The sequence below is a fragment of the Rhodamnia argentea genome, chromosome 9, assembly GCF_020921035.1.
Source record: "Rhodamnia argentea isolate NSW1041297 chromosome 9, ASM2092103v1, whole genome shotgun sequence".
NCBI classification, from domain to species: Eukaryota; Viridiplantae; Streptophyta; class Magnoliopsida; order Myrtales; family Myrtaceae; genus Rhodamnia; species Rhodamnia argentea.
Window position 1 is genome coordinate 12,651,528 of NC_063158.1, and position 118,746 is coordinate 12,770,273.

Sequence of the window (118,746 nt, forward strand, 5' to 3'; positions counted from 1 at the left end):
AGAATTAATGGGCCAGGATTTTATGCTTTCATGGGCCGGCTCAATCAGACCGGAACCTGGCCCGGGCCTCCATGAACGTTCCTTTTTTGCAAAAGTGGTGCATTGAGAAGTGGTACATGCTTTTGTGAATTACATTATGATGCGAATCCAAGAATGTTTGGTCGCCAGTCAATTTCCGATAAGATATGTGAATTCTTTTGTGAGATTGAGAGATTGTTTCGCTAGAAATTATGAAAGTTGAAAATTGTATGAGTTGAGTGTACTTGAGGCTGATAATTACCGAAAGTGTTTGAGTGACTCGAGTGTCATTCAATACCTATGATCCTTTTTTTATGGTGTAGATCACATTGACTGAGCCACATAATCCAGTGTTCACTTTTCCCTCATTTTGTGTTGTTTACTATTATTATTTTTTTGTCAGAGTGTTGTTTATTGTTCAATTGCCTGATTTTTCACCTACATGACAAACATTTCCAAATATGGTAATAAATCCCTTTCCAAAATAGTTTTTTTTTTCCCATCTTTTGGTAAGTGGGAAGGGAAGAGAAGAGGAGTAGGGCAAAATTGGAAATGAATGAAACTAAAAACAAACTCTTAATAATTCATCATTTGCATTCTTTTATGCATCGTGTCTTTCCAAATCAAGATTTAAGCAAAATGTTGAATTTCACAAAAATAACACCAACTATTGCAGTTACAGCTTAATTCTAGTATTACCTCAACTCAATCACTACATTCTATTACTAATTTAAGCTATATTTTTCTTTCATTATTTTCAATTCTATTTTCATCCACATTTGAATATATAAAATCTGGAAGAATAAATTAATTTTCAAGTTATGGAACACCTTGCCAGTAAACCCTAATTCATATATGGTAACAAGGTTCCAAAATTAGTATTAGTAATCTCGAATGTCTCGAAATCATGGTTATATATATAGGTGTTAAAATGGATCCTAGAGTTCTTCATATTGTACTCTGCAATTGATCAAAGTAAGAGATTTTAGAAACTTCGCGGCGAAGGAATTTAATCATGGGTCGACGGAAGATCGAGATCGCGATGTTGAAAGACAGTAGCACGAGGCAAGTGACTTTCTCGAAGCGAAGAACCGGGCTTTTCAAGAAGGCGAGCGAGCTCGCGGTCCTGTGTGCCGTCCAGATCGTGATTGTGGTGTTTTCCCCCGGAGGCAAACCCTTTTCGTTCGGGCACCCAAACGTCGAATCCATCGTCCATCGGTTTCAAAATCGGGAAAAGACTCCGGACGAGCGCACGAGCAAAGATGCCGAATCTCGCGACGAGAGCACGACCGACGATAGCCTGAACCAGCGACTCCTCGATCTACTCAAGCGGTTGAACGCCGAGGAGAAGCGAGGAGAGATGCTGGAGAAGATGGTGAAAGCGAAACGAGCTGCCAAGGGCCAACCTCCGGTCGATCAACTCGGATTGCCTGAACTCGGGGAGCTAAGGAGCTCATTAGAAGACCTTCGCCGGAAACTCAAAGATCGGATGAACGACATGGAGGCGACGTTCTCGTTGTTACTTCTCGCAGAACACCGGCCGATGACGTAAACCGGTTTCAGAGATCTGGGTTTAGAAACTTGCTATTGTATGTACGCTGTGCCTTCCATATGTAAGAATAAATTTTGGTTACGAGAATTAAATTGTTCCTAAGATTGATTTGCATTAATTTATTTAAGATTTTGTTTTCCTAATATTAAGGTTTTGGAGCAAGGTAATCTTGGCCGTCCTTAGCCAATACTCCATTGGCTGCTATTTCGGGCGGATGCATATCCAAGTTAAGGTCGGCAATATAAATCAAAAAGGGGAAAGTCGGATCGGATTTGGACTTGGTGACCGACTCATCAATTCCGTGTTTGACCAAGTTGGGCTATGCGTTTATATCTATACCTTTGGTAATCTTGCTACTTTTGCCTCGTTGATGCGCCATTGATGGAGAGTTATCAGGGGAAAAGTACAAAAACAAAAAAGTCATGAACCTATTGCAATGGTACCAATTCAATTCTAAATCTTTCAATTATATCAATTTAGTCTTAAACCATTTGAAGTTGTGCCAATTGAGTCTATCTGACAAATTTTAGCAAGAAATCGTCAATATGAACATCAACCGTTCTATGTGGCGCAACCGATGCCGACGTGAAATTCTTTTTTTTTTAAATTAAAATTTGAATTACTTTTTCTTTCTTTCTTTTCTTTTCATTTTGGCCGGCAAGGGCCTTCACGGCCTTGGTAGATTTGGGCGAGGGCAATCTCCCCCACGGCGAGTGAGGCTGCGAGGACCCTCACCCAAGGCCTTTGTGGCCCCGCCAGCTCTAGGTGTGGCGGTCCTCGCTAGAGGCCGGGAAGGGCATGCTGGCCCTCACTCAGGGGTCAGCGATGGCCGTCGGCAACCCTGGTTGACCAAAAGAAAGGGAAAAAAGTAAGAAAAAATTATTAGAAGTTCAATTTAAGAAAAAAAATACTAATAAAATCCATGCCAGAGTCAGCTGCACCACATAAAATGGTCGACATCTGCGTCGACGATTTCCTATTAAAATTGGCCAGAATTCTCAATGGGCGCAAATGCAAAAAATTTAGAACCAAATTGGTTTTATTAAAAGTTTAGAACTGAATTGACCTCAATGGAATAAGTTTATGACTTTTTTTTTCTATTCTTTCCTTTTTATTTTTTCTTTTTTTTTCTATTTCCCTCTGCAAAGGAAAGATAAAAAAGGCAAAAGATTAGGAAATTTAACAAATCGTCCATATAGGCACCAGACATGCCATGTATGATGGCAAGCAATTGTGAGGATTAAACATTGTGTGGGTGATTGGACAAAATAAAGAGCTGGAGTACTGTTTTAATTGTCATTATATCTCTTGGTCTCTAGTGAAATCTCGTGTTGCTCTTACCATGAAGTAGGTCACATCTACCTAACCTCGTATCACTCGATTAATTTTTTCAATCTTTTTATTTTTTTGTTTAATCGCTTGTTTTTCGCAACATCCAGAATATGGACAAGGAACTTATCACACTGTTAGTAGTGTGTAATATATAGAGAAAATTTCCACTTTAATGTTTGAAATTCTTCCAGGATAATCCGAGCATTGATTGACTTGCTAACACATGCAATGAAGAATCCATGAGACACTTTCTCGCTTCTAGTTTTATCGTTTCAGGTTTCCAGATTTAAACACTAGTTGACCCACTGCTTGATACTCAAAAGGCCATTAGAGACACTCGAAACATTTTTCTTGAGCGTTTACTATTTGTACATTCTTTTTCCTTCCAATGCCAGCAAAGCAGCTGATACTACTTAATGATATGTCAGGTTAGCTATTATGGATTGTACAGCTATGTCATTGTAATTTTGGTAACAGTAGACTAGCATTTAGCGTAGATTAGTTATTTCCTTTTGTCCTTTTGGGTTTCCTTTTCTTGTAAGGCTGTCTTGCCTATTTATCGGTTCTACAGATCCTAATACCATTCAAGCTTTTATGCTCTAAACTTATTATGGTATCGGAGCATCTTAGTTCTGGGACCAATTGAATCTCTTTTGAAGTTTTCATAGGATGGCGGACGGGAGTGATTCCGACGAGAACCCGAGAAGGGACACCATTTTATCGAAGACTATCATGAAGGGAGATGGCTCGGCCAGGAGGGCTGAGATTCCAACGATATATCGGCTCGAGTCGTCGGATGGCCCGGGCAACGTTCTGATCGCTTGTAATCTAAATGGCGACAACTACTTGACATGGTCACGTGGTATACTGATCGCATTATGAGCAAAATGCAAACCGCCTTTTATCGACGGATCACTTCAAAAGCCGGAGGAAGATGACCCGATGCGAGAAAGGTGGGAGATTTGCAACTCTACAATCTTAGCATGGCTGTTCAACACAATGGAGAAGGATCTCCAATCGACAGTCGCTTATGCTATGGACGCGAAAGAACTATGGGACGATCTCAAAGAACAGTATTCGGAAGGAAATCAGACTCAGATTTATCAAATCAAATTCGAAATCTATATTCTCAAGCGGGATGGGAAGAGAGTGCGGGAATATTATTCCAAATTGAAATTACTGTGGGATGAACTCGAGTTTTATCTTGAGAAACCGAGCTGTTGCTGTGGAGCCAACAACAAGTTCGTGGCACAACGGGAAACGGAGAAGATATTTCAGTTTCTCATGGGTCTCACCTCCGAATACAACACAGTACAATCCAACATCCTTAGTATCGAGCTAATGCCGAGCCTGAATAAAGTGTATCAAATGATTGTGCACGAAGAACGTCAAAAACTTGTTGCACGATCTCATGATTCGACACCAGAGGCAGCTGTTTTTTTCGTAAAAGGAGGAGGCGGACCGAACAATGTCGGAAAACAGCAGCAGCAGCCATCCGAAGCAAGGCCGGTCTGTGAGCATTGTGGCAAGCTAGGCCACACGAACAAGAATCTGTTGGGCCTTGAATGGCTACCCAGCATGGTACACGGTAGAATGGGGCAAAGGAAAGAAGCCCATTGGACAGGATAGAGGGGCCGGACAGAGTCAATGGAAGCGAGGTTGGCCGCGAGTGAAGACTCCGAATCCACAAGGCCCGGATCGGGCGAATGCGGTTCAGACCATTAATAGGTCGCGGGCTGATCGCTTGGAGGCCTTGCTTGATAATCAATTTTAGAAATTGCTGAATCTGCTTGCCTCAGACACAAATGATTCTGATAGACTTGTCGGTAATGATTTTGTGAATTTACGGAATGAATGGATATTAGACACTGGAGCTTCGAGACACATGACGGGAAGTCTCGAGAATTTTTCAGAATCATTGCCAATTGAAGGCGGTGCACCGGTTTATATTCCTAATGGAGGCAAAATACAAGCCACTCGAGTTGGGAAAATGATGATTGCTAATTCCATTCAACTTTCTGCAGTGCTTTATGTGCATACTTTCAATTGCAATCTAATTTCAATTGCACGATTATCAGTAGAGATAGATTGCCTTGTAACCTTTTGCTCGAATTTATGTTTAATTCGGGACCGCACTTCGAGGAGGATCCTTGGAGTGGGTGAGCTTCGAGGGGGGGTCTACTACTTGCGGAAAGTGTTGATTGCGCCATTTACATGTCAGACAATTCTAGAAGAATCCGTGGACATATGGCATCGGAGGCTCGGCCATCCATCCCGCACAATAAAGTTGAATGGTATTAATCTAAATTCAGAGGATAGAGGCAATAAGGAGTGTGATGTGTGTCTAAAAGCAAAACATACTCGTTCTCCGTTTGATTTGAGCATGAATAAAGCCGATTACCCATTTTAGCCGATACATTGTGACTTGTGGGGGCCGTATAAGATTAAATCCAGTTTTGGTGCCAATTATTTTTTGACGATAGTTGACGATTTCAGTCGAGGTGTATGGTTGTTTCTCTTACGTGAGAAATCTGAAGCACGACGTTTTTTCATCGATTTTTGTGCTCTAATTAAGAATCAATTTAATCGTACGATTAAAATGATAAGAAGTGATAATGGGTCGGAATTCCTATCAAGGGAGATGCAGAATTTCTTTTCCGCCCAAGGTATTATGCACCAAACATCTTGCACGGAGACACCACAACAAAATGGACGGGTTGAACGTAAACACCGGCATATCCTCAATGTTGCACGGGCACTCATGTTTCGGGCATCACTTCCAACACGTTTTTGGGGTGAATGCGTTTCGACCGCAGTTCATCTCATTAATGTTATGCCAACAAAGTTGCTCGACAACAAAAGCCCCTACGAGGTACTTTTCGGCAAACCACCTAATTACTCAAATCTTCGAGTCTTTGGTTCATTATGCTATGCTCATGTTCGAACCAAAGATAAATTTCAAGAAAGATCTCGAAAATGTGTATTTGTTGGCTATCCGCAAGGAAAGAAGGGTTGGTGACTTTATGATTTGAAGACACGGCAATTCTTCGTATCAAGGGATGTTCGTTTTTGCGAAGATACTTTCCCATTTGTTACAAATAGTAATCAACCAGCCGAACCAAAGAAGGGCAGTCCACTATTCTTTGATGGAGTTCCTTCCATCATTCGATACAACGATTTAGATCGAGCCCGAGCCGATACACAACTCAATCAAACTCAGCCATATCGTAACAAGGTTGAGGGGGAGTTATCGAAAATGTGTATTCGATACGACGATTCAACCGATGGACTTGGATCAACTCAGCCTAGTCCAGAACAAGCAGCAGCAGAACAACAAGTGGGTCATTCTGAGCGGGATAGTGGGGGCAGCCCAGCTGATTCAGAAAGGTCCGACAATCCGAATTTTGTCTGTAATCAGCAACTTGACATGGAAGAGGGAGATCAGACAAAGATTTTTGATAATGTTGGTGCAACAATCCCGGAAAAAGTAGATATGGTGGCATGACGTTCGAATCGGATTAAGAATCCTCCTAGACGTTTTAAGGACTTCATTGTTTACACCGCACGGCATGTGACGCCCCCCTCTCTCTCTTTACCCACTTCATCGAACTCCTTAGGTACGTCCCATCCTATCAAGCACTTCATTGGTTATTCTGGTCTTTCTAATCGTCACGTGGCATTTCTAGCTGCTATTGATTCAGACATCGAACCCACATCCTATCGCAAGGTCGCTCAAGATCCGAAGTGGAGAGATGCAATGGCGAAAGAGATCTGCGCTCTCGAATCAAATAAAACTTAGACCATTGAGAAACTACCGCCTGGGAAACGTCCAATCGGTTGCAAATGGGTGTACAAGGTGAAGCGGCATGCGGATGGGAGTGTTGAACGTTACAAAACTCGGTTGGTAGCGAAAGATTTTACACAGGTGGAAGGAGTCGACTATCATGAGACATTTGCTCTAGTGGCTAAGCTCGTGACGGTGAGATGTTTGTTGACAGTTGCCATTGCAAAGGGATGGGAAATACATCGGATGGATGTGAATAATGCATTCTTACATGGGGATTTGGATGAAGAGGTTTACATGCAGTTACCACCGGGATTCTCATCGACTAATGAAGGCAGTGTCCGTCGGCTCAGAAAGTCATTATATGGGCTCCGTCAAGCTTCGCGGAATTGGTTTTCCAAGTTTGCGGATGCACTTCAACAATATGGTTTTCTCCAATTAGGAGCAGACAATTCTCTTTTCACTTTTACTCAAGGTAGCGTATATATCGGAGTGTTAGTTTATGTGGATGATTTGATCATAGTTGGAAATAGTTCCAGCTATTGTACCTCGTTTAAGAGTTATTTGGACAAGTGCTTCCGGATAAAAGATTTGGGACCTCTAAAGTATTTTCTCGGCATTGAAGTTACACGGATGGATTCTGGTTTTTTTCTCAATCAACGGAAGTATGTGCTTGACATTTTGACTAAGTGTGGTATGCTAGGATCACGACCATCGTCATTTCCTATGGAACAGCACCATCGCCTATCGACATGTTCTAGTGATTTACTCTCGGATCCGGCCAAGTATAGACGTCTCGTTGGGAGGCTTATATATTTGACAATAACCAGACCGGAGCTTAGTTATTCTCTTCATGTCTTAGCGCAATTCATGCGGGAGCCTCGCCAAGGTCACTAGGATGCCGCCATGAGAGTTCTTCGTTACTTGAAGCGGTCCCCCGCCCAGGGGATCTTTCTACAACCTCACTCTCTTGAACTTAAAGCTTATTGTGATTCGGACTGGGCTAGTTGCCCATTGACCCGCCGATCGGTTACGGGTTATTTTATCACCTTAGGAGGCTGTCCAGTTTCATGGAAGACTAAGAAGCAAACCACGGTCTCGCGTTCATCAGCAAAAGCAGAGTATCGAGCTATGGCGTGTTGAGTTAGTGAGATCATATGGCTACGAAGTTTACTTTCTTCACTTGGGATGCGGATGGGGCAGCCAACTAGATTATTCTGCGATAATCAAGCTGCCTTACACATTGCAGCAAACCTGATTTTTCATGAGCGCACGAAGCATATCGAGATCGATTGTCACTTTGTTCGTGAACATCTCGGATCGGGAACAGTAGCTACCTCACATGTGTCTACGCACCTTCAATTAGCTGACATATTTACCAAGGCACTTGGACGAGATCGCTTTTGCTTTCTTCTCTGCAAGTTGGGCATTCGGGATCCTCATGCCCCAACTTGAGGGGGAATATTATGGATTGTACAGCTATGTCATTGTAATTTTGGTAACAGTAGACTAGCATTTAGCGTAGATTGGTTATTTCCTTTTGTCCTTTTGGGTTTCCTTTTCTTGTAAGGCTGTCTTGCTTATTTATCGGTTCTTCAGATCCTAATAACATTCAAGCTTTTATGCTCTAAACTTATTATTAGCAAAGAAAAGATATTTGTTAGAATATGTTTCGAGTTTGAGTCTGTAAGCAAAATCCAAATCAAATAGAATCATGTGGACTATCCAAAACCCAATGCAAGTTGGATGTCCAAAAGCATAGGAACGAAAGTCCAAATTTACTTAGAGAATTTCCTATTTATGTAATATTTGTTTCCAAAAGCACGAGTTCATGTATACTTGTTTCGCCCAAAAGGTGAAAAATCTTGCACCAAGATGGTTGACCTTGATCTTTTGCGAGAACATGTTCTATGTTGATCTTGGACAGGCATGTAAGGCTGACATAGACTATAGTTATGGTTACTGCTACACATCCTCCGAGGTACTTGCCGTGCTTTTCATACTCTGACAATCAATATCCACAAAGGAGTTAAACCTTCCAATATTGCATTTGATAGTGCGAATTTCTAGTCATAATATGATTGGAGAGGGTAGAATATGAAATTTAGAAATTTTATTATATCTTATCTACTGTTTGGTGAATCGCAACAATAAAACCAAATATTTCATATCAAATCATATCCATTGTATGATATAAATAGCATATTAATGTAAATGAACCTAAATGTGCACGAACGGGAAACCTAAGAATTTCTTATGGTGCACCGCTAAAGAAATCACAAATGCACAAACGAAAATAACCTCCGTGAATGGCATATCAATGTATGATCTACATTTCAAACAGAAAAAGAGCTCGTTGCATCATTCTAGAGCCACATGTTATAATATGACCAAAAAAAGTAAACTGTGTACAGCGACATTCATGAGGTAAATTAGCTAGCATGCGCCAAATATAAAAGAAAAAAAATGATTATTCAACTTTTCAATTCTGGAAAATACAGTGCTTTGGCTCTCTCAATACTTACGTGAAATTTCAACAGGAACCACAGATTTACGGAAAAGAAGGAGCTTCAACTTTTTTGTTGCTATCACAGACTTTTGACGTGAACCGTAGAGCTACGAAGGAGAATGAGTTTCGAATCTCTCGTCATTTTCATGAAGCTTTGACGTGAATAAAGAACTACGGAGGAATCGTGAAGCTTCAACATTAATTAGAAATACGAAGGAGAAGGAGACGGGGAGAATTATAAAGATCCTTTTTCAAGTTTGAATTTCTTCATTTGAAAACTGTCCTACTTCTACTTCATTTTTATTTACTTATTTTTGAACTATTTTTCCTCTCTTTTTATTTCTTTTTTATTCCCTTCCATCATTCCTTAACAAAAAAACTATTTGATGATAAACTATATATATATATAATAAGTAATAAATATGGATACTAAATATATATACACTAAAAACATATTTCATAGAATAGAAAGAAATTCAAATACATATGATGGACAATTGTCCATCGTTCTTTTTCTTACATAGAATTTTCTTTTTTATTTTAGGATCCTAATATTATTAAATATATGTATTTATCTTAATTATTTAAGTTAATAAGTTTGTTATTCGAGAAAAATAGCTTTTCGACCATGAGGATAAGAAATCATGTACACATTTATCTCACCTTCCCGTGGGATATTTTTATCCAAACTATATTCTCTTAGGCTGCGTTTGTTCGTCCGGATAAAATGTCCAACACATGATAAGGTCATATACAGAGAGGATATAGCCCAGGATAAAAAAAAATTCCTAGGGAGGTAGGTGAGATAAAGCCAGATAGGATTTCTCATATCAAAAATATAAAAGTAATTTTCCTGGAAAACCCTATGCTGTCGTTTTCCTTCTCTTTCGTTCACACGCACCACTCCTCTTCTCCATTGTTCGAGCTTGTTTCTTCGATTTAGAGCAGCGTTCTTTTAATCGCCACTCGCAGCCTCAGATTCGCTCATTAACCAGGTAAAATTTCTTTGTTTCTGTTGTCCGACGAGAATCGTATCCACAGAGAAAAACGAAGACGAAGAATCCTTGGCCCTCGCAGCCAAAGCTAGGCCGTATTTGCATTCTTTTTGTTTTTTTTTTGGAACCGACAGTACCTGTGATGACGAATTCGAATGCGAATGGGAACAGATTTGACTTTCTTTCTTTTTTCTGCTTCGTGAGGGTGTCCGCGTGGGCTCGCCAGGAGTGAATGAGAGTGTTGAATTTGCTGCTGATGTCTTTACATCTTGCCTCAACACACCCATTAAGATGGCTTTAAGATGGAGAAACCTAGTTCCTTAAATGTTGCTGTTTCCAATTTGATCTCACTCATTTTGTGCCTTTAACAATTTATGTTATCAGCCTTCAGATATGTATTGCACCTGGGTTTTTTCATGTGGAGGCACTTCGCGTTTCGTTGGGTTTATTTTAACGTAGTAGCAAATGGTCGTTTTCGACAATGACTTGAAATAGGTATGCATTGCATTTCCAAAACCAGGGACATGCTCCAGTTCACATGTGCCGGGTTTTCCATAGGTGATTCCGTAACTAGAACGATGTCCGGGCAAGCGAAGCATATGCACGTTGCTGCTTTTCTTTACTGTGAATGTGGAGGTTCTTATGCATCACAACAGATTAGATTTAAAGGGACCAGCGTTGGAGTTTGGCTTATAGTTTCCAAGAGATGATGGGAAGACACTGTTGGAAAATAATCGGAGGAAATAGAGTAACAATGTAGTCAGACTTTGAGACATGTAATCACTCTCTTTTAGGATCAATTTGCCTCACGAAGTCGCTATAGGTTTCTGGCAAATTCGCTTGAGGATACAACAAAGTCACGGTGAGAATACTGATAGCAATTCCAGTAAATCTCTTAAAACTCTCTGCGAAAACAATTGAAAAATAGTTGTTTCTCTTTTGAAGGAAAGGATGAGAAAGAACAATAGAAAACGAACAGAATTGTCCTTTTATAATATGAATAAATCACACCTCTTGGTGTCCGAAATGCCCATATGAACACACCCATTCATGTCTGAAAAATCGCAATTCAGACATGAACGTTCGTGTGCGAAAACCACTATTTGGACGGATGCAACCCTTTCATTGTCAGAAAAATTGTAACTCTTCATTGTATTAAAATTCGAAATTAAATAATAAGAATGAAATATAAATTAACTTTAACTCCTACTACTGAAATAGTACATGAAAAATCGCAATTCAGACATGAACGTTCATGTGCGAAAACCACTATTTGGATGGACGCAACCCTTTCATTGTCAGAAAAATTGTAACTCTTCATTGTATTAAAATTCGAAATTAAATAATAAGAATGAAATATAAATTAACTTTAACTCCTACGTAAACAGTTGTACTGTTTCAGTAGTAGGGTTCAACAGTTAATTATTATTATGATTCTGAAAATAAAAACAAATAACTACTGAGTAGTGCCAAATTCGAACCGTGACCGCGGAAGCGTGCAAAGTGCTAAGTGCATCTAATACCAAATTCGAACCGTGCAAAGTTCTAAGTGCATCTAATAATCACGCACCCGCACGTGGGTATAGTGGGGTCTAGCCCACTTACCCATTTCTTTATTTTGAAAGACAATAGTAGCTTTCTAACTAATAAAAAGGCTTGCCCTCTTCTTTCTATCCTATATGGAATTGGAAAAGGCAGCTTTTTTGTTTGTTTTACAAACAAACTTCAACAGACATTTGTGGAACAGCTTCTCCGAGAGATTGAAGATGGGAAAGATTGGTGATTTGTTTGGAATGCGCCATTTCTTGCAAAGTTTGGAGCTTAGTTAATAGTTTTAGTGGAATTCGGTGAGTTAGGTAGAGTTGGAGCAATGAGTCGCAATACATTTGTGCAAGTTGGAAGGGGAAAGTTGTTCCTAATTTTCTTTATAAATAATTGGTATGTTGGCTTTGTTGTTATGAAAATGAACAACGTTGAAAATATTCTTTTCGCTATTTCTAGGAATCATACGTTTTAGGAATGTACTATTTCTTGTTAAGTTTTGAGCATTGTTCATGGTTTTTGCTGTGGTATTTGAAGAATTATGCAGGTTTGCTATTTCTTGGAATTATTTATATTTATATCCAGTTTATATCAAACAATAGATATGATAGGATATAAAAATATGCGAATTTAAATCTGCAACTCACCAAATAGTAGGAAGGATACCATAAAATCTCAGGATTTCTTATCACATCCTATTCTGAACAACGTTCAAACACAGCCTTATATCCGACCAAACACATGATATGATAAATTTTATCATATCCTTACTTTTATCATAACTACCAAACATAGCCCAAAGTCATTGGGATGGCGTTGACGCTAGAAACTGTCACTGGGCATAATACTCGATATCGCTCCAGATAAATTTGACATTCTCCTCATCTTTCAATACTCAGCAACTTATGGAACCGAGCTGTCGACAACCTTTATCAATTGATAACGCTCCCCATCGACAGCTCTCTTCACATTGGTTATTGATACCTGCGAGGCAATCCTCATGTCGACCACTTTAATGCTCGGCGACTTAACTCTAACCAATCATTACTATCATTGACTGAACACATCATTTGTCAACAGTAAAAAGTTGGTCGTTTTTTGGTGTAAACATATGTGCGTTTTAAAAGGGTCAAATGATCATCTTGTTGATCATTCGATTCTGTTGAATATTTCGAAAATCTTCGTCCTCTCCCGGATTTAGAAGAGACGTGCATTTCACGTTTATACTCTTTATCTCATGCGACTGAAAGTTACTTTTGCCTTTTATGCACGTTTGAGTCTTGGGGAACTTTATGATCTTGGCTCGAAGATTGATTTAGTATCCTTATCCTACTCCACCCTTCGAGTGAGACATTGTCTGAATCCCACAATGTGATTGATAATTATCATCTATAAACTACCATGCTCTCTGTCTGAGCAGCACATCCAAACTTCTAGCAGGGAAGATTATAGTTTGATGCAAATAAGCGAAGACTGTTTTTAAAGAGAGAAGGGGTCTCAATCTTCTTGAGGCATCAAGGTACATCTGAGAGGTGAAATCGCGATGCTCATGGTGGCTTTGGGTACTGCTGTAATATGATGAAATGTAGTCTACTTCCAAAAATTTAAGATCAACTACTTTCAGCAATGGCGAGCTTCATGCAAGATACAACAAAGGATTAACCAGCGCATTTGATTGTTAAAGACGGAACATATACCTGAAAAAACAACACGAAGACAGTAAAAAATTGCATCGATTCTAACGAAACAAAACTGGGAAAATTAGGACCATGACTGGCACGTAGGGATCACGACAACAGAAAATCCAGTTAGAAAATTCAGAGTGGATAACACTTACCATTAGGAAAAGCAATTGATTCGGGGGGAAAAAAAAAAGAGAGACAGAATGCACCCAAAATCCGACCAAACGAGCCAAACCAATACTAAAACGTATACACTCCTACCATCGTTGTCGTCGCTTCCATTGGTGTGGTATTCCACGGTACGCTCACACCTTATCGACATGTTGCTTCAATAAGCTGCAATCGCTTTCTCTTGGACACAGAAAGGATCAGGTGCACCAATGAGTGTTCATACGAAACGTGTAGTGAGATTGCTGGTCTGGGAGAAAAAGAGGAATCAGTGGATTCAATTTGGGGTGTCTAATTTTTAGGGATTTGTCCATTTTATTTCAATTGATCAGCACAAACAATAGCTTTATTTGGGTAAAATTAGAAAATTCTAAATAAAATTGCCCCTGCTCTTGCCGTGGGAAAAAAGCTCGTTGGCGAAATTTGGTTGACGGGCAAGTTAAGGGGGAAAATTATAAAAAAAGTCTTAAATCTTTCACACTTTTGTCAATTTAGTTTTAAACCTTTTAAGTTTGCCGATTTAGTCTTAAATCTTTTCACTTTGTGCCAATTCAATCCTATTTGCAGAAAATCGCTGAAAAGGATGCCGGTCATCCTACGTGGCACCGCCGACAATGACATGGATAATTTTATAATTTTTATATATTTTTATTTGAAAAAATATTTTTTCTTTTCCTTTTCCATTTTTGCCTTTACTGGTTTCAAGGCTAGCAACCCTAGCCGCCTGCCGGCCCCCGGGCAAGGAGCGGCGGGGTCACCGGCCCCTAGGGGAGTGCCGGTGGGGGCCGGTGACCCCCATAGGAACCTGAGCAAGGCCGCGATTCCCTCGCAATCGAAGGCTAGGGGTCACAACCCTCGCCCTCTCGGCCCTCACCCACCCATGCCATAACCAGATTTGGCCAGCTAGCCACGGTAAACCGCCGGACTAGATCCGGCCATGCCGAGGACGGGCAAGGGCTGCGACGCCCTTGCCGTGGCCCACAAGGGCGAGGGCCGCGACCCCCGGTCCTTTCTTAGGGCCGGCAACCCCCGCCAACCCTTATCCGGTGGGGGTGGCCGGCCTTAAATTCAGCAAACCAAAAAAAATAATCCATTTTTTTAAATACAAATTTTGAAAAATTATTAAAAATTGTCTCCGGCGGTGCCACGTAGGACGACCGGCATCTAAGTCAACGATTTCCGGTAACTAGGACTGAATCGACACAAAGTGAAAATATTTAGGACTAGATAGGCAAACTTAAAAGGTTTAAGACTAAATTGGCAAAAGTGTGAAAGATTAAGAACTTTTTTGACAATTTTTCTCAAATTAAGGCCCTTATTTCAAACTAACTTGACCACTTTAAATCTTTGTTTGATACAATGTCTACTCTAGACCTCTTTTGAAAAACCAGCCCCACTTTTGGACCTTATTTGAAGTTTCCCTTACTTTTTTGTGGTATTATGGTATTTAAGCCAGTTTTCACCATTAAATATAGTTTGAACTCTTAATCATTTAGATAGGTGATTGTAATTGTACTAGGTGATTCACTTAAGAGTTATTTTCTCTTGCCTAGCTCAAGAAAATTTGCATTATATAAGAAGTAAGTTTTGATCTCCCGCTTTTTGAGATACAAATTCCACCTATTATCAACTTATCGAAAGAGTAAAAAGTTGTCACTGGGTATGCAGGGGTGGAATAAGTGCAGGGTTCCCTGCTCTGCAAAGAAACAAAACAAAAAGTCAGAGAGAGAAGGCAGATTAAAAAAAAGTGTAAAAAGCTAATAAGTTTACTTATAATTTGATTATGGAAAAATGACATTTATAAAAGAACACCTAAACAACGACGTATAGAAAGGGTTTTTCTATCATCTTTATACTCTTTTATTCGTTTCAGTGTTGGATAAGGACATGTAAGACAGCCAACTTAGCTTGAGTGAGGATTTCACCCTTTAGCTTTATATGTGACGTTGACCATGGACTTTGACTTTCCTTCTTAGATTAATGATGAATAGGATGAAGATGAGGATACCTTAAGCTTGTATGTGACATTGACCATTGACTTTGACTTTCCTTGTTAAGATTAATGATGAATAGGATGAAGATGAGGGTAATAGAGTAGCAAATGTCTTGGTCCTCAGTTATGTTGTTGGAAAGAGGTTAATATGGTTTTAGGGTAAAATTGCGAGGAATCGAACCGAAAGAAACAATATAAGTTCTAGGTTCCAGGGTATGTAGGGTAGGGTTTAGGTTCCAAAAATTGAGGAATCGGTTTCGACGGGTAGGTTTCAGGTTTCAAGAGGTGGAACCTGAAACTTCAAACAAATATTTGTATTTTTATTGTTCTATGTCTAAGTGCGATCCTCCAGTATTCCATGACGTTTGATGATAAGTATGTGATATGGAATCATTAGTCCAGGTTCCATTTCCAAGTGATATTCATCACTGAGACTTTTATTTTGTTAATGTTTCATATTCTTCATGTGTCTCTAAGTATGAGTTATGGTCAATGGATTGTGATAGCAAATGGTGGCCTTTAGCTGTGATAATTCACTGCAATCGTTCAATTAAGAATACATATGGAACCTAGGTAGACTCGAAACCGACCTTGGAACCTGTAACATGGTAGGTTATAGGTGCCGGAGTATGCGGGGAAGGTTTCGGGTTTCAAAAATGGAGAACCTATTCCAATGGATAGGTTATATGACCATTTGAACCTGAAATTGCTCACCCCTAATTGAAAAGGAAACATAAAGCATGTTTATGCTCTTATGGAAAAGACAATTCGAGCCCCATTTATGATCTTACTCGAATATGTTGTGCTAGGCTATATTTTACTAGTTAAGTTAAAAATATTTTGTCGTGCCTTGAAGTATTGTTGACAAGGCAACGATTATATTAAGGACTAATACCATCAAGTATCCTACATTATATTCACTGTGACATCAATATCCCAACCTTTTTTGTCATGAAAAATGCTAACTATGCTCACTGCGACACCAATATCCTGAACTTTTTTGGTGTCACCAGCACTCTTAAATTATGCTCACTGTGGCACAAATACCACAACATTTTGTCGTACCCTTACAAATTTGGAGTATTAGTGACTTAAAAGATGGGTATTAATGTCACGTTGTGCACATTTAAGCTTTTTGTGGTAGACGAAGGATATTGTTGTTATACTGATACAAATTTGTGAGTTTTATGCCCCCAAGAACATGTTTGGAGCAGATATTTGGTTTGTATCAAAGGACATCACAACACTCAAGCTGAGAAAAGTCCAATAAAATTTTTCTAGTATGGTTTTTGGACAAACATGGCAATCTAGGAGATATAAGCTTATAGATAACTAAAGCATAAACATTACGCAAAACAGAAACATGCTATTGTGTTCAGCATTAACATGGGGTTTTGGGGCCCTAAGGACACTAGGCCAAATGCAAATGGCGCTTAGCAATTTTTTTGGACAGTTTTGGGTTAATACAATTACATTTCCAAAAGCTTCTAAAGGCCTTTAGCCCGAGTCAGGTCTCAAGGTACTTTGGAATATTGCATTTCCAGAATGCAATAAAAAAAAATTTCTTCTAATTTTATCCTCGCTATACTTTCATAATTGCAAGAATTTCATCGAAAACCCCAACCACCGGCGGATGGCCGGCGAACCACTGGTGAGCCATTGCCAACTTTGCCTGATGTCGGGCAATCCAACATTGCCTAAGTCTCGCAAACCGAGGCGACAGTCGCTTGGGGTCGTGCAAGGCCGAGACGACAGTCACTGGGTACGTGCGACCTAGGCCTCACCCGAGGTCCCGCGACCTCGGGTGAGGCTGGTGTAGCAAGTTTTGAGTTTTTTTTTTTTTTCAAATAAAAGCAAAGGGGTTTAGTGAAGTGTGATTTTTCCAAACACCATTTTAACCAAAGTTGTATTCTAATGTGTTTTGAAACTATACTTTACCAAACACTACTTGCATTTCGAAAAACCCCCTCAGCCCAAAAGCTTTTTGTACTTCCCCGAAAGACATTTCACCAAAGCCGAACCAAAGGGGTCCATAGGGTCGACGATTCTCAATGATAGCTGATTGCAGTTTGCATGATATAGACTTGGATTTGATATAAACGAAATGGCATGTTTAAAGGAAAGCTAATCGACAAACGGAAAATGGAACTGGAAATAACAAGACTAGATTGATGAACAACGATTTCCCCTTCGGGGAAGAAGGATCACTTTCCCTAAATCACCAAATAATTGAAAATTAAATATTTTCCTTTAAAATGATATCTGGGCAAAATATTTTCTTTTATGATGAAATTTCAATGAAACAAACGTACCCTCAAGCTCCATTTCTTTCGAGAAAATGTGACCTTTTTGGAGAATACTTTTCAAGAAGTTACTTTCTAGGAAAATGGCAATATTTTTCTATGTTAGATTGAGAACAGAAAATGAACTAGAAAATATTTTATGTCGTTTAGTAGGAAAATTTCATTAGATTTTTTGCGTCATTGGTTGGCAGGAAATTGCTGATGGGGATATGGATCGTCTGTGTGGCACGATTGATGCTAACATGGGCAACTTTTGAGTTTTTTAATTTTTTTTATTTTTAATTTATTTAATATTTTTTATTCTCTTTCCTTTTCTTTTTCCTTATTCCTTCTTCCTCTGCCACGACCAACTAGCATCAACGACAGGCAAGCTCGAGCCTCGAGCTCGCCGGGATTGGGCGAACATAGAGCACTGGCGAGTTTAGCTAGCTGGCCAATGTTTCTAGCCAATTGCCTGTTGTGGCCAAGGCCTAGAAACTGGCAAAGAAAGAAAGAAAAAAAGAAAAGAGAAAAGAAAAGAAAATTTAAAATTAAAGCATATTTAAAAATTAAAAAAGATCAATTTTTCAAAAAAATATGGCATGGATGGATTTGAGCACGAGCGTTGAGGACTTGGGGCTCATCGTCAATATTACCTTGCCTGGAGTTTCGGGCACGGGCAACAATGTCTCGGGACTAGCCTCAATGGACCCCAGCCATTGCGAGGGTCTCAGGCACAACCTAGATGGACATGGGCCAGGGTGCCGAAGTCCCGAGCCCGGTCTCGATGGAACCGGGTGCTAGGGACCTAGGCCCATCGCCAAGAGTCCGAGAACGTTGGGGTTCTCGTATCCAAACACAGAGTTTCTAGCCCAAGCCAGGAAAACGATCTCCGTAGTTTTGAAAGAGGAAATCATTATCTTGAATTTAAGTTTTGGTAGGAAAAGATTTTCCATTAACTCATTTTCCTTAGTGATCCAAACGCCCAAAAATGTGGCAAAAGTTTTCTTTAAAAATATTTTCCATAAAATAAATGGAGCATAAAATGCATGCCGCTTCAATAAAAGATCAAGATGAGATCCTCGCCTTTTTTCATATAAAGTGACCCATATGGATTTTTCCACAATTCATATAGCTAGCTTGTTAGGGCGCAAATTCTGGAATCAATTTATGTGGCTAGAAATAGATTATTCTATTTCTAGTTTCTAAATGAATTTCTGAATAGATAAACGCGTTTGATAACGACACAAAATTTTTATTTGTGAAACAAAAATTCGTTTGATAACCGCATAAAATTTCTAGGGTTGCCGCCAGATCGGTGGATCGGTGGCCGGCGGAAGGACGACCAATGACCTACGGACTACGAATGGCGGCGGGCAGCCGAAGGGCTTGCGACCGGTGGGCCGACAACCGGTTTACCGCTGGCCAGCTATCGGCAAACGACGGACGACGTTCGGAGGAACAATACATGGGGGAATAGCGATCGACGGACCGGCAACTAGCGAACGGTAGCCCAGCAATGGGCGACCAGTGAATGGCAGACCATGGACGCGAGAGAGAGAGGGAGTAAAGGATGAGAAGAATTCTTATTTCTCATTTTGTTCCGGAATCTGAAAATTTTAACTTCTCATTTCTGTGCTAAACTTATTTCTGGAACAAAATTTTATTCCAGAAATAGAAAAATGAAATTACGTTACTAAACGGGTTTTTGTTCCAGAAACAGGTTTGGATAAAAAATAGAGAAACAGAATGATTATTATTCATGCCCTTAAAAGCTATATGTGAGATAGTTACCTCAACTGTCACTTAGAGAGTTTCCCCCTCTAGATCTCAAGTTAGTGTGAGTGACTAGACCAAGATCCACACAAATGTTTCTATATAACAATGTTCTTTGGAAAGGATGACATTGTAACTCATGACCATTCACACCAAGTACTACAAATCGATAGAATCTTACTATCTTATTATCCCGGACAAGAACCAGATGAATTCACGAAAGCGAAAAAGTTGGCAACCGGGAATTTTCAGCTTCAGGAACAGAGACACTGCATGTGATCTAAGACCATCCACATCCCTAAGACACTACATCTTTAACTAAAATGTCAACCGATGAGCCAACGGAGATTCAGTCAGAAAACTGACTGAACAGAGATGAAGCTGCTGGATCCGACCAACGATGTAGAGTCTGAGTAACAATGAAACTTTTGAGGTCGATGAAGCACAGTGATCAACTTCTTTGGCTTCAACAGAAATTGGGGACACTTTTCCTCGCGACATACCGGCTCACCTTCTTAGTGGCATGTAGCTATTCAAGGGCATGCATCAGTTCACAAAGTAGCAGTTTACTTCAGCAGATAGTAGGGCATATCAGCTAAAGCCAGAGGTTCCTAGAAAACAGAAGTTAGACCTGCACCGATCCAAGCAAAGCATAATTTCTCAGTTTGGGACTCGCTATGGTCGCTTGTCTTATCCAGAGGAAGCAAAATCAAGAGTAATGAGTGTAAACCTAAATGTTATTTACCAGAATTTGCATTAAGAAAATAAAACCTTTAGTACTTTGACATCCCAAAAAATGTCTAAATTAGGAAAAATGTTCCTTAGCAAGAGAAAATGAGTAATGCAAGAGTTGAGGGCTACCAATACAAAAAGGGGTACAACTTCCAAAAGAAACTGCGCAGAAAGAATTATTTGTATAATCTAAGAACCAAAACTGGTACTATCCATCCAACTATAAGTCAATGCCTAGTTTAAATACAACGTCAAAACTGAAAACTAGACCTGACGACGAACAAATATCCGAGAGATCTCTGTCGACTACTGAATTAACAATCCTTCAGAACCAGTGATGCAGCCCTCTTCAATGAATCAGCAGCTTTCATCAGATCAGACTCTGTATGGGCAGCCGAAACGAACAATCTTATCCCAACTGGCAGACGACACTTGTCAAGTGTTGATCTTTTCGACACCACCACAAGCAAAGAATCTTCGTTCAACACCTGCAAATACAAGAGCCATTGGCAAAAAACATATTAGTAGAGAAGTAACTCACCAGGCTTAATCTAAATAAAGCAGTAGATTCTTTACTTACACGATCAGCAATATTTTCAAGGAGGAGTTGGTCACCCTTCATAGAACCTGTTGACCTTGCTAATCTAAGGAAAATAACAGGTGATTCAGGACTGCTTGCTATTAAGAGTCCAGGTATGCCCGATAGTTCTGCAATAGGAAAGTAGACTCAGAACCGACAGCACAAATATACACTTTCTTCTGCATAGGTGGCAAATGTAGATATGTCGACAAGGAAAACGAAATCTGATTAAGCTCCTTTTGCTTTGTGGAAAATAAATAATTAAAATGTCCCTCGTATTGCTTGAGATATTTAGTCAATACAAAATATTTTCAGTATTGGCAACAATTTATATCTAGACATTTTCATAGACAATGAAAATATTCTTCGTTCATTCATTTTCATAAGCAATATAAGCAACCATTTTCAAAAAATATTTTCAAATCATTCATTTTCCGTGTAACAAATGGAGCCTAAGAATGTCGGGAATCCCCGACTCCTCAAGGACATGCAGGCAGAAGTTACTGAGAAGCCATTGCAGCATTTGGCTTTCCACAGAAATAAACCTAGAGCATGACTCATCACCAGTAACATAATTCCTATGCTGCTTCTGCAGGTGCAGTCTTTAGTGCTGATATGGCTAATCCAAACTCACTAAATCGGAATAATGATGCAGGAAAAGAGGAGTAACAAAACAATCGAGCTGGATTTTCTTGATCAGATATAGCTTATTTTATGAGAGGAATAAATATTGTGATTAAGAAACACTACTCATATCAAAAGTCCTGATAACCAACTAGCTTATTAAACCCTCATGGCCGGATGGATCACAAAAGACACCAAGTATTGCCTGCATTCTCAACAAATAATGATAAAACAGCAAGAGCATGGTAAGAACCAACCTTTGAACAGCAGAGTGACATTAGCCTTCAGTTTTGTCAAAAGGCCAGGGTTTCCTCCAGGACATCTATAGCAGTAATTGCAGCACTTGCAAGATATGGAGGCAAAGAAGCAGAGAATACATATCCTGAGCTGCTCAATCGCTGCAAAAGAAAATGTGCAAGAACCCAGGCATTAATATTTTGAAAGTCCAAAGAAATTTAGCATTACGACCACTCAAACAAGCATGGACGCTTAAAGATTCTACTTTTGCCTTCTTTGTCAATTATTTAGAGAAACAGTTCTACATCTATGAAATGGTTGTTAAATTCATTAAGAAAAAGTCATCATTCATGGTCAAAATGTTCCATACTTGGTGATCAATTACTCTAGCATTTCCAGTGCAGAATCCGCCCTCTGTAGCTAAAGCATGTCCCATAGCGGCAGTTATGATATCTATCTTCTCGACCTGCACAAAGAAACTGTGAATATATGTACCATACCAATCCAATCAAGATCGAAATAATCCTTCATAGCTTACTGGGACACCATAGTACTCCGTGAGACCTCTTCCAGAACGTCCAAGCACACCAAAAGAGTTGCTCTCATCCAATAATACGCGGAAACGATATTTCTCCTTCAGTCTTACTATCTCATCTAAGGGAGCCATTTGACCAGAATTCTAAAAAACATAAGAATGCATATTACTTCAAAAATGTACATGTATCAGAAAAAATTGGTATGGAGATCATTATAGAGTATATTCCAGACAGCATTAAACAGGATAAAAGAAGGCAGCTTCTTAACCAATCACTCTGCAAACAAAACTCTGTTGTCACAAATACTAGACTAGCAAGAAGAGCCCAAACAAGATGTTGTAACATTTGCATGTTGCTTTAGCCTATTCATGACCTACGAAGGAAGGATATAGATGTGCATTGCATTTCCCATTACTGCAATCAATTTCAGAATGCAAAGGGAGAACCCCAATCTACCATACAGACTCACTCCTTCACAACAATGTGCGACAGAAAGAATGAGGTGCTGATCCCGATACTCAATACTAGCATGTGCTCTGCACCTGTCTAAATCAAGTCAAATAAGAATACATGACCAAATAAAGAAGCATCTTAGCTCCAAGAACTTTATGGAAATCTATGAAAAGCAGTCTTTTTTCACATCCTTGAAATTTTCCCTGAAGCTTGCAATATATTTCCATTAAAATGTGAGCCTAATCTCTTCAAGACTTGCAATTTTCTTCCATTCTTTTACCTTGCAGGAATGAACAACAAAGCTAGAGATTATGGTCGAATGCAAATGCATACTGCAGTGCAGAGACGTGAAAAATGAACATGCATGGTACATCATAAAAGTTCTGTTGGGATCTATCTCAGGCAAAAGAATGCAGGACAAAGTGCCACTTCATTTTGTCTATGTTCCTCTCAAATTCTCGTCCCATCTTATGGCAGGAAGTTAATTAATGCTGAATTCAACCAATGAAGGCATAAATGCATACAGCAAACATCATGTCAGCTTTCTAGGACTTGTAGTGTGTGAAATAATACATCCTGAATAATGGCAGGAAGCTCTCCAAATTTCCATTGATTTATTCAAGTAGGTTAAGGGGATTGCAATCCAAACTCCAAAGTTGAGGAGAAAAGCTAGAAAACTACACCTGATATATGGCTTCAACCACAATGTACCGACGCAACCTCTTAGCCCGTTTATTCTCAGCCGTAATTCTCTCCAGCGTATTTTGAAGAGAATTTATATCATTGTGCTTGAAATATACAATAGTTCCTTTAGAGAGCTGCAAGCCATTCTGTATACCCCAATGGACTCCCTCGTCCCTGGAAAGGTGAAAGTAATCAACCTTGTGAACAAACTAATTCTAAAAGAAGCAGTACATGGGGAGTAAATAGACTCCTGGCTCCTTAAAAAATCTAAATCGATACATAAATCTTGCTCAATTTATGAAGGATTGACAGATGCAGAAACACATAAAACCCTAAATGAGAATGAGACGTGTTGGTTTAAGGTGATGCTCCACAAAAACCAAGCAGAAAAATGAAATGAAAAGTGATGGGGAACAGACCAATAGCAGTAAACTTTTTACAAATAATGAAGCCCAAATAACCAAGATCCTCATGTATGTGGTTCATTACCATGTGAAAAGCTTCTTTTCAATGCCACAAACCATGAAAAAAAGAATCTATGGAGGCGATTAGAGAAGTACTTACGCAACTATAATGTCCCCCTTCTTACAAAATGCCGGAATTGCACTGAACATGGTAGAAAGGCCATATGAATAAAGGATTGAATCACAAGTCCCCAGAAACTTGGCTATTCTGGTCTCACAATCGAGATGGACATCTGAAATGGAGGGAAAAGAATAAAAAGCTCTACCAAGAGCTTATCAAATCGGGAAAGAAGCGTTTATTTAATTAAGGAAAGTTAGATTCACGCTATCGCTTAAAGCCAGCTTCTGTGATCACTTTTAGTTGCTTACCAATAGTCCCATAGAACCCACGAGGACCACAAGAACCAACGCCATATTTTTCCAGTGCTGATGTACATGACTCCTGCAATAAGACAAAGCAGTAAGTTCTGCATCCAGGCAAAGCCATTGTCTTGGTGATATATTGCAATAAGACAAAGCAGTAAGTTCTGCATCCAGGCAAAGCCATTGTCTTGGTGATATATTGCAATAAGACAAAGCAGTAAGTTCTGCATCCAGGCAAAGCCATTGTCTTGGTGATATATTTACAGGAAAGCTCTTTCTTACAAGTAACTTCTCATTTCCAATCAATCCAAGATAATTTGCAGAAGCAAAATTGACGACTTCCTTGCCATTGATGACAGCATGTGGTCCTGCGGCACTGCATGATGCCAATTGATGAGTAGATGAATCTCAACGAAAAAGTTAAAATTCACAAGAACGGTAGATTGTGATTCAGTTAGATAGGTGAATAAAGAAGATTTAAGTGGAGCACAATGATTCTGCCAAAATGAGAACCAAGAGAAGAAACATCTCTATTACTGATTAAAAAAACCAACTGTAACTTAAACCTAAATATTTAAAAAATTTAAGTGAAAAGTCCATCAGTCTCTCACTTTTTGAATTTGAATTCAAGATAATTGTTGGACATCCCATGAATCACGCCTCTTCCTTGTTTTAACATAATCTGAATCCATATGCCCAAAGGTAACAAGTCTTTTTGTATTATATTATTCTTTACTAAGTTAAAAATTGTCATCGCTACTTTCCTTTACACATAAATAGCGTGCTCTTTTTCTAGTGAACTAGAAAATAGATATCCGTCTGTTGATGAGATCCGGAAAACAGAGCCTGGTTATAAATTTTTTACCCAGAATAATGAGTTAAATAAAAAAAGAAGAAGAGCAGAGCTTACAAAAATTGAATGGTGCTAAGAGATGTTTTTACCTCTCTAAAACGGGGGGTTGGAAAGTCATCTCTTCTGTTAATGGAGGAATAAGGGATTCTGGGACCCATTCATTACATAGCTCATCTATTTCCTGCAGACACCATGCACATATCTCAGACTACAAGAACCATTCAACTACCTCAAAACCTAATGGAGGCTGTCTATTGATGCATTTAGAAAAGGACCGTCAATGCCAATCGCAGCAAGATTGACATCTAAGTTTGAAGCATAAGCCTTTTTATGGACTCTGACTAAATTTTCAGTTATCAACAGAAGGCATGTGGAAATGGTTCATTCATCATACTAAAGCAAAGCAAACAATAACAAAATTCAGCAGATAGAGGATCCAGAGTAAATGCCATCTGATAAGGGGAACCATTTCGGCAAAGAATTATACCGACAACTCGAATTATTATGCTCCTTACAAGGAATAAAGGAAGCTCCAATAGAAAACAGCACTACTTCTAGTATCATCCTAATTAATATAACACAGACTCTCAACGAAGAGCATGGGCAATCAAGCATTCAAGCTCCACCACCAGCTTTTATCATATCATGCATTTTAATTTCACATTTATAGGTCAGAGACGAGTATAGCATGATTTACGTGAAAAGCAAACATCAATAACTAATATTCAAATCAACAAGAGGAAGTAATTGAGTACGGCACTCAAATCAGCATAAAGAGCAAACACATCCAGGCAAACAACTTAGATTGTTGGGACTAACGTTCTCAGTCAAAGGCCTCTTCGGGGGTTTATAACTCTTCTGAGAAAGTAGGTAGATAATCACCAGCAGCAGCAGAACATCCACAAATATATGACCTTTCCAAAAGAAGATGATAAATCAGCCGAGATAAACTCAAATGAAAAAAAAAAGGTCATCAGATACAGAAATGATGAGAATATCCCAATCGCACCGCCTATAGACGTTCCGAAAATCACAGCTCGAACAGAAGGAGCATCTAAAACCTTCAATCCCCAATCCAAAGCAGGATTCACCAAATTTGAAAGTATAAATTCCATTTGCCCTGAATCAATCTTCAATCAGAGATGAAATCACCAAGTCCCGCGCCTCGGACTCCTGCATTACACAATGAAGTCAATCATCCACATCCGTCTAAAACTTCCCATCAAAGCATGTCATATTAAACCGCTTAAAAGGAGAACATTAACATAGAGACAAGCAGCCGTATTTGAAACTTTCAAAGATAACAATTCAAACGACCCGTTTATGCAATACCAGACGAGTTCAAAATTCCACGCGAACCCATGTCCAGAAACGTTCAAAAGCATGATTCAATCCATTTCTCTTTCGCTACAATCTACCTAGAGGAAAAAAAAAACAAGATTATCTCTCAGATTCAAATGGAACCAGGTTCAGAACATTAGAATCCAGCGTAAACCCATCAATCCAGTCAAATTTCGATCTCCATATCATTCGATCAGGAAACAGAGCACCCGATTTCCGTACCCAAAAGCACGAAACTGCGAACAGAAAGAGGGGTAATCATGGGCAGCGAGAGAGATCAGAAGAGAAACAGAACCGAATCGGACCACACAAGCATCAATGACCGCGAGGCGTGGAGCTGCCAGATTGCATCTCGAGACTCGAAACCGCAAGGAGCGACCTTGATTCCTGCACTGGGATCACCAGCTTGACAGATTGAGAGGGCAAAGATTCAATTTCGCTTCCGCTGAGGTCTGACGAATGGATTGAATGGGAAGATCCGCAGGTTACGACTTCTCGAATTGAGTTTGGAATTTTCGCTCTCAAGCCCCAAGGAGACTTTTCTTCAATCCAAATATAAACACCTAAATATACCATTATTTTTACTTATAAAATGAAATTGACCGTTCATAATATTTACATAGTTGAGAAATATATTGTAAAGTACCTAAATCTCTCATTATTCACAACACATAAGCAGTAAATTTAACTCGGTTTTTCGACATAAGTAAGTTCTTAAATTGCTTCGTCCGATGCCACGTTCGAATTTCGAGATCCCTTGAATGTAAAACAAATAGAGGATATTCCCTGCCTTCGAAAAGAAAAAGATAATGTTGACAATTGGAGATGTGCGCCGTGTAGGTACCAACACGTTAAAATAAAAAACGCATCCAGACAGCCCGCTGTATTGCCGACTGGAAGCACTTTAAGTTTAACACAATAATAAAGTGGCGTTTATAAAAGTATGCAAGTGAATTTATCGAAATAGAAATTTAAAAAAAAAATCAAATAAATAAGCTCATACGAAGCATGGGTATGAATATTGAGTGTATCACTAAGATTTACTTTTTGCGTAATGACTGCATTAATCTGATCCGTAATGAAAAATGAACTCTTTTCTTTTTCCCTAAATAAACTAGAAGAGAAAATATACTGGACAAGTGCAATTTTCTAATACGGGATCATTGCACAAATGGTCATTGATCCTTGCTCGACGTGCAATGTCGTTTTTGAAATTTTAATTTTTTCTATATAATCCTTGAAATTTTGGTAAATGTCCAATCTAATACATGAATTATTATATTCCTAGATTCAATCCAGTCCATGAATTATCTAGTCCAATGACTAAATTGAACATGTACAAAAAAGCTTAAGAGTTGCATTTAGCAAATTAAAAGTTCATAGACCATATTGCACATTAGGCTAAAATTTAAGGACCATGTTGAATAAATCAAGAGTTGAAAAACAATTTTACATATTGGACCAAAGCCCAAGGACCGTTTGTATCGTTCCCTTCTAATTTCATATAAATTACTTATAATTGTTGAAAGGACGTAGATTTTTTTCATGGATTCGGGAAAATTATCAAAAAAATCCTAAACATATTGCAATTGTATCAATTCAGTCTAAACCTTTTAATTCGACCAAAATTTTTTTTTGAAAGTTTGACAACTCGGTTCATCCGGTCAATTTTGGCTAAAAAATGTTGACATAAACGATGGCCATCTACATCTTACGTGATACCACTAGTGCTAATGTGAACAAATTTTATAATTTCATATTATTATTAGTTATTTTCTCTTTTTTCTTTTTAATTTATTTTTTCGTGGCCAATGAGTTGGTTGAGCTGGCGAGGCTCGAGCCCTTGCCAAATCCGGTGAAGGCAGCCCTCATTAGAGGTTGCGAGGTCGAACCTCGTGGCCTTTGACCTCGTAGCCTCTAGCAAGGGCCGCTCTCGCCGGATATGACGAGGGTAAGAGGTTCGACCTCGCAACCTCTAGTGAGGGCCGCCCTCGTCGGATTTGGCAAGGGTAAGATCCTCGCGATCTTAGGGGATGGTTGAGCCTCGTCGGCCACTATGATATAATAAAAAATGAAAATAATGATAAAAAAATTCATAAAATTTTAAAAATTTATAGAAATTGTCCATGTTAGCGATTTTTGGTCAAAAAGTGATTAGATTGACTGAATTAGCAAATTATCAAAAGGTTTATGACTAAATTGGTCAAATTAAAAGAGTTATGTTGAATTAGCACCATTGCAATAGGTTTATGAATTTTTTGTAATTTTTCACGGATTCCAAGGCTTAAAACTAGGGTGAAAGGTTTCGGGTTCCATATAGGTTTAACTTGAAACCTACTTTTCGAAACAGGTTCATCATTTTTTGAAATCTGGAACTTACCATGCATATCATGAAACCTACCTATCTCGGGTGCTAGGGTGCTCCACCTGTATTTTTAATTAAATGATTGCGGTGTATCATCACCTTTAATGAACGTCATTTGCTGCTATAATCCACTGATCACAACTCGTATTTACACGCATGAATAAATACGACATTAACAAAATAAAATCGAAATGGATACTCGGACTAGTAGCTCTAGATTACACATTCATCATCCAATATTATGGAATACCGCAGGATCGCGTGAAGACATATACCAAGAAAAGTACAAAAACTTGTTAGTGGAACTTCGAACCTATCCCGTCAGAACCGGTTTCTCAATTTTTGGTGCACGAAACTTACCATTGCATATTTTGGAACCTGAAATCAAACAGGTTCCCTATCAATCCAGTCCTAGGTTCCAGATTTTGCTTGGAAACCATGCTCACCCCTACTTAAAATTAGTTGGAAAGCACCAAAATTCCTGTTCAAATTTATTTAGAAGTAGATCTCCATTTCAAGGTAGGTGTAGTACCATCCACGCCATCTGTAGGGTAAACTTCCTCTACAGTGTGATGCATCCGGACTTGGCAACTTGATGCTATCCCTATTAGTTTACCTTCTACACTTAGGTCCCTGTATATTGATGTACTCAATGTTATCCAAGTTGTTCTCCTCCCATTTGATCGGTCCAAGCACCCCGACGATCACCCTTCCCTTGCTGGTTCACCAAACCTTGAAAAATCCTTCCAACTCTACAACCTTTCATCACAGCATCATGTTCTCCATATGCAAAGTAACAATTCCCTTGCTAGTACATACGTCTTGTTGTTAACAACATTTGTATATGAACTTGTATACATGGAGGATAATTCGTACGTACGCTTAAATACCATATTAGAGCAGGCATAATGTTTTGCCGTCTTCAAAACACATAGAAAAATTTTCTCAACAACTTATAAAATTAGTTTAAGTTGAGTATGTTATGTTGTAGAGAAAAAAAAATGTCTACAAACTTATCTATACAAGAATATAAGGGAAAAGTTTGGTTTTGTGTCTCTTGCGATGTAATATGTACAATAACAAACTGACTTTATACGACAACAATATACATATTAGAACTATAGAACATATCTAAAATTGTCACTATAACTAAAATTGACTATACCATACCAGCTAAAATTGGCGATAGTTCAAACTTCTCGATTTTCTGCAATGAGCATGCTCATGGAGATCAAAGTTCCGTTTATTTCATGGGAGATGAATGATTTGAAAAGAAATAAAAGATCGATTGTATTACTTAAAATAATAAGTCAATAAAAAAAGTTCAATATCCACAATAAATTTACATCCAAAAATTTTCATGGCCGATGAAAATATTTTCCATTCATTCATTTTTTGTTATTAATACAAGCGATCATTTTAAGGAAAATGTCTTACAAACCATCCATTTTCGGTGAAACAAATGCACCAAAAAAATTATTAAAACCATAGTATATACATATTTATAGAATTTTAATGAAAATATCAAAATTGTCCTTTCTATTTTGAATCCAAAAACAAGATGGGTGTTTCATTGTGTAACTAAGTTACTAAATAATCTCATAACCATATGATATACACATCCATGAAAAACTAGCAAGGCAAAATATGGAGCATCGATGTAAATAACGAAAGGGGATTCGTCTATTGAGGTAATCATACACATTGGATCATAGTCCTTAATACGAGGATTAACCGATATGATTTGCCTAAAAGGTGACTAACTTGACCACGGGTCAACTAAGATTACCCAAGTGCTATCTCATCAGGAAACTCCTATGCTCACTTCATCATTTCTTATGTAGCCTCCTTCCATGTTAAATGACAAGGATTTAGTAATCTCCTCTAATTGCATGCAAGGCCGGAATCATCGATCCGTTCTCGTTGGACGACAAATTCGGACTGCCCTTATTTCGTAACGATCTAAAGTTCGGAATTTCTGACACTCGATAGAGGTGGACATTTCCGACGAACATAAAGTATGCGACCTAGCCGTTTAATTCGAACGGTAAATCCCTCATTTGAAGTTTAAAAAAAAAAAAACAGTAGATTTGCTTTTATATGTGTTGAGAATAAAGGGTTCAACATGCTAAGAACCACTGATTTGCTAGTACATGTAGAGAATCAAAAGAGTAGAAAAAAGGATGACCAGAGGGTTACAATGCTAACAAGCTACAACTTTGCATGTGGCTTAATGCCTTTGCTGTTGCTGCACTACCAGAACGGAAGAACTAGTGTCAAGATCGTTGGAGGCCAGCAGGTCCCCTAAAATCCCGAGCTCTGGGAGCTCGGTCCATGCCAAGAGGCCTGCGGTCTGGGGGCATTCGAGCTCGTGTCGCCGCCCGACGATGACCAGATCGAACTGTTGTACCATGGACCTGACCAGCCTCGCCGTTGTCGGGCCGTCCTCCACAATCTCCTTCCAGTACTCGACGTTCTTCCCCAAAAGGCCTTCCTTGAAGACCTTCAGCGCCTCCCCATCGATCATCTTGTCCCAGCTGACGACGCACCCCTCTTCGTCGTCAACACCCAGATGCACTACCGACAGGCAGAGCTCAGGGTCCCTGGCCATCCTCCTGGCGATGGCCAGGGCCTCCCGGTCATCATTCCCACCTAGGAAGAACACCCCCACATGGAACGGCTCGTCCGTGGCAGTGCTGGCAGCAGCATTCGGACGTCCCCCACGATCAATGAGTATGCCCACGGAGCAAGGCGCCCACTGGAGGACGCTGCAGTTGAGGCTGCGGATGTGGTTGTCCTCAGACACGACAGAGCCATCGATGGATGACCACCTCTTGTGGAAGGGGAGGAGGATGAGTATGGTGAGGTTGTCCAGGGCGGTTTGGCATATGTCCTCGTACATGAGCTTCGGAGGCGACACTGCGGTGAAGATGCTGGCCCGGACCGCCCCGGGGTTGCTACGTGCATAGTGGGCGAAGGCAAGGATGACTTGGTCTGAGTAGGACGTGCCGTCAGCCACCGTCTTTTGGAGCTGATGGGTGATAAAGACGGGCATGGCCCGTCCCACCAGCTTGATCAGGTGGAGCGCGTAGACCCCAACAGGCCCCTCCGGGGTCGGGTAAAAGGCATCGACAAGGTCTAGGATGGGGTTGATCTGATCAGCCCGGTGGATGCAGGCCAGGACTGGGAGCTCCGAATCGGGCTTCAGGTGAACGACATTGCGCTTCTGGTAGCCCGCATACTTCCTAGAGTGGTTGAATAGAAGCTTAACCAAGATTGGCATGAGGCTCGCCAAAGCGAGCACGGCCATCAGGGCGAGCCCCATCCGGCCCTCATTGAGGACCTCCATCTCGTGGAGGAACCGATATATGCCTAGCTCGACGACCCCCTTGCAGCACAGGATCAGGGCGAGGGCCAACGAGTCTTTGACGGGCATCTCACAGATTAGCGGGGGCACGAGGCATGCCGCGAACTTGGACACGAACACGAGGGAGACAAGGATCAGCTCGAGCTTCATATCTTGGAAAGAGCCCGTCAGTGCTGTCAGGTCCACCTTTGCGGCTGTGACCGTCACGTAGATCGGGAGAATGAGGCCAACGAAGAAGCAGTCCAGCTTGTTCACTATCGCGGACCCCAGCGGGGGACCGTCGGGCACCACCAGCCCGAAACAGATGGACCCGAACAGAACCGACTGGCCAAAGTACCTGGACGCTAGCGAGGACAGAAGGAGCATGGCCAGGATCGCGCGGAGGTAGCCATCTCTCATGGGCCTGCCCTCGGGGTTCTGCCGGATAATCCAGAGCATTGCGGGCCGCACTACAAAGATGATCACCAAGAGGAAACCCGCGGCCATGGCCACGTTCTTGAAAGCGTCCTCCTTTTTCATCCTCGTGAGCGATGGAAAGAACAGGAGCACTAGGCCGAGGAGGTTGCTCACAAGGGATGAGGACAACGCCAGGCGGCCCAGCTCAGAGTTCTGGATCTTGAGGTCGTTGAGGAGGCATGAGACCACAGGGAAGACGGTAATGGACTGGATCGCAGTCAGGAGCATGATCTCCTTAGTATCGGGCCTGCGGAAGTCGGCAAGGGCAAAGAGGGCCGCGCCGCCTACCATTAGCGGCACTAGGGAGGCGGCAACCCCAATTGCCCAGGACTTCTTCCCGATCTTCCATAGCATCCCCATGTCCGTCTTCACCCCGCTCAGGAACAAGAACATCGTGTACGCAAAAGCTCCACCGCGTCCAGGATCTCCTGCGCCTGCGAATCGTCTATCCCAAAGTTCGGAAACAGGAACTTCTTGATGTCCTTGTTCTTACCGATCACCGCCCCGAGCATAATCCCCGCCTATTTTAGTTCCACCCCAAAACCGAACAAAGTTCCGAACTCATCATTAGCATTATAAACAGCGAATTTCGTTCTTTTCATCAGGAAAAAAGAAAAAAAAGGAAGGAAAGGGCGCAGTAGAGCAGAGGATAAACCGTACAAGGGTCTGCGTGGCGAAGGGAGGGAGGCCGACGCGCTTCAGGATGAAATGGAAGGCTTGCGAGACGGCGAAGATGAGCACCATCTGGAGCTGCATCTGGGGCATCGCGAACTGGAACACGCCGCGCTCCCAGTAACCCTTCACCTGTAGCCCATGCGAATTGATCTTCGGGGGGAGCGTGATGCAATGCTCTTCTTCCATCAGCGTCGAGTTCATACTCGAACTTCCTTCCATGCCCCCTCTTCCGTCCTGGACCGTATGGAATCAGGTCGGTCTTGCTTCCTCTTCCTCAAAACTCTCAATCCCTCTCCGACGTGCTTGCACCGATGAAGGATTCGGGGGGATTCATGATCATGTGTTCCTTGTCGCTCTAGTAATAAATGCCCTTGTCGTTGGAACAAGAAACCAGGAAACTCGGGTCTGCCGCTGTTGACACCATTAAAGAAAGATCAAACAAGCGGCAAATGTTAGAGGGCCACATTCATTTTGTTCCATCCAAGCAGTTAGATAGTTGCTGTTCTTTTGTTAGGATCGTCAAATGGGCCTAGGAAAGCCTTCAGACTAACGAAAGCGTCAAGTCAAACATTAACAGAAAAGATCGAACCGATTAACAGAAGAACATTCGGTTCAAAGCACATACCAGAACCTGAGAGAATTTCTGGATGTCAGGTTAAATTTACAATTTTGCGCCGTAGCGACATGTTGACGTTAATCAGGACATTACGCAGCTACGGACGGTGATAGGTGCCCGAGTATGTGATTAAATGAGGCACGACTCGAGTTTGATCAATCTAGGCTTGAATGAATTTTGCCGGTGATTTCGCGAGCGACCCGGATATTTTACGCAATTGAGCAAAGGTCCTAAAATGCAAAGATGTCGATCGGACTTTACAGGGGACCAAAATGAGGATTCAGTTTGTAAATTCTATTTGTGGCTTCATGTTGCATGAAAAAATTAGTGGCTCAATTGCCGGGTCTCCCGGTTAATCTTCCTCCCTGGGAGTTTAGCCGGCCATTTGAGGGAGAGCCCACCCTTCCGTTGTTTTGCCCATAATGATTAGTTTGAGAAATATCTTTCTGTCGCTTATAAAAATAAATAAATAAAAAAATTTGTTATTCACGAAAATATTTAGATATAAATTGTTATCCATAACAAAAATATTCTCCTAATCTAATTATTTCATGTGATGCAGGCGATTATTTAAAAAAAAAAACATTTTTCGATTTATTTATTTTTCGATAAACAAACGCATCCTAAGTGAGAGAAAAATGACATCCGAACTTCGTTGCTACTCTCGCATAGCTCCACAGGAGTTGAGCTGCCACACATCTTCCAAGTCCAGCCATAATCGTTGATCTCATCATAACACCAACTCCACCTGCACCTTTAGCTACTTCATAAGGATTCTTAGACACAACCTGCACAATCACGGATAAAGCAAAACCACCATTGCTACATATATTAGAAGATCGAACACGTACTTTGTTAAACTTGATAAGTATATTAACTGTTGGCTCTACAGGCTCTACCTCGCTACAAGCATCATCTATCTCGACTATCCCGCGAGCACGCGCTACCTCGGGAGTTTTTTATTGCAACTTTACCTTGAGCTTAACACCATTCAAATTTGTATATACACTTCCACAATCACTCATAGCCAAAAGTACTAGAGACTCGTCAAATGAAACTTCTCTGTTGATAACAGATGAATTTAATTTCATGCATAGCAACCAATATGATAACCTACGAACATGAACTTTCTTAGCCTCCCATCGAGCTTACTATCATTACTCGAACATAACATGGTAATCAATATTTAAAAAAAAATATATTAGCAAAATTACTTTACCACACTTACTTGACCCTCGCAATTACCCAAAAACTGCTATGCTAATAAAACCCAATAGATATATACGCTAGGTGACGCATATGCTCTGATGCACCCGTACACGTGCATAGTTGAATACATGACATAGACAACATAAACAACAATATAACATCTACTCCACAAGAACAATTCAATACGCCCCGCCTCTTCAAGATAATTAGGGAGTGACTGTCCTATTGGACGGGACCAAATTTTATTATCAATTTCTTAAGGCACATATGCCTGCAATACAGGAATCGGAGGGAAAATTATCAAAAAATTAAATTAAGTTTATTGTAATTGTGCAAATTCAATTATAAACCTTTTTTTTTTTTTTGGTAATTGAATTCTAAACCTTTGTATTTGTACCAATTCAATTTATTCGACCATTTTTTGCGGAAATTGTTGACGTGGCATGGCCGGAGGTAATGTGGATAATTTTAAATACTATTTTAGTATTTTTTTTAAATTTTGTTTGCTTTTCATTTTTTTTCTTCTCTTTTTCCTTTTCTTTTTCTGTTTTTTTTTTCTTCCTTTCCTTCTTTCTCCAGCCGGTCATAGAGGTCCGGCGACTAGCCAAAGGCAAGGGTCGGCGAGGTTGGCCTCGCCAGTGGCTAGTGAGGGGCGAGCTTTGCTAGAGGCTGGTGAGGTCGACCTCGCCCTTGCTTGTAGCTGGTCCGAGGCTCGGTGACCGGCTAGAGGAAGAAGGAAGGGAAGAAAAAAACAGAAAAGAAAAAAAAGTGAAAGAAAAGACAAAATAAGAAAAATAATCCAAAAAATACTGAAATATTATTAAAAGTTGTTAACGTCGGCGTCAATCACACCACTCCAATGATTTTAGGCCATAATTGACCGGATAAACTGAATTGGTACAAATGCAAAAGGACTCAATTGGCATAAAAAAAATTATTTATAACTGAATTGACTCAATTGTAATAGATTTAGAGCTTTTTAATAATTCTCTTAGAAATCGGGATTGGTATCAAGAAGGCTATCGAGAGTGCCCCTCTTCTGATCGACTGGGGCAACCTCCTTCGAGTTATGGTCGAACGAGTCCGTTTTACTTACTTTTCGACCCGACCGGCGCCTAAACAAAGGGACGATCCGGGAATCCAGTGCCTTTAGATAAAGGCAAAGGTGACAACCTAAGTGTTGTAGGGAATGATGGTGTAGTGTGCTTTTGAAGACTAATTGCTCTTATCCCTCTGGATGTTGCATACTGTGCGTGGGCTGGCTTAGTGTTATTTTAATGGCATTCCCACGTCGTGTAAAATGCAGGCAAAACAGTCACCAACAGCACATACGGATGTTTCGTGCTGATTTGTTAAAGTGATCTCGGACCAACATTCCTCTTGTCCGGGACCAATTTGGCTTTGAGATGCTTCCATTAAAAAATGATGGTTGCCTTGTATGGCGTCGCAAGAGTTTGCTTTCGTGCTCTGTTTCGTGCGCGATGAAGAAGGATGTCGGACGGTATTGACGATCGGAAGAATGTGACATATAGGGTGATCACGCCACAAAGCAAGGTCCATTTTGTTTTTCGAAAAATTTGTCATTTTGGAAATATTTTCTAACATTTGGATCGTTTGGGAAAATGAGTCAGAAAATCTCTTCATGGCCAGCCAAAAACCTATCCTTAAATTCTGAAAAGGAGTTGACAAGAAATCTTTTCATAATCAGCGGAAAACCTATACTTAAATTGCTCCGTTTGTTTTGTGGAAAATGATTGATTTGGAAAATATTTTTCAAAAAATGAGCGCTTATATCGCTTACCAAAATGAATAGACAACAAGTATTTTCAGCGTCTAAGTAAATGTTTAGAAACAAATTGTTTTCCGACAATAATTTTCATTGACTAACTATTTTAAGCGATACATGCGATCATTTTGAGGAAAATATTTTTCAAATCACTCATTTTCCATGAAACCAAAGGAGTTAGGAAAATGACTTTCTCCTTTAAAAAAACCAAAGATCATTTTGCAAAAGTAAACCAAATCCCGTGGTGCCGGGCCCCCCAAGACCGAGTCAAGGACCGTTGAAAGCTCGAGCCTAGGACCACCGCAACTAGGTCCCAACTCCGACACCCACGATTGAATCTCCCAAAGTCGGGCACGTTCTCCAAGCACTGGGCCTAGGACCCGGCACCCATCCTTATGTCCCAAGCGCCCATGTGCCGGTCTCTCACACTCGGGACCCCGGTAGCCAAGCCTAGATCCTCGGCGCTTGAGCCAATTCCCTTGACGATGGGCTTGGGACCTCGGCGCCTCAGCCCAAGTCCCCAGCATCCGTGCTTGGGACCCTCGTGCTCGACAAGTACCCGGCTCTCGTGCCCCGATCGTAAGCGCCCCTTCTCAAGTCCATCGGTCTCGGAATCCAGGGTCATACCCGAGGCTTTTCCTCAAACGTGTGTTTCATATTTTTCTTACAACAAACGTCAGAAATGACTTCCCATCGCTTGCAAAATACAACCGCATATGGGGAAATTCAATAGAATAAGTTTATTCGAGAAACTTCTTTCAAGAAAATTTCATTTTTCACGTAACAAATGGAGCCATAATCTCCTCTCTCTCTTTTTTCCCTGTCTTGGTGAGACTATGTTTTAATTGGCTTGCTCTGAAATTACGATTGGCTTGATTCATTGTAACGAGAAGATAAAATTTCTCTAATTTGGAGCATCTTGAGAAAGGCAATAAACACATCACCGGCGTAGCTTAAAGTCGACAATAAAATTTCTAAAGAGTTGCGCAAAATTTCTATAGGGGAATATTTTGTTTTCTAAACCAAGCTGGGCTGCTTGTTTTGGCCTTTCTCTAGGCAGAAAGATTCCTGATTGACTTTTTCGTCACAAGTCGGCACATCAACGCCATATTTAGCCGTTGTTATTCAACAAATCAAGGAATACTACCACCCAAAATCACAAACCGGGCACATCCATGCCACATTTAACCTGAACTGCTTTTCAAATCGTAAGAAATTCTAAATCGGGACATCGGTGCCACATTCACTCCAAATACATTTCCGTGTCACAGAAAATCATAAATTAGTATATCCGTGACAAATATACCCACTATTAGCTTCCGACATATATCCCCGACAAATTGCTGACGTGGAAACGCATGCGGCAAACAACTCAAACATCAGCATGTGATGTGGATCTGACGTGTTAGACGGGTCTCCTAAACGACGTCGTTTTGGAGAAGCCATATCTATAGAAAATTAACTGAGGTTTGAAAATCTGCTAAGATTTGCTAATTTTTCATCAAGAGCTCTGGCACGTTTCAAAAATTTGCTAAAATCTCTCTTTCGCCCCAATTTTGCCCTAATATTTAGATAGATTTGTCATGAGTGTATGATTTGGGATTGTTTTTGACATGAATATTAGGTTAGTGTAAAAGCTGGCAGAGGTGTAAGGTTTGGGATTTTTTTGCGACGTGAAAATTAGTTTGACATAAATGTAACAAGTGTATACCAGTTTAGAACTTTTTGTGGTATTAACTTTTGAATTGAACTTAGCATGATATATCCCAGGGACTTCGTAGGCAAGCATCCCCCAAACATAGCAAGGTTGATACACATGCAATCGTGTTATGGGTAATCGCAATATTACTCAAACCCCTCTCGATAATTGCCGTCTATTCCTCCTAAAAAAATATCACATGTTTTGTCTTCAATGTACCCTCTACCATCATGTTGTGTTTAATCGATATTCCAAGAACTGAATAATTTAATAATAAGCATATTTAACAAGACGCTCTTCTTCATGACCCATCGTAAAATTATCATATAACGGCCTTAAATTAAGAAGTTGGGCTCGAAACAATAGCTATCGCACGAAATGACAATATTATAATTCAACTCTGTGTTTCACAATTGACAACATCCGGGCCGAGCGGGCAACCTAAATTCGAGATTATTCGCACATAATTGTCCACGATACTCATTTATACTCACTTAATGTCATGCATATGGCCTGTAAATATAATGCAAGAGCTGCGTGCTGCCCTCCCTTTTCTCGCTCCCCTAGGGTTAGCGCCGCCGATTGTATTTTTCGAGGGAGGGAGAGAGCTAGCTTTGCCTCCCTCCCTCCCTTCTCCCCCAAACCCCAACCTCTTCCTCTCATCCGGTTTCGCTCCCTACATGTATATGATCTGTGTTCTTTCAACATACCGTTGTTGGTGTTATTGCTCGGCGTTGGTGATAGGGACGTCGAACCCGAACGCGCATCGTAAGCCGTTGCATTTGGTATGGGAGCTCTCGGTATGTGCCCATCATGGACTTTGGTCATCGGCCGTCGCAAGGTTATGGTATCAGATCTACGCTTGGAGGATGAGAATGTGCTTCTACCTGCAGAATTTGCTTTCCGGTTTTTTTTTTACCGTCTTTTGGGAGTTTGAAAGCATATTATATAACTCTCTCAACTATTAATGAATAGAATCTTCCTTTCAACCGAAAAAACTACATTCCAATCCCTAAACTACTTTAAATCAAATTCATTGGGTTCAAGACGGTGGGTTCAACCAATGTCTTCTTCGAGACCCAGCCGACCTGACCGGGACACATTTCACTTTCGTATTCCCCCTTTGAATTGATGCAGGGACGTGTTGAATTTCTCGTTTCGAACATTGGTCCGGCCTTCTTTTTCCCTTTTTCCTTTTGGGTAAGATTCCCCGTAAATAAGAGTCGGAGATTCTCGTTCGCGAATTGAAGTATCTTTCTGAATTATTCCACGTGCCGCCTTCCAAACCCTCAATTCGAACTTTTATCTCCTCACTTCACTCGCAGCTGCAAATTTTCTTTGCTTTCAATTACAATATTCTTCTACTTTGCATACCTTTCGGAAAGCTGTGGAAATGCTCAAGGTCGTACATTCGGGCCAATGAGTTGTCACGTATATTGCTAGAAATCAAAATGAAAAAGGCGTTCAAAGAAAAAGAAAAAGGGGGTTTATGCTCCTTTATTCTCTTATTTTTTATATGCTTCGATGAAATTTCGCCCCATAAGAAAAAAAAGGTATAGACGAAATTCCATTTGAGGAGGACACCGTGCGTTTTCCTTCATCCTTGTCGGAGGAAACTTCGTCCAATTATGTCTTTGAATTTGTGGGTCACCAGCACCGACATCACTCATCTCTTATTCGCGTGTGATAAATTTATTCAAGTTAATTTTTTTAAGGACCAAAAGTCCAACATTGGTATTTAATCGAGATTGATTTTTTGACCATAAAAAAATCATAAACCAGTACACTCGTGACAAATTTGCCTTCTGCTAATTTCCTTTAAATTTTACCATCAAATTGATGAGTTGGATGACACTTGGTAATTGACGGGTACACCAATTTGGGATTTTTACTCCCCTCTATATATCAATTTGGAGTTTTCCGTGCTAATAACTCAATTTAACAAAAATCAACGGAGAGTAAATTTATCACGGGTGTATCGGTTTAGAATTTTTTTATGGTCAAAAAACCAATCTCGGGTAAATATCAGTTTACGGTTTTTTATTAAAAATTTAGTTTATGATGTTAATCCATTATTTTACTGAAAAGAGATATATAAAGAAAAAATTTGTGGGAATGGGTAAACGGCAAACGTCAATTTACTCCCTTTTTTTTTTGGGCAAATGCCATCAAAAATCCCGAACTATGCTCATTATGACACATTTACCCCAAATTTTTTTTTGTGACACTAAAAACCCCAAACTTCTATCACTGTGACACATCCACCCTCTATTAGGGTTCTGTTAAAAATCTCCGTTAAAATCTGATGTGGCAATGACGTGGCGCCACATCATATTTTTTTTAAAAACCAAAAATTAAAAACACTGTTCATTATTGTAGTTATTGTTCAAAGCCACTGTTCATTGTCTTCAACCTCGCATCCCTCGGCCAAAGCTCTTTCGGAGCTCGTTCCCACTACCCACTGTCGCCGATGAGGTGCCATCGCCGGAGGGGGCGGCAGAGGTTGCCGGCCCTGGGCTAGGGTGGCCGGGGCTCGCCAGCCCCAGGCAAGGGTACGCGAGGCTTGCCCAGATCTGGGCAGAGATTTTGCGCTGGACTTAGCTTGGCCTCGAACTGATTTCTTTCCTTTTACTCATACCTTTTCTCTCTCATCGTCCATTGACCATAAGATTGAACTAAAATTTCCATGGAGGTTCTGATTGCAATTTGGAGATGATCCATCATTGAGATTGCATTTGATTCGCAAAGAGGTCATTCATGGAGAAAAAGGGGACTGATTTAGGTTGCATCTGGTGGGATAGGAGGAGGATGTCGAACCACTTCTCCGGGAAATCGAAGTCGTTCAACAACTTGTTGGAAGTGAATCTGCTGGTGAGCAGTGCGAGGGATCTAGAAAAGCTAGAGCACCCGTTCAACAAGAAGCGGCGGATCATTCGCTGGTCCAAGAACTTCTCTCTCCTGTCCGCTAAGTCGATGCCCTTCTTCCCCCTCAGCGAAGAGGACGACGATGCGCCCGATCATTGCGAAGGGGAAGACGGCGGTAGCGACGGAGACGACGAGAAAGGCAAGGCCATCGCGGGCCGCCATGGGAGGAAGCGCAGTCTGTTCAAGTCCTCGAACTACTTCGCACTGTTAGATCTACACAAGGAGGACAAGGAAGACGACAAGGAGAAGGAAGAAGATGGAGGAAATCAAGTGCTGGTGCTTGGCTTCTCTGACCCTAAGGTGAGGCTTTTGGATTTTTTTTTTCGTCAGAAGGTTTCTGGATTTGGTTCTGCTGATAATGGTTGGAGGTGCGATTTTGCGTCGTTTGATTACCTAGGGCTAGCGAGGCCTCGTCCGGGGTTGGCGAGCGCCGGCCACCCTAGCCCAGGGCCGGTGACCTCTGGCGCCCCCTCCGTCGATGGCGCCTCATCGACGACAGTGGGCAGCGGCGAACGAGCTCCGGAAGAGCTTTGGCTGAGGGATGCGAGGTTGAAGATGATGAACAGTGGCGATGAACAGTAACTCAACGATGAACAGTATTTTTAATTTTTTGTTTTTAAAAAAATATCTGATGTGACGTCACGTCATTGCCACATCAGATTTTAACAGAGATTTTTAACAGCATAGAGGATAGATGTGTCACTATGATAGAAGTTTGGGATTTTTAATGTCACAAAAAAAAATTTGGGGTAAATGTGTCACAACGAAGATAGTTCGGGGTTTTTTATGGCATTTGCCCTTTTTTTTTTTAACGTCAATTTACTATTTACCAATAAAATAATTAAACAAACAAAAAGGAGAAATGAAGAGAAAGTCGTATTGGATCTGACCTAGACTAGAAATAGAATAGACTGTCGAGGAGGTAGTCACCATCACACGTGTTGTACCTAGCAACTCGTGCAGCGCGAGAAACGAAGCAATTGGCTTTTTAGGGCCACGTTGTTTTTTGTTTTTCTTTGCATAATTTGCAACCTAGAAAAAGAATTAATTGCAACATAGTTCTTTATTTAGCGAAGACAAGAAATTTAGGTGTTATTTCATTTGAGATAAAGTTCTCCATGCCCGTCACGAAGTCTAATCTATGTTGGGGAAAATATAACAGCGTAACTCACCACATGAATTAACAAAGCCTACACCATCTTAAAGAGTGAAATACGATTGTATTATTAATTGATGTTATCGACGATTCCTATTGGTTTTGTAGGTTGGGAATGAACCAATACTCTGTTCCTGTTAGAATTACGTATTTGCTCAGCATGTACTTATACATTAAAACTTGACAGCCCGAAGATGGGAACCGAGAATAGATTGAGGATGACTATGGTTCCTTGCACTTCACAGGTATTGGGTTCGTACCCTCAAATTTTGAGTTGATTCGAATCAACTCACGAGAATAAATCGACATTAACAACCAGGATTTCTTGTACCACGACACCGAGCGGTTCTAGACAATATTTTTCCGTATCTCCCCTTCCTTGTTCGTTTGGCCTTTGTCCAAAAAAAAAGCGTCACGATAATTGATCGATCATTCCATCCCTCGTCTGCTCTCTCGTCGCCGCTCCCCTCTCTTTCTCTCTCACCCCTCTCCTTCGAAACATTCTCATTCGGATCATGGTTCGAAAAGTCGCGCGACATGACGAGACTCGCTCGGGAGATCCTCATATTAATTTCGATTTGCGCGACGAGAATACTTGTCCGAACCAGAAAATCTCTCGAGAGCTCTCGGTCCGTTTACATTCTTCTCCTAACATTTTATTCACGGTAATCAACAGGATAATTTTTTTGCAAATTAATATTAATTTTCCCTTTTCTTTTTCTTTTTGAAAAAAAAAATTGAAGGGCTTCAATTACTACTTTTTTTTCAATTTAATAATTTTCATCTTTTCTAGAGAGGCTCGAACGCGCCCAGAGTACAGCTCACAAGTCCACGTCCCCACGTAAACGCCTCCCCCCCCGGCTCAGCAACACCTTTATGACCCAATCGCAACGCGGTTGTGGCTTGCGAGTTTCATTCTCCTTTACACCCGCCCGCCTGCGAAATTACGCAAACGCCCCCGCTCGATCCCCGAAATCTCCACGCAGCCCCCCTCGATCAATCGAATCGAATCGATCCGTACTCTCTAAGCAAAAAAAATAATTAAAAAAGAAAGCAAAAATATTGTTCCCTCTCCCTTCCCCATATAACCACCCCACGCCGTCCACCCTCCCACTCACGGAACCAGTAGAGAGAGAGAGAGAAAGAGAGGAAACCCCATTTCGTTGCTGAGCGTACGGAGCGTCGAGGGGATCCGGAGGCGGTTTCGAGGCGAAATGAGGGAAGAAGGAATGGCGGCGACGGGGACGACGGCCGTGGCGGCGGAGGCGGAGGGGAAGAAGAAGAAGGGGAGGAGGAGGAGGTGGGGGCTGTGGTCGCTGAGGAGGGCGGCGAGGAGGGACCGGGCGGCGTCGTGGTGGGCGAGGGTGAAGTTCCTGGGGAGCGCCTTCCGGTGGAGGAGGGTGAACATCCAGCTCTCCTTCTTCGACGACCTGGTGTTCAAGCTGGTGTCCGTCCTGGAGGCCATCGTCCTCGTCGCCACCCTCTGCTTCTTCTACCTCTTCTGCGGCTGCCACTTCTGAACCCCCTTCTCGGTTGAAATCCTGTACTCGTTTCCACCCACTTCAGTTTCGACTCTCTCTTCTCAGATCTCCCTCTCTTTTTTTTTTTTTTTTTTTGGGAGGGGTGTTCTTGTTGATGTAATCGCATGTATTGCTCCTGTATCTCGAGCAGAACTTCCTACTTGCACAGAGAGAGAGATAGATGGTCGGCTATGGAGGATTTTGGAATCTGGTGTTGTATTTGATGAATGCGACCTGCGATGGTGGGTTGGGGTTGTGATCGCTGGCTGGGAAAAATGTAAAAAGAAAGCTTCGAGAGTTCCAAATCGTTTCCTCTCTCTCTCTCTATCTCTGATCAGTTACCTGCCGATCAATGACTACTACTGAGTTTCTAATCAATCATCTGCAGATCTTCATGGCACCATGCGTTCGATTTCGTTAATTTTTGCGATTTTCGAGTCGCAGGTCATGTTTAACATGCTATAATATTTTGATAACTCAGACTTAAAAGGAGGATCGACAGAATTGAAAATGTCTTGAACTTCTGCTCGATTCTCGGGTTGCGTCGGTTGGATTCCTCGATTTCATAAATTAGAACAATCTCCCTCTATCCACCTGCAGGTTTTCATGGCACGATTCCGTTAATATACGCGGTTGTCGAGTTATGGGTCATGTTTAACTTCTAATAATACTTCGATAACTCGGCTTAATCCCTCGATTTCCATAAGCAATTCTCGCTAATTACTGCACTTTTTAACAGGCGGCTGGAGGTTTTTAGCAACATAATCCGTAATTAATCGGTGGGATTAGGGAAAGTAATCACACACCCTTGTCTGGGCCCGACCGCGTCTTCTTCGTAAGTCGTAAACAGAGAGAATGTATTGACCGAGCTCCGTCGAGTCTGACCAACGTTTTTTTTTCTGAGAGAGGTCAAAGTACAAGTTTGACTTTGGGACTTCCCGATGATTCCAAAAGCGCCGCTCAAATGTATAAGCTCGGAAAGGAATGATGCGTTAGGGGTCGCAATCGGGGAAGGATGATGCGACTCCATTAAGGTTGAACAAGATGTATCGATCGGACTATTGTCAAGAACAGATCGAGCCAAATCAAATTCGTCGATTTTAGAGATCACCCCGAAATTGAAAATCGGGATAATCTATTCAGTCCTCGATTTCGGAGGGAACCGGCCCAATTCGGATCATGCTCATCCCTAATCTCCATATCCGTGTGGTTTTGGAATTTGTCTAATTTTTTCCCATTTATCATTTTATGTGATATTCATGCGGAAAAAAAAAACTAGCATACTTTGAATTTCGTTTAAGTGTTAAATGGTAATTTGGAGGTAAGTCTCATCCCCCCAAATTTGAAAATTCGAATCGTGATGTCGTTATTCATCGGACTAAGTTTTTATTTATTTATTTATTTATTTATTTATTTCAAAGAGAGAACCGGACGTGTGGTCTACTATTTCGCTCGTTGTGTTTGCAGAACATCGCCATTGGAATGCCCATCACTATCTGCCCTTTTTATTTTGAAAGGAGAATGTCAAGAAATGTCCCTTAAGCACTTGTTAAACCCGTATTACATGCGGTTTCGTAATTTTCGAATTTTTGCTATTTAATATTCTAAAGAAAACTGCACCAAATTCGTATTTTAAAATTTCCCAAGAATCCCCTTTTTGATCATCTTGTTTCTCCCGTTATCCTCACACAATTTGCCCGTTACTAAAGCACTTGGAATTACGGTGTTTGGTTTTGCATGTGCTTTTAAGTTAATATATCAAGACGTTAATCGATTATAGATCCATAAGTCACATATAACATCAGAGGCATCGATCGGATTTTCGTTTTGTGCCGTTCTACGGCACATCGATCATCGAATTGTAATCGGTCGTAAGGTTTTATACATTTTATCCCAGTTCTCATATAAAATGTCATAAACAAAAAGAAAAACATAGAGACTTTACGGTCAAGGGGCGATATTTATCTATTTTAATTAGATGGTTATGGACCTTCAAAATCATATATGGTGTAGGCTGATTGCAATTTGTAGTCAAACGGACCAAAAATCGATGTGATTATTTTATGGGTGACCTCGTGATTCCGTAGGCCTAACAAATACGATATGAAGGGACAGACAAGATGAGCAAAGCAAGACAGAGGGAAGGGAAAAAGGCCAGACAATGAAGACAACCAACGAAAGACATCCCTCATTCCCATGAAGAAGACAGAAAGTAGAAAACAACAAAAGACATGTGTCGTCATCGTTAGTTAGGGAATCTAAAGATTCTCCCTTTGCGTGTTTCAAGAGAAAAAAAAAAAAAATTAGGGAACTCTTGCGGTGCCACTTTCCCGCGATTAATCTTAATCACAATGACGCATCGTAACGTCGTATTGTTACATTGAACATACCATTAAAAAACGACCGCGAAAATTACAAGAATTATAGAATTCAGAGTAGCCATTTGAGGACAAAAAAGACAATTAAAGTCATATTGTAGTTTGGTCAAAAGGATAAATCTGACTTATCTTAATAGTGTCGTACTGATTTTGCTTGCAATTAGCACTATTCTACTAGCAATTCAACTGCTCCATGTAACATGTTCTGCCATTTAGCAAAGAGCTATAATTTTTTCCTGAATCTATTTGTAGGCAATTGCCTCTAAAATATCCCTTAATTGATTATGAGTTAAGCAATCATATAACGTGACTTCAATTGGGGCATATTATAATTTTTGTGTATGTTATCTTTCCGTTCTTCACGTTTCGTTATGCACTTTGTCTTCCGCGATTTTAATACCTGTGCTGTTCTTTACGATTGTTGAAGTCGTTTGGTGCAATTTCATATCGAAATTCCGACCAAGAAAAATTCTAAATTAGGAACGCGATTGTAAACATGCAACGGCCTCCGTAGGTACAAGGTTCTAAATAAGTGTTCCACTCTGGCCCCCGTAATGGGCTCGTTCAATTATAGTCCTTATACTTTGTTTTGGTACAATGTTAGGTGTACGTCTCATTAACGCGTTTTGATTCGAAGCCTAACGAAAATATGGACTAAAAAAGCCGGCTATTGATTAACATTTAAGGCGTTGTGTAAGTTCCTGTAATTAATATTATTGGTAGTCTCATTACATTAGTAGCGATTGGCTGGAAGTCTGCATCTAAGGAGAAGTCCACATTATTGTGAATGTGGACTTTCTATCTAATTAGATTTTTGAAAATTGTGATTAGAACAAATCAAGGAGATGGCTCTTGCCTTCTAGTAGTGATGTCAAATGGGTCGGGCCAACTTGGACAACACACAACCCGCTTGTTCGTGGGCCGAAGCAAGGCGGCCCAAATTGACCTGCTGGGTCAGGAAGGGTCGGGTCGGGCCGACACCAACCCATGATTAGTAGCCATTGACCATAAAGACAAAACTCAAAGCACATAGGCGGTCATGCCCATGAGACATTAACACCTTTGTCCCATGAGACATTAACAATTATTATTATTATTATTATAATTATTATTATTTTGCTTCAGCAATATCCCAAACTCGTAGAGCGACCGAAATGTATCCTGCGACTACGTGGTCGGGTCCACCCGTGCCGTAACGTCACAATTTTAACTGTCATTATGGCTGGAACTATCATAGGATGTATTTTTGGATCACGGGCACAAATTTGAGGGCATTTATAAGATGAAAAAAAGCATGAGATATCGGTCGTACTGCGAAAAAAAAATTTAAGCTTTTTTTTTTTATGCTATCTTTAACTCTCATATCTCCGACTTTTGCGAGAAAAAGTTTGGAGTTCATAATGAAATTTTCCCTTCGAAATTTACCAGGACTTAATTGAGCTAAGCATGTGTTCTAGCGGGAGTCTTATATATAGCTTGAATCATAGGATCTCGAAACATGAGAAAACACCACCAAGGGAGAGATAATGAACTTAGAGACCACAGTTGGAGGGAAGAAAAAAAAAAACTTAGAGACCACGTTAAAATTTGAGAGAAGGCTTGGGAGAGAAATTCTATACATTTTCATATAGGTCGGGAAAATGCTCCAAAGGATGAGAGACAGATAGTAGGGGTAATCGTTCCCCGTTCGATCCAATCCCATCTAGGAATCGGGAACCCGATCGAATGATCCTCGAACGTATAAATCACTCCAAAGAAACCCGTGAATTATTTATAGGGGTGAGCAATATAGACTTTAATCTTAATATATTAATTAAAATTAGGGTTACACTTAAGAAATAAGTGAAATAAGTGATGGATTATTAAGTTTACATTTTAAAAATAAAAATAAATAAATAATTTGTTCGGTCAATGATGATCCGATTCTCGGCGATTTCCAATTCGGTCAATCCATCTAACTCACCCTAGGTGTGGGGCGTGCTCCTTCGGTTGAGGAGCATACGCCTAGGCGCTAGGAATGTTTGTTCAGTTCAAGTAACTTCTCACGTTGTTGGAAGCGATACCTTAAAATTCCCAAAGAGGGCAAACAAAGATCTGCGAAAAGTACAGACCGCCCCCTTGGATCAAACAGGATGGCGGCGAGGATGGACCCGAGCCCAAATATCTGAAAGACACTTTCTTTGGAAACTGAGGCAAAGCTAGCTGTCGCCTCCTGACGCTCCTTATCCAAAGCCTCAATTGGAACACATTCACCAGTGGGAGCTAAAGTGACCGGAACAGCAAAACAGATGTACTCGTCAATCTGCATGCCAATGTCTTCTCTATCTCAGTCTCTCCTGAAGCCAAATCAGAACCCGCTTCTGGGTTCGGCACCATCTTCGAAACCCTGGTCGCAATCCAGAAGAAGAGCTCCGTTGACGACCAGGGCAATCCTATCAACTTCCAGGGAATTAGCCTTGAAGGGTTTCCATGAAAGAAGAGCCCTTAAGGTGATGATAAGGGAAAACACCCACTTGCATCTTTAGCTATAAATTTGACTCTCTCTTTGTGTTTTTCTTTTTTTTTCGGGGGGGGGGGGGGGATTGGTTTGTGCAGACAATTGGTTGATGGTTTCATTGCAGATTATTTCAGGGTTGCAAAATTTTGACAGAGAGAATGTGTCCTCAGTAATTACTGCAGCTGACAAGGTTGGTTATGGTTTCTTCGATCTGCACTGTGTCTTCTGGTTTACACACGTGCCACTCCAATGTTTTACGAGAAGACATGAGTCCTGCTTTTGAGATTTTCATTTTATGGGCTGCTTTCTTCGCGTTTGTCACTGTAGTTAACTGCATTTCCCTTGATTAGCTCAAGTTCAAAGTTGTCTCTGGTAGCATTGCTCATTGTGAATGACCCCCAATGTTATGAGGGACAGGACGTTATTGGTTGCAGAAAGTGTTGTAGCCAAATTGACAAACCACTCCCATGTCGGGGAGCTTTTGTTCTAGATGTTACAGCTCCCAGGGAAACCTATTTTTCCCAAACAAAGCAAACTAATTTTTTTTTTTATGACAAGACATTCCACTTAGGCTGGTATACCCAAACCTTTGAGATGTTTCATTAGCATCACACGACGAATATGGCATGAGCCAAATCCGGAGAGAGCGGCCTAAAAGATGGGATTTTTTGCACTCGATAGAGTTGGTTGGCTATTAGACCTAATCCAAATGCAAATGTCGGGGTTCAATTGGCTTTGTTTCCTGTGTAACTGTCATTCGCACAATTAGCCTATGCAATGTTTTTTCTGCTGCTCGGGAAAAGAAATGAACCTTTTGTTACTGACTAGAGAATGTTGTTTTCACGGGTTTGCGCATTTTGTGTGTTCATATTGGCTAAGAGGCCATCCTACTGTAAAAAATGAATGTATCTGGTCTGACTGATCCCCATGTTCGACCTATAATGCAGGGAGGAGCAACTCATGTTGACATAGCTTGTGATGCAGAGCTAGTGAGGCTAGCCATTGCCTTGACTTCTCTTCCCGTGAGCATTCTTATTCAAAGTTCTTTTGAGTGCTCTTCCAGTTTTGCTTCTCGAGATGAGCCATGTTCATGTTCATATTTCTCTCTCTTGATGTTCTAAAAGGCAATAGTACAATCATCTCGTAATAGATAATGATGAAGATTCGAGGAGTATGCATTCAATGCATACCTCAATGTTCAGTATCAACTACAGAAAATGTACATCACCAGATTTAAATTTGAACTTGTCCATATTGCGAAGTTCATCGCTAATTGTGCTAAGATGAAGCCAATTTTCCGGTAGCTTGTTCGATTTTGAGTGTTCAGGAAATATTTTTTCCTATTTAATTGCATCTCCTCTTTCAGGTATGCGTTTCTTCAGTGGATCCAGCAGCGTTTGTGGCAGCAGTTGAAGCGGGAGCGCTTATGGTTTTGACTTATCCTTTCTTGATCTTCCAGCTTCTACTGCCCACTTAAGGAATAAAAGATCAATAAGTTTCTTGCAGATGATACATTCACTTGGAATGAGAAATTGTTGCCTTCTGATGCAGGTCGAAATTGGAAACTACGATTCTTTCTATGAGACGGGCGTGGTTTTCTCTCCGGATCAGGTAATTGAGCTTGTAATACTGCAATCTCCTTCTTAGTTATAAAATATGTGGCCATCTCTCGAGTAAATGATATATGAAACATTTCTGGCGAAAGACGGCTGAAAATCCTTTAGCTAGGCCAACAAGTTTGCAAATTTAAGGGGGGAAAAACGGCCTCAACTATAATGATTTCCAGGATGCGCATTTTCACCTAATGGAGGAACAATAGAGATTATGCAGCGATCAGTCAACCTCTTTTCTTATAGAAGAATGAAAAAGAGGAAAATGAAAAAAAAATAAAAAATACTGGCTTGGCATTGTGTTGTTTTTATTTCATAAAAAATTCTCTTCATTTCTAGTCCCAGGAACAAGTGACAGTTTTTACATAGTCAGAGACAAGTTTGTAAAGTTCTTGATGATTTAATGTCTCATTTTGTCGAATGCTCTTTCCAGATTCTAAAGTTAACTAGAGAGACTAGGAGGATCCTTCCCTCCGTGCCATTGTCTGTGACCGTACCTCACACACTGAGCCTACCCGACCAGGTTGTATAAGCATCCATTTCGTTTCTTTGGATTGGGAATTAATGTCGGTCCTCGATGTAGAGTAGCTAACCATTTCAAACAAACCAAACAGGTGAAGCTTGCTGAGTTGCTGGAACAAGATGGTGCTGACATAATCCAGACGGAAGGAGGGAAGTGTTCTAATCCTTCTGCATCTGGAGTTCTTGGCTTGATTGAGAAGGTAAATTTCAGAAGCTTTAACTGTTATCATGTGACGATAGCATGTTTGATGAGTAGTCCCGCTTCATTGGGATGTTTCGATGATGGTCCGTGTAAATTTTGGGTTCATGGCTTCACACCACGAGATATTAAATCTGCTTTCTGTCATATCATAATTTTAGGCGACGCCTACATTAGCTTCAGCATATTCTATCTCAAGAGCTGTCAAGATTCCCGTGATGTGTTCGTCAGGTCTCAGCGCGGTTACGGCTCCAATGGCCATCACTGCCAGTGCTGCGGGAGTGGTATGCCAATCTCTACTCTCATTCCACTCTTTAATCAATGACCCCATGAGATGCTACAACTTTTATTTTTCCCCTTAATGGTCTCTGTAATTGCTAAACTAAAAAGAGGACGCCTTCTGTTTTCTCAAGTTCTCAGGAGTTGGTGTGCTCCGATTTTAAGTCATTCGAAAAATTGCAGGGTGTTGGATCAGCAATCAACAAGCTTAATGACGTGGTCGCGATGATAGCCGAGGTCAAGAACATAGCAGATTCGTTGAAATTGCCGAGCCGACGCGATGTATGGAAAGAGAGATCTTTGAACTTGTAATGAGCTTCATACAATTAGAGTCTTGTGGCAAGGAATAAGACGGTAACCCTGTTCTGGTGCAGCTGTGTTCCTGTTATAACTCTTGCACCAGATGAACTCAAAATTGAATTACGTGAACTAATAGAACCTCATTCATTCACAGTGATCACCAAATTCAAAGTTTTACTCGATTCGTGGGTAGTAAAGTCGCCTATCGAATGCCGATTGAAGACTCTCCGAACTTGCACAATGGATCGTTTTGTAGTCTCCAAACGACGAGAAGTACTATTGAGTATTGAGATAGTGGCTACTTATATTGAGAGAATTACCACCACAAAGTCATAAAGAGAATTTAAAGTAAAAGCCAAGCACAGATCAAGATGATCAATTCAATGCAATATCTACCAATTCACAACCTTCCAAGGGATCACAAGAGTCACTGGTACAAGATGAAACGGTAGCTCAAAGGACAACAAATAAAAAGGGAACATCTCAAGAGCCCATTCCTACATTCACAATCCAATTCCTCATCTTCTAAATTCTGAGCTTCAATGAAACATTCTTTGACTTTAGAAACTGATGCAAGAATGTCGGGTTGTACTTCTACAGTCATACTTAATCTGCGTTCACAGCGACACAAGTCTGCAAACTGAATAGCTTGCTAACCCAACGTAAATCGACCATACTCACAGCTTGCCAGACATTTATTTTAGTTCATTCATTTCTCAGCAAACCGCACAAATATTACATCAGAGAACACCTGAAAGTGTGTCAGCTCAAGTTGGATATAATGCACAGGGAATTGCATTCCTTAATGATCGATAGTGTTAGGGGGGGAAGCTACACCAAATTGTACAAGAACGCATCCCACTCAACAAAAAAGGGGACAGAAGATGAAGTCGAAGCATGCTGATTAGTTTTTTTCCCTACACATGAACACGAGAATCTAAACCTGCAATCGTCACCAACTTCCAAGAACAAACTTAACAATTGTCAAATAGAGCAAATTCAAATTAAAGAGCTACTAAAATTACCAATCGTATACTATGGGCAGATCAATTACTCGATATCATACAACCACGTCCTATTCGAACTCGGGGTCGTCCTCAGTATCCTCGTCTTCACCGCTTTCCTGCAATTTGCCCTCTCTTCTGAGAAATACTTCATGACAAAACAGCAAGACATGATGAGCAGACACAGATGAAGCAAACTATACCTTTCTTTTGATGTATTCCGCCATGGCCTTGTCAAATTCTCTCCTTTTCTCATTGGCAATGTCATAATAGTGAACCTTTTCCTATCAAAGGCGATAATAATCCATATCAAACTCTTGCGTTGGAAAAAAGATGGATAGATTTATCCCCTGTGAGAGGGTTCTGAACCACGGCTTGGAAAAGGCAAACAAGTGACACGTAAATGTGTTGGAGAGGAAAAAAAGCAGTTATACAACTAGGTGATTGGCCCAAGTGCCAGCCGAGAATCACCAGTTGACAAGCTAAAAGTGCACATAACAAATCATCAACCACCCAACAGATGAAATCACAATGGGCTGATAATTGCCATCACAAGATGCCAAACTACAAGATAGGGGTCTGTCTTAGGACCAAGCATGATAACTTCAGATATTCAAGTCTTCATCAGCAAATTCCATGAACATACTTCACGTCCAATGTCATTTTCTCTCCATGTCAGAGTCAAAAAGAGGATTCCTGTCCAAGATTGTATGCATATTTCGTCGATTTAAATAATCAAACTTCGCTGATATTTCCATCAAGAAACTGGTCTTTAAAAAGAAAACGGCACTATAATTGGTGAGTTCTGATCCACTTGCCTCAGTGATTAACCAATATGTCATTATATTCTTATTCTTGCTTTTGTTCGCATCACATTCACATTGAACACAACAAGGCCAAAAAGGTACTATCAACCTTGAAGTACTTTGTTCTTAAACAATGGTAAGCTCGAATATGGCAAATTTTTTATATATTGAGGGATGTCCCTTGCTGAAGAGTATGGAACACAGCCTCACATAGGGCTTGAGGGCAAAGGAAAGAAACAGAAAGCATACTTGATTTGACGCTGGCAGAATTTTGTTGATGCAACTAGAGAACAAATCCTAATAAAAAAGAACCGAAAGACTACTAGACTACTGAAACAGAGAAAAGAAAACTAAGTGGAGTGAATAATGGATGGAGAGAAAGAGGACACAAGACGCTCAGGCAAATCCAGTAGAGAGGGTGGCCTCTATGAGAGACTATTATTGTCATCTAAACATGGCAGTGCAAATCCGAAAAACACCATTATCATGAAACAAACATGCTACTCAACATCTTACAGGGTCGCCATATTTGGTACATGAGAATCGTCATACATCTCCTTAATACCAATTTTAAGTGTCGCATCGGGAAGATGAAATATCTTTTAAACACCGGCTAGTACCCACAATCTTCCTTCCCAACACCAAGCAGTTCCAACTAAAAGCTGTAGTCTAGATCATAGTTGACTATTTCATCTTCACCTCCAGTATATCCTATAGCACTCCATATACTACTCTACACTATGAAAGTTAGCGTGAAAAGTGAAACATCCGTTCCAGAAAAGAAACATAAAACACAGATCAATCACAATGAACATTGTCAACATTAGACCTCGTCGGTTGGCAACAGAAATGATAATCCAGGTGTGATTTGCATTTTACAAACTCTAATCGATTAGAAAACCTAAAATGAAACCATACTAACAACAAGTGATCCATAGTAATAAATTTTGATCATGATAAACAAGTCAAAAGAGACCCTACCCCTAAACTTTTCATTCAACATAAGACGACCTCAAAGCATTTCCTGATGAAAATGTGTATTTTCTCAAAGCCCTACATAGGACACAAAATGCTCAATGAACCGGGATAAGTCTGGTAGTAGATTATATTCCTGGGCATAAGGAAATTCCAACCCAGCCCCTCCAGATGGTTCAACTAAGAAAAGTAGTCTTGCTGGCCACCGCCAGTCTAACCACTGTAGTCGTTACCACTTTTGCTCACATCAGCACAAGTGGTCGCTTAACCTCCCTTTATCCTCCTCCTCCTCTGTTGCTTTCTCTCTACGCTCATGAGTTCCAGATAGCAAGTTCTAGATCTGCACCGAAGCCTCAGGAATCAGGTCTTCAAATTTCCTCCTCTTGTAAACTGTCATTTTTTATCCGCACCACATCACTTCTCTTTGAATTTCTTTTTTATTTCTGTACTTCTTCTTTTGTAGTAATGCAGTAGAAAGGACTCCAAATTAGATTGCAACCTGGCACTGCTCTTTCTTCTCAAGGTAGCAAGAAACTGCTGTGAGCTGCTGTATTTAATAACCGGTCAGGGACCAGTGTGTGTCCTACCCAGTGATGGGTTTCTTTAATTTTTATTCCTTTGGAAAAGGCAGTGGCCAGGTTTCCAGGCTAGCCGGCGACCTGCTACAGCTTCTTCCCGCAGCCCTGCTACTGCCTCTTCCAGCAGCTCACAGTTGGGGTGGGAAGATGGATTTTAGAACTGGTTCCAGAAACCTTCTTGTTCCATCTTCTTCTTCACTTTTTTTAGCCTATAGAGTGCTCTTTAGAGGATTATTGAGGACATTAATTTCCATCAATAGAAAAAACATTTGTACTTAGAAGCATCTAAGGCACATGCCAAACATCGGATAGGACAAGATATTACATAAACCGACCTCATATCTGTTCTATTTCTCTAAACACCACTATGTGTAGAACCTTCTTGATTTTGTACTTATGATATACTCTTCCATGAATCACATCATCAGGGCAACCATAAAGCAGCAACAAAGTAAATCCAGATTCTGCAGCATTTAGGACAAGCCTGGTGAATTTAAAGGGAAATATCACAAACCTCGTAAGTCATTGTCTTCCACTTCTCACCACAAGCCTTGCCAATCTAGAAGGTGGGAACAAATAATAGCATGAATACATAGGATGTGATGCCAGAAAATACAGGTAGCATCATATGAAAAGAATACCAACTACGCCAAGCCACTAAATAATACAAAGCACATGTCGTGAACATACATCTCGCATTGACTTGACATCTGGGTTATGCTCTTGATAATCCTTTCGAAAATCCTCCCTTGAAATTGAAATAACAGAATCACGTCAAAACATTTCATTGTACAAAGGAATAAGATTAAATGATCTCATAAGAGTATGATGGTCCTAAAAAACACAGAAAACAGAATAACTCTGCTTATGATGCTCAAGTCAGGGTATTTAGTGATTATTCCCAAGGATATATGCACTGATGCAGAGAAAATAATACGCAAATAGGACTCAGGATTAAAACCAAAAGACAAATAGGACTGATAAGACAAATTCATGACAAAAGTAGCTAACCACATGAGCAGATAAGATTCGCAGTTGCGGAACTTTGTCAAGGTATCACTGGGAAGTCAGAGACTCCAACTAAAAGAATACGCAACGCTCAATTTGAACCCATTATTAAGAAAGTTATGTCAGTATTAAACATGAAAACAGATAACTTTACAGGGTGCATCAAAGTCATTATCCTACTGAGGTTAGTTTTCAATTTGGTGAGAAAATTAGAGCGGGAGTCAGATCTGCATACTATTACATTGAGTGGGTTTAAAACCAGAATTGTCCCCTACCATTTCTCTAGCCTAGCCTCCCTCATTGTAGGAACTTTGCAAAGTAAGGCTGTTCAACGTCATCCATATTTGCAGGAAGAAGCCTTTCAAACTCAGAATGCTCATCGTGTTATGGTTCATACCACAATCTACACCTTAACTTCTAAGATTCTAGCTAAGAACAATGGAGATTGTCCTCCTAATTATGTTGTCCCTTGAGTGCTCCTCAATCCTGTATGAAACTCTCTTGCTGTGCCTTCTACCGAGGGTGTGAGCAAGGGATATTTGTAAGAGCATATTTAGTTCCATGGGCAGCTTCCAAATTACTTCTGCCATAAAATCATATTCGTGATTTCTCTGAATGAGTTATTTGTTTTTACTAATAGCAGTGCAATACGGAGATAACTGATGCTAGTATGAGAAAAAATCTTGTCCTTGAAATTTAACTCAAAAATAGAGTCCCAAAACATTCTGAAACCTGGTTGGGGGGCATTTTCGAACATGACTTGGATACATGACTAGAACACTAGAAGGAAAAAATTAAGTAAATGAAACTTGAATCTATCCGATCAGAAAAAAAAAAAAAAAAAACAACTTGAATCTGACACAAGACAAACGCGATAAACATGAAATCAACAAAGTTCCCTTCTTTTTTTAAAAGAAAAATATATCCAACATAGGAAACGCATTTAAGCTACTTTCATAATGACACAACAAGCACTGATACCTTGCTGTTGATGATTCCACCATCCATTATGTAAACCCTAGACACTAGGAAGGTTAAATAATAAAATGCACCTTCAAGCAATTGGCTTAGTGGCATCCCCTTCTTTAGAGAAAGATGGGTCACCTGTTCGAACCTTGGATCATAAAGGGGTGGAAAAAAGAGATATGGAAAACACTGAGCCATTCTCTCTTTAACCAAAAGATAAAAATGAAAAATGCACCTCCAGTTTGTCCATCCTATTTGACTCTAGGATATCCAGATCATTAACTACAACCGCCAGCGGTGACATAAGTGGCACTTGTATCAACATCAACATCAACATCACCTTTATCCCAAACTAGTTGGGGTCGGCGGTCGATGAACTCAAAAATAAATAAAATACAAGCAAGACCGATTGAGGGAAAAGAAATAATTATATAAAAATAAAAATATATAAATAAGTGGCACTGTTATACTAGCTGAATTTAGTAGACCCAAGTCGATTCATTCACAAATCACAATTGGGTTTCAGTTCTGAATCATAGTACCACCAAACAGCAGAAAGACCAACTTATTTCACTAGATCGATCCACATGTTAAAAGCCCTTAATGAAAGGGAGCAGGCAATTATAAGACACCCAAAGAGGGACCTGACTGTCAAGTTTCAACCTCAAGAACAGTGTACATAACCACCCGTGCATAGCTTCAAAAACCATAAGACCAATTCAGTCAGACGATATGTTTTTAAACAAATGTCACCAGAACCCACAGGAAGCACCATTTGCATCAATTCAGCATTTCACGACAGCCAAGTTATCCGCAGAATACATATTTTCAAATGTTCTCAAGATTATGATAGTCACCTGTCCATCCTTGAATACTATATTTCAAGCATTCTTGCACTTAAATGCAAGATAATGATGTTTCAGGAAAAGGCTATAGGTCAATGTCCGTTACGCGAAACTATTGTAGGTGATGACAAATAGGTCATTCACTTGCTATGATGTGACTTCAAACTGTCAAAGGTTGCAACAGTATATCTGCTGCAGTAAAGAGCAGCAAAAGCAACAAAAAACAAAATAGAAAAAGCGTCTTTCTGCCAGAACATAGTATGGAGACCTAGAGGCCTTTGGATTACCATAAATATCACTCACTCAAAAGGCATCATTCAGTTTGCTGGAGGCATACTACGTGCAGGAGACAAAATTTAGACAAGCCACAAATCCTAAGAAAGAAAAGAAAAAGCTACACAATATACAACCACAAGTATTGGAAAACCCATTTCAATCATCAGGAAAAGGCTTTTCATATTTCAGACACATAAACTAGCTCCTTCCTGTCAAATCTTCTTCATCTTCTCTGTTCCACTGCACTACATATCGCAAGTAATTGCACACCAAAAAGATCTACTGCTCTGCTCATGCAATGGAAATTCCACAATAACATCACGAGGCAATACCCAGTCAGACTTCTCCGTGGAATATTACACAATGACATAAGTCAACAGCTTATTTCTCGCATATATGCAACATCATTGACCAAAAGTCCAGCATTACTCCGACAAATTCTAAAATTCCAGACAACCAGCACAGCTCTAGACCAAGTTCAGACACAAGCAGAAGACAACAGTAACCGAATTCGAGAACAAGCCAAGACTCCTAATCCTACCAAATTGGGCGGCAAACAGAAAACCCCAATCATTTATTAAACTGAGAGAAACAAGTCGTAAAACTTACAAGAAATAGAAAAAAGCAGTGGGCGGTTTCTTGGGCATCTTCGCATCAAGCTTAACATTCTTCTTCCCTCTCGTCGTCTTGACGTTCTTCAGAGACTTGGGTCTCCACTCGTCCTCGCTCTCTCTGCTCAGCAGAGCCAACCGCTTCATCTTCTCACTCGATTTAGTCCTCAACACCATCCTGCTACTTCTCCTCCTGCGCATTTCAAAAACCCACGACGAGACCCTTAGGACGCCGTAGCTGAAACCCACCATTAGAACACTTCGCAGAACTCACTCCCGGGTCAAATTTCGACTATTCTCAAGTGGGGTTGTTCCAACAATCCAAAAAATTAAAACTTGAGAGGAGAAGGAGAGGTATCGATTACTCATTCGAAGCGGCGTTGACAGGCGGAGAAGAAGAGACCGATTTCTCGGACTTTGAAGGTTTCTTCTTGGGCATTATAACGGGAGCGACCGCAATTGCTCTGCTCTGCTCGGCCCGAGCTTCGGTTCAGTGAAAATGGAGAAGAAGAGACCCGATTTCGCATAAATCACTATTTGGGTGGCCACTAAAAAAAAGGGTTATTCTATAAATAAAATTTAACAAAATTTATTATGTTGGAGCAGATTTTTTTTTTTCTTTTTTGTTTAATCGGAAAGGTGATTTTGTCTATTCGTAATTTAGATTAATCTCAAAATTTTTGTTTTTCATTTGAAACTGTTCTTGTGAGTGATAAGATTATGGAATCAAAATGGCTATGGATTCACGTTGAATTTGATATGGGTTGCACTAATCTCAATGTTTTATATTGTCGTAGAAATATGAACATGATTAATAATGTGTTATGTAATCCTATCACTTTTTTTATATATAATTTATAAAAATGTATTTCCTTTGTTTATTTTAATTAGTTGAGATTTATTTAAATTACATAATTTATGGGTGAACCGTAAAACAAAGAAATGTATAACCATTAGCTGGACATGAATAAGAAAAAAATTAAGAAGAAAATATAAAAACCCTGCGTTTGTGTGGACAAGAAAAAACTCTGCATATGATAGCTTTTATCTAATCTGATGTTTGGAATGATGAGAAATCTCGATGTAACCGGACATAGACTCAAATAGGTTATGTGAAATTTGAAAAACTCAAAAAAAAAAAAAAATCATGCCTCTTTCTCCACATCGCTCTTCCTCTCTTTTGCCCAGCACCACCATCCTCAGACTCCAATGGCTACCGCTTCTCCCATTGGCAATGACCTACTTCCCACTTTCGACTGGGAACCGTCGAAAGAAACCGTCAAGGATTACTTTGATGTCGGGCTCACTTGACTCAAAACAAATAAAAAAAATTATTATTATTAAAGAGGATTAATAGGTCCTTGTGCAGACTTATTTTTAAAGCCACAATAAACACAAAAATAATATATATATTGTTAAAGGACAGAACATATCATCGCATCCGTATGACCAAAACAAAAAGTAAAAATGAAAATCTCAACAACCCTATCTTGTCCCTCTTAAAAATTATCTCTGTCTCTTTCTCTTATGTGCCGCACTTGTTCTTCTACTTCTAGTTGGGACTTCTCCTAAGAGAGGATTAACGGGTCCTTCTGCAGACTAATTTTTAAACCTACAATAAATGCAAAAATAAATAAATAAAATTACTATTAAAGTACAGATCAGATCATCACCTCCGTATGACCCAAAACAAAAATTAATATTAATAATCTCAACAATCCTACCTTCTCTCTCTCTCTCTTATGTATCACACTTCTTCTACTTCTAGTCAGGACTCCGAAAAGAGGATTAACGGATCATTGTGCAGACTTTTTTTAAAACCCACAACAAACATGAAAATAAAAAAATATATATTATGAAAGGACAGAGTAGATCTGTGACATCCCGATTTTTGCTCGCCTAATTAATTAAGAGAAATAAATATATTAAAATTAAATTACGTGATTTAGAATTGACTAATGCCATGCAATTTTCGATAATAAGCAATATGAGCTCAATTTTTCGGAACGAGAAATTATGGTTAATTATCGTGTGAAAGAGACGCCCTAAAAATGTTACTTTGCCATTTGAGCATGACCATTTATTTTTACTAAGTCAATTATATTAAGGAATCAATCAAAAAGACTATAGTATACATTAATCTCTAAAAAAAATTCAAGAGCATAATATATGACATTAGAATCAATTGAGTATTCCAATAATTCAAGCATGTCACGTGACTAATTATTTGATAATAAAATTACTAATGTGATGCTAATTAAATTGCCAATTAAATTATAGAGAAAACTATAGTCTAAACTAAGGTTAATGATCTAATGTACATAATTAAGCTTATGAGGGCAAAATGGACATTTCACCCCACTTATGGCTGAAATTTTAATGGGATTTGTGCCCAATTTTCACTATTCATAAATATTATTCATCTTATAATACTATTCATGAACACAATTTATGCCACCCATTTAGGCCTATAGGATTTTATGACAAAATCGAAGCTTTTACTCAACCTTTATTCCTTTTCTCTCTCATTTACCCCTCTTGACTGAAAATATACTCCCTCTCACTCCCTAGAGCTCAAATTTTCACTTCATTTAAACACTTTCAAGGGATTTGCAAGAAGAGTCAAAGTGATCTCCACCAAAGGTTGACATGTTTTTGCATTTTTAAGGCAAGTTCAACATCTCCTTGTTACATTTTATGATTTAATGTTGCTAGGCTTGATTTATGTGAAGTATAAGACACCTATGTGTATGTGTAAGTTAGATTTCGTGCTTATATGGGAGAAATTGGTCAAAAGAGTGAATCTTGTAAGTTGCCCTGTTTTGAAACTATCCCAGACCGCTGTTTTGATTATTTTTGTACTAATTTTTTATGGACTTCAAATGTTCCGAGACAAAACATAAAATTTGAAGCCAACACCTTAAACTATAACATATATTATTTTTGGAGTTTTTTAGGTTCATATTTCAGTCAAAAGCTCTTACTTTTCCATGATTTTAAAATGTACTAGGACTGAAATCACATTGACCTTCTAATTTTGCCATTTTTGTACCATACTTTGGGAACTTTAAATGACTTAGGTCCAAATATAAAAGCACTTCCACTATCCTAAACTACCACATTTATTAAATTGAGAAATTTTTGAGCATGTGTCGTCAACCTTACTATTTTCTATTGTCACGGGTCTACGTGTCTCATTCTGTATTTGATATGGCCTTTGAAGTTGAACATTTTTGTATCTCTTCTTGTGGACACGTACGACTTTGGAACAAAACATGAAAATTGGAGCCAATATACTAATCTAAGACATATATTAAATTGGAAATTTTTGGACCACTCTAAACTAGGGTTAAGAGCACTACATTTACTGACTGAGTTTTCTTTTCTGAGTTTGAAATTTGGAGTCACATCCACGAATTTTCACGAAAAATATAGAAATATATAACTCGGACTCTAATCACAAAAGTTGTAGATTTGAGTATGAACTACAACATATGGTGATTTTTGGAATTGATTTACTTGGGTAAAAGCGCAAAATTCTTTCAGTGTGTAAAACTGTCCATGGAGGTGTTATTCACGAAAATTGGGTAAAACCTTTTGATTTGCGGGCTGGACTCAAGAGCTTCAAACGAGAATTGATCTTATTGAATGAACTACTATTCAAGGAAAGTTGGGAATTTTATGATTTTATTTAATATATTAATCACGGTGGTTAATCGAGCCTAAATGTGCCCTAATTTCAGTTTTGGGAGAAAGAAAATTGTAATGTGAGAAATTGTTTCGTAAATGACGGATGGTAATAAACTAAGTAAATTGCATATGGCATGATCATGTAACATATTATTTAAATATATGGGTGCATTGATCATGGAGTAAAAAGTTGTAAAGTAACCCCTATCGGATAGCGTACCGATAGAGCCTAGGTGTTTAGGAAGCCCCTGCTGTGTAATCAAGGAAACCTCCGGAGTTGGAGATGCCCAAGAGCGAAAAGACTTGGTAGTGACATGCGCGGGTGTCGAGGAGGAATTTGTGGATTCTTGGCAAGAAAGACTGTGAAATGTGATCTGAAATATGGTTAAAGATGAGATAAAATGCATACCCGCATATTTGTGAGTGCATGGCATATTTATTTGTGGGTATTTCATTCCCGCCGCGACTGTCTACCCGATTGAATTGATGATATGTGTCGGGGTTAATAAATAAAAATAAAAGGGCGCTATTTAACACCGCCAATGTTTTGGCGTGGTGGTATGGAAATGAAAAAGGTCCAAAGACGATTGAGGATCGAATCCTATAAGTCATTATTGTAATGTTAATAAATAAAAATTTTTTGTTGAAATTGAGATAGTGTTCTGTTAATTTCCAAATATGCTTCTGTTGACGAAACCCACTAAAAATGCATGCCTTTGGATAAATTGGTGCCGTGTGATAGTTAGATCATGCCTTGTAATATTTATATATCTTTCTTGTTGGGTGATAGCTCACCCCTATTGTTAACATTTTCATATCAAAGATATGTATGTACCTCCACACTACTTTTATAGGGTACCATATCAAATTAGGTCATTGGCTGAGGACGTCGTATTTCCTGATTCTCCGACGGTCTTCGTGAGACATACTATTGTCATATTTGTTTAATACGGGGTCGTTTACCCGTTATAGTTTTTAGATTCCTTGCATGGTACGTTAGGCAAATTGACAGAGTATTGTGGCCCTTGATTCACGATGATGACTATCACGAAGGCAACAATGGTGGAGATGGTGGCAACCGTCCAGAGGGCGGTCCAGGAGAAGTGGTGGAGGTATAGAGTATTTTGTGTGCGTCTGTTTGTAATTGTGTTCAATTGCCTGTTGTAATGTGTTAGTTGTGACGGCCTAGTGTAAACCTATCATGTGTCAGTCGTCTTTAATTAATGAAGACCTTATGTTTTAATATGAGATTTTTTGTCGCTTGTGTTATTTAATAAAAAAATAAAAAAATTAAACTAAATTGCGCGGTATGGCCGTCACAAGATCACCACCTCCGTATGACCCAAAACAAAAAGTAATAATAATAGTCTCAAGACTCTCAACCACCCAACCCCATCCCTCTTAAAAGTGTCTCCGTCTCTTATGTATCACACTTCTTCTTCTACTTCTAGTCGGGACTCTCCTAAAAGAGGATTAATGGGTCCTTGCGTAGACTTATTTTTAATCTACAATAAACACGAAAGTAAATAAAAAAATCTATTATTGAAGGACAGAGCGAATCATCGCCTTCATATGACACAAAATAAAAAGTAATGTTGTGCGGTAGAGATTATCTTTATAGTTATGATTCAATATCTTCCCACTTGATTCATGACCTAATCCGTTAAATGCCGTGTGGCGGCCATGTTGGATTGATCAATATTCTCTTTCGGTGCACGTTTTGTACACATAAAACTTCTAATCATAAAAAAATGGTTGGTTTTCAGTTGTTTGGTGACGTACTTAAAAGTAAGAAGGAAAAAGTTTTTCAATGTTCGGATTTTACATTAACAACTTATTCTCTTAGTAATAATTATATTTCTTTCCTAATATAAGATACTAAGATTGTACCAAAATCCAAGTTAAAGAAATTACCAATAGATGAAGTATAAATTATAAATTTCTTTTATTATCAAATTAAAGCAACCTATAAAATGCCAAAAAGTATAAAATGCAAATATTTAGCAAACTTAATCTCTCGGTCCTCATAACTTCACGTACAAATGGTTCTCTGTTCCAAAAAAAAGTAATCAAAGAGTGATGGCACAGTAAACGTCCAAACTGGAGAAAAGGAAAGAATGAAGAAATAGCTTCATAGAATTGAAGATGAGAACATCCTAAATTAGCGTTTCAATAAACACCTTCTAGACTATCCTTCAGATATATGAGTCACATAGCCAAGTGAAAAATCATATAATCAAATGATAATATAGTCCGACAGACCAACGATGGCGCTTATAAAATATGATATGAAAATCCTTTTTCCTTCTCCACCAAAGATTTTAGATCACAAGATGCCAGCCTTGGAGAGTAATTTGTGGTTTCTAATCTTCAACCGTCAGCACGCAAAAACAAAAAAAAAAAAGTAATCTTGATCTGTCATTTTTTATTGAAAAAAGAAAACAGAACGAATCTTCTTCGTTTTTCATTCCAAGTGTAAATATTTTCAAATGGTGATTCTGGATTGATTGTTTCATGTCGTGCTACTTCAGAAAGGTTAGATAAGAGTTTGACGTAATTTAGATTGGACGCTGATGATTGTTTGGTCACTACATCGATAATAGTCGGTAAGGTAGTTAGAATGAAGAACTGCAGTTACAGGAAAATGGAGGTTCATCTACATATATGCCTACTGCATCGAGTAGTTCTATGGTGTTTCTATGTGAAGAACTAAAGCTATATTCCGATTAGAATCAACTTCAACAATTGGAATTTCGGATTTGTTGCTTTGCAGTTTTGAATGCCCCTCTCCATTATACACAGGTGATCTGATCTCATCGTAATTATGAATGTCCCTCTCTGCATGTTGCTTCTATGGTGATTCACTCGCGGTTAATGTGCCGGTTAATGGGATTGTTCAAAATAACTTTTATTGCTTGCTCTTTGCCATAATCGGTTTGTATTAGTTAACTTGACTTTTTAAGCTTACCACAGTCAAACCTTAAGAAATTGATGGTTATATATAACGGACCATCCGTGTATTGTTTGATTTCCCATGGTGGTGTTTAAAATTCTTCCCATTGTCCTCATAACAAGGGGAAAAGTACATTTTTAGTGTCAAAAGTTATGTACAAAAATCACTTTGATGCCAAAAGTTTCAATCGGATCGCTTTAGTGCCAAGTTTTTTGAAAAACAATCGTTTCAGTACCAAGTCCGATTTGCTCCGTCGAAAATTTAACGTGACATTATTTTATTATTATTTGAGGTTGACGTTGCTCCGGCGAGGTCCAATCAGCAATTAAAAAAGGTAAAAGTTGGAAAAAAATTACTAAAAATAAAAATACAAACTCAATTAGTTTACAAAAATAAAAAAATCAAAAAATTGAAAAAAAAAATAAAAAAAATGCAAGTTATGTTAAAATAAATTGAAAAATTAGGTTTAAAATTAACAAAGAAAAGTCAAAACTAAAAAAAGAAAATGTGAACATTTGTAGAATAGGCGGCAAGGGCTTGCATAGCCCTCGTTGTCGCTAGTAATTACCGATGAGGGAGGGGCATGGCCAGCGGGGGTTGCGGAGCCCCAGCCGGGCCCTTGCCTATGGCCGGTGGGGGTCTCTGAGCCTTGCCATTGCGGGTGATGGTTTGGGGGAGGGGGCGGTGGCGGCGGCGAGGGCTTAGCGTAAACGTCCTATTTTTTAAGTTTAAGGCTTTTTGTTAAATTTTTTAGCTAATTTTTAAATTTATTTTAAATATAGTTTGTATTTTAAATGAATTTAATTTTTAGCTAATTCTACATTAAAAATTAATTATTAATGCCACAGGGCCGTTTTGGCCGAAAAATTTCGTCGGAGGCATCAAAGAGATCCTTTTGTTTCCAACTTGGCACTAAAGTGATCCGATTGAAACTTTTGACACCTAAGTGAACTCCGTACATAACTTTTGGCACTAAAAGTATACTTTAATACCATAACAAGCCATTGTATTCATATACATTTGTTTGGCAAGGCCTATGACTGGAGGTTACAAACTTGATGAAGTTGCTTGGTGACTGAAATGTTGTTCTTTCTCCACTTAGTGAGCACTTTTGAGGATGTCTGAACTTTACAACAGTAAGTAGACTTTTTGGCTTTTAAAGAGTAATATGCGAAGAAGTTTTAGTACATTCTTCGAGCTAGGTCTTAGCACTGTCTCTCCGGTTAGTGTCTTTCGATTGAACTTCCTAACACGACTTTAGCCTAGGGTAAAATAGATAAAACCCATTAGCTGGTGGAGATTTCTTAGGGCCAGATGCATTCCTTCGGTTTGGGCGAGAGATGATCGTTGACTCTGGACTAATTATGAGCCTTGTAAGCATTGATCCATTTCAGTGCTTACTAGTTGCAGGGAGATGCTTTTCGAAAAGATGAATGATCTCCCTACGTTCTAAGAAATTGCGAAGGATGGCAGGTCCAATGACCAGTATGGCAAGACTACGGTAAAACTCATCATGTTAATTGTTGGTTTATGAGCCTTTCACTTAATGTGTAACTTGGTCTATTTACCTACGTAAGCAGTTAAATTATTGCCGATGATGAAGTTTTTTTCATCGGTTGATTATTTTAAGGGATACAAACGATCATTTTTCGAAAAATGTTTTCTAAATTATTCATTTTCCGTAAAACAAACGCACCCTTAAAGTATGGACGTTTTCCTTGACCGTGAATTGTTGATTATCCAATTTCAATAGATATGAAAATTTGGAGAATCATTTTGTGAAAAATCATTTTCATGAAAATGAGCACACCCCAGGGCCCAGATACATGTAATTTTTCAAAGAGAATTCCCTGTAATAACAAAAAGAATTTATATGAATTATAAAAGGAAAAGAAAATGGTAACAAGTTGGTTGACCCAAAGTCAAAACAGAAGAAACCGACCTTTCCCTCTCAAATTTTAAAACCTCAAAAAGGCAACGCAGGGTCTTTGCGATCGATTCGAAGACCCATTTTTCTGGGTTTAATCCATGGATGAGCTTCTGAGCTCCGAGGAAACATTAGCAGAAACACCCTCAAAATCTTCTCTCTCTCTCTCTCTCTCTCTTCTTTTTTTCTGGGTTTGTGGGTGGGTCGAACAGAGTGAGAGAGTGGCCATCATGACGGGAACTGCACATTACGCCCTCAAAGTGCTCGAGGTCTTTCTCTACTCCTTCCATGGCAGACGCTCTGGAATTATAAGGGCTCTTACCACCGGCCTGTGCTCTCTCTCTCTCTCTCTTGTGGGTTTTGTCTGATATGAGTTTTTGTACCGACAATGTGATCCTGGTATCTCTCTCTCTCTACTAGCACATAGAGTGATGTACATCCACTTCAATTTGTTTTTCGACTCACTATCATGGGCTTGCTTTGATGGGTTTCTTGGATCGCGCAGCCCTAAATTCATTTCTATCCCTCAGCATCGTGCTTCGCTGTTTAGTTTTTCAAAGTGTTAATGCACGACCTTGCCCTGTTTTCCTCCTCAAGTCTTTTGTGGCAATTTTCGATATTTTGGTTGTTGATGCGAAATTCTCTTGGCTTTTCCACAAATCACCAGATTCAAGTGTTAGGGGTTTAATTTTTCGTTTCTATTATTGATCCTCACCTTGCAGAAAAGAAGAATCTCGGGCCACCATTTTCAATCGGAAATAGAAAACAAAATGAATCTTCTTCATTGTTCAGTCCAATTGTAAATTTTTTTCATATGGGGTTTTTGGACAATGGTATCATATCGTGCTACTCCAGAAAGGTTTAATAAGTCGCTTGACGTAATTTAAGATTGGAGGCTGATGATTATTTAGGCGCTACATCAATATTAGTCGGTATGTTAGAACGAAGAACTGTAATTACAGCTAAATCGAGGTTCATCTGCATATATGCTTACTATGTCAAGTAGTTCTATAGTGTTTCTATATGAAGAACTAAAGCTATATTCCAAGTACAATCAACTTCACCAATTGGGATTTCGGATGTGTTGCTTTGCAGCTTTTTAAGCTCTGTGTAAGCAGTTTTCAGTGAAGTTTTAGACTGGATGGGTGTCTTATGAACGATGACGATTTTTGTAATTGATTTATTGATGGTTCATGTGTTGTGAGTTCAGAGAAAGACGCGCAGTGTCTGGTTGGGCTTCCAAATGGGACATGGGAAGTTAAGCCTCCGGAAATGATGGTTCCTAATGACCTTCCTGAGCCAGTGCTAGGTATTAATTTTGCCAGGTATTTCATGCCAGAGTAGGAATGGGAGAAACTGGTCGCTGCTGACTCTAATTCGTGGTTGCTCGCTGTTGCATTTTATGTTTGTCGGCGTTCTGGCTTCACAAAGAGTGAAAGGTGTGACACCTAATCCCCTTTCATATCCACTACTTTGAATTAACTTGCTGAGCTAGTGTATGCCAATCAAGACCAGGGGGTTATTATGCGAATGGTCGACGACGATCTAGAATGAATGCAGGAAGACTGTTCTTAGCTTTGTCTATATTGTGAATCTCATGGTTGAATAGTGATTACGGAATTTGAATGCCCTAGCATGATGTCCATTTTGCATTAGTGATGTCATCGTAATTATGAATGTCCCTCTCCACATGACGCCTTTTATGGTGAGCATTGATCCATTTCTGTACTTCTACTTGCAGGGATATGCTTTTCCAAATGATAAATGAACTCCCCACAGTCTGCGAAAGCGTGAAGGAGTTCGGCAAACCCAATGACCAATCTAACACGACGATGGTAATAACTCATCATGTTAACTGTTGGTTTATGATCCTTTGACCTGATGTGTTTGCTTGGTCTTTTTACCTGTGTAAGCAGTTACAGAAACCCGAGTCATGCTCGACTGTCGAGATGTCTTCACCACATAAAGATGAGAGTGATCATTGTGGAAGCAGCAGTTTTGGGCAAAATAAATCCTCTGCAACATATGTGAATAGCTCTGCTGATGATTCCAGGGCACAAAAAGATAAGACTGGTGCCGCTATAGAAGATGGCCACATTGATGGAAGCAGCAGTCGTGGGCAAATCCTCTGGAATGCATGTGAATAGTTCTGATGATGATTCCGGGACAGCATGAACTTGCGAAAGCATTAGCTTGCATAATCCACGTACAGGTCCATTGATTGCAATTTCTTTTTAGTGCTAGAGAAGCTAGAACTACGGAGCAAGAACATCGTTCTTACAGTTGAAAAGTACAAGGGAGATTCATAATCAGGCCAATCAAATCTAGGAATTACAGTTGGTCTTTCTGGTGGCTACTTCTTTCCACTTTTTGCCTTTTCTTTTGAACAATCTGCTTGGAGATTGTGCTATATTGTTGCTTCTAAGTAGTGCACACCATTGCTCACAAATTGAGCAAAGAAGCATTCGTAGTCATACAACCATCAAGTTGCTTCAACTGATGTTGCTAGAATTAGGAAAGTAAAAAGCCTCGATATCTCTCGCTCTGTCCGTAACATTCTCATTTGAGACTGTGCTTGTGCTAGGCCTCCACGAAAGCTTACCTCCTGTGAGGTTTTGCTAGTGTCTCCATAAAAATTCCCCGGCCGCAGGTAGCGGTTTTTGGCATGATGAGACCTGTCAGAATACTCAGCTTGTACCCATTCAGTTGAATGATACAACATATGAAATCTCCTGGCACATTGTAATTTGCACACCAAACAGGATAAAATGGCCAGATGACACCTTCACTACTTCTCATCTTCTTCTTCACTACACATTTGAAATTTTAGTGCTGCAACTGAGAGCTCTCCACATCTGCAACTGCAATTTTGTGCTTATTAGTCTACTTTTCTTCCTCATCCGCCACTTCACTTGAGCATGCCTTCCTCCTCCATGTCTCTCTTCGTCTGAAAGTCCGCTTGAAGAAGGCGATTAACATACATTGTTGCTTCCAAGGCAAATGCCAATGCAACTGGGCCAATGATGCATCTATTGACTCTATCACACTTACTTCCTTCTTCTATATGTGCAGCCTTCACGGAATATCACTAAGCTAGAATATTCTCAGTTGGTGTAAATGGGAAGGTAAAAGTAGAGATTGCAAAATGGATCAAAAACCTATACTCTAACCCATATTTAAGAGTGTGGGTCATAAATGGGTTGCTTAACAAACTTGAATGGGTGATATATGGGCCACGAACAACTTAATGGGGTTTCAAATAGGTTATAAATTGATCATAAATAGGTTAGCTAACTATCTTAAAAATTAATTTTTTGTATTTTAATTTTTTTACTTATAAAATTGTCCACAATGTTTTAGTAATATAATTTTTTAAATAATTCATAGGTTTTGCTAGATTAGATTAAATATGGAACTGTTATAATAGTATGGTCGGGTATAGGTTGGGTGGTTAGATTTGTACTACATAAAAATGGTTAATACTACGAAAATCCCCAAACTAGACATTTTACAGTATTTTAAAATTTTCTTTTCTTCTTTTCTTTTTTTGCCTTTTTCTTTTGCTCTTTTCTCCTTCTTCCTCCTTCTTCCACCTTCCTCCACCACCCACGGTCCTTCCTCCTTCTTCCTCCGCCAACCACGGACCTCGGCAATAGCCGACAGCCCGACAATCGACCATGACTCGGTCTGGCGAGCTCGAGGCTCGGCTGATCACGGGGATCTCGAGCTTGCCCGAGGTTGTGAAGCACAAGCTTGTTTGCGACTGGTGGCCTTGGCCAGCAACCGGCCAAAACTAGAAGGAAAACAAATATAAAAATAATAAAAAAGAAAAGAGAAAAAAGAAAAGTACAAATAATTAAAACATTTGATTTTTTTTAAAAAAATGAAACGGAAAAAAAAATGGTCGAAATGAGTGCATGGAGGAAAATTGATCCATACCAAACAACGGAAAATATTTTTCGGGTCTTTTTCATATTTTGGCCAAGCACAGAAAAATATTTTCATTTTTCTAGAAAATAACTTTTGGAAAGACGTTTTTCGAAAACAAAACATTTTCCACCAAACAAACGGAAAAATGACTTTTTGGAAAACAATTTTCGCGAAACAAACGGAGCCTAAATCGCTTGAGTTAACCCCGATTGCATATCCATGTCAAGAAAAACGAGTCACACACGCGATAAAATCGATCCGACATAGAGCGATTAATGTGTTTACTTGGTTAACAATCCGCGCTCAACCCGTTAACAGGCTCCGCTTTGAACTCTCCCTCGGCGATCTTCTATAAACGGCGTGTCGGAGCTTCTCCCGGTTGCTTCCCCTGCACTTATTTGCGATTAGAATCTGTGTACTTAATACTTGATATGGTATAAAGAAGTTTACAATTTTTGAGTTGTTGACTCGCAATTCAATAGCTAAAAAGCTCATCATGATTAGGCGGTCTAAAACTTTTGGGGAGCTTACCCAACAATTATTCTGCTCAACGAAAGAATTGTACCCACAACCGATGGCTTTGCTTTATCAAAAAAAGAGAGGGAAATGCAGAAGTACCATTGTACGGTAAAAGCATCACAGGAAGAGGATCAGTCAACTCCCCCATGCAAGCCATCTTCTAGTTCACTACATTCCCAACGGCCCACCAATTTATTTGCCATCCCATTAGGATCAGGGTCAAGATCTACCATATCTAACGCATTCATACAGTAGTTGATTGTCCTAGGAGCCGCCTAATTGTCGGCTTAAATCACACCAGAAGTTCGGAAAAAAAAAAAAAAAAAAAACGTTTGTCTCTGAGGACACTGATAGTCCGGTTTCTTTTTCGTCTCGCCAATGCCTCAAATTTGTACCAGCGATTCCAACCATACCTTCCGTGCACAGTCCATGAGGGGCCGTTCAAGATCCTGCTCGACATTGTCCAACGTGCGCGACGAAAGGTGCTTTTGGGTCGTCAGTACAAGTTATGGGTATGATCCGGTGGGAAAAAATGTTTTTTGGATATTGGTGTCCATGAAAAACTTAAAATCTTTTGTGGGATTTTGCATGAAATCCGATTTTTTTTTTTGGGCACCCGGACCGCCCTTTCTTCAGCTCTAAAATGGAGTGAAGGTACAACTAGGGGTGATCGGTTTTCGATCCGGTCCCGGTCTGGTCCCCTCAAGAATTGAGAATCGGACCACCAGAATCGGACCGGTGCTCTCGGTTCTCAATTTTCCGGAACCGAGAACCGAACCACCGGCCCGGTCCGATTCTCGGGCGGTTCCATTGGACAGGACACATGTAAAAAAAAAAAATATGCACCATTCCTAACTTAGAGCACATTAGCTTGGTTACTTTCAAAAGATAAAATAGAGTGTAACTAAAAAGACTTTTACATAGGAGAATAAAGAATAGAGAGTGCCAATAACTTCTCAATTTGATAAAATTTCTTAGACACTCTTGACAAGTAAAGAGAGGGTAATTTTTTTTTTTTAAATTTTGATTGGTCCGGCCAGGGCGGTCCGGTCCTAGGACCCTATAATCGGGAATCGAACCGCTCTCTCTAAAATCAGAAACCGGACTATCGATCCTGGTTCGGTCCCGGTCCGAGCGGTGTGATTTGCTCACTCCTAGGTACAACGACTCCTTTAACCTTTGAGAAATTGAACCTATATCAAAAGCACCCCATGGAACGGGTACTCGAAACCTAAGTAAATATTTCTAACTTCTCCCAAGGCCATACATGAGCAGTCCCGATTAGGACAAATCATCGCATGAATTCAGTATGCACGTAATAAACTATATCCGAGCCACTACTAATTGTAGATCACGTCAAGTAGGGCGGTTCCAATTCAGCTCAGTACATGCCTTTAGGTTTAATGACCGATCGCAAATCGAGCCGCCCGTCTGGCCCACCTGATCCAATCAGAGCTCGGGTCGGCTCGAAGGGCAGATGGGCGAGTCCGAGCACAATCCCCAGCTGAGCTCGGTCGGCTTTTCTCGTCCCCCCGACCCGAATCGCCCGGGCCTACGCAATTTCCGCTACTCGGAAAGTTTTGAGATTGGATTGATCGATCCGTCCAATGATGAGGTCTAGTTTCGAATCGAAAGATGGTCGATTCAATGGGGGAACAGGAACTCGTGCCCCACAAGTGGAGATTGGCCTAATAAAGAAGAGTAACATATAACATATTGCAATTCCCAGCGCCACTTGTACTGCGTCTCTCTCTCTCTCCTGTCTCACTTCCGCAACAAGCTACGAGACGAGTCATTTCATAAATTCCGCAATCTCCCTCTTCTTCTTCTTCTTCTTCTTCTTCGTTATCATCGCCACCACCATTCTCTCTCTCTCGACCATGCAATCCCTGCAATCTCCGCCCCTCCGCGTCTCCCCCCTCGGCCCGCTCCGCAAATCGTCCTCCAATGCCTACCCCCACGCCGGTCCACGAGCCCCCAGGCGCGTCGCCGTCCCCGCCGTCAGGTCCTCCGCCCCGGCAGCCGTCTCCGCCCCCAGGCGCGAGAAGGACCCCAAGAAGCGCGTCGTCGTCACCGGGATGGGCCTCGTCTCCGTCTTCGGCAACGACGTCGACGCCTACTACGAGAAGCTGCTCGCCGGCGAGAGCGGGATCGGCCCGATCGACCGCTTCGACGCCTCCAAGTTCCCCACGCGCTTCGCCGGGCAGATCCACGGGTTCTCGTCCCAGGGCTACATCGACGGGAAGAACGACCGGCGCCTCGACGATTGCTTGCGCTACTGCATTGTCGCTGCCAAGAAGGCGCTCGAAGATGCTGATCTCGGCGGCGATAGGCGCTCCAAGGTTTTTCTGATTCTGGGCTTTGATTTCGCTCGTGCTTGCTGTAATTGCATGGTGGGACAGTCCTTTTAATTATTGGATCTGAATGGTCTCAAATTGCTAAACGTTTTTCTGAAGCACCGTCGTTTCTTTTTTAGCTTTGAGCTCAGCGGTAATGACTCCTGGGCTCTAAATTAGATGTCAAGCCGATGGTAATCTATAGTTTCTCATTTCTCGTGTTGAAACGTGCCAAGTTTATTGGACATTTCTTCGTGTCCAATTCTGATGTAAAGGATGCTTGCAAGTACTGATCCATTTTCATTGTCCTCCTAGTTGAGCTAACTCCAGGAAGATCAAGTGAATTCTCTGATGAGAAAATGGTTATCGGTAGTAAATTTGTAGACAAGGGTGTGGCACGTTTGATGGCATTGCAATCGTAGTGCTTTAAAAGTTGATCAAGTACTAGAAGTGACTTTTAGAATGGAAGTTTCAGACTTTGGGATCTGCTCTTTCTCATTGCTAATTTGAAACTGGATACTGGTGACGTCTTTCTGCCTTGTTCCTGTCTAGGAAGAACAGCTTGTCTGAGTTGTTACCGGCTGATCAACATTGTTTTCCCTTTGGAAAACCTTTTTTAAACACGTATTCCTTTGCTTTCCCTTCGGCTATGAATTTTTCCTGGTTGAGATTCAATAGTCATTGTCTGTCGTTTATTTTGTCTTCCTCGTTTACAATGCTTGTAACGGCATCAACGGTGTCTCGCTTAATGCTCAAGTTCATTGACTGTTCCATGTCTAACTTGTAGCCCAGCTCCTCTGGTTTACTTATTAACAGACATTTGTCCACATGTTTTGCAAATACCAATGCATCAATTGCAATGTTAGAACAGTAACGTCAAATCCTGTGCATCCTACGATATGCACTTCCTCTGCTGAAAATGATGCTTGTGAAGCACAAACATGATCTGACAGACTCGTGTGCATTGGTTTGATGAACTTCTGTTTATTGAATGCAATTATTAAAATATAGATATTCAGTTTCATTGGCATTGCACTGAACCAGCAGTTTCTGCTATTCGGATAACTTCTCTACTGTGTTTGGAAAGTGAGGGAAAATAAGGGGAATTGCAATTGGGGTGGAAAATATTGAATTATTTCAAATTTTTGTGAAAGGGAGAGGAGGAAAAATTTCAGCTTTCCAGTATTTCTCTTATCTTTCACTGGCGAGCCTACCAAACAAAGCGCTCTCCTTCAAGCAGTTATGAAAGCAAAGAGAGATGAGCATGGATGTCTGAGGGAATGGCACTAACATTTTATTGTACTTCTCTCATATTCTTTGTGTCGTAGGAGATAATTTGCAAAACCCTCTATATCTGTTGAATAACTTTGTTTTTGGGCCTAGAGAATGAAAAAATGGGACTATTGCAAGTTTGACATGCAGATAACAGCAGTTCTATTTGTTGAATTTCCTTCTCAGTAGCGTTTCTTGGCTGTGGAGGCAGTAATTCTGATGTTGCAATGTTAAGCCTGTGTCCTGGAATTGTGGCTTTCCCTTAATAAGCAGTCATTCTTTCAAAATGACAAAGTCACTAAATTGCTGACATTACTCTACACAGATCGAAAAGGAGCGGGCTGGTGTACTTGTTGGGACAGGTATGGGTGGTTTGACTGTGTTCTCTGATGGCGTACAGAATCTAATTGAGAAAGGTCACAGGAAGATAACCCCCTTCTTTATTCCTTATGCCATAACAAACATGGGATCTGCGTTGATTGCCATTGAAATTGGTTTCATGGGTCCAAATTATTCCATCTCAACTGCATGTGCCACTTCCAACTATTGCTTCTATGCTGCTGCCAATCACATCCGTCGGGGTGAGGCTGATCTGATGATTGCTGGTGGCACTGAAGCTGCCATTATTCCCATTGGCTTGGGTGGTTTCGTGGCATGCAGAGCCTTGTCTCAGAGAAACGATGATCCACAAACTGCGTCAAGGCCTTGGGATAGAGATCGAGATGGTTTTGTCATGGGTGAAGGAGCAGGAGTTTTGGTAAGCTCTGGTACACACTTTATTTTTCCTTATTGTCTATAAATATATGAGGTTTTTTGTTTTCTTTTTTCACTGAAAAGTGCTTCAGTTTAAATTTTAGCAGTCTGTAAAAAGACACGAACTGCTGCTAAAAGTGCTGTGTTGTTAGAATTAGATGCTGTCTAAATATGGTCTGGGACGATTATCGAATTGCTGGATCTGCCACTTTTTAGTTTTGAGAAGCATGTCGATATTCGTGTATTTTTTCCTCTCCTTTTCATCATATATGTCTTTTATTTTTTACAATAGAAGCACTTGTCTGACATCCATAAAATAATGGGCAGAATTTTTCATTGGTGATGTGCCCTTTGTAGTTTTCTTTGGAACCCGTGTTCATTTGGTTCTCACTGTGCATCAGGATACCTTGTTTCATCTGTGTTTCCCTGTATAAGAACATCTCTCTCTCTCTCTCTCTCTCTCTCTCTCTCGTATGTTTGTGTGCTTGTCATCTGTATCAGCTTGCACTATTGGTATCAGACTTTTTCCAAAGCAAATACTTTTCCTGGGCTTGTTTGTCAACTTCTAATTCGCTGTTCAGGTAATGGAGAGCTTGGAGCACGCAATGAAAAGAGGTGCACCAATTATTGCCGAGTATTTGGGAGGTGCGGTCAACTGTGATGCTTATCACATGACTGATCCAAGGGCTGATGGACTTGGTGTTTCCTCTTGCATTGAGAGGAGCCTTGAAGATGCGGGTGTGTCACCAGAGGAGGTAGTCTGTGCTTCCTTTCATCAAATTTTTATCGCAGTATTACTTTCCTTCAGCCTTCACGTGGTGCTCACCATTGTGGGCTTCTGCAATGAATCTCTTTTCCGTATATTGTTAGTTTTGTTATACATCCTCAATTTTGAGGGAATTACTTATTGGCTGAGGGATTTTACCGAATTCGTCACGCATTCTTCCACAAAAGAAAAGCTAGCTTGTTTTCCTTTCAAGTTTTAGCATGATTATCTTCATGTTAACTTGGGTCCTTACTTTTTGCATGAAACATGCCTTTGCACTTGCCAAATAAACAACAAATAACGACCAAGCCTTTTCCAACTGAATGGGGTTGGCGACATGATATGCTGTACTATCTTCAACCTTGATACTGAAGTACTCAAGATCTTTATTCAAAAGTACTTGTCCACATCATTTTGGCCTTTCCAGTTTTTTATCAAACCATCAAGTTTGTAGTTTTTAGGCGTACAATCTTGTTACTATTGAATGTTATTAACTCCAAATTTTGTGCCACTGCTACTACAAACTTGTGTGGTTCTGGCACTTTGGTCTTTAGACAACTGTAGAAATTATTTAAAATGAGAGAGAGAGAGAGAGAGAGAGAGAGAGAGAGAATCAATATTACCAAGTGTTCGATGATTTATGCACTAGTGCACCTACTCAAACATCATCGATCAACAATCACCAAAATGGTGCAAGTGTTCGATGAATCAATATTAACTAGTGTTTGACGATCTATGCACTTGTGCACTACTCAAGCATCATCAATCAACAATCACCAAATTATGCAAGTGTTTGATGATCTATGCACTTGTGCACTAGTCAAACTTCATCAATCATTTGAAGGATATCACATGAAAAAACTCCTAAGTTGATATTTTTTTGAGTGGCTGAATTGGGAACAATTATAGCTAATGTCAACCCTAGTTCCAAAAACAATTGATGGGCGAAGATGTAGGTCTTTATAACAACCATGTGGAGCACATACCATCTTTCCTCACTTCTTTGAAAGCAATCTTAAGAACATATCTTGCTATGTGCGCTTCACATGGTTGAGAGGGTATTGCTAGTGTCAATCCTAGAATCTGATATGGCTATCTCTCCTCACTGTTGGTCTTTGCACCCCTTTTTGGTGGATGCCAATCGCTGGCCATGCCAAATCTAAATTGGCAACATAACGACAGGCCCTTCCGAAAAGTTGTGAGGGTTGTGCCTGAGTTGCCATTAATAGCAGGAAATTTTATTTGGTTATGTAATTTAGGCATCACTTGATTGGATTTTTAAGCCAAAATATATGACAAGCTTTCGAGTGCTACAGATAAAATAAGCTACTGGAGGACTTTATCCCCCTGGCCAAACAGGTACGCTGGAAAAGCAAAACAATTCAGAAAAACTGAAAATCAGAGATAAAATTTGAAGGAATTAGGAGATCCTTTGTACTATCATACTGTTCAATCATGAAAACACTGAAAGTTTCGTTGTAAGTAGTTAATGCTTGAAAACACTAAGTTTCGTTAGTGTGCATGTGTCTGTGTCGTGATGAGACTTTCCTATCTGCCTTGCCTATGTGGGTATGGAGAAAGATGAGCTTTAGATGTGTCAACTGAATTCATCGTCAACTACAAATATGGCTTGCACAGCCTGTTGATTATTTCTGATCATGATGGCTGCTCAAGTGATGTCACAATTGATACTAGGAATAATGCTGCTCTCTAGTCACTCATGAGGGAATTTAGATGTAAGAGCTGATGGCTCCAAACAAAAAGCTTTCATATTTTGGGCTGATCTTCAAATGGTGGATGCCTTATGTTAATAGTTTAAGGAACTCCTAAAGTTTATAAAACATCTTTGTTATGGGTAGTCACCCTACATCTGCAGAATCTGATGATTGCCTGTCATTATCTGACGTCATGTCTGCCTTTGGAAATTGAGCATATAAGCTACTTGGTGCCAGAGATAACTTGATTGTACAATTTCTTTAACTGTTCAGGTGAACTACATAAATGCGCATGCAACTTCAACTCTTGCTGGAGACCTGGCCGAGATTAATGCCATAAAAAAGGTGTTTAAAAATACCTCAGGGATCAAAATAAATGCAACCAAGGTAATCTCTCTCTCTCTCTCTCTCTCTCCACCCTTTTTATCTCTGATTGACTTGTTCTAACAAAATTATACTGTGTCAGTCTATGATTGGACACTGTCTTGGTGCTGCCGGAGGTTTGGAAGCTATTGCCACAGTGAAAGCAATCACAACAGGGTGGCTTCATCCCTCTATTAACCAGTTTGTACGTATTTTCTATTTGATCAGCTTATAACTAAATAGCTGTCAGCTGCGAAATGATGAATGCTGATTTAATGAAGAGATCAATATAATTCACCTCAAAATGAGCATAATTTGTTTGGCAATATGTTATCAAGTTATAATCTACAAACTAGTGTGTAGTTAAAACTGCTAACTTTTAACACAAGAAAGTTACAAATTATCTCTGTGCAGTACTTCAAAGAACGAGGCGTTCTGAAAAGAAACCTCAAGTAATTACTACTGTTGCTTAGAAATATTAATGCAGACTGAAAACATATTTAAGCGAAGTATGTACTTTTTGTGGATGAGATATTACAAAGGGAGCAGATGACAAATGAGAACCATAACATTAATAGTCAATCAGTCAACTTCTTAGTTGATAGTCTTTCTCTTCCTCTCTCACGCTTACACGTTTCTACTTGTCTGTAACCAACTGTGTTGGAGAAGAACTTTGCTATTGTAGAACCATTTGTCTGCTTTGCTATATGTGTCTGTGACATTCATTTTATCAACTCTAGAATCCTGAGCCCTCTGTAGATTTTGACACTGTCGCAAACAAGAAGCAGCAGCATGAAGTGAATGTTGGTGAGTGATTCCCCCTAAATGGGTTGGTATTATAGTGACATCATTTTGAATGGTACATCTGAGGTTAATTGTGCGTTTGTGGTTGCAGCCATATCAAATTCTTTCGGGTTTGGAGGACACAACTCTGTGGTGGCCTTTTCAGCATTCAAGCCTTGATTATGCTGGACCATTGATACGGGTAACCTGAATATTCATCTCATTAGTGGGAGATTCCGGAATTCATTTCTCATTGAGAGCTGCCTTACCCGCTAATAGTTTAGGTTTGCCAGATGCCTTCCATGTCATTCTCAGTTATTCAAAAATTAGTAGCTGCCAACTAGGGGTAGAACTTTTTATGTCACTTTTATCTTTAAATAGAAGCTATCTGCCAGTTGCTAGAGAGTTTGTTCAATTTTGAGTCATCTTTTGGCAGAGGATATGCTTTATGTTATTTACTAAGTGATGAGTTATGATTTTGTAATTGTTACGTTAAGTATTCTGTTCCGGGCATGGAAGGGTATCTTTCCAATAATTCTATGTGAGCAAAAATGGTGTTCTGGTAGTATTGTGTGTTCGTGCTCTTGTGGGATGACCCATTTCGCTGGTAAGTATCTTTGATCTTTTTTGGCTGAGAAAAGGATCTCCAATCATAGCAGAACTTCTAACTAAGTTTGGACCAATCTTAGAGAATGGTTGCACTTACATTCAAGCCTGTTATCTTCCAGTTACGTAACATTGACGCACTAAGATGTGGAATTTTTTTGAGTAGCCGTTGTTTGAAATTACTTTCAAAGAAAGGAACGTTTCTCAATCTGATTACTGAACTTTAATGCCAATAAAATATTGCAGTAAGACCAATCATTTCTCATATGTTTTTCCATATGGTGACCTCTTTATGTTGCTTGATGGTTGTGACATTAATTTCGCATGTTCAGATCGGGTCATCAGATCATTAAAAAATGTAAACGTTACGAGGAACCCTTGCACTTTCCATCGCCTCTAAGTTTTGGTTAGGTTATGTAAAATATGCTTTTGCAGGAATAGGTTTTTGTCTTTCTATTTAGGAACTTTTTACAAAAAATAGAGGTAAAGAAAAACCTGATATATAGAGGATACACCGCTAGTAAAAGAAATTCTTAAAGCATCAATAAGCAATAAAGGAAATACGTTGAGGCGAGGCTAGGCAAGGCCCCTCGCTTCCCCGGGAAGCCGGCTTGGCAGACATGTTGCCTTATCTTCAGACAAGTATTATTTGCCGATATCAATCTGTGCCGATGACTCTGTTCGACAATGCGACACCAAAGAAGCATAAGGGTGATAAGAGCGTGTTGGGTTAGATTTGTCTCTATGAGCAAGATATTAGAACCGGTGTACAAAATTGATTTACTTCTAATACAGTTAAAACTGTGAGTGCGTGTAAGCAAGTGAACTATATTCAATTACACGACAAGAATCATATCGCTTCGATTGACAAATGAGCAACTCTGGTCTACATACTCATGGTTGAAAAATAAACCAGTGACGAGAGTTCTTTAAGGAATTAACCTTAAATTACTGCTCCATTCTAGTCGATGGACAAGGCCAACACAACACACTTCTGCTGCGCCACATGGCATCTGGCCTCATAGTCTAACCGTTAAATAAAATATTTTCTCCAACTTGGGAACTGACATCAACAGGTAATGAATCATCTCTTGTCGGGAAAACCTCAGATGCTTTCATTATCATTCCATCATCCTCTTATATTTCGGGGGCTATAGAAATGTTGCATATAATCAAGATCCAAGCTACAGGTAAAAAGACAGACCATGATTCAAATGATGGGTAGAAAAGAAAAAAAAACGAGATGGTAGCGACATGAAAGCTTGAAAGCTCCCCGCGCCCTTAAAGAAGAGCTTAAACTGGATATGAACGTAAACAAGAGGTGAGCTAAGGATAACATGCAAAAAGCCAACATCACAGCAAGTCGTTGATCACCCAAAGTGTAGAAGAAACCAAGGATAAATTCCAAAGAGCTCGATGTCCTAAGATAAATGACAAACTTCTCAGAAAAGAAAGGGGGGGAAAAATGAGGCTGCTGAGTGTTCACGAAAACTATTGACGACCCTATAACTCAGATCAACAACCGCCGGTATTACATAAACAAATTGGGCCTTGATGCCTTGTAGGTGGTCTTCAGCTTCCTGGTTGGTGGTCTAACCTTCTTGAATACCAGCGGGAACTTGATCTTCGAGTTGTGGAACTGCTTGGTGCTCTCCCTCTTGCAAAGCTTGGCCGGAACAGTGGCAGTCTTGATGATCTGGATACAGGGGAACCTGACTCTGTGGCGAGATGCCATCTCGGTATACATCTGCTCCACAGCCCCATTCAGTGTGGTATCTCGGTATTCCTTATACATGTTGTGGTATCCGGTTCGGCTTTGGTAACGGAGCCATATCCCATAGTTATTGATCTTTGTAGGGTTCTTCTCAAAAATCTGCCAGAGACACTAGTAAGCGAAAGGAAAATGGCAAGGCTATCTCACGTGTAGCAACTCAGACCAAAATGGCATCAGCCCTCAAGGACAAGACAAGTAGTTGGAAGTGTAAAACGTAGAATAGAGTGATAAACTCTTCTTGCTAATCGGTCAGAGAATTCTGCATAGTTTCTATCATTTGATAATCCAAATGGCATTAGCCCTCAAGGACAAGACAAGTAATTGGAAGTGCAAAAAATAGAAAAGAGTGATAAACTCTTCTCGTTAATCAGTCAGAGAATTCTTCATAGTTTCTATCATTGGATAATCCAAATGGCATCAGCCCTCAAGGACAAGACAAGTAATTGGAAGTGTAAAAAATAGAAAAGAGTGATAAACTCTTCTTGTTAATCGGTCAGAGACTTCTGCCTAGCTTCTATCATTGGATAATCCATTAACTAATATAGGATGTGCATATATAATTGCCAGGTTCTGCTACTGACAATGGGTATGCATCCTAATTTTGAATGTCCATGATGCATTCGTTTATAACAACTCCATCATGAATCTAGGCAGAGATATTGTAATGAGCAGGCATAGTATCAGAGATTTGATAATGAATGTTTTATACAATATACAGCCTATCTGCAGATTTGCAGAATGCAAATCCCAAATTACATATTGCTACAGAGGTTTGGAAAGGAAAGCAATTGAAAATACGACAAATCTTATTGATATAAATCTGCTCCTGTCAAAAGATGGTCAAACAATAGTTGTTATCCATTACACAGTAAGGGATGGATAACACAAAACTTGCATTAACTTTGGTTTTCAATGAAAAAACCCTATTAAAATATAAAACCTTACCCATTAAATAGAAAATGTTAAAGTGGGTTAAAGCACCTCTTAATCTAATGGCATTTCATAGAAACTGAAAATCCAGCTTTTGGAGTTTCAGAAACCCGTCCACATTCAACCTTTGAAAGATGGAACTCCTAGAACTCTGAGATGCTCTTGCACAGAAGAAAGGAAATCGATGTAGAAACATCTAGCTTTTCTCCATTCTTACAGTACATACGAAGAACAGTTCCTGATCTTAGAGCTACATGGTTTATGAGGAAAGTGTCCACCCTGTCTATGTCTATACTTTTCTCCCAAGATAGGACCTTCTAGCTACTTTATAAGTCCATTTCCGTATTTACTCGATCCTATCTCAATAGTGTCGGAAAAGCTCAAAACATCTTTGCTTAACTCATTAAAACAATGCCAAACTTTCCAGAAACCAGAGGCAAAAGGACTCAGAAATCTTAAGTCCTCTAAACATTGCTAAAGAACATATTTTTTTTTACGGTGAAAGCCACTCAAAAATCAAATTAATCCGCTCAGACCCTAGACTCCATCAACTTTCCCAGGATTCCAATGTCAGATTATGCTAGGTCCACAAATTTGTCTATAAGGATGTTAAGCATGTGAGACGAGACCACAATTGATCTTTTCAGGATAAAAACTTCCAAGTGATGACTACCGCGAATGATATTGAGAAAACTCATCTTAGGAATTAAGGAACATGAGGGGAAAACCAAGCTTCAACTTCCAGTTTACAAAATAGTACATCTAGCAGATATAGGGAAGCAAAGCAAAGGTTCCTAAGAAATCAGAACAGAACCTCACAAACAAATTCCATGCAGCTCCTATTATTATCATGAGAACACTGTAAATCAATTCAAAGAGCAATCCCACTACTTAGAATGATTGACCAGCGACCAACCTCGTTGATCGCAAGAACCTGGCCGTTGCTCTTCTTGACCTTCTTCAGCTTCCTCAGGAAATACCTAACCCAACATCAATGGAAGCCGAGCACTTAAACGAATTCTCAACAGAGACGTTCGCATTCTGCTGTATAACACACAATAGCATAGTGCCCAAAATCCAAAGATTTCATTACTCGCGTACCAGAACTTGGACTTGGCGCGGACCTCATTGGTGGCCCACAGCTTCATTCGATAGATCTTCGGGTGCTCATCTGCCTCAGTGGGCAGGGCTCTACCCACAACCTGGTACTGGTGAAACTGCAACCCGCAAGCCAAAAATTCCTCAGGGAAACAAAAAATAAAATATAATGAAATAAACACAATCCCCCGAACCAGCTTCTAAACCCTAGCAGCACATTTTCCGAATACAGGGGAAAGAAAAATTCCTCGTAAAACAATGGAAATTGAGACATGCACCCCACTTTTCGCAGTCAGTCAGATGCTCCACGATGACCAGCCACCAAAACATCAAATTTATGGTTTCATTCTTCCTATCGAATGATGCAAGAAGCCTGACATACACACGCGACGAAGTCGTTCGGTGATCCTAAACATTTTCGCCAATTGGGCAATCGATGCGACCTTCAAAGTAGAGAGAGAGAGAGAGAGAGAGAGAGAGAGATACAGACCCTGAAGGTGACCATTTCCTCAGACGCGAGAGGGAGAAGACGATGAAGATCTGCGAAAGCGCGACGGTCCCTCTATACTTCCCTCCTCGTTGCTGGAGTGGCTAGCTAGGGTTTTCGGTTGCTTTTATATGAGAGAGGCACAAACCCTAGCGCTTGTTCTCTCTCTTTCTGTTTTCTCTTTTTACTATTTAGTACTCTTACTACTTAGCCTCGGGGAGAAATCTCTATTTCAGTTTTTAGCACTTTCAAATATTAATATTCATTACCTTAATTTTCATATGAATCTTAAATTCTCAGGAGAAATTTAATAAAGTGGTCGGTATCTTAGTAAAACTCAATGAACACTCGATTAATATTTTTATGGGCATCCATGCACTACAGCGAATAAGATTTCATTTGCGATTACTTTCACTCTCGAACATGTATGATTTTCTGTGGCGCAATTGATGTTTGTTTTTAATCAATGGTAAAACTTTCCATTGACCCGCAAATCATAACTAGGTCGAGGAGCCCCTCATCCTAGGCCCCCTATTAAAGCGTGCCCAACATTGTCAAAGCACATCTCCGAACTCTCATTAATCGTCTTTGGTTATAATTGAGTAATTTGGATAATTTAAATCTAGGTTTGTAAGTGAAAAAGATGAACAATCTTTCACTTGAGCAAAGGGTTTAGACATAAATTTTTCTCGGTAATGAAAATATTTTCAATGACAAATAGTATCAAGTAACATGAGCAATTATTTTCAAAAAAATATTTTTTAAATCATTTATTTTTCGTAGAACAAACGAAACGTCGAGCAAGTCAAGCCATTATTTGACTCAAAGGTCCATTATGAATCTCTTTCGAGAAAAAGACCTAACTTCAAACTCTTACTTGAAATTCTCCTTAGATGCACTACACATAAAGGGACAGTTGAAATAAAGTGAAGTGCTTTGAGTGTATAAAATGGATTTGCTTTTCGATGAAAGATGCACGAGGAATACGTCTCGGAGGCTACTATTTCAAAGTTATGACTCATAATTCACAAAATGGTCATATTAACAAGTGTCTTTCCAATACTTAGCTTGTTGAACGTGCCTTGGTGTTCTGAAATTGCATCCAACAGACAATCAGAACAACACAAAATTTTCAGAAAATATAACATACTTCTACGACCGAATTTGGTAAATCACGATTATATGAATAATTACTGAGTTGATTAGAAAATAACAACTAAACCTTTATTCTAAGTCAATAGCCCATGAATGTAATACACAAGTTCATCATTCACTGTCAACATTAAGAACGCCAAGTCGAATGAAAACCGATCATACTCTCAACTATGGTCACCAAAACTACTAAAATAAATATGGACACCAAATCTCAAATTTGGTCACCCAATGTTGTCATATCACTGCCGTTGACCGCTATTAACAGCACCATGGCGACTATATCAGCTTGAATGTGTCATACTATACTTGCTAATGATTCGAAATCTGGAGACTAAAATGAACCAAAGATACTAGAGTGCTGCAACTCATAAAGTTGAAACCAGATCGAGACAGGATAAAAAGTTTACTGATCTCCATGGAGTAAGCCCAGATTCGCTTACCTGATTTTGCAATTTATCCCAAACAAGGACGCAACGGCAAATGGAAACCTTATAGAAACCTCGCATTATTAGTCTTCCACCAACCTTACAAGTTACTTTGCATCTAAAGCAGTATATTTAGATAAAATGACAGGTAAAATAGCAACAAATTTTTTTCAGCAGTCTCAAGGCATCACTGTACAACTATTCTGGAGTCCCTTGGTATGATCTCACCACCTATGAGGCCCCCTTGTCGCACCCACAGTAACAGCAAGAACAGCAAGGAAAGACTGAAATGTCAAAGATGAACTTTATGTTAATGTTAAAAAATTTCTCCCATGGCAAGTAGAATAACTTGCAATCTTGAAGTTGGAATTACACAATAATGCCCTAAATAATGAAAAAATGCAATATGGAGCAGCTCACGCATAAACAGGAGTTGCAACTTGCAAATGGTATCAATTTTTTCTCGAGGGAATGCCAAGCATGAACCATAATGAGCAAATAGTCTACCAAAGGGATTAATATTTTCTCCAATTATTCATCAGCACAATTAGTTTAATTAAAGTAAACTCTACTGGGTAGAGACATATGTTTTTTGACTTACAACTTTCGATACTGATATTTCTTGGCTAGGCAATTACTGGGTGTCATTATCAGCCCATGCAGCTAGAACAATCAAGTTCCTCAGTTCCGGCTGAGTTGAAGTTGGTGCCTAGAACTAGTAGACTGAGGAGGAAATACTCTCTTGCAGAACCTCCATTGAAAATGCAATAACACATGTTAATGCTGGTTAAGTAACATCCCTTATGTATCGAAGCGAAGGAAACAGATTTTTTGGAGTAACTTCCACTAAGCATGGGATCAAGGCTTAATGCAAATCCAACTAGAGAATTCTTGAAGTTCTGAGCATTCTCCTAAGTTGCTACACCCAAAATTAGTTGAATCAATATTAACACATCTGGAAGTAACTCATCCATTAACACAAGCATGTCATTCTTAAGCAAGATAAGGTAAAAGGATGGAGAATAGACACTTACAGCTATTGCACAAGCAACATATCCAGGCTTTTCTCGCCGATCTGGGCAAGCACAAATAAGGAGAAAAGTCCCAATGTACCAGGGGATGCCACCGAGAAAGAAACCAATCAAGAACCTTGCAGATGAGATAACGTAATTAGCATCACTTACCACATCACTTACCAACCTCAAGAAATCCCAAAAATTTGCAAATAAGTCCACCATTTTGGAAAATAAATTGCTTGTTCATTTACTTCCATACGAGGCCCTTAAAGAGATTGCTCCACCTCTACTTGACAAAAATTAGAAATTATTTGGTCTGAAGCTACCCACAGTATGAGAGATACAGAATGCCTTCCACTTTTTTCATTTCAAAAGGTAAGGTTGCATTGTTCCCTTTTATAATTTATGTTTCTTCTAAATATAATTACACTAAAACTTGCTTTGCTTACCACCTCTCTCTCTCTCTCTCTCTCTCTCTCTTAGGATTTTTACCAGTAACACAGACAATTGGTTTCCATCCAATTGGCTAATTCTCAAGCAATGCACACTTATAAAAAGGATACCAAGTTCAAAGATAAACAAAATGATTTATGCATGCAACGACAAATATTCACGCACAACTTACAAATGGAAAGATAAATCAAGCGATAGATGATTTTCACCGTGAGCACTGTGAGAATGTAAGCATGCAAAGATAGTTTAGCTCCTGTCCTCCTAGTGTGTTACAAAGAATGCGTGCCCATACAAATTCTCCTAACCCTTATTTTTGCACTAGAAAACACTCAGGAGATGCATTGCACAGCTAGAAAGAGATGGCTCATCCAAATTACTTACAAGAACCAGCCGATACCAAGACCGCAGCAAGGTAAGCGATGCTCTCTAACCGGTGTTCCCTCCACAATTGCATAACCTTTAATGTACAAGAACCCGTAATGAGATATGGAGTCATCGTAAGCAAACGAAGTGTTTGTTCGTCGAAACCACAGGAAAACAATGCCTTTCCTCTCATTGCAACAAAATATATCAAGTGTATCATTTCTTCTGGATCATGCAACCAAGACACAAAGGTGATCACATCAAGTCACGCTGCTAACTATCATTCGAAATCTAAAATTTTCTGATTTGAGAGACGGTTTGAAGACCCAACACTTCAAAACCAAACAAACAGATCGTCAAGTTCTAGGTGTAATAATCAATATGTATGCCAAAACGAAGCTAGAATCTCCACAGGATAACGTAATCCTACCAAAATATACAGAACATCAGGACAAAGAAACAGGATTCAATATTCCAATTCCATCCTGAGGCGATCCTTAACATGCTCATGGAATTAGCGAAACCAAACTCGAAACTCAAACGAATTAGCGTATGCACGACGAGATGAATACCCGCGACGGTTTGATAACCGTAAGGATAGAACCGGGGACTGCCGGTGGAGCCCGGAGGAGGAACCGGGTGGGGGAACCCGATGACCGGCGGAGGGAACAGCTGCTGCTGCTGCAGCTGCGGAGGAGGAGGAGGAGGGTTATAGTAGTTCGCTACGCCTTGGAACGTTCCGTAGTAGTTCGGGCTCTGCTGGGGGTCGCCGATCAAGCCTCTGCTTTTATCGTCTTGACTCATCTTCGACGTTCGCTTCCGTTCGGCAATTCGCTCGCGGTTCCCTCTGGATCGACGAATCGAAAACTGCGGGTGAGGCCGATCGCGGATCTCCGTCGACCGGCGATGAGATTACGGACGGTCCTCTTCTTCTCCTCCTTCCCGGTCGTCTCTGCAACGGAAATTGGAGGAAGAAGACGAAGAGGAGGAGGAGGAGGAAAGTTTTTATGGTTGCTCCAGTTGGTACGGACCACGGGTGGCCTTGCTTCTTTCTTTCTTTTTTATTTTTTTTAATTATCGATAATCGAATATTAAATTTTTTTTTTGGTCCAAGAATATTAAATTAATTTTATCCATTTTTGCCTAATTTTGTGGAGGTTTCAGATTTAGTTGTCTACCGGTAGCGGTAATTAGCCCGTTTTGTCCAATATCATATGTCGCTTTTAGCGAGATGCCTTTAATTCGTGAAAAATGAATGATTTAAAAAAAATTATAAAAAATCATTTATATCACTTAAAGGAATGAGTAAAAAAAATATTTTCATTATTCACGAAAATATTTAAACAATTTTTGCAGTCGATAAGAAAAAAAAATTCATCGATTAATCATTTCATATGATGCAAGCAATTTTTTTTTTTTATAAACAAAGAGAATACATTACTATTAATATGCATTGTATTATTTGTTTTCTTTCATGATTAACAGCTCTCAATTCCTAAAAATGCCACACAAAAATTCCATAATCACTACAGCTTATTAGTGCAAAATTAGAAGTTTGAGATAAAGTACTCATGACAAATGTATCCCTCTAAGAATTATTATTTTTATCTCTAAGTGAGTCAACATGGGAAAAACCTATTTGATTACTTTATTTGGCCAATTAACTTAGTGGTGAAGAAATGTCTGCGTACATATGAATTTAAGAAAAAAGTTATGAATAATGACTTAAAATGTCATCATTTTCTTAAATAAAGGTTTGAAGTGGATATTATTTCAAATAATGGCCCGAAGTGCCTTCATTTTTTCAAATAAAGGGTTGAAGTGGATTTTGTCTTAAATAAGTGCCTAAAGTAGACTTTGTTTCATACAAGGACATGAAATTGCCATATCGATCTCAAAAAAGGGTCTCACCTCGTAAGCCAAGGGCATTTTCCTCCTTTATTTTTTTGAATTTTTTTTCCTTTCTTCTTTCTTTTTTATTTGTATGTTTTTTCTTTTCATTTTCTTTTTCCCTCCCTTCGCCGCCCAAGCCTCATCAATGATTGGCTAAGATCGTTGGACTCAAGCGAGGGTCGCCCGCCCAACCCTCGCCCGACCTCCGCAACCATCGGGGAAGAAAGAGAGAAAAAAGGAAAAGAAAACAAAAGGAAAAGTAAAAAAAATTATATACACACACACATATTCGTAGAATTTTTTGACAAAATTGTGACATCCCGAATTTTCATAGTTAGAAAGTAAAACAAATCCCAATTGATATATCTTTTGAGAAATTTTTCGAGAAACCTATCTAGAAATTCTACGAAAGTTATTTCGATATTTCATAAAGAAACTATTGCTTGGCTTGTTTAGGGAATTTTCGGAAAAGGGTATTAGAAAGATAAAATAGGATGATATAGCTCATGAATTGATATTCTAAATCAAATTAACCAATGTTAAGCTAAATTGAACTAATAGTAAGTAAATTTTCTAAAGAATAAGAATGGGGACAATATTGGGTCAAGGATAAATTAATTTTCTAAAGAAAGGGATGGGGTCAATGTTAAGTAAATGCTAAGTCAATAATAAGTTAATTTTCTAAAAAAATAAGATCAATGTCATTTTCACGTATTAAATGAGGTTCATTAATTAATTATACAAATGGACCAATTAAATAAGGATAAGTGGCTACCTTATAGACCTAAGTTAATAGTCTAAATAAATGGACCAATAGGAAGCAAGCTCATTAATAAAACTTGGGGATTAAGTCACAAAAGTGAAATGTCATGAATGTTCTAAAAGATAAGATCAATATCACATTTATGCATTAAATAAAATTCATTAATTAAGCAACAAATGGACTAATCGAATAACGATAAGTTGCTATTCTAGGAACCTAGGATAATAACCTAAACAAATGGATTAATAAGAGGCAAGCTCATTAATGAACTTGAGAAATAAGTTAGAAAAAGTCATATCCTATAAATGTGTCCATATCTATAGAGAAACTTGGCGAACAAATTGTTAATAAAGAAAATTGAAAAAGAAGTAGAAAATAATAAATACATTCCTAATTACCATGAATGGCATTACATTAGCAAGATTAGTAAAGTTAATATGCTCTCTAATACAATAAAATGAAATGTCAGTAATAACCGAATTGAAAAGCTTTCTTAAAAAATTATAAAAAGCGACAAAACTTGACGACACGAGGACGGATTACGGCATGTTAAGCGGCTTGTAGGTGCGAGACAACCGCCGGCCCATGCCACCACGAGGGATGGCGTGAGCTTGGACGCCAACCAATGGGTGGCGACTACAACCGTTGTCCCTTGACGGAGGTCGATCGTATTCCGAACTTGTTAATCGTATCTAATTAGTTAATGTTAATTTAGAGATAATTAGCTTGATCTAATTACTAAACTAGTTGTTTAAGATTGTAATTAAGATGATTAAAGCTTCTTGAACATTTGGACCAATGGGAAATTACCAAGAACTTATCCTAGGACCAAGATGATAGGTGGACCAATAGAAAAATGATAAGTAGCTAGAAGACAATGCTATGTGATTGGGCTTGCTAGGTGACCTCTTATTAGAATGATAAGTGGTTATGAATAAATAAGGTCTTGAATTCAATAAGGTTCTTCATTAAGATGTTTGACTTTTAGGGAAAAATCTCATTATTATATCCGTGAAAAATTTCTAGAGTAAGATCATGGGATTGCCCCACTATAAATAGGATGGTCCCTATCTTGAAAAAGACTAGCCAATACTTTCTCTCTTCTTGCCCCATCTTTGGCCGACCACCTCCCTCTCTCCTCTCCTCTTGTCGCTTCAAATTCCATCACCTAGCCACCTTACCCGCCTCATTGCTCCGCACGCCCACGCCGTCTCACTGTTCCATCGCCTCTAGTCGCATGCCCGCTACCTCATCCGCCGCCACGCACGCCACCATTCGGCGTCATCGTCGTTCAGTCGCTATTCCATTGTTATTATTTAGTTTTATTAAAGCGGTAATTGGAAAAGAGTTAAAAGGGATTTCTATATCTAATATGGTAATATCTGTTTATTACTTGATTTGGTGTTGCATTTTCACATGATTGCATGTGTTTATGCATTTCATGGCATTAACAACAAGTTTTTAGTTAAAATTACATGGCAAGGAGTTTGAGGACGTCAAGCGGGGAATAATCAAAGATGGATTGGGAGTTGCCAAGGCCAATCGGACCGGTAAAGAACCGATCCCAGACTTGGTTGGGTCTAGAACCGGCCCCACCCGGTCAAAATAGAACCGGTTCCGCTCTGCTGGGAGGAACCAGGTCGATCTGGATGGGGTCCGGACCGGACCGAGTCGGTTCAACCTGGCTTGATGCAAACCGGGGATGATTAGCCCTGTCTTGGATGATTCCAATGTTCGACTTGATTTCGAGTTCTACCGGAATGGTTTGTCGATTTTGAAACATTTTGATTAAACCCTCGTCTCCCCTTCGTCCAAACGTTTTGCACGTTGGATAACATGAAAAGATAATAATCGGCGCATACGTGTGCTAGATTGTAGATTGGCATTAAAAGACATCTACGCACCTCCGTTAGCTCAAGAAGCTTCGGGGTAGGGGCTCGGGGGTAAATGACGTATTTATCAAGTGGCCGTTGGTCTCAAATGGAAACCAAGTGCGGCCAAAAGTTTACTTAAGGCGATGGCGTATACATCATTTTATCATTATCAAGTGATTGAACTTATGTGCCGTCGGTCATGTAAAGTGTCGACATTTCCCGGTACTAGAGTCTCGATATAACCTCGTGAACAAGGATGCCCGAAAAGTGAAAAGAAAAGTAAATGTATTGTTGCATGTTTTTCTTACATGGAAAAGATTCGATTGGGAAAAGTACATGTTTTGTTGCATCTTTGATTTACATGAAAATGATTCGATTGATGATGCTTGACATTCTTAAAACCGATCACAAGATAGCTTCATGTCAAATGTTTTTACACTGCTAAAGTGAGTACTATTATGATATTCCTATCTTAGGCCTAAGAATTTCATTTACTAGGCTATTTGCTCACCCTAATATTTTTCGGGAAAGAAAATGAAGTTTCCATGAGATCCATTGTTTGGTTATCCTGTCCATATGACTCACCTATGCCAAATTTTAATTGATGTGGAAACCGGCATCACATATGTCTGTATCACTGCAACCGTATGGATCAATGTGGGATTGGCACACCAGATACCCATTGAGTTCGTTTCGTGGCATGAACAAATGAGAGAGGGCATGACGAGAGGACCACTGCAAAACCTTAATATCCACGGCCCATCTAGTCCTCAAGGTGGAGCAATGTCTTGAAGCAGAGCTTGCTAAGAAGTAGGGTCATCTTATCCTCTAATGAGTCGATGGTCTGGCGGACTTGTGAGATGTATGATTGATCGGATAGCCTCCAACAATTTTTGGTGTATAAGATAAGTTAGGAGGTAAAGTTCTGTGGGTATATGAGGATGTTTGATATGTGTAGCTTTCCTAGATTTTGGATTGTAAAATAGAATAGGAAAGCTAGGTTTGATATGAGGAGTATTAAGGGATGTACAAATGGTATGGTCTGCCCACTATATATAATAATAAGAAGGTTTGTAAATGTGTTGGAAGCTTCTATGTCTGCTAAGTAGATGGAGTAGTAAATCCTCTACGTTTAAGAATAAAGATTAGTAGAAAATAAGGAATTATACTATAATTAAATTTAGTGTCCTATAGTTGAGAAATCGAGGGAACTAACAACTAAGGGTCTTTAGGCAACTCTATAAGAGAAAGAGACTCTCCGAAATTGAGTTAGTAAATTAGATGTCTAAGATAAAAAAAATAACGAGGCAAGTTCTAGGGTTGTTACAAAAATGCCCTTTCTTCGACAACCGGAATGGTTACATGCTCGCCGGCCGGCCAAAAGTCCTTATTTAAGACGATTTGACCACTTTAGTATGTTATTTGTGATGATTTGGCAATTTTATGCCCTTATTTGAAACAATATCTAGTTTATACCCTCATTTGAGAAAATGAGAATATTTTGTGCCCTTATTTGCGTTTTTCCCTAAAATCAATGACATGACAAATTTAATTCTTCGTACCAACACGTTCAGGAGATCTCTTCTGAGGCCCTTTATGAATTTTAACTGTCTTAGCTAAGATGGGCTTCCATATATTGAAAAAGTAAAATCTATCTGTACTTCTTGTGATGCCCGTGAAAATTTCTATAACGGTAAGCACAATTTTTTTTGGTTTCTTTTGTTTTGTTCAACCTTGTGCGGCAAACAACGCAAGAGACCTGCATGAAAAATGCAGTGTGTATGTATGTATGTATGTATGTATGCTAGGAAGGGCTAAATCCTTGGTTGGTAATGAATTTGGATTGCAAAAAATAAATGGGCCAGTTACAAATTCGTGAAGGCTTGGACTCATCATCTAGCCCACCAAATGGGAATGCGCATGGGCTTTTGAAAAGAGTTATATGGATAGTGGGCCGGCCACGGAGGGGATTCCAAAGGAAGTCTAGGGCATTTCCCAACCATAATAAAGGAAGTCCTTCGCTTGATCAACCAATAAAACCTTGCTGTCGCTACAAGATTTGGGCTCCAACGAGGAAGGGAGTTTTGGATGGTCCGCCGGCAAAGACAATTTTAGTTTATCCAAGTCAATCCACGCTTGCAAAAATATTTCAATGTTTAAAGAATATTATTAAAATGGGAAACTTGGCATGATGGGTGACTAGGGTAACGTACTCCAATTCCTTCGGAAATGATAAGATCTCCGGGAGAGGACATGAGGCATTCTGCCTATGGTGTGTATACGTTAAGTGTGTGTTCTCCATCTTAGTTTCGACTTACCATAGGCGAAGGAACGAAATGGCATCTCGCTTAGTCATGCGTGCAATACTGCTCTTGGGTGAAAGAATGTCCACGCCTAGACTGATAGAACAAGCGAGCTCTTTAGTACGCTCGAGGCAAACACAAAAATAGAGTTAGAGTTGGAGAGCAAAAGACCGGAAGCGAGTTGCCAAGCAATTTGTTAGCATTAGTCTCGCAAGCCAATCGGTCTATCATCATGCTAGAGTTATTTCAGTTAGAGGAGAATCGGCTAAAACAGAGAAAGGTTTGTAATACATTTATTTCACGGAAAACTTCATGATAATGGAAATTATCTCTCATGGAACAAGGAAAATATATAGTTTTCATTTGTTTGGTAGTTTAGAGAAAGTGATTTCCTTCTTGGCAGAAGAGGAAGTCGTTTTTCCAATATAAACTTGTTATTTTCCGTCTATGAAAAACTGTTCTACAAATCGATTAGTTTTCTGTCTTCTAAAATCCATCCTAGTGGATACAGCTATTGCCTATAACTTTATTTGTTATGTGGCTTACCCTTTTCTACATATTTATTATACCGAACATTGTTATGATATGATTGCGATCCACGCTAAAACAGTCATTTACCCCTAGATGTCCTATCAAGTTGCCAAAAAGCATCCAATGTGACATTTGATGTGCGAATTGTGAGAAGGCAACAGTGGACTGGTTATTCCACCGGAACAATAGCTATTTTCTAGTTTGGTTGGAAGAAGAATCTAATGGTTATGTCAAGACAACGTAGCTATTAGTAACCGGAATTTCGTTGGCAATAAGCAAGGAAAAATATAAAGGAAAATGACGATAAAACCCCTTGAAGAGATACAATCAAACCTAATTCGTTATATTCCATACTTTCAAGAGAAAATACTAGAATTTATGGATAATTGTAAGCTCTGATTTCTAATAACCATCATTTCGGTTTACCACCACAGTCTATTACCCTTTGTCATCATAATTCTACCATGCGTAAATACGTTTAAACTACAAAATTACTTTTCAAAAATATACTGTGTAAAAATAGATGATAATTTGAGAGTAGTGATATTTAAAAAAAAAATTACTGGACTTTTATACAATAGTAATTACAAATTAGAAGATATGATTGTTACGATATAGTATCACTGTATTATGATAAATCATTTCATATATGATAAATTGTCATATTATCGCGTAGTGCGTGCTTAAACTATTTAATAGACTTATAGCCATGAACTAAGATTCAATTACGCATTAAAACAAGCCTTAAAAATTTGGTTAGAGGAACCGTTTCTTCTATCATCTGGATAGTGATACATCATCATGCGATTCTTCTTTTAAAAACATACGGGGCAAATTTGTTTTGGTTAGGAGTAAAATGTGCTTGGGACGAGTAGCAAGCCAAACATGTAGTTGTACTTTTGCTACAATAAATGTTTAGAATTGGTCTTTATCTTCTTTTTTTTATAAGTGCATTGAAGGTTCTAAAACTTATCGCGGAAATACAATTGAGTCCTAAAACTTTTAAAAAGTGCAGTCGAGTCATAAAACTTGTCACAAAAGTGCAATGAAATCCTACAACTTTCAAAAAATACAGTTGAGTCTTAAAACTTATTAAATTGGTGCAATCAATCCTAAAATTTGTTAGCATTTTTCATTTATCAAGTTGGACGGAGTTAATAAAAGGACTTGATTATATCAACTTGATAAGTTTTATGACTTGATTATACTTTTTGAAAGTTTTAGGATTCAATTGCACTTTTCATGATAAGTTTTAGGATTTGATTGCACTTTTTGAAGGTTTTAAAACTCAATTGCACTTTTATGACAAGTTTTAAGACTTCTAGTACACTTATCTTTCTTTTTTTCACGGTAACGCCTGAAGGAGATAAGTATGCCAGCTGTTTTCCCCATCCTTTTTTACTTATGAAAGAACACATTAGTCATTTTCCCATTCAGTCGTCGACAACGTACTTTAGTCCTATGACCAATCAATTTGTGATTTGCGTGACAACATACTCACATGATTTGAAGTATAATATATATTTGCTTTAATGGTTGGGTGATATTTGGATAAATTTTCACATACCTCGGTTGGTCCACCTCCTTGCGCGATCTTAAAGGTTGCACTCACCCACTTTGACTTTATTTTTGTGCTCCCAACAAACATTGAATCGAGACCTCAGCAAACAATCAATATATATATATAGAGTGACATTTGATCCATAAAATCAGATGATAAAGAATTTTTTTATCTTACATAATGCAAAAAATAAAAATTTTCGTGACAATTTTTAGCGAAGACACAAATATCATCACTGAAAGTTTTTTTTTTTTTTTTGGGGTTAAGAAATCATCACTGAAAGTTAATAACATGACAAATGACTATTTTGTGGCCTTTGTCCTAACAATTGGGTGACAGTTTCATATTGTATCATATAAAAGTGCCCGAGATAGGTTCACCATAAGTCCTAAAACTTATCACAAAAGTGCAATTGAATCCTAAAACTTTCAAAAATTGCAATTGAGTCCTTCTATTAGCTCCGTCCAATTTGGCTAACAGAAAATGATGACGTGGCTTTTTAATATTCTCTCTCTCCTACGTGATTAATGACGTGGCTAATATGATGTTGTTTTGGTCAAAATCTATTTTTTTTCATATAATTTTTATTTAAATTAATTTAAAAAAGTAACTTTAAAAAAAAAAAACCAAAGCAGAACTAGCGGCGAGGGAGCCCTCTCTGCCGCCGTCCCACTACCTCCGGAAAGGGCTGGCGATGGTGGGGAAGTGGTCGGTAGGGGTCACCAGGCCCTGACCAGGGGCCGACTGGGCCTTGTCCAGATCTGCAGCGACTGTTCTCTAGTTGATAGCTCTGCAGTCTCAAGCTTGTCTGCTAAGAATAAAAGCAATCTGAATCTAAAGGCTACTGAATTGAGGCTTGGTCTCCTTGGATCTCAATCTCCTGAAAGAGAAGGAAAAATGTGCTTGCTGAGTTCTGGAAAACTTGACGAGGAGCGATTGTTTCCTTGCTTCTTTCGTAGGATGGGATCTGCTTGTTGCTACAGAAGAATATTGCTTCAAGTCTAAATATACCGAGGGAGAATGGATGTTTCATGTCGGTGAACTCGCCCACCACTTTCCCACCCATCGCCAACCCTTTCCGGCGATGGTGTGGCGGCGGCGGCAAGGGCCCTTGCCTGCTGGTTCTGCTTTTGGTTGCTCTTTTTTTTTTTAAAGCTTATTTTTAAAATCAATTAAAGTAAAAATTATATTAAAAGTTAGATTTTGATCAAAACAATATCGTTTTAGCCATGTCATCGTCACTTAGGCGAGAGAAAATATTAAAACAAGGCACGTCAATATTTTTCGTTAGTTAAATTGAACGGAGTTAATAGAATGACTCGATTGGACCAATTTGACAAGTTTAGGACTCGATTGCACTTTTTGCAAGTTTTAGAACTCAATTGCACTTTCATGACAAGTTTTATGATTTCTTGTGATCATATTCCAAAAGTGCACATTCGTCTCAAAATGGTGATAACTATTGACAATTGTGTATTGTCGTCAATTATAATTGTCTTTCAAACCCGCCAACCCAAAATTTTAATGTGTGGGTTCACCCCAAATCTTTTGCGACATAATACTTTATGCTTTTAGTGAAAATTATTCAAAAAGTTCTAAACCTATTGCACGGCAACTAATGTAGTCCTAAACCTTTTGAATATTTGTCACTTTAGTCTTAAAACTTTTAACGATTCTCCAATGTAGTCCTTTCCGTTAATTTTGCTTGGAAATCGCTGACGTGGCAGTATGTACCGTGGCCGGCGCCAACATTGTTAATTTCTAATTTACAAGAAATCCAATTCTTTTATCAATATATATAGACTTTTTTATTTTTTCTTTTCTTTTATTTTCTTTGTTCTTCACGGGACCGGCGGGGCCGGTGAACCTCACTAGCCCATGGTCGAGGGCCATAAAGCCCTCGCCCGGGCCCTCACTGGCCATAGTGAGGGCTGCAAACCTCACACCTAGCTAGGGGATGTCGTTAGCCCTCGGAAAGAAAAAAAAAAGAAAAAAATCCATAAATGTTTTCGAAGTTTTATAAAAAAAATCAAAACATTAACCACGTCGATCTTGACCGCGTCAAGTAGGATGACGGCATTGATCGGATCGGCACATTAGCGATTTCCAATTAAAATTAGTCAGAATGATTATATTGGTAATTCGTTAAAAGACTTAGGACTAAATTGACAAATATTCAAAAGGTTTAGGACTAAATTAGCACAATTAAAAAGTTCACGACTAAACTAGCCACCGTACAGTAGGTTTAAGATTTTTTGGATGGTTTTCCCCATTTTTTTTCTTTCGATGAAGATATTTCGTTATAGAAACAATAAACTCTTTCTCTAACAAAATCCTTTATCACAAACCAATTCTGGTTTTTAAATTTTAAATTTATTAGCTTAGAAACATTTTAATATAATAATTTTTTTGACACAATTTTAATATAATAATTTATTGGCCATATTATGTTCTGATTCTTTCTTGTAAATTTTCATCAAAGTATTGCTGACTCTAGTATTTTATTGTAATATATTGTTGTAAGATGTAAATATAAGTTTAAGGCTCCGTTTGTTTAGCGGGAAATTGAATGATTTATAAATTATTATTCTAAAATTATCACTTGTATCGTTCTAAACAATTAGCCAATGACAAGAGTTTCATTATCAGCAGTGATTTATGTTTATACATTTTCGTGACCATGAAACTTTTCTTTTTAGTTCGTTCATTTTTATAAGCGATACGAGTAATCATTTTAAAAAAAATATTTTAAGAAAAATCACTTATTTTTTGCGAAATAAATACGCACGAATGGTATGTTGAAAAATGCGACAGGAGGGAGGAGCCGCGAGCTGAGTTTGAGCCGTCAAACACCAATCCCTTGGCACGGTTGTTTGCGTCACGCAATTGGACGCGGTCGGGGTTTCTTCCACGGATCAACTCGCTCGGGGTTTCTTCCAACCCTGTCACCTGCAAACACATTGAACGACAATGCGTCGTTTGTGATGTAACTAGCCGTCTGTCGTTCCTCGGAAGAGGAAAGGGAAAGATTGTCGAAACACCATGTTGGAAATTGACTTCTTTCGTCTAAGAAACCAAGCAATAGAGCACGCACGTAGCGCCAGCTCATGCAAGGATAAAAACAATAATAAAAGATTCTTGAATAGACAAAGAATGCATGACGTTTTAAGGTTTGATCCATTTTAGGATTTGGTGGGATGGGAGGGGAAAGATGCGATATGTGGAAAGGGTGAGACGTTTCAAAAAGCACCTTCTAGTTATCTTAATCAACTTCTGTATTGCGAATTCTTTATGGGTAAGTTGAGTTCATTACATCGTGAATTGGCACGCAATGCTCCTGCCAGAGCAATGTAGACTTAATGCCGGAACGTCTTGTCGCCTTCAATCATGTATACGTGCAATGAAGGTAAAAATATGCATAATCTTAAGAGATACGAAAAATCAATCGTAAAATTCTCAATGCAAGTGTACGCGCCAATGAACGTGTCGAACAAGTAATATAATGATGAGAAAAGATATCGTCCGATAGAGATTGATGATTAATAAACTAATTAAATACTAAAAAGGGACTAATTCTAAAATTTATCTAACAAATAAAAATAGAATTGAAAATAATATAAAATTGTCAATCTTAAAAGCGAAAGTTCGAAAATAGATGCAGTAAATCAATCAAATAAATACGTTAGAGCATCCGATTTTACCATAACCACTAGATATGAATTTCAGATCATTATGCATACTAGAATGATATCAAATATGTGATAGCGGAATTTTCTCTTCTATTTACTATCTTTTCTTTAGGTGGTATAGTAAACCTACTCAATTTATCAATCCACCATATCTCTATGTGAATTTAAATAAACATAAGTGCATTAAAATTTGTGAATATTATTGATTTACAATGAATCTTTTGGATCACTTTATCACCGAAAGACACACAATTAACATGACATATTTCTATCCACATTTAATTCATGGTTATATATTATAAGGTACAATTGTATATTATCACTTTTTAGTCTCAAACATGCACATCAGATCATTTAAATGGTGGCTAGTCACTTAAAAGTATTAAGCACAATAATATATAATTCACATGAATGAAATCACTTGTAGTAGGCTACATCGAGAAAATTAGAACATAATAGAAGAAGAAATGAAAATATAAACTAAACCCAACATCTTAAATCAAAGAACAAGAGTTGTGTCACCACTTTCATCTCTTCTCTTCAAAATACTTGAAAATCTCCAAGAACAATAAAAGAACAATAAAAAACCTTGACGTCTTTTGAAGCTCTCAAAGTTGTCCTACTTATAGGATAACATCCAAGACTCCTAAAAATAAATAAATCCATAAGGATGACATTAAGAGCTCCTAAAAATAAACAAATTCCTAAGCATAACATTAAGAGTTCCTAAAACAAAGGCAATACCTAATTTTTTGCATAAAATTAGGCAATAAATCACAGAACTTCTGGTTTGGTCTCTATCTTCTAACGATTTTGTATGTGGCATCTTGATTTCCTTCTTTTTTCCTTATTTTCTCCATATCTTATTATCCTGCATAAACAAGGAAATTTTGAATCAATAGAAGAAAATCCAAATATTTTCTCACAACTATCACATTATTTGTTGCTTAAAATAGGTAAAATAACTTTATTTTCATAAACTTATCACCAGAGCATTGTGGACTTAATGCCGGAACGGTCTTGTGGCCTTCAATCACATATATGCACAATCAAGAAAAATATATGCACAATCTTAAGAGATAAGAAGAATCAATTGAGATTTAGAGAATCTCCTAGATGTGGATGAATCCGTAATATCCTTTCACACTCAAGGTGATGTAACTTAAGATGATATGGAAGAAAGTCAATTGAGTTTGAGGAAATTATCCACAACGCTCGAGTAGATGTGCCTTAGTGAAGACATCAACAATCTGATCAACCGATGAAGTAGAGGTGAAACGAATAGTGCCACGAAGTTTGTGATATTATATAAAATGACGGTCACTTTAATGTGCTTGGTACGCTCGTGGAAAAGACCATCATGTGCTATTCAAATAGCACTCTGGTTGTCGTGATAAATGATTGACCCACCATTATGAAGGACTCCTATGTGTTCTAGTAACCATCGCAACCATAATAATTTCAATATTGTATCAGCAAGAGCATAGTATTCGGATTATATACTAGATCGAGTGATGATAGTTTTTTTTTTTTTTTTTGCAATGCCATGAGATAACCGAGTTACCTAGAAAGAAGCAGTAACTTGTGGTTGACATAACGAAGAATTTGTATGACTGCAGCCAAGTAAGTTGTACGTAGCGTGGTCATAAACTGATGAATAATGGGAAAAGTACAAGGGATGTCAAGACGAGCAATGATGAGGTACACAAGATCGCCAATTAATTATCGATAGAGTGTAAGTTCCGAAGATGAGTCTCATCTTTGTAATCAAATTTAGCATTAGTCTCACTGGAAATTTTAGCGATCTTCTCATCAACTAAGTCCTACTCTAGAAAGAAAATCAATGACATTTTTTCGATTGAGAAAGTTAATAACCAGAGAAAACCTAGCAAATAGTCAAGATGTTCTTCTTTTCAAACTATTGATTGAGATGCCGCTGGACCTTAGGTGATGCCGTTATGATCATCGCCCACGAAATACATTTCAACTTACAACCTTCATTTAGAATCTTGGGAGGATTTTCGAAAAGGAACGCCTTATGACGAGGATTTGAAATCCTTTACTCCGATTTAGATCTAGATTCATTTGGCACAATAAGATTTTTCTGTTGGGAAAAATTGCCGGTTGACTTTGAAGTTGACAAAACAATCCATATTCTCTAATATATGAGTTAATGCAATGAAATACTTATTTTGCATATTGTCCTAATGTATATTCTAGTGTTAAAGAATGGTTACACATGATTGAATCTGCAGGGTAAGGCTCGGACAATGTCTAAGATTTTCGGACGCTATTTGAAGAGCTCGGACGTTAATACGAAGCTCAAGCTCCGAGAAAGTATTTCATGTGCAACGACCAAAATATTATGAGATATCTTCGAGATGATTTAATTGAGAATATATACCATCACAATAGCTAGCAAATCAAGTTGGGTTCGCTCTTGAAGATGATCAATTATGAAGATAAATCAAGGACATGGATTAAGGGAGACAAGGATGACTAACTTTATGAAGAAATCTATATATGGAAACACAAGATCATAATTATATGGACGATTTGATCTAATGGAAGATTCTTTCTTTGGTTAACCTCAACGGCTACGAGATCTTTATATACAATCTTGTCCAAATAGGAAGTTTGGAGAGTGATTCTCTGGAGATCTTGCAACGGGCATTTGGAGGAGAAGTATAAAAGGAGACCTCAAGGCTAAACAACAAACACAAGAGAGAGTTGAATCTTAAATTTCAAGATCAAGAGAGTGTCACATCATTCATATATTCTTGATCCAAACACTGTAATACTTAGAGAAATTCGTTCAAGTGTGTGCATGATAGATGGGAAGTCTATTGACTCGAGAATCATCATCGAATCGTAACCTCTTAGCTATTTACTAGTGGAATCCAACCGATTGGCTGCTAGAATGAAGAAGTAGACATAGGCTTGAATAAAGCCGAAATACTATAAACAATCTATGCAAATTTGCTATCCCTTCATCTCCTTGTCATTTTAATTTTATAGTTGCATTGTGCACGTTGCCGAATACGAGGATGTTTCAGATCTTGCTATCGATCATACTTTAAAATAAGATATGAGCTTACTTGTTTAAATTCCATATTGATTTCAAAAGCTGTTTGAAATCACCTACTCACCTCCTCCTAAGTGATAAAGCTAGCCCAACATTTTCAAGTCAGTACCTATTACTTCGACCATTTATTGCTTCATGCAATATGATAACGACTTGACAAAAAATAGTCTATTGTCCAACTTTGCTTGGCATCTAAATTCCCGTTCCATTTGATTCTTTCGCATTTTTAAAAATCAAACTTGAATTCTATCGGCTAATGGACAATGTGTCATTAGTGAGACAATAGCTCTCTCTCCCATTAGAGGATGAGTAGAGCTAGACCACTTTCTACAAGTGCAAGTTGAACGGGTTAATTCAATTCCATATTGGACATTAACTTCTTCCTTCTAACATGCAAGAGAGAACATAGATAACAAAGGAAAAATGACATAAATGATCCGTAAATTTTGACTCGATGTGCAATGTCATCCCCGAACTTCTAATTTGTTCAATATGATCCATGAACTATTGGTAAATGTTCAACATAGTGCTTCAATTATATACCGAGCTCGATCCTCAAAAATGAGGATTTATCACATCCATCTTTTTATACATATACTTTTAAAAAATTAAATAAAATTATGATATTTACATGTCTATCATTATTTGAAAAAGTTGATTGTTATATTGTGATTTGAGATGAATATTATACTTAGATAATCCATGCTTGAAGTGTTAAGGGCGCGCATGATAACACTTCTACTTCGTAAATCAATTTCTGACCATAAGTTGATTTTTCTACTTCTTCTTAGAAGCAAAAGTTAATTTTTCTACTTCTACTCCGGAAGTTATTGCTGATAAGAGAAATTCATTTAGTAACGGTTGAAAATTTCTACTTTTGAAACATTATTAACACAAAATATTCTATGAAAAATTATTATCGGCAGCCGAAAAATTTCTACTTCATATTTGAAATTTTTAAAATTTCTTTAAAAATAATTTTTTATTATTAAAATATTATTTAATTTTTAAAAATAAAAATTTATTATTTATTTTTTTTCTCCGGCGGCCAAATACGACGACTTAGCGGTGGCGGTCGGTGCTGTAGTTGATGGTTGGCGGTAGGAGGCGGCAGTGGTTGTGGCCGGCGAGGATCGGTGGTTGCGGCAATCGCGGCCGGCGAAGGTTAGCAGTGGGTAGTGGTCGGCGGTGATAGGTAGCGACATCGATCGGCGGTTGAGAGCTACGATGGGCAGCAGCCGGCGGAGGTCGACGTTGGTTGGCTATTGGAGGCGGTCCGCGGGTGGCGGCCGACGGAGGTCCGCGGTGGGCGAGGGCGAGCGATGGTCGGGGGTTGGCGGTAGTCATGGGCAGCGGCCGATGGAGATTGGCGATGGGCAGCGATCGGCAACAGTCTGCTGGGACGAAGGTTGGTAAAGGTAGGTATGATCGAAAAGAAGGTGAAGACGTAATAAAAAGAAGGTAAGGCGAGAAGTACTTCTTGAGTTGGAGAAGTTACTTTTTTAACTTCTCAAATTAGGGGAAAAACAATTTCAGAAGTGAAAATTTCTTTCATAAGTAAAAATTTTTACCAAACGAATTTATGTTTCATAAGTTACATTACCAAAAGGATTTCTGCTCCAGAGCAGAAATCCACTTCCATAAGTGTTATCATGCGCACTCTTAAGTGACGAGAGTTATCATATCAATCATGTAACCCGTCAAGATGAATTTTACGAACTTTAACCCATTGTGCTGGAGAGTCAAATGTTTTTCCCTAACCCTCTTAATCTTCAATAAAGCTTCTTCTAGTGTTTCTATGATAGTAAAATGTTTTGAATCTAAATCACAAAAATAAAAATCAAATACAATCTCAAAGAACATACCCATACAACATACCAATACATACCAATCAGCTCAACATTATCGAGTTTGGCCTTTGATGTCCATGGTGGAATTGGAGGAGTTTGGCACCCTCGTCTACTAGCTCATTTAATGTGGTGGATGATACACAAAAGTCTCAAATGAACTCGAAGCTATGACAATTCTGGTGGACGATGTGCACGAGAAGGAGCACCACGTGCACCACGTGGCCGCAACGAATATGAATGAGATGGACGTTCTGAATCATAAAAATAAAAATAAAAAAAATCAAATACAATTCCAAAGAACATATCCATACAACATACCAATACATACCAATCAGCTCAACAACATCAAGTTCAGCTTTAGATGTCCCTAGTGGAATTGGAGGAGTTTCCTGCTGGCGACTTTGTCTCCTGGCCCATTTAATGTGGTGGTTGATACACAAAAAAGTCCCAAATGACCTCGAAGCTTTGACAGTTTGAGTGGACGAGGTGCACGAGAAGGTGCATCATGAGATGAACATATGCATTTCTCCTAACAATGTAGATAGGCCTGAAATCCAAATGCACCTCACAAAAATACGGACAAGAACCGACATGCTCACAACTAGTCATCTTACTTGATTTTCCATTGACAACTCAATGGAATTGTCGGCAAGCCTATACTTCGACAACCTAAACTTGCAATAAATCCACAAACAAATAAACGAAAAAAATCAGAGACATAACTCATGTATACATAACTCCATTGCTATTTAATCAAAGATATAACTCATGTATACTATAATTAGCATATTGCACATCTCGTTATATTATTCAATTACAAGCGAAAAATAGTATATATAAAAGTAACTATTCATGAGCCTAAACCCAAACTATCAATGAAAAAAATATGGAGCTTAAATTCCAAAGGCTCTCTAGTATCTAGGAAATGTCCCCTTGAGACCCGAGCCGGGCGGCTTCCCCGGACCCCCACCCGTTCAGCATGACCCATGTGCTTTCATGTCGTTGGGGAAAATAAACCACACCCCAACATGAAGAATCAGTTGAGATTTAGAGAATCTCCTAAATGGCGATGTATCTTCAATATCCTTTCAAACTCAAAGTAACGTAACTCAAGATGATACAGAAGGAAGTCAACTGAGTTTTAGGAAATTACCCAAAACGCCCGGGCAAATGAGCTTTATTGAGGACACTAGCAATCCGATCAACTGATGAAGTAAAGGCGAAATGAATAGTGACACGAAGTATGTGATGTGATATAAAATGATGGTTTACTTTAATGTGCTTGGTACGCTCATGGAAAATACCGTCACGTGGTAGTTGAATAGCACTCTAGTTGTAGTAAATGACTAACCCACCATTATGGACGGCTCCTATGTGTTTTAGTAACCATTGCAACCACAATAATTCCGATATTGTATTAGCAAGAGCATGAAATTATGATTCTATACTAGATTGAGTGATGATAGTTTGTTTTTGTAATGCCATGAGATAAGCGAGTTATCTAGAAAGAAGTAGTAACTTGTGGTTGACATAACGAAGAATTTGAATGATTGCAACAAAGTGAGCCATACGCGGTGCAATCATGAACTAACCGGCAATGTGAACAACGCCATAGATGTTAGTACGAGCAACGTTAAGGTATATAAGACCACCAATTAGTTGTTGATATAGTGTCGGATTCGGAAGGTGAGTCCCATCTTTGTCATCAAATTTAGGATTAGTCTCACTGGGAATTTTAGCTATCTTGTTGTCTAATAAGTCTTGCTATAAAAAGAAAATCAATGATATTTTTCCATTGAGAAAGATAATAACAACATAATCTAAAGCCATCTCAAAGCCCATCTAGCCGGGTCGCCCGATATCATTCTTTTCAAACTGTTGATTGAGATACCATTAGACCTTAGTGATGTAAATATGATCATCGCCATTTGAGCTTACAACCTTCATTTAGAGTCTCGGGAGGATTTTGGAAAGGAAACACCTTATGACAGGGATTTGCATCCTTTACTCCAATTTAGGTCCGGATTCGTTTTGGCACAACAAGATTTTTCAAGTTAGCACCTATCACTTTGACCGGTTGTTGCATCATGCAATACAATAACGGCTCGATAGAAAGTAGTTTATTGTCCAATTTTTCTTGGCATCTAAATGCCCATTCCATTTGATTCTTTGTCATTTTGAAAAATCAAACTTGAATCCTATCAGCAAATGGACAATGTGTCATCAGTGAGACACTAGCTCTCTCTCCCGTTAGAGGATGAGTTGAGCTAGACCACTTTCTACAAGTACAAGGTCAATCGGTTAATCTAATTTCGTGTTGGACATTAACTTCTTCCTTCCAACAAGCAAGAGAGAACATCGGTATCCCAGGAAAAAATGACATAAATGATTTGTGAATTTTGACTCGATGTGCAATGTCATCCCTGAACTTTTAATTTGTTCAATATGATCTATGGACTATTGGTAAATGTTCTACATAGTGCTTCCATTTATTCAAATGACAAATTAGACATTATTTTATGACATGTTATGCCGAGCTAGATACTTAAAAATTAGGATTCATTGTGTCTATCTTTTTATCCATATACTTTAAAAATTTTAAAAAAATTAGGGAATTTACATGTCTACCATTATTTGATAAAGTTATATTGTGATCTGAGATGAATATTATACTTAGAAAATCCACACGGGAAGTGTTAAGTGATCGAGAGTCATCATATCAATCATGTAACCCATCAAGATGAATTTTAAGGACTTTAGCTTAATGTGCTGGAGAGTCAAACGCTCTTCCTTAACCCTCTTAATCTCAATAAAGCTTTTTATAGTCTTTTTATGATAATGAAATGTTTTGAATCTGAATCATAAAAATCAAAAATCAAATACAATCTCAAAGAATGTGCCCATACAACATACCAATACATACCGATTGGTTCAACATTATCAAGTTTAGCCTTTGATGTCCATAGTGGAATTGGAGGAATTTGGCACCCTCGTCTCGTGGCCCTTTTAATGTGGTTGTTGATACACAAAAGCCCCAAATGACCTTGAAGCTCCGATAGTTCTGGTGCACCTTCTCGTGTACCTTATCCACCACGTGGCCACAATGAATATGAATGAGATGGACATTCTGAATCATAAAAATAAAAATAAAAAAATCAAATACAATCTCAAAGAACATATTCACACAACATACCATTACATACCAATCATTTCAACAATATCAAGTTTGGCCTTTGATGTCCATAGTGGAATTAGAGGAGTTTGTTGTCCTCATCTCTTGGCCCATTTAATGTGGTAGTTGATAAACAAAAGTCCTAAATGATCTCGAAGCTCTGACAGTTCTGGTGGATGAGGTGCACGAGAAGGTGCACCACATGCACCACGAGGCCGCAACAAATATGAATGAGATGGATGTTCTGAATCATAAAAGTAAAAGTAAAAAATCAAATACAATCTCAAAGAACATATCCACACAACATACTAATACACACCAATCATTTCAATAATATCAAGTTTGGCCTTTGATGTCCATAGTGGAATTGGAGGAATTTGGCGCCCTTGTCTCCTGGCCCATTTAATGTGGTGGTTGATACACAAAAGTCCCAAATGACCTCGAAACTCTAAAAATTCTGGTGGACGTGGTACATGAGAAGGTGCATTATGAGATGGCCGTATGCATTTCTCTTGACAATGTAGACAGGTTTGAAATCGAAATGCACCTCACAAAAATATAGACAAGCACCGACATGCTCACAATTAGTCATCTTACTTGATTTTCCATTAACAACTCGGTGGAATCGTCGGCAAGATTATACTTGGACATCTAGATTCCAGTAAATTCACAAAAAAGTAAACGAAGAAATTAGAGACATAACTCACGTCTACATAACTCCTTTGCTATTTAATCGGAGACATAAATCACGTATACTATAATTAGCACATCGCACCTCTCGTTACATCACTCTATTACAAGCGAACAAGAGTATATAAAACAGTAGTTATTCAAGAGCCAAAACCCAAACTACTAATGAAAAAAATATAAGGCATAAATCGTAAAAGGCCTCTAGTATGCAAGGAATACCCCTTGAGATCTAGGCCAGGTGGCTCCCCTAGAAACACCTCCCCCCTGTGCTCAACGCGACCCACGTGTTTCCATATCGTTGAAGAGTATAAACCACACCCCAAAATGAAGAATCGGTTGACATTTAGAGAATCTCCTAGATGGGGATGTACGTTAACATCCTTTCAAACTCAAGGTGACGTAACTTAAGATGATACAGAAGGAAGTCAACTAAGTTTCAAGAAATTATCCAGAATGCCAAGGCGGATGTGCTTTATTGAAGACATCAACAATCCGATCAACTAATGTAGTAGAGGCGAGACGAATAGTGCCATGAAATACGTGATGTGATATAAAATAATGGTTTACTTTAATGTGCTTGGTACACTCATGAAAAATACCATCACGCGATATTTGAATAGCACTCTGGTTGTTGTAGTGAATTACCGACCCATCATTATGAAGGACTCCTATGTGTTCTAGTAACCAACCAGGATAATTCCAATATTATATCAACAAGAGCATGAAATCATGATTCTGTACTAGATTGAGTGATGATAGTTTGTTTTTGTAATGCCATGAGATAATCTAGTTACTTAGAAAGAAGTAGTAACTTGTGGTTGACGTTACGAAGAATTTAAATGACTACAACAAAGTGAGTCGTAAGTGGTGTGATCATAAATTAACTGGCAATGTGAACAATGCAATAGATGTTAGTATGAGCAATAATGATGTAAATAAGACCGCCAACTAGTTGTTGATAGAGTGTCTAATTTAGAAGATGAATCCCATCTTTGTCATCAAATTCAACATTAGTCTCATTGGGAATTTTTAGCGATCTTGTCATCAACTAAGTCTTGCTATAGAAAGAAAATTAGTGATATTTTTCCATTGAGAAAGGTAATAACAAGAGAATCTGAAGCCGTCTCCAAGCCTAGCGAATAGCCGAGTCGCTCGATATCATTCTTTTCAAAATTTTGATTGAGATACTATTGGACCTTGGTGATGCTGATATAATCATTGCCATATGAACTTACAATCTTCATTTAGAGTCTCGAGAGGATTTTGGAAAAGCAAATGCCTTATGACGGGGATTTGAATTCTTTACTTCGATTTAGATCCAGATTCATTTGGCACAACAAGATTTTTCAAGTTAGCACCTATCACTTTGACCAGTTGTTGCGTCATGCAATACAATAATGACTCGGTAGAAAGTAGTTTATTGTCCAATTTTGTTTGGCATCTAAGTGCACATTCCACTTGATTCTTTGGCATTTCGAAATCAAACTTGAATTCTATCAGCAAATGGACAATGTGTCATCAGTGAGACACTAGTTCTCTCTCTCGTTAGAGAATGAGTTGAGCTAGACCACAAGTACAAGTCAATGGATTAATTCAATTTCATGTTGGACATTAACTTCATCCTTCTAACAAGCAAGAGAGAACACAGGATAACCCAAGAAAAAATGACATAAATGATCCGTAAATTTTGACTCGATGTGCAATGTCATCCCCGAATTCCTAATTTGTTCAATATGATCCATGAACCTTTGGTAATGTTCAACACATTGCTTCCATTTGCTCAAATGACAAATCAGACATTACTTTATGCCATGGTTTATTATATGCCAAGCTGGATCCATAAAAATGAGGATTCATCACATCCATCTTTTTAACCATATACTTTTAACATTTTAAAAAAATTATGGTATTTACATGTCTATCATTATTTGATAAAGTTGATTATCATATTGTGATCTAAGATGAATATTATACTGAGATAATCCACATGTGAAGTGTTAAGTGATTGAGAGTTATCATATCAATCATGTAACCCGTCAAGATGAATTTTAAGAACTTTAGCCCAATATATAATTTTTTTAAAATTTTTCAATGTGATCCTTGGACTTTTTTATACGTGTTCAATTTAGTATATGGATAAGACCACGTTCAATTTTCTTCGCTAAAATTCGGCGATGATAATAAACTTGAAATATATGGATCGCGTTACATATATTTGAATTCACCTGAATTTCACGCGACCAACGGTCGGACCTGACATATACAACTGGCCATTGGTGCGTAACCCGGGTCTGCAACAAACGCAGACAGGGAAAGGCCCTAGGGAACGAGGGAATCCGGTGTTGGATCTCCTGCGACTCACCTGCTGACTTTCCCTGCCCAACGAACAGATGCTGTGATTTTTGACAGAATCGATGTCCAGAAATTGGGTGTCGCGCGGACAGACCGAGGTCCCCTGAGCTTGTTCGGAGGTTAACGTAACGGGACACTAACAAAAAAAAAAAAAAAAACAACCCTCCGGTGATCGGTCTATTGCGAGCCCGATAGCCGTTGGATCACGAGGGAATGAAATGTCGGATGTTTATAGAAAGTCTTTGAAGCGTTTGCGAGAAATAACCCTTTGTGTGTCAGAAGTACGATGGGGTGCACTTGAATACGATACTTTTAGAACCGTAGGTCGATCCCTCGAGGAATCATAGAAAGTCCTTGATATAATTTTAGCTAAGAAAAAATAAATGAGAAAGGTGAGGAAATGTTTGATAAAAAATAACTAACGTGCTACGTTCATGTGCATAATTAGGTAATTATGCATAAAAACACAAGAACTCATCCATCTGATACACAATTCCGGGTGGCGTGATGAACAATACGATACATGTGAGTTGGGTTTACATAGCGATAGCATCTGAGCCACCAAGCTGCTCTACCCTGCGATGAAGATAAGAAGGAAGCTTTGGATTTGTCGCTAAAATATCGGTATTAAATCTGCAACTGATATAATAGAGAAGTCAAAATTGTAAATATCACTACGGTACTACAAATAGGAAAAGGAGGGAATAATTAAAATTGGCGACGCCTTACCATGCTGTTAATCGACTAAGTTATTAATATAATTGATTCTTAAACAAGTTAGGTGCACAAAATTACTTTTTTTTTTTTCCAAACTATCATATTCTCTCTGGAAGCTTCTTGCATCGTAGCATTACACTTTGGAAGAGCAATTGTCAATTTTGTAAATTCTATATGTGCAAAATTTGCATAAGTGTGAATTGTTTTACGCATAATTTTCATTATCTCGTGAATAAATCGGTACTTTTTGAAAATTAACGCATCTTTGTTATACTAAAATAGTAAATTGTGGTCCTCACGACAACTATTTAATCTATGTGATTTGAAAGTTTTGATATGACATTGTTCTTCTCGTGGTCTTTCCTAAGCTAAGCCATCTAAAAGGTTTGTCTCATGAGGTAGGTAAATCTTATGCAGTCATTTCAAGATTCAAATGTAGCTGCTTTTGTGAAGCTTCTTTTTCTTTCATTCTTTCTTTTTGCTGGGCAAACCATGTACGGTCGAAAGTTATATTTTCCGACTCTTTCGTCGTATGAAAAATTCTTTGTGCTTCAGAATTACTCTTTATGTCGTTTTTTACAAAAAGACAAAAAAAAAAAAATGTGCCTGGTGATATTGAAGAACATAACTTGGCTTATGCCAGATAGTAACATGGGTTTGATATAATTGACAAATTGCGAAACACATATCCTTCCTAGATAATTCGAAGGAAGCCGTTAGCTTGACAGTTTAACGGTATTGTTAGATATTTCTGACCATAGGATGTCCCAATCAATAAATGCTATGCGCAAAACACGCGGTGATGATATATGGATTTACGATTGAGATTATACCGTCCCCGACAATACTATCGGGGAAGAATTTTCCTAATTCGAATGATGTATTTTAAGTAATTATTTGGAATTAATGTGACTTTAGATGTTGATTATAGATTTTCCATTGATGTTTCGAAACATGCCTTTGAATTATTCATAGCATGTACCTACTATAAATAGTCGACCATAATATCGGGCATGGTATACTCATCTAATGGTTTATAACTTCTGATACGTACTTTGTCACACATATGTTATAGCTATAAACACCATTTTGATTGAAATGTGAATTACAACTTTGATAGCTATTACAGCGAGTAAACAATGCAGCATACGTAATACCTAATTTGAGATTCCTCTCTTTCTCTTTTTTGATTTAACCTTTTAGTTTATCGGTGGAGAAAAGTGCTTTCAACTTTTTCTTTGTATTCCTCTAAATGCCTGAGCATCAATTATCTAGTAAATACTACTCTTTTGATCGTTTCTTTGCATGTTCATGTAGTAACATTCAAATAATGCCCTTTAATTTTGTCTGTTTCAGCTTATGCTTAATCCTCATGAAGCTAACAGCTGGATCAAATGAGAGTAAATTTTAATTGGCCGTTTGACCGTGCCAAAGTTTGTATATTGCTAAGGTCGCGTGACCTCATGTCGACCAACTTATTTTTTTTTTGTCCCTACCTTGAAAATGAATTGCAAGTTCCTTTCAATGAACCTATCTTGCCAAGAATGCATTCGACTCCACATGAGCTAGGTCTGGTTGGGGTCCAACACGATGCCTCGTTAGGGTTTCGCAGCCTTGGGCTAATAGTCGGCCTAAGTCATGAAACCCGCGGCGAGACAAATCTCGTCGACATCACATCTTCTCCAGGTGAGCAAGATTTAGCTAGGGTTGCGTGAGCTCGACATTGCTCCGCTGGGTGTCACGGTCTGAGCCGATGGTTTAGCTCCGAAGCATTATGCAGAGTATACAATCCTTCGTTACTATGGTAATGCACAAATCGATTTAAGTAGGCAACACCTCGATGCAGTATTTGCTAGTTTGCAAGATCTTTTTTAAGAAAGCATGGAAGTATATCGCATGCATAAATGTCTACTCATCCATTAACAAATACGACCAAGCAGTTCACATCAAAAGACTACCATGATATGAGATTTTGAATAGTTGAACCCCTAAAAAGGTTTACATGTATCATCTATCACGGCATAATTAGACATTACGGGTACGTAATACGACATAACATATAAATTAAGAAAATAAAAAAAAAACATGAAAATACTAAAAACTCGCATGCTACATTGGCTCGCACTCAAGCTAAGCAAACATGAACGACATGCCATGGACAGAGCCTGAATCACGGCACTCATGGCGGGTTTTAGTAGGGATCGCTTGGATCAGATCATCAATCGCGAAATCGTACACGAGATAGACGACACTAGATATTGATTGTCTTAGCATGCATGATATCTATTGCGTGAAGCAAGTAATCGAATAATAAAATAGACAGGGTAAGAAATAAATTTGACACCAGATTTACGTGATTCGGTCATAGGGAATGTTTAAGGATTTACCTGGTGTGAGATATCAAATTGTTCAAGTGAGACCTACGTCTATGGGAAAGCAGCAACAAATTTCATTACGGATCAAGTGATATAACGAAGATTACGAAAAACAATCGAGTCGCTTAAACACTATCGGTGTTTCGCAACCCCCAATTACATCTAATATCCAACAAGTGTTCAACCCCGCAATTCCTCATAAAATAATCTCTCAATCTCAAGAAAGAATCCATAAATCTTACTCACAAGATTTAATTAGCTTCAAATACTAGGAATGCGATTCATTAGCAGGAGCTCCTCTTTGATACTATTCACAAAGAACGTCAGCTTCTTATTTATAAGCAAGGAGGGTTGGATCCGAAATAGGAAACCCTCTCCAACTAGGAAATCATCAATTAGGAAACCTACTTAAATTGGGAAACTTTTCTTCTCGGGCTCAAATTCGAGACACATTTTCAACAATATCCACCTTGACTCGACGTTTGAACCAAGTCACAATCGATTCGTTGATAATCCGAACATTACTATTACTCTCTCGCAGCTCCTTATGGGCTCAAACGCCATAGATATCTTCCAAATCCAAGCCACACTTGAACTTCACTATAACCGCGGACTTCATCGTAACACCAACTGTACCTGCACATTTAACTACTCCACAAGAACTTTCTGACTTCAATTACTACACAATAATATCTCAATCTCAAGAATTAATTCACAAATCTTACTTACAAGATTTAATTGACTTCAATTACTAAAGATGTAATTCAGTAGCAGAAGTCACTCTTTGATAATCAAAAGAATATCAACTTCTTATTTATAGGAAACCTTTTCCAATTAGGAAACATATTCAAAATAGGAAACATATTTGAATTAGGAATACGTTATGCCGGATTCGCAGCTGGAGTTGGGAGTTCCGATGGGTGAAAGAAAGGTGGCTGGTGGCATATTAGTGACCAGAGTTCTGGTTTGATTTGCTAAACCACGTAGACATTAAAAAGAGACCAAAGTTACCAGTTGGCTGAAAATATATCCTGAATTCCTAATTCTACCAATTTTTCATATCGCTTGTTGCAAAGCTTATTATGATTGATGTACAATTACCGGTGATCCTCCATTTCATAGTTGTGTGTGTTTGGGTTAAAATTTTATATATTTTGAGTTTTTCTGTGAAATTATTTTTGCGTTCGTTACTATGTGGTTATGTATATCATCGAAGAAAATACATTGATTTTTTTGTTTAAGCATTCGGGTGGTGCTCGGGCCAGCTTTCACATACCTCAATTGATTCACTAGTTCGGACGATCTTAACGGTACAATTACCCATATCTACGCGATGGATTCAGTATTCTATTCCTGAAGTACTCTCAACAAGATACGAGCACAATACCCTAAGGAGAGGAGCAAAATATCTCACCATCTAAGTTAACAACCTAGCAAGATATGAACTCAGTACCATAAGAAGAGGAGAAAAAACAGCGACTGCATGTAATGGAGCTTTGTTTTCATGCATGTGCATGCATTTCGTGTTCAAACTGAATGATGTTTCTGGCCAAAGCTTAAAAGCAAGCTATCTTAAAAAAAGTTGCCAATCATTTTTTTCATCAAAAATTTTCCGACAAGATCAATGAAGGAGCCCAACTTTTTTAGAATTCGTCTTTTTAAATGAAGGTATAACCCTACATACAGGTATCGAATTGCATGCCAAGAAGAAACCACGAAATCGACTGCTCGACTTCCTAAATCACTGTCGTTAAGTCAAGCAGTTGGATCTACAACTACAACATCCATAATGCAAGCTGGCCCGGCAGATCACAAGGCTGTAGAAGCTAAACATAATTATTTCCGGTACATAGACTATGAATGTATTTTGGCTGTCTGAGAACTCGTTTCCTCGTTGTCTCATCCAACTAGAAAATCGATGTATACATGTCTGTACGTTCTACAAACACATGGATCCAATCCACCATCTTCAATCGCTTGGATTCAACTAGACCCATCTAATGAATGATTCGGGTCGGGTCATGGATGGTCTGCTCCAAATAGACTCATTTAATCCGCTTATAACCCATTTATTACAATGCAAATTTAGTGACCCATACCAAATCATTATTAACAAAAAACACTTTCATATTTTATTCAATTTAGAAAAACTCATATCCAAACCGAGATGAGTGTGCGCGGTAAGTGAGCAAGAGATCGAGTGAGAGCGAGAGAGAATGAAGAGAGATTCATACAAGTAATTTTGGTCTAAGTAAATTATAAACCCATTTATGACACATTTACGATTCATATTATGTTTAAATCAATTCATGATTCATTTATTGAATAAACCTAACCCATATAAGAACAACATGTATGGGTTAAGAAATGGACACATGACGCAATTTGACGGGTCTAAATTCAACTTAGCATAGATAGATCGCATGGAATTTCTAAAAACCCTCAAAATTATCTCGTAATTCCAATCACTCTATAGTTTTGTCTCTTTTTCATGTTTCTATATAATGACGTGGAAGCAACATTTGTTTCCGGAAACTACATATCTACGGAAAAGAAGCTTCATGAAAATCCTGGGTTGTTAGGTAGAACAAGGCCTTTCTCCCCTTACAAAGTTGGGTGCCTCAACATGAAGGGACATTTTCGATGAATTTTAACTAGGTGACGATGGTCTCTTTCGTTGTTAACCATCCCTAGCCTTGTAGTTCCCGGTATTCACCGCCCCCTAAGAAAAAAAAAGGGCATTTTTTTCCATAATATGATAAAAAAAAATTACCAATTTACGTATATTTTAAAAAAATTTACCAATATAGGGCATGTGCTCCTTTGTGGGAGGCGCAAATGCATCTTTATTTTTTAACGCCACATTTTTTTATGTTTTACTTTTTTTCATTTTATATCTATAATAACCTTTATTTATAACATTTATATTTATGCAGCTTTATAAATATGACGTTCTTTTTCTTTTTAAATCTTCTTTTTATAACATAATTATTAATAATTAATTTAAAATTTATGAAGACATATAATTAATAAATAATTTAATATTTGTGTAATTAATTTGTTTAGTATGTGAATAATTAATAGATATAGATAAAATAATAGAAAAAATTGATAAAAAATAAAAATAAAAAGAAAAATGCATAAAATAAATTGATAAGATATATAAAGATGAAATATCTAGATTTAAAGAAAGTGCAATAGTATATAACAATTCATGAACTAAAAAAAAATTCTGCAAATAAACAGTGTAATACTAGACCTACCGAACGATGAAGACAACTCGGTTGCGGAACAGAAGGCCATGTACGAAGACGACATCATCATCAATGATACTTTTGGGTTATGGCTGATGTCGGATACCATTAAGCAACTTGAACATGTGATGAGCATAAAAAACTGACAATCATGCAAGGGAGATATTTCAGCTCTTTCATTAGAAAATTCTGTTC

General features: G+C 38.9%; 10 protein-coding genes across 12 annotated transcripts; 5 read left to right on the forward strand and 5 right to left on the reverse strand.

Moving 5' to 3' along the window:
• Positions 1–1,033: 1,033 nt before the first annotated feature.
• Positions 1,034–1,570, forward strand: LOC115727990 (agamous-like MADS-box protein AGL29). The gene has a single exon (XM_030658316.2). The coding sequence runs from the start codon at positions 1,034–1,036 to the stop codon at positions 1,568–1,570; it is 537 nt and encodes a 178-aa protein (XP_030514176.2).
• Positions 1,571–3,571: 2,001 nt separating this feature from the next.
• LOC125316437 lies at positions 3,572–4,531 on the forward strand. Its single transcript, XM_048284761.1, has 2 exons — positions 3,572–3,764; positions 3,885–4,531. Exons 1-2 carry the CDS (start codon positions 3,572–3,574, stop codon positions 4,529–4,531), a joined length of 840 nt encoding a protein of 279 aa, XP_048140718.1.
• A 15,861-nt stretch (positions 4,532–20,392) lies between these two features.
• On the reverse strand, positions 20,393–27,055 carry LOC115755993 (long chain base biosynthesis protein 1). Its single transcript, XM_030695648.2, is given in 14 exon segments — positions 20,393–20,853; positions 20,946–21,073; positions 21,827–21,880; positions 21,883–21,967; positions 22,177–22,272; positions 22,345–22,485; positions 23,479–23,653; positions 24,044–24,176; positions 24,313–24,385; positions 24,589–24,682; positions 25,249–25,340; positions 25,979–26,073; positions 26,169–26,332; positions 26,806–27,055. Coding segments are annotated over 13 exon segments (1,446 nt in total). The 5' UTR covers positions 26,275–26,332; positions 26,806–27,055; the 3' UTR covers positions 20,393–20,679.
• A 4,040-nt stretch (positions 27,056–31,095) lies between these two features.
• LOC125316438 (cation/H(+) antiporter 3-like) lies at positions 31,096–33,048 on the reverse strand. Its single transcript, XM_048284762.1, has one exon. The coding sequence runs from the start codon at positions 33,046–33,048 to the stop codon at positions 31,096–31,098; it is 1,953 nt and encodes a 650-aa protein (XP_048140719.1).
• Positions 33,049–48,748: 15,700 nt separating this feature from the next.
• Positions 48,749–52,206, forward strand: LOC125312461 (uncharacterized protein ycf23-like). 2 transcript variants are annotated; one of them, XM_048285230.1, is made up of 10 exons: positions 48,749–49,141; positions 49,274–49,339; positions 50,097–50,171; positions 50,516–50,578; positions 50,701–50,760; positions 51,193–51,282; positions 51,374–51,481; positions 51,642–51,764; positions 51,943–52,091; positions 52,124–52,206. In XM_048285230.1, the coding sequence occupies exons 1-9, from the start codon at positions 48,941–48,943 to the stop codon at positions 52,069–52,071; spliced, it is 915 nt and encodes a 304-aa protein (XP_048141187.1). In that variant the 5' UTR covers positions 48,749–48,940; the 3' UTR covers positions 52,072–52,091; positions 52,124–52,206. The 2 variants fall into 2 exon arrangements, with proteins under 2 accessions (XP_048141187.1, XP_048141186.1); XM_048285229.1 differs by having other exon boundaries at positions 51,943–52,147.
• A 628-nt stretch (positions 52,207–52,834) lies between these two features.
• LOC115755989 (high mobility group B protein 14) lies at positions 52,835–59,664 on the reverse strand. 2 transcript variants are annotated; one of them, XM_030695645.2, is made up of 6 exons: positions 59,494–59,664; positions 59,127–59,318; positions 56,113–56,170; positions 55,937–55,981; positions 53,267–53,347; positions 52,835–53,182 (listed from the first exon to the last, which is right to left on the reverse strand). In XM_030695645.2, exons 1-6 carry the CDS (start codon positions 59,565–59,567, stop codon positions 53,135–53,137), a joined length of 498 nt encoding a protein of 165 aa, XP_030551505.2. In that variant the 5' UTR covers positions 59,568–59,664; the 3' UTR covers positions 52,835–53,134. The 2 variants fall into 2 exon arrangements, with proteins under 2 accessions (XP_030551505.2, XP_030551504.2); XM_030695644.2 differs by having other exon boundaries at positions 59,127–59,321.
• An 8,417-nt stretch (positions 59,665–68,081) lies between these two features.
• LOC115755985 lies at positions 68,082–70,172 on the forward strand. The gene is made up of 4 exons (XM_048285425.1): positions 68,082–68,097; positions 68,909–69,023; positions 69,440–69,533; positions 69,615–70,172. The coding sequence occupies exons 2-4, from the start codon at positions 68,971–68,973 to the stop codon at positions 69,843–69,845; spliced, it is 378 nt and encodes a 125-aa protein (XP_048141382.1). The 5' UTR covers positions 68,082–68,097; positions 68,909–68,970; the 3' UTR covers positions 69,846–70,172.
• A 3,742-nt stretch (positions 70,173–73,914) lies between these two features.
• LOC125316619 (3-oxoacyl-[acyl-carrier-protein] synthase I, chloroplastic-like) lies at positions 73,915–80,691 on the forward strand. Its single transcript, XM_048285424.1, has 7 exons — positions 73,915–74,489; positions 76,081–76,512; positions 77,090–77,263; positions 79,263–79,376; positions 79,456–79,557; positions 80,093–80,159; positions 80,248–80,691. The coding sequence occupies exons 1-7, from the start codon at positions 74,028–74,030 to the stop codon at positions 80,313–80,315; spliced, it is 1,419 nt and encodes a 472-aa protein (XP_048141381.1). The 5' UTR covers positions 73,915–74,027; the 3' UTR covers positions 80,316–80,691.
• Positions 80,692–82,046: 1,355 nt separating this feature from the next.
• On the reverse strand, positions 82,047–85,162 carry LOC125316615 (60S ribosomal protein L18a-like). Its single transcript, XM_048285416.1, has 4 exons — positions 85,034–85,162; positions 84,547–84,662; positions 84,362–84,425; positions 82,047–82,614 (listed from the first exon to the last, which is right to left on the reverse strand). The coding sequence occupies exons 1-4, from the start codon at positions 85,046–85,048 to the stop codon at positions 82,273–82,275; spliced, it is 537 nt and encodes a 178-aa protein (XP_048141373.1). The 5' UTR covers positions 85,049–85,162; the 3' UTR covers positions 82,047–82,272.
• A 1,502-nt stretch (positions 85,163–86,664) lies between these two features.
• LOC125316616 (60S ribosomal protein L18a-like protein) lies at positions 86,665–89,459 on the reverse strand. Its single transcript, XM_048285418.1, has 4 exons — positions 89,015–89,459; positions 88,461–88,536; positions 87,645–87,759; positions 86,665–86,894 (listed from the first exon to the last, which is right to left on the reverse strand). The coding sequence occupies exons 1-4, from the start codon at positions 89,244–89,246 to the stop codon at positions 86,835–86,837; spliced, it is 483 nt and encodes a 160-aa protein (XP_048141375.1). The 5' UTR covers positions 89,247–89,459; the 3' UTR covers positions 86,665–86,834.
• Positions 89,460–118,746: the final 29,287 nt, after the last annotated feature.

Excerpts from the sequence above, each read along its gene's own strand:
- LOC115727990 (XM_030658316.2), top strand. The coding sequence starts at position 1,034 with ATGGGTCGACGGAAGATCGAGATCGCGATGTTGAAAGACAGTAGCACG.
- LOC125316437 (XM_048284761.1), top strand. The coding sequence starts at position 3,572 with ATGGCGGACGGGAGTGATTCCGACGAGAACCCGAGAAGGGACACCATT. Across the intron at positions 3,765-3,884 it reads CTACTTGACATGGTCACGTG|CATGGCTGTTCAACACAATG; the intron begins GTATACTGATCG and ends CTACAATCTTAG.
- LOC125316438 (XM_048284762.1), bottom strand. The coding sequence starts at position 33,048 with ATGGGGATGCTATGGAAGATCGGGAAGAAGTCCTGGGCAATTGGGGTT.
- LOC125312461 (XM_048285230.1), top strand. The coding sequence starts at position 48,941 with ATGTACTCGTCAATCTGCATGCCAATGTCTTCTCTATCTCAGTCTCTC. Across the intron at positions 50,579-50,700 it reads TTGAAGCGGGAGCGCTTATG|GTCGAAATTGGAAACTACGA; the intron begins GTTTTGACTTAT and ends CTTCTGATGCAG. Across the intron at positions 51,482-51,641 it reads TTCTTGGCTTGATTGAGAAG|GCGACGCCTACATTAGCTTC; the intron begins GTAAATTTCAGA and ends TCATAATTTTAG.
- LOC115755989 (XM_030695644.2), bottom strand. The coding sequence starts at position 59,567 with ATGCCCAAGAAGAAACCTTCAAAGTCCGAGAAATCGGTCTCTTCTTCT. Across the intron at positions 55,982-56,112 it reads ATGTCAAGTCAATGCGAGAT|ATTGGCAAGGCTTGTGGTGA; the intron begins GTATGTTCACGA and ends CCCACCTTCTAG. Across the intron at positions 53,183-53,266 it reads CGGAATACATCAAAAGAAAG|GAAAGCGGTGAAGACGAGGA; the intron begins GTATAGTTTGCT and ends GGCAAATTGCAG.
- LOC115755985 (XM_048285425.1), top strand. The coding sequence starts at position 68,971 with ATGATGGTTCCTAATGACCTTCCTGAGCCAGTGCTAGGTATTAATTTT. Across the intron at positions 69,024-69,439 it reads CTAGGTATTAATTTTGCCAG|GGATATGCTTTTCCAAATGA; the intron begins GTATTTCATGCC and ends TTCTACTTGCAG. Across the intron at positions 69,534-69,614 it reads ACCAATCTAACACGACGATG|TTACAGAAACCCGAGTCATG; the intron begins GTAATAACTCAT and ends CTGTGTAAGCAG.
- LOC125316619 (XM_048285424.1), top strand. The coding sequence starts at position 74,028 with ATGCAATCCCTGCAATCTCCGCCCCTCCGCGTCTCCCCCCTCGGCCCG. Across the intron at positions 74,490-76,080 it reads GCGGCGATAGGCGCTCCAAG|ATCGAAAAGGAGCGGGCTGG; the intron begins GTTTTTCTGATT and ends TACTCTACACAG. Across the intron at positions 76,513-77,089 it reads GTGAAGGAGCAGGAGTTTTG|GTAATGGAGAGCTTGGAGCA; the intron begins GTAAGCTCTGGT and ends TTCGCTGTTCAG.
- LOC125316615 (XM_048285416.1), bottom strand. Across the intron at positions 84,426-84,546 it reads CGCGCCAAGTCCAAGTTCTG|GTATTTCCTGAGGAAGCTGA; the intron begins GTACGCGAGTAA and ends ATGTTGGGTTAG. Across the intron at positions 82,615-84,361 it reads AGGTTCTTGCGATCAACGAG|ATTTTTGAGAAGAACCCTAC; the intron begins GTTGGTCGCTGG and ends TGTCTCTGGCAG.
- LOC125316616 (XM_048285418.1), bottom strand. The coding sequence starts at position 89,246 with ATGAGTCAAGACGATAAAAGCAGAGGCTTGATCGGCGACCCCCAGCAG. Across the intron at positions 88,537-89,014 it reads CGGTTATCAAACCGTCGCGG|GTTATGCAATTGTGGAGGGA; the intron begins GTATTCATCTCG and ends TGTACATTAAAG. Across the intron at positions 86,895-87,644 it reads ATGTTGCTTGTGCAATAGCT|TCTTTCCTTGCTGTTCTTGC; the intron begins GTAAGTGTCTAT and ends TTGACATTTCAG.